The sequence below is a fragment of the Moschus berezovskii genome, chromosome 7 (genome assembly GCF_049115385.1).
Source record: "Moschus berezovskii isolate FMDL1 chromosome 7, NW_MosBer_1.0, whole genome shotgun sequence".
NCBI lineage: Eukaryota > Metazoa > Chordata > Mammalia > Artiodactyla > Moschidae > Moschus > Moschus berezovskii.
Window position 1 is genome coordinate 31,573,604 of NC_142466.1, and position 144,179 is coordinate 31,717,782.

At 41.2% G+C, this 144,179-nt stretch overlaps 3 protein-coding genes and 1 non-coding gene across 7 annotated transcripts; 3 read left to right on the plus strand and 1 right to left on the minus strand.

The window, feature by feature from the left end:
- Positions 1-1,053: 1,053 nt before the first annotated feature.
- PLIN2 (perilipin 2) lies at positions 1,054-16,553 on the plus strand. Of its 3 annotated transcripts, XM_055428167.2 has the most exons (9): positions 1,054-1,157; positions 2,125-2,179; positions 2,268-2,463; positions 4,273-4,355; positions 5,148-5,433; positions 6,440-6,621; positions 7,758-7,892; positions 9,328-9,618; positions 16,157-16,553. In XM_055428167.2, exons 2-9 carry the CDS (start codon positions 2,150-2,152, stop codon positions 16,295-16,297), a joined length of 1,344 nt encoding a protein of 447 aa, XP_055284142.1. In that variant the 5' UTR covers positions 1,054-1,157; positions 2,125-2,149; the 3' UTR covers positions 16,298-16,553. The 3 variants fall into 3 exon arrangements, with proteins under 3 accessions (XP_055284142.1, XP_055284140.2, XP_055284141.2); XM_055428165.2 differs by lacking the exon at positions 16,157-16,553 and having other exon boundaries at positions 9,328-10,176; XM_055428166.2 differs by lacking the exons at positions 1,054-1,157; positions 16,157-16,553 and adding an exon at positions 1,243-1,334 and having other exon boundaries at positions 9,328-10,176.
- A 5,143-nt stretch (positions 16,554-21,696) lies between these two features.
- On the plus strand, positions 21,697-72,167 carry HAUS6 (HAUS augmin like complex subunit 6). Of its 2 annotated transcripts, none has more exons than XM_055428168.2 (17): positions 21,697-22,147; positions 32,974-33,069; positions 36,928-37,006; positions 37,518-37,650; positions 40,388-40,535; positions 44,154-44,219; positions 44,529-44,577; positions 47,850-48,020; positions 51,118-51,311; positions 52,047-52,173; positions 52,654-52,756; positions 59,536-59,617; positions 64,970-65,036; positions 65,343-65,528; positions 67,550-67,685; positions 69,526-70,566; positions 72,028-72,167. In XM_055428168.2, exons 1-17 carry the CDS (start codon positions 22,020-22,022, stop codon positions 72,087-72,089), a joined length of 2,868 nt encoding a protein of 955 aa, XP_055284143.2. In that variant the 5' UTR covers positions 21,697-22,019; the 3' UTR covers positions 72,090-72,167. The 2 variants fall into 2 exon arrangements, with proteins under 2 accessions (XP_055284143.2, XP_055284144.2); XM_055428169.2 differs by having other exon boundaries at positions 22,119-22,225.
- Positions 64,755-64,888, plus strand: LOC129557654 (small Cajal body-specific RNA 8). Its single transcript, XR_008686254.1, has one exon.
- Positions 72,168-77,037: 4,870 nt separating the features above from the next.
- Positions 77,038-79,612, minus strand: RRAGA (Ras related GTP binding A). The gene has a single exon (XM_055428170.2). It carries the CDS (start codon positions 79,342-79,344, stop codon positions 78,403-78,405), a length of 942 nt encoding a protein of 313 aa, XP_055284145.1. The 5' UTR covers positions 79,345-79,612; the 3' UTR covers positions 77,038-78,402.
- Between the last annotated feature and the right edge of the window lie 64,567 nt (positions 79,613-144,179).

Genomic DNA, 144,179 nt, shown 5'->3' on the forward strand with positions numbered 1-144,179 from the left:
CTGGGAGGCTGAGGCCTCCGGCGATGTCATCAGATACCAGCCCACTCACTCCGGGAAAGGTCCAGAGAACCCCCTACCGGGCTTGGGGCAGTTGCTCACTCACATCAAGATTCAAGTCCTTTCCTTTTACACTAGAAAACACCAGGACTCAGACGCTGAAGGTTTGCTTCTTAAAAAAAAAAAATCAAAGTACTCCCCCAAACAAAAACAAACAAAAAAGAGCCCTTATCTGTCAACTTAAAAAAAAAAAAAAGGCATTTTGGGGAGTGAGGTTCAAGAGGGAGGGGGCTTGTGTGTACCTATGGCCATTCATGTTGATGTAGGGCAGAAACCAGCCCAATATTGTAAAGCAATTATCCTTTAATTAAAAACAAACAAAGCTTTTTTGAATAGTAAACTTAGGCAGCTATCAGACCGCAGTGATTTGGGTTTTAGTCTTGCTGGAAGAGTATATTCTCAAGGCGTTTTTGGAAATTCCAATTCAACTTTAAATTAGATGTTGAAGAAACTGACTTTAAAGTCAAAAGAGCAACACAACAGCTCTCCCAACAGGTTCGTCATCCTTCAGAATTTCACGAAACGTTGGAAGTTATTTGTTTGCTATAAATAGCAGTCCAAACGCCATCGTTTCCATTTTTAAAGACAATTCTATTCCCAGAACTGGTGGAAATGAACAGGTTAGTTACGGTAAGTCCCTCACGGCAACCCCTCCCGCTGCCTTTCGGTGGCTGAGTCGTTCAGTCGTGTCCGACTCTTTGTGACACCATAGACTGCAGCCCACCAGGCTCCTCTGTCCAGGGGATTCTCCAGGCAAGAACACTGGAGTGGGTTGCCATTTCCTTCTCCAGGGCATCTTCCCGACCCAGGGATTGAACCCGCATCTTCTGAATTAGAGGTGGATTCTTTACCGCTGAGCCACCGGGGCCCCACTTCCCTTTGCGAAACTACAAAGCCAGCGTGGGCACCCGCCGCGTGTTTGCACGGGCATCCGCAGCACTCTTGACCCACGCGGGGCCGCCCCCGCCGCCCGGGCCGAGGGCCGGGGTCACGTGGCGCGGGCGCGGGCGGGGCGGGGCGGGTATATATCCGGCGCGCGGGCCGCTGGCTGTGAGCGCGGCAGACTCGCCGGACCCTCGCCCTTGGGCGTCTGCTGGACGGTGGGTGCGCGCCCCTCTGCGGTCCCTGTGGCTCGGCCGGCGCGGGCTTCGGGCCGGACGCTTGCGGCCTCGCGGCGGTTTCGGGGCCCCGACTGGGAAGGGGCGGTGTCTGGGGCCTGCCTTTCCACCCAAGCTTTTGTTCCTTGATCGAGGCTTGCTTTTCTGCTCGCTGCCTTGGTGCGTTTGTAGCTTGTTGGTTGGGTTGGGGCTAGCAGTTTCCAGTCGACCCCAAAGGACATTAGTTAAAAGGAAACGCGTGAGAAAATCGTCTTAATGCTGAATTTTGTGGGGTACGCGGACGGGCTATTGATAACTGGCGCCTGATTTCCGCCTTCGGCGTGGTTCTCATTTCTTGTAAAATTGGGACCCTCGGCCGCAGAGTGGCTCCGAAGGGGTTTGTCCTTGCCTTCCCAGCCCTGCTGCTTACCAGTGAGGCTGTTTTGTGTAGGGGTGGGCCGTTGGGGACACTAAAGTGACATTTAAAAACTCCCTGAAAAGTTTCTCGATCCTCCGAGCACCTCCTTACCCCCCGTGCTTAATGTCCCTTGCACTAGTTTATGTTCTTTGACAAGAAAAGTTTGATTCCCCCCACCCCCACCCCAAAGTGCTCCATCTTGATCGGCCTGACTGCCCAAGGTATCTTCTCCTTGAAATATCTCTCTAGTTTTTACATGGATGTTACCTGGTTAGCATTTTTGTGGATAGATCTTTTTCTTCAAAAGGTGTCTCTAATGTTCTGGTGGGGAAAAGCATTGAATTGAACACTTCAAGTTGGTATATTGTACCCATGAGCTCTGAAGCCTTCTTTCAGGACTTGTTTGCTGGGGGAGACCTCTGAGAGTCAGAGGGTGGGAGCAGTGCAGACTCCACTGACTGCATCTTGAATTTTGCTCACTTGAAACCTGGGGTTGGAGAATTAATCTGGGAATCTTATCACAGTGTTCTGAAATAAGCTTGTCTTCTGCAGATTTCTTCTTTCTCCAGCAAGAAAGATGGCATCTGTTGCAGCTGAACCACAACTGGTATGATTTATAAATAGACGATTCTTGATTCCTTTCCCCACCCACCCTGTTTTGTAGAAGTTAACTCCTCCCTCCCTCTTGGTTGCAGAGCGTGATGACCAGGGTGGCCAACCTCCCCTTGGTGAGCTCCACGTGTGATCTGGTCTCCTCGGCTTACATCAGTACAAAGGATCAGTATCCTTATTTGAAGTCTCTGTGTGAGATGGCAGAGAAGGGCATGAAGACCATCACTTCTGTGGCTGTGACCAGCGCGCTGCCAATCATCCAGAAGTTAGAGCCACAAAGTGAGTTTTCATTTTGGCCTCAAAATTTAGTCCCATATAGTCATTGCGAGTGAGCCCAAAGCTGGTTTGAATAATGAAGGCTAGCCTTATGCCCTGAGCTTTCGTCAGTCAGGGAATCCTCAGCCTTTCCTGAGACACAAACTGCCTATTCTGAGAACTGCCAGGTGATGCTCATTGTTGTAGAAGGCCTGCTTCAGAGCAATGGCAAATATGATATTAAAAAAAATATTCCCCAGAGATGTTTATGTGTTGGCAAGTAAGATCAAACGGGGAATCAGTGAGTAAACTGAAATAACTGACTTCCTTGGGACTACACAGTATACATGAACTGCTTTAAAAAGAAATCAATATACAAATTGCCCACTTAAAGTGTACCATTCAGTGGCTTTTAGTATATTCACAGTGTTGTTTAGGCATCACCACAATCAATTTTAGAACATTGTCATCTCTCCAGAAAGAAACCTCATACCACTTTCTGTTTGGGATGAGGAAGAAGGCCTGGAAATGAGAGTGGTAATGGTTGCACAATATTATGAATGAACAATATTGTGAGTCCCAGTGAGTTGTACACCTAAAAATAGTTAAAATGGTGAAGTTTGTTTTGTATATTTTACCATTTTTTTTTTAAAAGAGAAACCTTATGCTCATTCTCAATCACTCCACCAAACCTCCCTTCCCCAACCTTAGGCAACTACTAATCTATTTTCTCTTTATAGATTTGCATATCCTGGACGTGTAATATAAATGGAATCCTAAAACGTGGTCTTTTGTGACTGGCTCGTTTTCACTTAGCATAATGTTTCCAAATTTCATCCAAATTGTAGCATCATCTCAGTATTTCATTTCTTTCTAATATGGAATAATTTAATATTCTGTTGTGTGGATATATCATTTTCATGCATCAGTTGATGTTTGGGTTGCTTCTGACTTTTGCTTATCATGAACAATAAATGCTAATGTGAACATTTGTACACAAGTTTTTGTGTGGACATATGTTCTTTCATATATACACCTAGAAGTGGGATTTTCAGTTTCTTCACATTATTATCTGCTTTGGAATAAGGGATTAAATCATTCTCTCAAATTATTACATCATGGACTTTTAGGATTATGGGGAGCCTTTTAAGAAATCAGCTTTCCAACTCTGCTACTGCCCAAATGTTGGGAGTTGGTGGTGGAGCTTGGACTAAAATCTGGGTCTTGTTAGGGAGATCCAGGGTGCTGTTAGCACACTGTTTCCTGGTGATAACCCCAAATATACTGCCACCTACTGAATTAAGTGTAGGTCGAGATTATGGCACCCCACTCCAGTACTCTTGCCTGGAAAAATCCCATGGACAGAGGAGCCTGGTAGGCTGCAGTCCATGGGGTCGCTAAGAGTCGGACACGACTGAAGTGACTTAGCAGCAGCAGCAACAGAGATTAGACTAGCATGGAAATGCTAATTTTGAGGGTTTCCAGATACCTCATTCCCTGAATGAGGATTCAGGTGAAGCCTGGCTTCTCTTAACCTTAGGGGACAACTGATGAGGAAGAGGCTTCCTGGCCACTTTCCTTCCTGGTGTGTCACTGCCTCAGCTTGCTGCTCCCGCCGCCCCCCCGCCCCCCACACACATCCTTACTTCCCTGTCAGTAGAAGGAAGCTGCTGGAAACCTGGCAAGGATCTCCTTTCTGAACTAGAGAAACCAGACAAAGCATTAAAAAAATTAAATATTTTTTGCTGTTTTTCCATAGTAAGAATAAAGGTTCAAGTTATGTGTTCACTCTTCCCAGAGTATTAACATTTTCACCATTTGTGATTCTTCTAGTTGCTGTTGCCAATACCTATGCCTGTAAGGGGCTGGACAGGATTGAGGAGAAGCTGCCTATTCTGAATCAGCCAACAAACCAGGTGAGCTTGGGACAAGAGCGCTGAGGCTTGCCACCTCACATTTTTTAAGTTTTGTCTGTTTAATACAGACTGTTGCAGGCCACAGACAGGCAGTACTTATTTGTTCCAACCTTGGATATATTTTTGAAAGAGTAATGACCACTCTCTTCCTGAACTATTGTTAGGTTGTCTTAAGAAGCAGAGACGAGCTATCCATCTTTGGACCAGGTTTTAGTCTGATCTCTGTTAAATTTGTAGCTTCATCTCTGCAGGTGAAATTGCTTCCTTCAATCACTGAGTCCTGTGTGGTACTGGATAAATGCAGAGGTGGTGAATAGAACCTTTTCTTACTTGGTATCTGAGAGCACAGCCAGTAGAATGGAGAACTGGTACCTCGGCCTGAGTGTCGGCCTGGGGTAGTGTGCATGGTACCTGTGTCTGTGCTTACAGGCATGTATGAAGGGCTCAGTAGAAGCCTGTCAATGGAAAATGCCATTTTTCTCTAGAGTCCCACGTGTGCCTCACTACAGGTTCATCTAGTTTAAAACAAAGAAAAAAACCTCGACAAATTTTTTATCCATTTCCCTCTTTTGGTCTTCCAACAACCTTTGAGTGGTGGCAGGTAGGGCATTTATACCTGTTAAGGAAATTGAGGCTTATCAACTCTCAGTTACCGGTCCAAGACCCACAACTAGAAAGTAAAAAGGCCAGGTTCATCCCTTAACTCTCCAACTGTGCTGCCGTAGTTAAGACCTATTGGTATCTATGCCCATGTTTCTCACCAGCCAGATGGCTTGCTTTTTTTCCCCGTAGGTTGTGGCCAATGCCAAAGGGGCTATGACTGGGGCAAAAGATGCTGTGGCGACTACTGTGACCGGGGCCAAGGATTCTGTGGCCAGCACAATCACTGGGGTGGTGGACAGGACCAAGGGAGCTGTGACTGGTAGTGTGGAGAAGACGAAGTCCGTGGTCAATGGCAGCATTAACACAGTCCTAGGAAGTCGCATGATGCAGCTGATGAGCAGTGGAGTAGAAAATGCACTCACCAAATCGGAGCTGCTGGTAGACCAGTACCTCCCGCTTACCAAGGATGAACTAGGTAATTGGATTTTTGCCTTGAAATAATGTTTTGTATCTTTCCTTTTTTGCCATGCCATGCAGCTTATGGGATTTCAGTTCCCTGACCAAGAATTGAACCTGGGCCATGGCAGTGAAAGTCCAGAACCCTAACTACTAGGTCACCAAGGAACTTCTTCCAGTGTTTTATATCTTGAAGCAATTTTTCTAAACAGCTTAATTGAGATACACTTTTATATACCAAAAAATTCACCTGTTTTCCTTGTACAATTGCTTCATTGAGATATACTTTTATATACCAAAAAAATTCACCTGTTTTCCTTCTACATTTTTGGTTGCATGAGCCTCACCACAATCCAGTTGTAGAATATTTTTATTACCCCCAAAGATAAAAGTTGTCACCCCCAAAGAGAAAAGCTCGTGATCTTTCATGCCTGTTGACAGTCTCCATTCCCCCATCCCACCCCCACTGTCTGCATGTTTGGGTTCTCGGTTGCTCATTTGTGGCCAATGCTTTGTGACCCCATGGACTGTAGCCCATTAGGCTCCTCTGTCGATAGGATTTTCCAGGCAAGAATACTGGAGTGGGTTGCTCTTCCCTTCTCCAGGGGATCTTCCCAACCTAGGGATCAAACCCAGGTCTCCTGCATTGCAGGCGGATTCTTTTGTACATAGTAAGTTTTGAAACTTCCAGAGAAATTAACCTAAATAAATACTTTCTATAAATGGATTGCCCTTTGCGGGCTACTACATGGGATTATTAACTATTCAGTGCTTACTGTGTGCCAGGGAAGACACTCTGGTGGGAAGAGACCCGTGTCGATGACATGTCACAGTGATGTGTTCTGGTTTGCCAAGCCCAGCAGCAGACAGGAGCCATCCTGGGCAAAGGGGTGCATAATTACCAGATGGGTGGGTGCGATCAACAAAGACAAGTTCCAAGTTAAGAGTTTAGGCCTTGTCACTTAGGGCACTTAGAGCTGTGATCCCTAAGGCTTCCTTTCCACCCCCCTTCTTTATAACTTCAGAAAAAGAAGCCAAAAAAGTGGAAGGATTCGATGTGGTTCAGAAGCCGAGTTACTATGTTAGACTGGGATCTCTGTCCACCAAGCTGCGCTCACGGGCCTACCAGCAGGCCCTCTGCAGGGTTGAAGAAGTGAAGCAAAAAGGCCAGGAGACCATTTCTCAGCTCCATTCCACCGTCAGCCTGGTGAGTATAACTTCATCTAAAGGTAGCTGAAGTAAGTTCATTCATCTCCAGGATTAGGGTAAACATAATCATAAAATCCAAGAATTTTAATCTTACTTTATGAACAATCCAGTAGAAAAATGGGCCACGAGTATATAGATAACTCACAGAAAAGGAAGTATATAATTCGCTGCATACATGAAGCTGTGTTAATCTTACTCTGAGTGGTCAGATTACTGATTTCCTTTCCTGTCTGGTGGCATTTGCAAAGCTAGATTCTGTGGGCGATGGTGCAGAGGAGAGGTATACTTGTGTTTTTGCACTTACGGAGGATTCAAGGGAAATAGGAAAGTTAGAGACACACCTATGCCTGGAGCAGCTTTTCTAGAAATGTATATTCATTCAGAGTTGCAAAAGAGTGTAAACAATGCGCATCAACTAATAGACTGATTACATTGACACAACACAAAAGACTACTGAGTAGCCTTGAAGGATTGCCAAGTTACAGAACAGTATGCATTGTTTGGCCATTAGAAACCAGTTTACTCTTGGAAGGGGAAGTAGGTGGCTGGCAACAGGGAAGAGGAAGTTTAAGTTCCTTTCTCTTTTATAATTTTGTATTATACACACATTAAATTTCAGTTGCCATACCTGTGTTAAACTGGAGGGAATTTGGAGATAATGGTTTAATAAATAAGAGGCAGTAAAGTCCTGTGGCTGCTTGACTGACTTATACATATTGATAACAAGTAACAATGCTCTTGGGCTTCTCTGATGGCTCAGATGGAAAAGAATCTGTTTGCAATGCAGGAGACCCAGGTTCAATCCCTGGGTTGGGAATATCCCTTGGAGTAGGGAATGGCAATCCACTCTAGTATTCTTGCCTGGAGAATCCCATGGACAGAGGAACCTAGCAGGCTACAGCCCACAGGGTCCCAAATAGTCGGACATGATTGAGCAACTAACACAGGGCAGAACAGAACAGTGCTCTCTGATATGCTGTCAGAGATAGCTACAATGCTATCAGAGATATCCTCTTAAATACCAAGAATTTCTGTAAGAATTGATGATGGCTAATTTTCATTATAGACTTGAGAAAAGGCTAATATAAATATCTATTAATAGTTTGTTCTTTGTCTTCTTCCAACATGTTCTAGATTGAACTTGCCAGGAAGAATGTGCATAATGCCAACCAGAAAATTCAGGATGCTCAGGATAAGCTCTATCTGTCCTGGCTGGAGTGGAAGAGAAGCATCGGCTACGATGATACAGATGAATCCCACTGTGCTGAGGTGAGACCCCTGGGCCAGGGCCATCCCCTGCACATTGTGTAGAAATTCTTACCAGGCATCGCAATGTTCTTAACATTCCTCTTAGAATAGTCTTCTCTAGCAAAAGTTGAACAACACAGGATACATAAGTTGCTTGTTATGTGATGGAAGCAAAAATGTGTGTTACAACAACTTACAGATAGGTATATTGCCCCAGTCAGGACACAGCTACCCGAGAAACAGGCATGTCCCTCATAAAAGGTACAAGCCAAGTGAATACAGGTCTCTTTACTGCCATAGTGGGGTTTTTTGATAGTGTAAATAGAGTTGCTATGAGAATGCTTTGTAGGAAGGGGTACTATCTCAACCTTGGAGTGAGGATGCGTGAGTCAGATGGTTTGCTGGGAGAGATGAGTGGTCAGTAGAGACCTAAACTGACCGTGTTAAACCCGAGGGAAATTGGAGATAGTGGTTTAATAAATAAGAGGCAGTAAAGTCCTATGGCTGCTTGGCTGACTTATACATATTGATAACAGGTAACAATGCTCTTGGGCTTCTCTGGTGGCTCAGATGGAAAAGAATCTGTTTGCAGTGCAGGAGACTGAGGTTCAATCCCTGACTTGGGAATAAACTAGGTGAAAGGGCACTAACGGGGTGAATGTTCCAGACAGAAGAAATATCATATTGTAGTCCTAGAAAGTGGTTCTTTATCTTCCAAAAGCTAATGTACACTTGCCCTTGAAAGTAACATTAATCATTTGTTTATATCATATCTCACTTGAATAAAGAACATCCCAGTTGCCCTACTAATGTGGAGGGTGTTTTCCTTCTGCCCGGTGTCCCCTGTTATGTTTCTTCTGCTTAAGACCATGAACTTCGAAGATTCAGGCAGTAGTTCAAATCCCAACTCAGCCATTTCCAGCTGTTATTTGGGGCATAGCTTATGTTCTACATGTGCTCTACCTAGTCACTCAGTCGTGTCCAACTCTGTGACCCCATGGGCTGTAGCCCACCAGGCTCCTCTGTCCATGGGGATTCTCCAGGCAAGAATACTGGAGTTGCCATTCCCTCCTCCAGGGGATCTTTCCAACCCAGGGATTGAACCCAGGTCTCCCGCATTGCCGGCAGATTCTTTACCGTCTGAGCCACAAGGGAAGCCCAAGAATACTGGAGTGGGTAGCCTATCCCTTCTCCAGGGGATCTTCCCCACCCTGGAATCAAACCAGGGTCTCCTGCATTGCAGGCAGATTCTTTACCAGCTGAGCTACCTGGGAAGCTCTATGTTCTGCCTATGAAATGTGAAATAATACAGCTGCACTGAGGGATGTTGTGAGAATTTAAAAAAGTTAAAGAATCCACATGTGTGGTGGACATATCCCAGCTGAATGTACGTGAACTAAGTCACACATACCACTGTTGAATCCACTGCTCATTCTTAAACTTGTCTTTCTTTCAGCACATTGAGTCACGTACTCTTGCTATTGCCCGGAACCTGACTCAGCAGCTCCAGACCACGTGCCACACCCTCCTGTCCAACATCCAGGGGTTACCACAGAACATTCAAGATCGGGCCAACCACTTGGGGGCGATGGCTGGTGACATCTACTCTGTGTTTCGCAATGCCGCCTCCTTTAAAGAAGTGTCTGATGGCCTCCTCGCTTCCAGCAAGGGGCAGCTGCAGAAAATGAAGGAGTCTTTAGATGATGTGATGGATTATCTTGTTAACAACACACCCCTCAACTGGCTGGTAGGTCCCTTTTATCCCCAGGTGACCGAGTCTGAGAGTGCTCAGGCCCCAGGTACAGCCAGAAGGCCTGGAAGGTGGAGTACAAAACACCCTAAACCCGTCCCTGTCAGCAATGCACAGGGCAGCCAGCCAGATGACAGCTCCTCTTGAGCTGACACCTGCTAGACAGCTCTGAAGTAGGCAGGCAGCTAATGAGGCAAAAAGGTCTCCACTTCAGTCATTTCCAACTGGCATAAGAGCTGTAAAGTTTCTGCATTAGTGCATAAGTTCTGTTACTTACCTGGCTGGAAAGAAAAGAATAGTAGAGTGGTCAGAGCCTGTCCAGAACTCGCACATGTTTCAGGGCGTTTATGGCCTCATTCTTTTGCTACTTACTATTGCTCTCTGTCTGTATTGAATAAAAACACCTTCATGTAGGCTGTTTTATGAATTGGGGTCTGCTCTGAGCAGGCCTCAGCTCTGGTTTGTCTCACAATGCAAGCTTGTGTACCCTGGGTTTTTTATTTTTTCATAAAGAAGTGCCTCCTTTGAATTCAATAAAATTCACTGCAGAATAGATCGGTTTCATGCTATGTGTTACATGTGCTTTTTGTGTGGCTTTCTCAGAGCTGCTTCGCCTCCTTGACAGGGTTTTTAATACATATGAATTCAAATGGCCTGGGGGCAGGGGGCAGTTGGTATAAACATTGGAAGACTAACGTTAAAAATGGAATGTTTGATAACAAAAGTTAATGTTCCTTTAAGAATGGTATTGGGGGGGTGGTGGTTCCTTTCATTTGACCATTTGCTGGACCCCTGAAAGCATGTTTTTAAACCAGTAGAAGGAGGTACATGAATACATAAGTACCTGACTGCTTTGCTGAAAAGAAATCAGCTGAGAGGAAGCACATGAGTGACTGTTTGCATCAGTCTCATGTAAAAGTAGCAGCATTTCTTGCTAAGGGGCCATCTCACATGTAAGGAATGAGATTGTTCAGTGCCCAGTCCCAGCTGGACTTAATGTACCATGTTGTCACTTTGGTAGAAAGGCACTAACCTCCGTGGTGGGTGAGGTACCTTTAGAAGACCATATGAAGATAATTAGAAAATAAAAAGACTTTGGACCCCTTATAGAAAGGAGTTCCTATTGCCTCCTGCCTAGGGTGTTCAGGCTTCTAATCCCCTTAGTGTGGGTTGATTATGTAGGAAATATAGACCTCCTCATAACAAAGCTGCAGTATGCCAAACTTTTCAGAAAAAGCCAATCTTAGAACTTGTGAAATAGAGCTAAATACTGAAGGCCTGACCTGCCCGTCAGCAGAACCGAAGTCTAAGTCAAATTTGTCTCCTTTTTCTACCCTGCTTCACCCCTGTCGCCCCATGAAAACAAGGAAGCAGCATACAACTTTACGTACACTTATGTGAATGAGCTATCAAACCTTACTAAGTTAGAGAACTAATTTTTTTCCCCTTGAGGTAACTCCAGGAGTCAGTAGACATGTGAGCTCAGTTGGAGGGACTCCCTGAGATACTTGAAAGGAGTTTCTGGAAAAGTAGACTGTCATGATTGATGGGCTTCCAGGGTGGAGCCAATCCATGCCCTCACCTGCCTGTCCCTAGTGAATGGCTTTTCTAGAGAATCTACCTCTTAAAATTTTTTTCTTTTTTAGTCCAAACTGGACAGGACCCTGCTGTCATTTGCCTCAGAACTTCAGGGGTGGTATTTTATGGCTGATTGTGATTGGTTGGAAAGTTCATATGCTACAGCTGTACACAGGCTTCCTTATACTGAATGTAAATTTTCTGGTACCTACTGAATTGCTTATGAAAAGGAGACAGATCTCAAAGCTGTTCTAAGTGAGCAATCAGTTCAGTTCAGTCGCTCAGTCATGTCCGACTCTTTGCGACCCCATGAATCACAGCACGCCAGGCCTCCCTGTCCATCACCAACTCCCGGAGTTCATTCAAACGCATGTCCATCGAGTCGGTGATGCCATCCAGCCATCTCATTCTCCGTCGTCCCCTTCTCCTCCTGCCCCCAATCCTTCCCAGCATCAGAGTCTTTTCCAGTGAGTCAACTCTTCGCATGAGGTGGCCAAAGTATTGGAGTTTCAGCTTTAGCATCAGTCCTTCCAATGAACAATACAGAATATAAAGCAGACTTCTCTTAGCTTCTGGAAGAACACCACTGACTTTGCTTTTCCCATGAGCACACTGTCATGGTTTTGTCTGTCTGACTTTGTGTCTCAAGTTTGTGCCTATATGCGTGTCATTTGATTGTCTACATGTCTCAAAATGCATGGTGTCCTTGCTTTATTGTTGGGTAAACTATCAGTTTTAGTTTAACAGACTTTTCCCCAAGGAGGACAGTTATTTTGAGGGGAAAAAAACTGACTAAGCCTAGATGTTGCAGAAAAACCCGAATTAACATTTTGGCCAACCCAGTATCTTCTCCCATTCAACAGGTTGCTTTTTAATTTTGTTGAAAGTTTCCTTCATTATGCAAAAGCTTTTTAGTTTGATTTGATCCCATTTGTTTACTTTTGCTTTTATTGTCCTTGCCTAAAGAGACAGATCAAAGAAAGTAATACTAAGACTGATGTCAAGGAAACAGAGGCATGTGTGTTAGTCACTCAGTCATGTCTGACTCCTTGCGACCCATGGACTGTAGCCCACCAGGCTCCTCCATCCATGGAATTCTCCAGACAAGAATACTGAAGTGGGTTGCCATTTCCTTCTTCAGGGGACCTTCCCTACCCAGGGATCAAACCTTGGTCTCCTGCATTGCAGGCAGACTCTTTACATCTGAGCCACGATTATTTTCTATTTCAAAATCAGTCTGTTTTCCTGACTCGGTGTCATGTTTATGAGCACTGCATGTACATACACGTTTACCAGCAAGTAAAATTCCCCCAGATGCTGTTTTTATTTCTGTAGTGGCCCCACCTACAGTGCCACCTTCTGGAAAATTCTCTTAGTAAACACAGAAATCAAGGAGGTTTATGAATGAGTGGTGCCCTCTTATGGTTGTATGGTGAACAACCTGCAAAAATGATGTAACTCCCTGGAACCCTGGCAAGGTAATTTGGTTTTCTTGAATTCTTTGTAGGGAGGGACTGTTATTATCTCATTTGTTTCATGGTAAGCATGTTATTCTGAGTTTGGCCTCAGAAGGCCTGATGAGCAAGAGTCTCCTAATACTCCTTCCAAACTATAGTTTTTTATGTCAGTGAAAAGGAATTTTATAAATATGCAAAGTGATTTCTCTTGTGTCAAATTTCTGAAACCCCTATGAAGATGGTCAAGCACAACCACTACATTTTTTTTTTTTAATTAAAGAAAAATTTTGGCTCCTCCATGTGTCATGTGGGATGTTAGTTCCCTGACCAGGGATCAAACCTGAGCCCCTTACATTGGAAGCATAGTGTCTTAGCCACTGGACCAGAGCAGTCCCAACCACCACATTTTAAATTAAACTCATCAAATAAACTTGATAGACTGTGGCTGCCTCTTAACTGCCCCACCCTTTTCTTTCCCAAGCCCACCGAATAGGTTTGGTGGTGGTCAAAAATAATGAAAATTAGATACTCTGACTCATTCTGGATATATGGAAGGTGAATTATTCATATGGTTCTCCCAAAACATCTCACAGACTAGAGCCCCCATTTTTGGTGGTGGTGGAGGTTTTTTCCCTAACCCACAAGTGTGGAACCTCCAATCTTCTGCAAAGAACTCTACCTTAGGCCAGTAGTTCCTGATCTGTAGGTGACTTTGGAGGTTTATGTGTGTGACAGGGTGGTATTTAAGAAACTAAAGAGAATTAAAGCTACTATTTATTGAGTACCTTTTACAAGCTAGGTCCATACAATCTTTACTCCTCACTTGGCAGCACAATCAATTAGGAATTTTCCTCACTTGACAGGTGAGAAAACTGACGTTGAAAAGAGACAAGTAGCAAAGTAGGGATTTAGTCCAGTGTGTTACTGATGTCAAAGTGCTTGCTTTTTCTATTCTAGCAATCTAGCCTCTGATAGGAGAAAACTCCTGCTTGCTTAGGACTCAAAAAATCCCTCTCTATTTTCTTGTGTTGTAGCTTCCTGTTCTATTCTACATTTATTAAAACTACTGATAGTGGATATTAAAATATACATTTAATAGAAATAGATCAGAAGAGAGAGCTGAGCAGGGTACATCTTTTAACCTAAAAAGAATAAAATTGCAATCGTTGACTTGCCTGGCTGATGCCCTGCATCAATTTATCAGTGTTGTTGGCTTTTGTGGATGTCAAGTTGGGTATAATTTTTGCGAAGTGAAAATACATGAAGATCTGGAGTGTAGTTTGATCTCCCCAAACAGCCTCAGGAATAAATAGTGGAAGTCTTTTTAGCTCAGTCTGGACTGTCCTCTGAGCACCTGGGTTTTTAGGGAAAAGTGCAGTAAGGGCCATGGACAGCCAGGTAAGAGACCCAGTGAAAAGAAAGATTCTCTCTTCATGTATTTTTAAAAACTATTTTAAAAAATATTGTGGCAAAATATACACAACATAGGGCTTTCCAGGTGGTGCTAGTGGTAAAGAACCTGCCTGCCAATGCATAAGACATAAAAGACTTGAGTTCAGTTGCTGGGTCAGGAAGATCCCCTGGGAGAGGGCATGGCAACCCACTCCAGTATTCTTGCCTGCAGAATTCCATAGGCAGAGGACCCTGGTGTGCTAAAGGGTCTATTGGGTTGCACAGAGTCGGACACAACTGAAGTGGCTTAGCACAAACACATACATACCATCAAATTTACCATCTTAGCTATTCTTAAGTGTACGGTTGATTGGTATTGAGGCCATTTGCAGTGTTGTGCAGCCATCACCACTACCCATTTCCAGAACTATATCATTATCCCAGGCATGAAGGTTGTACCTCAGTTCAGTTCAGTCGCTCAGTCGTGTCCGACTCTTTGCGAGCCCATGAATCACAGCACGCCAGGCCTCCCTGTCCATCACCTAGGCACTAACTCCTCATTCTCCCTTCCATCTGTTTTTTGATGGGTTTTTGTTGTTGTTAGTTATTTTATCTCCGATAGGTAGGTAATCAGCTAGTTTTATTTCCTCTGCTATCAAGATTTAGCCTTTAGTAAGAGTCCCTTATCGGGGAAGGCAATGGCAAGCCACTCCAGTACTCTTGCCTAGAAAATCCCATGGATGGAGGAGCCTGGTAGGCTGCAGTCCCTGGGGTCGCTAGGGGTTGGACACGACTGAGCGACTTTACTTTCACTTTTCCCTTTCACACATTGGAGAAGGAAATGGCAACCCACTCCAGTGTTCTTGCCTGGAGAACCCCAGGGACGGGGGAGCCTGGTGGGCTTCCGTCTATGGGGTCACAGAGAGTCGGACACGACTGAAGTGACTCAGCAGCAGCAGCAGCAGCAGCAAGAGTCCCTTATACTGCAAGGAGATCCAACCAGTCCATTCTAAAGGAGATCAGTCCCGGATGTTCATTGGAGGGACTGATGCTAAAGCTGAAACTCCAATACTGTGGCCACCTCATGCGACAAGTTGACTCACTGGAAAAGACTCTGATGCTGGGAAAGGTTGGGGGAGGGAGGAGAAGGGGACGACGGAGAATGAGATGGCTGGATGGCATCACCGACTCTGTGGACATGAGTTTGAGTGTACTCCGGGAGTTGGTGATGGACAGGGAGGCCTGGCGTGCTGTGATCCATGGGGTCGTGGAGAGTCGGACACGACTGAGCGACTGAACTGAACTTATTATACCTTTTCTGCTTCTGCTGCTGCTGCTGCTGTGTCACTTCAGTCGTGTCCGACTCTGTGTGACCCCATAGACGGAAGCCCACCAGGGTCCCCCGTCCCTGGGATTCTCCAGGCAAGAACACTGGAGTGGGTTGCCATTTCCTTCTCCAATGTGTGAAAGTGAAAAGTGAAAGTGAAGTCGCTCAGTTGTGTCCGACCCTTAGCGACCCCACGGACCGCAGCCTACCAGGCTCCTCCATCCATGGAATTTTCTAGGCAACAGTACTGGAGTGGCTTGCCATTGCCTTCTCCGTTTCTGCTTCTAGTCATCTGTTAGTTAAGAAATACTACTTTGCTTATCATAATTGTATGTAAAGTAAGAGTTAATCGAACTTCTTATCCCTAAAAGCCTTCTCTAGTGCTTTGTGATGGCTGTTTCAACTATTCAAAGACCTTTTGCTTCTTCAGTTCCTAGACATATTTCAAACTGTTTATAGTATTGGAAATCAGAACATGGAAAAGTGGAGTATTATTGTTTTTAAGAGAATAATAGATGAATAGCCAGAAATGCTTTATAGCTTGTAATTTCAAAAGCTTTCATTTCATATGTTCTACCACTAGTTGGTTTCCTTTTAAAGAGACATTTCTTAGTTATAATATGAATGAATTGTGGGGATAAGACTATAAACATCTTGAAGAAAGCATAGTTATCGAGAAAGTAAAGTTCATGTATTAATTTGTGTTTCTAAGAGCTCACCTGGAATTGACCGCTTATGTCTTTAATGTTTGGTTTAATATCCCAGATTTTTTTTTTTACAGGCACTTGATTTCAGTATCACAGACTTGACATCTGAGACTGATGAAATTCCAGATATTATAGCTTTGGATGAGGAGGATGGACCAAATCATTCTCATGCTAATAGCCCTGAGCCTTCTCAGGGCAAAACGTTGAATAACTAACAAGAAAAATCTCCATTTGCTGAATACACAGTTTGTGTCACATTAAACTTCATATTTGCTTGTGTTCATTCCTGTGGCTTTAGGGATAAATTGTTAGGGGTTAATCTCTTTTTTTGACTACTTGGTCTTAATTGTAATGAAACCCTGATTGACCCAATCTTTTGTAACAGATTCTAGTTCTGCATTATATATTATTTTATATAATTCTTCAAAGTTTAATCATCAAAATGCCTATAATAAAAAATGGGCTCTTGAATCAGAGTGTTGTTTTTTTTTTTCAAACTGATATATTGGACTGTTTTCTTTTCCTCCTTGGATTCATTCCTGTTTCTTCTGGTAACAGCATCTTTATGTCTTTTGGCGGGGGGAGAAGGGGTTGTCTCAGTGGGTCTGTTAGTCAAGGATTTTTTATTTTCCCCTGGCCTGGGGGTAGGCATATGACTAAAAACAAGTCAAATGAGAGGAAGCATATCATGATGGGTAAAGGCTCGGACTCTGGGTTCTAATCTTGGCCCTGTCACTTACTAGCTATATGACCTTAAACTTAAGTTTCTCTGTACCTCAAGTTCCTCATCTATAAGAGTAAGGATTATTGTAGGTTTATTATGAAGCATAAACATTTGGAAAATCTTAGAGTAATGCCTGGCACAGAACAGCATTGTATAAGTATTCAGTTCAGTTCAGTTGCTCAGTCGTGTCCGACTCTTTGCGACCCCATGAATCACAGCACGCCAGGCCTCCCTGTCCATCACCAACTCCTGGAGTTCACTCAAACTCATGTCCATCGAGTCGGTGATGCCATCCAGCCATCTCATTCTCTGTCGTCCCCTTCTCCTCCTGCCCCCCATCCCTCCCAGCATCAACTCTTCGCATGAGGTGGCTAAAGTATTGGAGTTTCAGCTTTAGTCCTTCCAATGAACACCCAGGACTGATCTCTTTTAGAATGGACTGGTTGGATCTCCTTGCAGACCAAGGGACTCTCAAGAGTCTTCTCCAACACCACAGTTCAAAAGCATCAATTCTTCGGTGATCAGCTTTCTTCACAGTTCAACTAGTTAACTGTACAAACAATGGCTAGCCCAGTATTGAGGAACATTCCTAGTGTCTAGATTGTAATTCTGAAATACCTTTTCCCACTAAGAGAAAGCAGTGTGTCTTGGAGAAATGGCTGATTCCAGGTCTGGGGCAGGAAATGTACAAAATGAGCCTTGAACTTCTTGCTATTTCAGTTAGAAAAGAAGCTTATTTGAAGAAGTTCCCGTTGACTAAAGATGGAACCATCTGAACTTCAATAAGAATAATTGCAGTAGGTTGAATATTTGATGGTGTTCACATTTGATGGGATTCAAAGATATCATTATATATACACACACACACACAACCTAATAACCTAATTTGGTCACTTTCAGGGATGGTAGCAAACAAACTCATTATCTTGAAAACTGGTAAGTGAAAGAATCAAGAATTTATCTTTCTTTATGTCTTCACTCCTAGGTAAACAAATAGTAAATGAGGGAAAATGTCTCTCATAAAAGTATTCTTATTTCCTCTGACAAATGAAAAAGAAATTGGTATCTCAGTTGGGACTGCTATTAGCAATTACCTTAGACTGAGTGGTTGAAACAACAATCATTTGTTTCCCACAGTTCTGGAGGCTGGAAGTCTGAGATCAGGGTGCAGCAGAGTCAGGTTTTGGTTGAAGGCCCTTCTGGGTTGCAGAGAGTTGGCTTCTCAGTTTATCATCATGTAGTGGAAAGAGCAGAGACAGGAAGCAAACCCTCTTGTAGTTCCATTCATGAGGGCTTTACCCTTATGAGTGCATCTAATCCTAATTACATCCCAAAGACCCAACCTTCTAATACTATCACATTGAGCAACAGAGTTTCAACATACAAATTTTTGGCAGGGGGACACAAACATTCAGCCCATAACAAATGGTAAATTAGAATTTCAACATTTTGCAATCATCTGTGAATTATGGATCTAGGCACTTAGCATTAATGCCTGTCAATGGTATAAACAGATATTGCATACTTCCTGATGAAGAAGCCTACTCCATCCATCATCTAGTCTTACCAAAGGCATCATACATGAGTCTGGTCAATCCTCTGGTGTCAATTTGAAGGAAATACAGAGGACAGGGACAGTGGGATATGCATCATGAGGATGCAATCAGTGAAATCCAGACCAGGGAAAGTTATTCAGGTCAAGCAGCCCTGATTCTTCAACAGATTACTTGTAAGAAAAAGGGGAGGGGAAATGAGAAAAACCTGCAATTATATTATTAAAAACAGGGATTTTCCTTGGTGTCCAGTGGCTAGGACTCCATGCTTCCAATGCAGGGAGCCTGAGTTCTTTTCCTGGTCAGGGAACTAGATCTCACATGCTGCAACTGAGAACAGGTGCAGCCAAAGAATTAAAAATAAAAGGACTTGCAAAATTAAAAAAAATTGTTATTAAAAACAAACAAAAAGATACATGCATCCCAACTTTCAGTAGCCAGAACATGGAGGCAACCTAAATGTCCATTTACAGGGGAATGGATAAAGAGGATGTAGTACATATATACAGTGGACTATCACTCAGCCATAAGAAAGAAAAATATAATGCCATTTGCAGCAACATGGATGGACCTAGAGATTGTCATGTTAAGTAAGTCAGACGCAGACAAATACCATATGATATCACTTATACATGGAATCTAAAAAAAAGAGTACAAATGACCTTGTTTACAGAACAGCAATAGACTCACAGATGTAGAAAACAAACTTACAGTTACCAGGGGATAAGTGAGGGGAGGAATAAACTGGGAGATTGGGATTGAAATATACACGTATTATATATAAAATTAAGTGAAAAGTGACAGTGAAAGTTTGTCACTAAGTCGTGTCCGACTCTTTGCGACGTCATAGTCTGTAGCCCACTAGGCTCCTCTGTCCATGGGATTTCCCAGGCAAGAAAACTGGAGTGGGTTGCCATTTCCTTCTCCAGGGGATCTTCTGGACTCATGGATCAAACCTGCATCTCCTGCCTGAGCCACAAGGGAAGCCCTTATATATAAAATAGGTAGCTAATAAAAACCTGTTGTATAGCAGAGGGATTCAATACTCTATTCAATACTCTGTAATAGCCTATATGAGAAAAGAATCTAAGAAAAACAGTGGATATATGTATATGTGTAACTGAATCACTTAGCTGAATATCTGAAACTAATACAACAATGTAAATCAACTATAATCCAATAAAAATTTAAAACAAAGAAACAAACCCTGGAAAGACTTGTTTTAAAAAAAGGCAAGACAAATTAAAAAAAGCAAGACTAAACTATAGTGTCTAGGGAAGGATGCACGGTCAACCTATAAGAAAATGCTAGGAAGTTATTATTTAAAAAATGAGGATAGTGGTTACTTTTCAGGAAAGGAGAAGTTTCTGGAATAGATGGACAACTTTTATTTCTCATTTGATTTATGAGGATGTTCACCTATAAAAACACATTAAACTATTTTTAAAAAGTAAATTGAACTGCCTGGGATATAAATCTTTAGTGAAGTGGCACATGGGCTTGCCATTTCCTGAGCCTTATTAATATCTGGCCTTTCCATTCTTTATATATGCTATTCAATAACCCCCCCCCAAAAAAACCCCTTCACAGTCATTTTTGCTGCCTGCAACAAAAAAAACACTAATTGATTCAAGTGGCTTTGGCAAGTTACCACTAGCAGCGAGGTGCATATAAGTAACTTTTTGGAGACGTTTTGCCGTGATAAGAAATGGACTGGCAGCTTGAAAGCCACTGAGGTCAAAGGAATTTTTTTTTTTAAATGATGGAAGATATTAACAGCATGTTTATATACTGAGGGGAGAACTGATGATGCAGGAGAGAGTAGAGGACAAATGCTGGAGCAAATTCCTTGAGCGTGAGAAAAGGAATACAGCATATCGAATGAGTGAGAGGCTTGGTCTAGGTAGCTACGCCCTGACTCACCCAGATTAAAGAGAGAAGGAAGACTATATGGGCATAGATATAGGCAGACAGGTAAATTGTTGATGGAGGTTCTTTTTGGGAAGCATCTATCACCTAAGAACAAAGTTCATCATTGAGAGTGAGGAGGAAGAAGGTACTGGAAGATTAAGAGGGAAGAATATATGTATAATTGTATGGAGAGTGAGATTTCGGAAAAATAGTAGGGTGGAGAGGGCAGGCCTAAGAGTCTACTTCAGTTGTCATGAATTTTGGATGACACCAGGCATCATGATTGTATTTAACTGCTAAACTTCAGGTATGGAGTAGGCAGAGAACTGATTCAATAGCGATTTGTTTTCTGCCAGATAAATCTGGCAAAGAGAAGGGGGCTAGGGTGCTGAGAGGAGGTCAAGAAACTGAGAGGCCAAGGCATTGGAAAGGTCACCTACATGGATACTGAAATCATCAAAAATTATTACAGGAGTAACGTTGGAGAGACAGAGAATTAAATGCGAAATTTCAGAACGAGGTCCAGCAACCTGGAGATCTTACACTTGACCTCCACAAGGAAGAGTTGTGGGTGACAGCATACATTTCAAATAAGCTGGTGGTTTTAGTGAGGCTGCTGCTGCTGCTAAGTCGCTTCAGTCGTGTCCAACTCTGTGCGACCCCATAGACGGAAGCCCACCAGGCTCCCCCGTCCCTGGGATTCTCCAGGCAAGAACACTGGAGTGGGCTGCCATTTCCTTCTCCAATGCATGAAAGTGGAAAGTGAAAAGTGAAAGTGAATTCGCTCAGTCGTGTCCGACTCTTCGCGACCCCATGGACTGCAGCCTACCAGGCTCTGGCCATGGGATTTTCCAGGCAAGAGTACTGGAGTGGGTTGCCACTGCCTTCTCCTTTAGTGAGGCAATAATGCCTAAATTGGTGATGAGAAATAAGCAGGATACCCACCCCATTTCCAGGTCCGGTTGTATTGATATATGGCATGTAGAGGAGAAAGCAATCATCAATTGACAGGGCTGCAGGGGAAACGTATATGCGTAGGGAACAGCCAGATTTCTTAAAGCAAGGAGCTGAAAGGAACATTCAGCACTTTAGGGCGTAGAAGATTTTATTAATAATAGACCCGACGCTCACAAATGAGGCGACATGCTCAGGGTTACACATATACTGAGAATAGCTGAGGAAGAAATCCAGTGCCTTTTCTACTACCCTGAATAACGGCCTGTGGTTTTTATCTGACGTAGTTGGCATATACGACCAAAAGGAACCACAGAGATCAGACAAAAAGAGTCGGAAAGCGCGAAGCCAAAGAATGCTGTGCTAAAGCCTGCAAGCGCGAAAAAGTTCCCCAGCCCCGCAAAGCCTTGTGGGTCTTGTTGTTCTCCGCCGGTCTTGCGCAGAAAAGACCGCGGGGAGGGCGCATTGCATGGCGGGAGATATAATCCTCCCAGGAAGCCCATCCTGCCGGAGTCAGGCGGCGGCTTCCGGAAGCGCGGGACGCTCGGTTTGGGGTGTCTTCGCCCTGGCCACTGTGCGGTACTACAGTTAGAGGTTCTATTTTTCTGAGACTTTCGAATTTCAGGCTACTTGAGGCCATTTGAGGCGAAATGGCTCCGAACGAGAGAGAATCAAGTGGTGGCAGTGGAGGGGCCGCCGCCACCGTAGGCTGCCCTTAGGGAAGACGCTTGAGGGGCCCTCTCAGTCCTTGGAGCCTGTGCTTTCTTCCTTTGCCGGGCCCTGCCTACCGCGAAGATGAGCTCGGCCTGGGTCACTTCCTTCGAAAAGGCGCGTCTGTGGATGTACCTGCAGGCGCTCGGCTTCGAGCCTTGTCTGGCGACCATAGCCTGTGGAAATGCCGTGTCCCACACGCACTTCGGAGTGTAAGGAGGACTGGGCTGGCGGCGGGGGAGTCTGAGACTGGTTACGTTGGTGCAGCCCGCTCTGTTGCGGACCGGCGGGTGAATAATTAAGTAGTCGGTTACTGTGGTCCGCACTTACAAAGCCTCTGCTCCCAGCGGCAGCTGACCTGGTGGCAGAGACTGTCCGTTATGGAACCTAGCCGGGAACGCTTTGTAGGGAGTCGAGTCTGCAGTTGGGGCGAAACTGGAGGCGGGTGCTTAGTCCTGGTTTGGTCGTGAAGCTGGTTGGTCGAGGGAGAGGTGGCGATTTGGTGATGGAGAGCCACCGCCTTCCATTGTATAGAAACCTCGTTAGGACTGAAGGGGGCCTTTTAAAGTAGTTACTCTTTAGTTTATGCTTTTTACTTCTTGGATTAGACTGAAGCATGCCACAGTTAGCAAAAAAAAAAAAAAAAGTGGAGAGTGGTACTAAGATGAAAAGTAAAAGCTCTTTCCTACTCTGCTACAAATGTTACGGTCTCATTATAAAAACAAACTTTGTTTATATTTCTGTGTCTTAGCAACTTTACACAGTGTTATCTTTCCCACTGAAGGCCAAAGAAAATTTGGGATACTAGGCTATTTCCTGTTCTCAATCTTCTTGACTTTTGTAATTACGTTATTTACATCCTTCTTGTGACAGTATTTAAATAATGTGCTTAGTCCTCTATTTCTTGATGTATTAATCTTAAAAGTATCTCTTGATTTCCCGCTAAGTAATTTCACAATGAAGGTAGTTTTTTCTTTATACGAAAATTAGTTCACCTACACTTACCTACCCTCTTTTGCCTTCTCCCTTTTGTTGACTTTTTCAGCTGTATTAAAGTTGTTTTACTGTCAAGGTTTAGGGACTCCTAAGCGACGAGTTGACTCACTGGAAAAGACTCTGATGCTGGGAGGGATTGGGGGCAGGAGGAGAAGGGGACGACAGAGAATGAGATGGCTGGATGGCATCACCGACTCGATGGACATAAGTTTGGGTGAACTTTGGGAGTTGGTGATAGACAGGGAGGCCTGGGGTGCTGCTATTCATGGGGTCGCAAAGAATCATACACGACTGAGCGACTGAGCAACTGAACTGAAGCTAAATTAAAAGACGCTGACTCCTTGGAAGGAAAGTTATGACCAACCTAGATAGCATATGAAAAAGCAGAGATATTACTTTGCCAACAAAGGTCCGTCTAGTCAAGGCTATGGTTTTTCCAGTGGTCATGTATTAATGTGAGAGTTGGGCTGTGAAGAAAGCGGATTTCTGAAGAACTGATGCTTTTGAACTGTGGTGTTGGCGAAGACTCTTGCGAGTCCCTTGGACTGCAAGGAGATCCAACCAGTCCATCCCAAAGGAGACCAGTCCTGGGTGTTCATTGGAAGGACTGATGCTGAGGCTGAAACTCCAATACTTTGGCCACCTTGTGCAAAGTGTTGACTCATTGGAAAAGACCCTGATGCTGGGAGGGACTGGGGACAGGAGGAGAAGGGGATGACAGAGGATGAGATGGCTGGATGGTATCACCGACTCAATGCACTTGAGTTTGGGTGAACTTTGGGAGTTGGTGATGGACAGGGAGGCCTGGAGTGCTGCAATTCATGCGGTCGCAAAGAGTCGTACGTGACTGAGCGACTGAACTGAACTGAACCTCTCTGTGCCTTAGTTTCCTCATCAGTAAAATGGGTGTAGGGCTTCCCTGGTGGCTCAGTGGTAAAGAATCTGCCTGCCAATGTAAGAGACACTGGTTGGAACCCTGGGTGGGAAAGATCCCCTGGAGAAGGAAATGGCAACCCACTCCAGCCTTGTTGCCTGGAGAATCCCATGGACAGAGGAGCCTGGCGGGGCTCCAGTTGGTGGGACACAAGTGAGCACCTGCTGTCAAGGTTTAGAGCTGTAATTATAATGTTTTGCTTGGAAACTGTTTAGAAGTTACTACTATTTATATATAGACATGCTTTGTCTAGCTTAAAAATTGACAACCAGTGGATGGTATTTATCAAGTTATGATTCTGTATTAATAAATGTTCCATTTATCTCACATGATTTGATGCCCCAAAGTATGGCAGAGAAGTTTAAATCTTCTTTGAGGCCTCCACTGAGAATGATTCCCATTGTCAGTGTATCCTCTCTATTGTTTTGGAAATCTTAGTTTTTTCTCTGCTCTGGTTTATACAATTGCAGTCTGCCTTCTGCCTTTGAAAATTAACTAAAATCAGTCAAGTTTTGGTTCAGTGATGATCTTTTTTTTAAAAAAAAACAAAAACATTGTCATAGATTTCCAGCTCCCAGCTCCCCCACCATGTCTTTATTTTTTTTTTTATGTAGTTAATTTATTTTTTATTGGAGGCAAATTATTTTACAATATTATATTGGTTGGTTTTGCCATACATTGATATGAATTTGCCCCGGGTTTACATAAGTTCCCCCTCCTGAACCCCCCTCCCACCTCCCTCCTCCCTTTATCCTCCCTCTGGGTCATCCCCGCATGCCAGCCCCGAGCATCCTATAACATGCATCGACCCTGAACTAGTGATTCGTTTCACATATGACAACATACGTGTTTCAGTGCCATTCTCCCAAATCATCCCACCCTCACCCTCTCCCATAGAGTCCCAAAGACTGTTCTATACATCTGTGTCTCTTTTGCTGTCTCGTATACAGAGTTATCATTTGCATCTTTCTAAATTCCATATATATGTGTTAGTATACTGTATTGGTGTTTTTCTTTCTGGCTTACTTCACTCTGTATAATAGGCTCCAGTTTCATCCACCTCATTAGAACTGATTCAAATGTATTCTTTTTAATGGCTGAAGAATACTCCATTGTGTATATGTACCAAAGCTTTCTTATCCATTCGTCTGCAGATGGACATCTAGGTTGCTTCCATGTCCTGGCTATTATAAACAGTGCTGCAATGAACATTGGAGTACACATGTCTCTTTCAATTCTGGTTTCCTCGGTGTGTATGCCCAGGAGTGCGATTGCTGGATCATATGGCAGTTCTATTTCCAATTTTTTGAGGAATCTCCACACTGTTCTCCATAGTGGCTGTACTAGTTTGCATTCCCACCAACAGTGTAAGAGGGTTCCTTTCTCTCCACATCCTCTCCAGCATTTATTGCATGTAGACTTTTGGATAGCAGCCATTCTGACTGGTGTGAAATGGTATCTTATTGTGGTTTTGATTTGCATTTCTCTGATTATGAGGGATGTTGAGCATTTTTTCATGTGTTTGTTAGCCATCTTTATGTCTTCTTTGGAGAAATGTCTGTTTAGTTCTTTGGCTCATTTTTTGATTGGGTCATTTATTTTTCTGGAATTGAGCTGCAGGAGCTGCTTGTATAATTTGGAGATTAATCCTTTATCAGTTGCTTCATTTGCTATTATTTTCTCCCATTCTGAAGGCTGTCTTTTCACCTTACTTATAGTTTCCTTTGCTGTGCAGAAGCTTTTGATTTTAATTAGGTCCCATTTGTTTATTTTTGCTTTTATTTCCAATATTCTGGGAGGTGGGTCTTGGAGGATCCTGCTGTGATTTATGTCGGAGAGTGTTTTGCCTACGTTCTCCTCCAGGAGTTTTATAGTTTCTGGTCTTACATTTAGCTCTCTAATCCATTTTGAGTTTATTTTGGTGTATGGTGTTAGGAAGTGTTCTAGTTTCATTCTTTTACAAGTGGCTGACCAGTTTTCCCAGCACCACTTGTTAAAGAGACTGTCTTTTCTCCATTTTATATTCTTGCCTCCTTTGTCAAAGATGAGGTGTCCATAGATGCGTGGATTTATCTCTGGGCTTTCTGTTTTGTTCCATTGATCTATATTTCTGTCTTTATTCCAGTACCATACTGTCTTGATGACTGTGGCTTTGTAGTAGAGCCTGAAGTCCGGCAGGTTAATTCCCCCAGTTCCATTTTTCTTCCTCAAGATTGCTTTGGCTATTCGAGGTTTTTTGTATTTCCATACAAATTGTGAGATTATTTGTTCTAGTTCTGTGAAAAATATCTTTGGTAGCTTGATAGGGATTGCATTGAATGTATAAATTATTTTGGGTAGTATACTCATTTTTACAATATTTATTCTTCCAATCCATGAACATGGTATATTTCTCCATCTATTAGTGTCCTCTTTGATTGCTTTCAGTAGTGTTTTATAGTTTTCTATGTACAAGTCTTTTGTTTCCTTAGGTAGATATATTCCTAAGTATTTAGTTCTTTTCGTTGCAACAGTGAATGGAATAGTTTCCTTAATTTCTCTTTCTATTTTCTCATTATTAGTGTATAGGAATGCAAGGGATTTCTGTGTGTTGATTTTATATCCTGCAACGTTACTGTAATCATTGATTAGCTCTAGTAGTTTTCTGGTAGAGTCTCTAGGGTTTTCTGTGTAGAGGATCATGTCATCAGCGAACAGTGAAAGTTTTAGTTCTTCTTTTCCAATTTGTATTCCTTTTATGTCTTTTTCTGCTCTGATTGCTGTAGCCAAAACTTCCAGAACTATGTTGAATAGTAGTGGTGAGAGTGGGCACCCTTGTCTTGTTCCTGACTTTAGGGGAAATGCTTTCAGTTTTTCACCATTGAGGATAATGTTTGCTGTGGGTTTGTCATATATAGCTTTTATTATGTTGAGGTATGTCCCTTCTATTCCCACTTTCTGGAGGGTTTTTATCATAAATGGATGTTGAATTTTGTCGAAGGCTTTCTCTGCATCTATTGAGATAATCATATGATTTTTATTTTTCAGTTTGTTAATGTGGTGTATTACGTTGACTGATTTGCGGATATTGAAGAATCCTTGCATTCCTGGGATAAAGCCCACTTGGTCATGATGTAGGATCTTAATATGCTGTTGGATTCTGATTGCTAGAATTTTGTTAAGGATTTTTGCATCTATGTTCATCAGTGATATTGGCCTGTAGTTTTCTTTTTTTGTGGGGTCTTTACCAGGTTTTGGGATTAGGGTGATGGTGGCCTCATAGAATGAGTTTGGAAGTTTCCCTTCCTCAGCAATTTTCTGGAAGAGTTTGAGTAGAATAGGTGTTAGCTCTTCTCTAAATTTTTGGTAGAATTCAGCTGTGAAGCTGGGCTTTTGTTTGCTGGGAGATTTTTGATTACAGTTTCAATTTCCGTGCTTGTGATGGGTCTGTTCAGATTTTCTATTTCTTCCTGGTTCAGTTTTGGAAAGTTGTATTTTTCTAGTAATTTGTCCATTTCTTCCAGGTTATTCATTTTATTGCCATATAATTCCTGATAGTATTCTCTAATAATCCTTTGTATTTCTGTGTTGTCAGTTGTGATCTCTCCATTTTCATTTCTAATTTTATTGATTTGGTTCTTCTCCCTTTGTTTCTTGATAAGTCTGGCTAGTGGTTTGTCAATTTTATTTACCTTCTCAAAGAACCAGCTTTTGGCTTTGTTGATTTTTGCTATAGTCTCTTTTGTTTCTTTTGCATTTATCTCTGCCTTAATTTTTACAATTTCTTTCCTTCTACTGACCCTGGGGTTCTTCATTTCTTCCTTTTCTAGTTGCTTTAGATGTAGAGTTAGGTTATTTAGTTGACTTTTTTCTTGTTTCTTGAGGTGTGCCTGTATTGCTATGAACTTCCCTCTTAGCACTGCTTTTACAGTGTCCCAGAGGTTTTGGGTTGTTGTGTTTTCATTTTCATTCATTTCTATGCATATTTTGATTTCTCTTTTGATTTCTTCTATGATTTGTTCGTTGTTCAGCAGCGTGTTGTTCAGCCTCCATATGTTGGCATGTTTAATAGTTTTTCTCCCATAATTGAGATCTAATTTTACTGCATTGTGGTCAGAAAAGATGCATGGAATGGTTTCAACTTTTTTGAATTTACCAAGGCTAGATTTATGGCCCAGGATGTGATCTATTCTGGAAAAGGTTCCATGTGCACTTGAGAAAAAGGTGAAATTCATTGTTTTGGGGTGAAATGTCCTATAGATATCAATTAGGTCTAACTGGTCTATTGTATCATTTAAAGATTGTGTTTCCTTGTTAATTTTCTGTTTAGTTGATCTATCCATAGATGTAAGTGGGGTATTAAAATCTCCCACTATTATTGCATTATTGTTAATTTCCCCTTTGATACTTGTTAGTAATTGTCTTACATATTGCGGCGCTCCTATGTTGGGTGCATAAATATTTATAATTGTTATATCTTCATCTTGGATTGATCCTTTGATCATTATGTAGTTTCCTTCTTTGTCTCTTTTCACAGCCTTTGTTTTAAAGTCTATTTTATCTGATATGAGTATTGCTACTCCTGCTTTCTTTTGGTCTCTATTTGCGTGGAATATCTTTTTCCAGCCCTTCACTTTCAGTCTGTATGTGTCCCTCGTTTTGAGGTGGGTCTCTTGCAGACAACATATAGGGGGGTCTTGTTTTTGTATCCATTCAGCCAGCCTTTGTCTTTTGGTTGGGTCATTCAACCCATTTACGTTTAAGGTAATTATTGATAAGTACGATCCCGTAGCCATTTTCTTTATTGCTTTGGGTTCGAGTTTATACACCCTTTCTGTGTTTCCTGTCTAGAAAAGATCCTTTAGCATTTGTTGGAGAGCTGGTTTGGTAATGCTGAATTCTCTCAGCTTTTGCTTGTCTGTAAAGCTTTTGATTTCTCCTTCATATTTGAATGAGATCCTTGCTGGGTACAGTAGTCTGGGCTGTAGGTTATTTTCTTTCATCACTTTAAGTATGTCTTGCCATTCCCTCCTGGCCTGAAGAGTTTCTGTTGAAAGATCAGCTGTTATCCTTATGGGAATCCCCTTGTGTGTTATTTGCTGTTTTTCCCTTGCTGCTTTTAATATTTGTTCTTTGTGTTTGATCTTTGTTAATTTGATTAATATGTGTCTAGGAGTATTTCGCCTTGGGTTTATCCTGTTGGGGACGCTCTGGGTTTCTTGGACTTGGGTGATTATTTCTTTCCCTATTTTAGGGAAGTTTTCAACTATTATCTCCTCAAGTATTCTCTCATGGTCTTTCTTTTTGTCTTCTTCTTCTGGGATTCCTATGATTCGAATGTTGGAGCGTTTAACATTGTCCCAGAGGTCTCTAATATTGTTCTCATTTCTTTTAATTTGTTTTTCTTTTTTCCTCTCTGTTTCATTTATTTCTACAATTCTATCTTCTAGCTCGCTTATCCTGTCTTCTGCCTCTGTTATTCTACTGTTTGTTCCCTCCAGAGTGTTTCTGATCTCATCTATTGTATTATTCATTGTATATTGACTCTTTTTTATTTCCTCTAAGTCCTTATTAAACCTTTCTTCCATCTTCTCAATCCTTTTCTCCAGGTTATTTATCTGTAACTCCATTTTGCTTTCAAGATTTTGAATCATTTTCACCACCAAAATTCGAAATTCTTTTTCATGTAGATTCCCTATATCTTCCTCTTTTGTTTGTGTTGGTGGGCATTTATCTTGTTCCTTTACTTGCTGGGTATTTCTCTGCTTCTTCATCTTGCTTATAATGCTTTGCTTGGGGTGGCCTTTCCCTCTTCTGGCCGTTTGTGGAGTTCTCTTTATTATGTAGTTTCCTTGCTGTGTGTGGGGTTGGACAGGTGACTTGTCAAGGTTCCCTGGTTATGGAAGCCTGTGTCGGTGTTCTGGTGGGTGGAGCTGGATTTGTTCTCTCTGGAGTGCAATGAAGTGTCCAGTAATGAGTTATGAGATGTCAGTGGGTTTGGAGTGTCTTTGGGCAGCCTGTATATTGAAGCTCAGGGCTAGTTTCCTGTGTTACTGGAGAATTTGCGTGGTATGTCTTGCTCTGGAACTTGTTGACCCTTGGGTTTAGCGTAGGTATGGAGACGTTTGATGAGCTCCTATCTATTAATGTTCCCTGGAGTCAGGACTTCTCTGGTGTTCTCAGGATTCGGGCTTAAGCCTCTTGCCTCTGGTTTTTGGTCTTATTCTTGGAGTAGTCTCTAGACGTCTCTATCTGTCATTTCCAAGGTGGTTCCCTCTGTTTTAGCTTCTGTCTGCTGGTCTCTTCAGTGTCTAATTTCCGCCCTGATACTAGGGGGTGGGTGGACACTTTTTAAGGCTCAGTTGTTCAGTCCTGTTCTCCTTTCGAAGACAATGGGCTGCTTTTCTGGGTGCCTGACGTCCTCTGCCAGCATTCAGAAGTTGTTTTGTGGACTTTACTCGCGTTCAAAAGTTCTTTTGATGAATTTGTGGAGGAGAGAGTGGTCTTGCCGTCCTATTCCTCCGCCATCTTGTTCCTCAACTGTATAGCACAGGGAACTCTACTCAATGCTCTGTGGTGACCATTGCTGCACCATCCTTGCTGCCCCGGTGCCACTGCTGTGAATACTGTGCTCCTCTGTGAACACCTCTCCCTCCATAAACTGGAATCTGAAGAGTCCACCATGTCTTTAGAGTCATCTCAGTTGGTTAGTGGGAAAGATCTACTCTTTTGAAACAGATATCCCCTTTAAAATTCTTTAAGCATGCATGTGGCATCAAATTTGCTTTAAAATTAAAAAAAAATTTGATTCACTTATTTGATTCTCACACACATAGGCACACATCAGTTCAGTTCAGTCACTCAGTTGTGTTCAACTCTTTGTGACCCCATGGACTGTAGTGTGCCAGGCTTCCCTGTCCATCACCAAGTCCTGGAGCTTGCTCAAGCTCATGTCCATTGAGTCGGTGATGCCATCCAGCCATCTCATCCTCTGTTGTCCCCTTCTCCTCCTGCCTTCAATCTTTCCCAGCATCAGGGTCAGGGTCAGATCTTCACATCAGGTGGCCAGAGTATCGGAGTTTCAGCTTTAGCATCAGTCCTTTCAATGAATATTCAGGACTGATTTCCTTTAGGATTGACTGGTTTGATCTCAATGCCATCCAAGGGACTCTCAAGAGTCTTCTCCAACACCACAGTTCAAAAGCATCAGTTCTTTGCTGCTTAGCTTTCTTTATAGTCCAACTCTCAGATTCATACATGATTACTGGAAAAACCCATATCTTCTACTAGATGGAACTTTGTTGGCAAAATAATGTCTTTGCTTTTTAATATGCACCTGTGTGCGTGTGTGCACACACACACATATGCATATATAGAGGCTGTGCTGTGTGTATCATGCAGCATGCAGGGATCTTAGTTTTACACCCCCACACACATAGAGGCTGTGCTCTGTCTTAGTTACACACACACACACACACACACACACACACACACACACACACACACACACACACACACACACACACAGTACTGTGTGTATCATGCAGCATGCAGGGATCTTAGTTTTACACCCCCACACACATAGAGGCTGTGCTCTGTCTTAGTTACACACACACACACACACACACACACACACACACACACACACACACACACACACACACACACACACACACACACACACACACACAGTACTGTGTGTATCATGCAGCATGCAGGGATCTTAGTTTTCGTGAGTTCAGGGATTGAACTCAGGCCCTGGCAGTGGGGTGTGGAGTCTTAACCACTGTACCGTCAGGGAAGTCCCAGATTCACATATATGTTGGTGCAAAATTTTATGTGTTTCTAGTTTCTGTGAGGATGTAATTGCATAGTCACTTTGCTTGTAAAGTTAAATGTAGACTTAACATATGATCAAGTAATTCCATCCCTAGATATTTGTCCCAGAGATTTGCATTTTGGAAAAATCATGCTGGTTCCATTACAGAGAATAGATTAGAGGGAGAATCAAGGCTTTGCAGTTAGGTGGACCTAAACTACGGAAGGCAGTGGGAATGGAAAAAAAGGTGATTCATTCACTTGTTTACTCAACAGATACTATTTGAACACAGTATTGGACCTGGGTATACAATGGTGAACAGAGCAAACATAAACTTTTTCCTTATAAAATTTTAGTCTAGTGGGTGAACAAACCTTTCTTTAAAGGTTATCTTTTTAAAAATTAGAAGTGTTGAAGAGAACAGGGTACTATGTGAAAAAAAAATAGGTTTGAGAGATGATAAGGAGGTAGGAACTTTATTTGTATTTTTTTGAGGACTAGAAGCATTCCAAGGATAAGAGTTGTTGACAAAAAGTTAAGCGTGGGAATTTTAATGTTAATGTTTTTCCAACTCAAAAAGTTTATTTCAGGAAAATAGCTTAATGTGTTCACAGAGGTACTTAGATCTATTTGTCATGTCATCTGTATTATGAGGAAAATCAAACTACTTTCTAATGTTGTTGAGATTAAATAAAATACTTCATGTTAAAGCTGAATGTACAGTTACTAACTTCATATGACTGGTGGAGATTAGCTGAGTTACTGCTTGTAAAAGGCTTAGTTAAAATAATACCTGACTAATAAAGTCAATAAATTTTAAGTCTTTTATTGTCAGAAATGGAGAAGGAAATGGCAACCCACTCCAGTGTTCTTGCCTGGAGAATCCCAGGGACGGCGGAGCCTGGTCGGCTGCCGTCTATGGGGTTGCACAGAGTCGGACACGACTGAAGCAACTTAGCAGCAGCAGCATTGTCAGAAAATGTTGGTTGGTATCACATCTTCACTTATCTTAGCCATGGTTTTCTCTTCACCTAATTAGACTTTCCTTTTCTTTTTGTAGAATGTGTTCACTGAAATAAAGTTCTACCAGTTTTCTTTTATATGATCTATATTTTCAGATACAAAATATAAAAACTTGCATGTATTAATTGGTTATAAATGTATACATGAAATAGAAAAATTAATTTGTTTTGATCTCTTGAGCAGAATGAAAACTACTAATTTGTGTCAAACTCTTACACAGCTTTTTGTGATACTTCGTTTTATTAACTTTTTCTTTTTTCCTGCCTTTATTTCCTTTTAAACCATAGAAACATGTTTGACAAGCTGAACCGTGATGCCTTTCATATAGTTTCTTATTTTTTGTTTCAAACACTTGACAAGTCTCTCACCAAAGAAGTTTTCAAGTGAGTAAAAGTTATTTCATTTTATTTTTGTAAGGGACTTAAAAAAGGGATTATGACTTGATATAGTGAGAATTTCAACTTTGGCTTTCAACTATTATTTTGAATGTATGTTATAAAAATTAGGTTTGGGTCTTAGAGATTTAGTACTTAACCTTTATTAATCTGAGTCCTTTTTTTCAGTACTTGAATTCATGGTAGATTTCATAAGTAATACGGATTTTATTTTATACATATATAATTCCTTACTTCTTCATAGTCTTAATTATTAGAATAATTAATTGATACTAATCTAGCCATACACTTAATTTTGTTTTAATTTTTGTTGTTAATTACCCCTTTACTCCCTTTTTTATAGGCAACGTTGTTTGTTTTGTCTCTTTTTATTCCCTAAAATCTCTGTAAATCATTATTATTTTGTCATAATATATAGAAGTGTCAAGTACTATAGAAAAAGATCATTCCTATTAAGTTTAGCTTATTGTCCTATATGGTTGTATATTAAATAGTACACGAAGAGATAAAAATGTGAATAATCACTAACCTTGATTCTAGGTTATTTTGTAGGTGATTTGGGTTTCACCTGTCATAAAAAAGTGTTCAAAATTGTTTTAAAATTTATGTTGTGTCATTCTCTTAAATAGTAAGTCCATTGTTTTTATTTATGATAATTTAATAGTCTTGCCTTCAGTTAACATTTTGAGTGACCAAGAGAACAAGTATATTTGAAACATATTTTGGAAATCCCTATCACTATATTATGGGCTTCCCTGGTGGTTCAACAGTAAAGAATCTGCAATGCAGGAGACGGGGATTCAATCCCTGGGTTGAGAAGATTCCCTGGAGGAGGGCATGGCAACCCTCTCCAGTATTCTTGCCTGGAGAATCCATGGACAGAGGAGCCTGGAGGGCTATAGTCCAGAGGGTTGTAAAGAGTCAGACACAACTGAAGCAACTTAGCAGGCATTCAGGCATCACTAAATTATAGGGCTTCCCCTGCTCAGATAAAAATAGATTTTTTGGATTTTTTTCCTCATTATAAACAAAATAGAGCTTATTTAAAGCAATTCAGCAAATACAGAAAAAGTTAAAGAAGTAAAAATCATTCTTAAACCCAACTAGACTAGACTGGTTCGAAATAGGAAAAGGAGTACGTCAAGGTTGTATATTGTCGCCCTGCTTATTTAACTTGTATGCAGAGTACATCATGAAGAATGCTGGGCTGGAAGAAGCACAAGCTGGAATCAAGATTGCCGGGAGAAATATCAATAACCTCAGATATGCAGATGAAACCACCCTTATGGCAGAAAGTGAAGAGGAACTCAAAAGCCTCTTGATGAAAGTGAAAGAGGAGAGTGAAAAGGTTGGCTTGAAGCTCAACATTCAGAAAACAAAGATCATGGCATCTGGTCCCATCACTTCATGGGAAATAGATGGGGAAACAGTGGAAACAGTGTCAGACTTTATTTTTTTGGGCTCCAAAATCACTGCAGATGCTGATTGCAGCCATGAAATTAAAACACGCTTACTCCTTGAAAGGACAGTTATGACCGACCTAGATAGCATATTAAAAAGCAGAGACATTACTTTGCCAACAAAGGTCCGTCTAGTCAAGGCTGTGGTTTTTCCTGTGGTCATGTATGGATGTGAGAGTTGGACTGTGAAGAAAGCTGATCACCGAAGAATTGATGCTTTTGAACTGTGGTGCTGGAGAAGACTCTTGAGAGTCCCTTGGACTGCAAGGAGATCCAACCGGTCCATTGTAAAGGAGATCAATCCTGGGTGTTCATTGGAAGGACTGATGCTAAAGCTGAAACTCCAATACTTTGGCCACCTCATGCGACGAGTTGACTCACTGGAAAAGACTCTGATGCTGGGAGTGATTGGGGGCGGGAGGAGATGGGGACAACAGAGAATGAGATGGCTGGATGGCATCACCGACTCTGTGGACATGAGTTTGAGTGAACTCCGGGAGTTGGTGATGGACAGGGAGGCCTGGCGTTCTGTGATTCATGGGGTCGCAAAGAGTCGGACACAACTGAGCGACTGAACTGAACTGAAACCCAACTAGAGAATATCACTGTTGTATTCCAGCCTTTTAATCTTTTTTCTATGCATATTTAATTTTTTTTCTGTGAATACACAAGGTATGTTATGCTATAGAAATATGAAAAATATGGGGCCCCCAGCAAATAATTATGCCTCAGAATAAAAATTTAGATAAAACTGATTATCAGTGGGAAGCAGTAGGCAAATTTTAAAATCCGTTATTCTTTACTAAAACTGAATTTTAAATAATTTTATATCTTGTTTGTTCGCAAAACAGTAACACCTACTGACTGTGATATGGGTTATCCCTAGGGGTCATGATCTCTTAGGCCATTCTTCTTGTGCTTTTCATAAACCATTTATGTTTCTCTTTTTTGCCTCGGGCTTAACATACTAATTTATTATTAATACCATCTTTATGTGTTAGCCTAGTAAATTCATTGAGTGTGTTGTCTTCTTTAACTGATTTTCAGTAATTTTAATAGTGATTCATTCCTATATTCATCCCTATGTATTAATTGATTATTCACACTAAATGGAATTTAACCCTATAGATGTTTATAAAGAGAAAGACCTAATTTCTTACAGGTTGATCTCTCAATGGCAACGCACTCCAGTGTTCTTGCCTGGAGAATCCCATGGATGGAGGAGCCTGGTAGGCTACAGTCCACAGGGTTGCAAAGAGTCGGACACGACTGAGCAAATTCACTTTCAGTTCAGTTCAGTCATGTCTGACTATGATGCCATAGACTGAAGCATGCCAGGCTTCCCTGTCCATCACTAACTCCTGGAGCCTGCTCAAACTCATGTCCATCGAGTTGGTGATGCCATCCAGCCATCTCGTCCTCTGTCGTTCCCTTCTCCTCCCACCTTCAATCTTTCCCAGCATCAGGGTCTTTTCAGATTAGTCAGTTCTTTGCATCAGGTGGCCAAAGTATCAGAGTTTCAGCTTCAGCATCCGTCCTTCCAAAGAATATTCAGGACTGACTTCCTTTAGGATTGACTGGTTTGATCTCCTTGCAGTCCAAGGGCTCTCAAGAGTCTTCTCCAGCACTACAGTTCAAAAGCATCAATTCTTTGGCACTCAACTTTCTTTATAGTCCATCTTTCACATCCATACATGACTACTGGAAAAACTATCGCTTTGACTGGATGGCCCTTTGTTGGCAAAGTAATGCCTCTGCTTTTTAATATGCTGTCTAGATTGGTCATAGCTTTTCGGTCATAGTTTTTCTTCCAAGGAGCAGTGTCTTAATTTCATGGCTGTAGTAACTATCTGCAGTGATTTTGGAGCCCAAGAAAATTAAGTCTGTCACTGTTTCCCCATCTATTTGCCATGAAGTGATGGGACCAGATGCCATGATCTTTGTTTTCTGAATGAATTTTAAGCCAACAATGTTAGCCTTTATTTAGCAATAATGTTTCTAGTGAGTGAGTAAGTGAAAGTCACTCAGTCCTGTCTGACTTTTTGCAACCCATGGACTGTAGTCCATGGGATTCTCCAGGCAAGAATACTGAAGTGGGTAGCCATTCCCTTCTCCAGGGGATCTTCCCAATCCAGGGATCAAACCCAGGTCTCCCACATTGCAGGTGGATTCTTTACCAGCTGAGCCACCAGGAAAGCCCAGGAATACTGGAGTGGGTAGCCTATCCCTTTTTCAGCAGATCTTACTGACCCAGGAATTGAACCAGGGTCTCCTGTATTGCAGGCAGATTCTTTATCAGCTGAGCTGGGAGATAAATTTGATATTTTAAAGTTTTGCTGAGTTTGTTTTTTTGTTCATAATTCTAATTTTTATTTTTGTTTTAAAGACATTGTTGGCCTCCATTTGATCAAAAACGTGATATTGAATTCCGAAAACTTTTTTGTGAATGGTTAAAAAAGATTTCTGTAAGTATTCTCTTTGTAAGAGATGCATACTTTCGAGCAGTTGAAAACTGCAATTTTTTGTCTGGCTTTATTGAGGTACATTAATTTTTTTAAAGGTGAAATCTTCTTAATGCTTTTATGGTAACAGTATAAATAAGAAATATCAGAATAATACTTTCTGGTGGTTTTGATTGGGACTCTGTTTCTGGGAAACCAGTTTTTTGACTAAGTGCCTTGGAAATAGATTTTTGAGTTCCTAGGAATTTATATAACAGTTTTTGTTTAAAGAAATAATTTTGACTATAGATTATTTTAGCTTGTGTCCCCGAATAGTATCCATAATTGTGGCTTTAAATTTTAATTACTTTTTGTGACTGAGTCTACCAAGAGCTTAGAAAGATTCAAAAATTTAACTTGTGGTTCAAATGGAATAATTCTGATAAATCCTGTTGTGCTTCAAAAACAGTATGATATAAATATAAAGGTTATCGTTGATAATGTCTTCAAATTGTCTTATTTCTTTTTATCATAGGCTGAATGTGGAAGTAGCTTTCCTCAAGTTGTTGGTTCACTATTTCTGTTTCCCGTTGGTCCTAAGTTTATTCATATAATGTATCACTTTGCAAGATTTGTTGCAGTAAAATATATAAAAACCCATTCTAAAAGTAAGTTAAGCTTATGGTAAGATTTTTTTTTTTCACTTTGATTCTTGGTTTTTATTATTTCTTATAATTTGTAAGTCATCAAGAGAGTTTAATAAAATAAGGTAAGATAAAGATACTACTTTATCTCAAAAGGCAAATAGTTAATATATTTTATTGGAACTGCAGTTTGAAGTCCTGTCATAATGAACATAAGTAACAATGTGGATTATTATGTTCTAATAAAGGATTGGGGAACATTTTCTGTGTGAGATCTGACAGTGAATATTTTATGCTTTGTGGACCACATAAGAGTCTCTGTCACATACACCTCTCTGTGAATTAAAAAAATTTTTTTTGTAATACAACTCCTGAAAAATGTAGACAGCAGGCTTAGTTGCTCACCTCACAAAAACGGGCCAGGTTAGACCTACAGGTTATGGTTTGCCTATAATACATTGTATTAAATGTTGTATTGAATTTGTTAGAGATTTAGTTTGGCTACTGGCAATATGTTGGAATATTTTGGTTTGAAATTGTGTTTTAAAGGGATTTGATCTATTTGCTAAATCTTAGAAACAAAATACGGGATTTTTATGCTAAGACTTAATGCCATTTGTAGCTTATTAAATATGCTGCTCTGTTTAATTGAGTTATGCTCATAAAACATGGGAAGAAAAAGTTGAAAATGTTGGTGCAGTACAGTCCCATCTTCCAGTTTCTGGAGATAACCACTGCTGACATTTTGATTTCTTTTAGATGTTTTGTTGTTGTTGTTATTTGTTTTTTTAGTGTCATATTGTACATTTTAAGTATTTTGAGTAGGTAATACATTCTCATGATTCAGAATTCAGAAAGTGAAAAGTGTCTTCCACCTCTGACTGTCTAGTGATATCTATAGAGGTGGTGTCTATAATCTAGGTTACCTGGATTCCCTTTTCAGAAGCAGCCATTGGAATCGGTAATTCTGGCAAATATGTGTATATTCTTTTTAAGCCCTAAATGGTGACGGTTTTCAGTCTTGTGTTTTTTATGTAACAGTGTATATTGGAGATCATCACATATTAGTTCATAGATCTTATTCTTTTTCTCTCTTTGGAGCTGGGTATTTGAATGGGTGTGTCATAGTGTATTTAGTCACACATTTGTTCTGACAGACATTTGGCTTTTTTTTCCCCCCTAATATTTTGCTATAAAAACAATGGTACAATGACAAACTTTATACATATATCATTTTGTGTGTGTTCAAAGTACATATTGTGTTTGTGCATATATGTATTTGTGTAAATATATATCTGTACAGTACCTTTTTTTTAGTTTATCTTCTCTGCATGGTTTTTTAAAACATGTACGTGTGATCTCATTTTATAAGTATTTGCTTATTTTAAATTTAATGTGGCATGAGCACTTTACCAGTGTTTCTATTAGATGATCCATTTTAGTTACATGTAACCTGAACTATTTTATATGAATCATGTGTATTTGGATTTGACAAGAGTTTATTGTACATAAAGCTTTTAGGCATGGGTTATCTGATTTATTATTTAAAGCAGTTTCATTTACCATATTCAGTTTATGGATGACTTCTATATCCAATAAACTCATCTCCTGTTAAATATTTAGAATTTTTGATTATTTTTTTGTGGGTGATCAAGCACCTGGATTTGTCATGTTAAGTATGGTGTGAGGCCATTGTTTTCCAGCATATCTATCTTTATTGTATTAGCCATCTTAAAGTAAAATTTATTATATTTTATTGCACGTGAAAACCCAAACTCTAAAATGTTTGGATGGATTTTTCTCAGGGTCTGCTTTGATCATTAGTAACATAGCCAAAAATAACTTGAGAAATGGAGATTGGTTTTATTTGGTTGTCTTGTCCTGTTGGTCTTACTAGGAAGAAAAGTAGGCTGATGGCAGCAATGAAGGTGATGTGATCTCACCTTATCCCTTCTAATTTTCTTCCTTTGTTGTTAAAAGGTGTGTTAAGAAGTTGCTTATGTGTAACAGCGTATTTGTTTATGGGTGTTTTGTGCTGTGATAATAATTATTTTGGGCAGATGGATTCTAAAAATTTTTAGTTATATAAAACAACTCAACTTCAGATAATCCTTTTTTGTGTATGTTCAGTCATTTAGTTATGTCACACTCTTTGCGACCCCATGGACCGTAGTCTGCCAGGCTCTTTCTGTCCATGGAATTTTCCAGGCAAGAATACTGGAGTGGGTTGCCCTTTCCTACACCAGGTGATCTTCTTGACCCAGGGATGGAACCCTTCTCTCTTACATCTTGTGCAATGGCAGGCTGATTCTTTACCACTGTACCATCTGGGAAGTCCCCAATCCTTTTTTAGTTGCCTTCTTTAAAAAACAGGTCATCCTTGCTTTTTATTGAAATGAGTTGTATCTTTGTGTGTATTGTCATACCAGCTTTTAAGGTTTGTTAGTTAAGTGAGGTTGTTAATTTCTCAACAGTCTCACATTTTTAATATTTATTAGCTTGTAAGTCTAAGTTTGGGCTTTCCTTGTGGCTCAGACGGTAAAGAATCTGCCTGTAATGTTGGAGACCTGGGTTCAATTCCTGGGTTGGGAAGATCCCCTGGAGGAAGGCATGGCAACTCACTTGAGTCTTGCATGGAGAATCCCCATGGACAGAGGAGCCTGGCGGGCTACAGTCCATGGGTTGCAGAGTCGGACATGACTGAGCAACTAAGCACAGCACAGCACAAGTCTAAATATTCTATATTTTATCTTCCATGTAGATTCTTCTATACGTTTTACAGAGACATTTAATGTAAAACCACAAGATTTGAACATATGCCTTGCCAGATGCCTTGTAGCACGTAATAGATTTTTACAAGTTTTGCAAAGAGAAGATTGTGTTACCCGAAAATATCAAGAAAATGCACAGTAAGTAATACTTTGATAGTTAGAAAATGAAGATTCCTTTCTTTTTGAACAAATGTCATCAGTATCCCTCCGGTGGCAGTAATTCATGAATACCTCAAAACCCCTTGGCAATTAACTTTTATCTTTCCATTTTAAAGCCTGATCACTTCTGAATAAAGTACTTTAAAACTTTAAGCATGCTGTAAATGAAAGTTTAGACAAAAGGAGGATATCATTTTTGTTCAAAAATTCAGTTTCTTCAGGTGTTTCTTCTTTTAAACATGGAAATAAAATTTTAAGCTGTAATTATAGTGCTCATTCTATTTTGTGTCTTTTTTTCTATTGATATTTTATTCTGTAAATTTTTCCATATTTCTTTAATGTATTACTTTTAATGTCTACTTAGCATCTGTTGAGAAGGTATACTGGTTTCTTTAGCCATTTTATATTGTCTTATATTTATTTACGTTCATCTATTCAGCACATTTTTTTTTATTTGTACCTCTGTGTGCCAGATATTGGTTATACACTGGTCCTACAGCATTAAACAAAGAGGCAAGGTTCTTACTCCCAAGACATAGATTATGTCCGATTTTTAATAATTATAAACAACTGTAGTAAGATAGCTTTTTAAATGCTGTCTTATCTATTATGAAAGCTACAAAATCCTTTGAAATCTCCTTAAAACTGCAATGTTGCCTGCCTTAGGTTACATTTACATTTATCCCCTAAGAATGTGAGATAAGGATAAGAGAGCAGAGTAGTCTAATCTCCAGCATTTTTTACCTGAAGTCAGAGTTTATGAACCAAGAAGTTGTGGTTTATCTCAATAGTCCTGCCTATATGTTAAATCACTCTTGTAATTCTTAAAGGGAGTCTGGAGCCTTTTTAAGACTAGCTACTGGTATATTTGCCCTGCTTCATTGCATGCTCCAAGGCCAAATTTGCCTGTTACTCCAAGTGTTTCTTGACTTCCTACTTTTGCATTCCAGTCCCCTATAATGAAAAGAACATCTTTTTTGGGTGTTAGTTATAAAAGGTCTTGTAGGTCTTCAAAGAACCGTTCAACTTCGGCTTCTTCAGCGTTACTGGTTGGGGCATAGGCCTGGATTACTGTAATATTGAATGGTTTGCCTTGGAAACGAACAGAAATCATTCTGTCGTTTTTAAGATTGCATCCAAGTACTGCTAATAGAGTTTTGTCAGGAAAATGCACTGGTCATAGCAAATACCCTCTTCCAGCGACACAAGAGAAGTCTCTACACATGGACATCACCAGATGGTCAACACCGAAATCAGATTGATTATATTCTTTGCAGCCAAAGATGGAGAAGCTGTATACAGTTAGCAAAAACAAGACCAGGAGCTGACTGTGGCTCAGATCATGAACTCCTTATTGCCAAATTCAGACTTAAATTGAAGAAAGTAGGGAAAACCACTACACCATTCAGATATGACCTAAGTCAAATCCCTTATGATTATACAGTGGAAATGAGAAATAGATTTAAGGGACTAGATCTGATAGAGTGCCTGATGAACTCTGGACGGAGGTTCGTGACATTGTACAGGAGACAGGGACCAGGACAATCCCCATGGAAAAGAAATGCAAAAAAGCAAGATGGCTGTCTGAGGAGGCCTTACAAATAGCTGTGAAAAGAAGAGAAGTGAAAAGCAAAGGAGAAAAGGAAAGATATAAGCATCTGAATGCAGAGTTCCAAAGAATAGCAAGGAGAGATAAGAAAGCCTTCCTCAGCGATCAATGCAAAGAAATAGAGGAAAACAACAGTATAGGAAAAACAAGAGATCTCTTCAAGACAATTAGAGATTCCAAGGGAACATTTCATGCAAAGATGGGCTCGATAAAGGACAGAAATGGTATGGACCTAACAGAAGCAGAAGATATTAAGAAGAGGTGGCAAGAATACACAGAAGAACTGTACAAAAAAGATCTTCACGACCAAGATAGTCATGATAACGTTATCACTGACCTAGAGCCAGACATCTTGGAATGTGAAGTCAAGTGGGCCTTAGAAAGCATCACTAGGAACAAAGCTAGTGGAGGTGATGGAATTCCAGTTGAGCTATTTCAAATCTTGAAAGATGATGCTGTAAAAGTGATGCACTCAATATGCCAGCAAATTTGGAAAACTCAGCAGTGGCCACAGGAGTGGGAAACGTCCGTCTTCATTCCAATCCCAAAGAAAGGCAATGCCAAAGAATGCTCAAACTACTGCACAATTGCACTCATCTCACACGCTAGTAAAATCATGCTCAAAATTCTCCAAGCCAGGCTTTAGCAATATGTGAACCGTGAACTCCCAGATGTTCAAGCAGGTTTTAGAAAAGGCAGAGGCATCAGAGATCAAATTGCCAACATCCGCTGGATCATGGAGAAAGCAAGAGATTTCCAGAAAAACATCTATTTCTGCTTCATTGACTATGCCAAAGCCTTTGAATGTGTGGATCACAATAAACTGTGGAACATTCTGAAAGAGATGGGAATACCAGACCACCTGATGTGCCTCTTGAGAAACCTGTATGCAGGTCAGGAAGCAACAGTCAGAACTGGACATGGAACAACAGACTGGTTCCAAATAGGAAAAGGAGTACGTCAAGGCTGTATATTGTCACCTTGCTTATTTAACTTATATGTAGACTACATCATGAGGAACGCTGGGCTGGAAGAAGCACAAGCCGGAATCAAGATTGCCGGGAGAAATATCAATAACCTCAGATATGCAGATGACACCACCCTTATGGCAGAAAGTGAAGAGGAACACAAAAGCCTCTTGATGAAAGTGAAAGAGGAGAGTGAAAAGGTTGGCTTGAAGCTCAACATTCAGAAAACAAAGATCATGGCATCTGGTCCCATCACTTCATGGGAAATAGATGGGGAAACAGTGGAAACTGTCAGATTTTATTTTTTTGGGCTCCAGGATCACTGTGGATGCTGATTGCAGCCATGAAATTAAAAGACGCTTACTCCTTGGAAGGAAAGTTATGACCAACCTTGATAGTATATTAAAAAGCAGAGACATTACTTTGCCAACAAAGGTCCGTCTAGTCAAGGCTATGGTTTTTCCTGTGGTCATGTATGGATGTGAGAGTTGGACTGTGAAGAAAGCTGATCGCCGAAGAATTAATGCTTTTGAAGTGTGGTGTTGGAGAAGACTCTTGAGAGTTCCTTGTACTGCAAGGAGATCCAACCAGTCCATTGTAAAGGAGATCAATCCTGGGTGTTCATTGGAAGGACTGATGCTAAAGCTGAAACTCCAATACTTTGGCCACCTCATGCGACGAGTTGACTCACTGGAAAAGACTCTGATGCTGGGAAAGGTTGGGGGTGGGAGGAGAATGGGACGACAGAGAATGAGATGGCTGGATGGCATCACCAACTCTGTGGACATGAGTTTGAGTGAACTCCGGGGGTTGGTGATGGACAGGGAGGCCTGGCGTGCTGTGATTCATGGGGTCGCGGAGAGTTGGACACGACTGAGCAACTGAACTGAACTGAACTGGTATATTTGGAAGAGGACCCCTTAGAGGCCTTGAGTAAAGATATGAAATGGGGGGAAATATCAAAGTGGGCTAAACTGTTGTAGTAGAATTATAGCTGTCATTCTGTATGTTTTGTTGCAGATTGTCAGTTAAACAGGTACGAAATTTGAGATCAGAATGTATGGGACTGCAAAACCAAATAGAAAAGTAAGTGACTTCTAGAGCTGAAAGTTGCCTGAAGTATTAGTTTAACCACCTGCATGTTTTGGTTAAAAAAAGAAAACCAAAGAGATTAGTTAAAATAACATTTCAATACCTAGTTGATAATAAGACAAAAACATAGATTCCTAGTCCAGTTCTTCTAATAAATTATGATAGCTTTGAGGTTGAGTTTTATTTTTGCTTTTAATAAGAATGGTTGTTAGTGGGTGGGTTTGCAGATTAATTAACTCTTTGGATGGCAAGTTACCATTTTTATTTTTAATTGACTAATGAGATTATTTAATTTTTAACTAGAATGGAACCCTGTGATGACCAAAGTAATATACAAGAGAAAATTCAAAAGGTGAGACAACTTTTGAAGGGAGAAATTTAATCTTTCTTTTGTGATATGGAGTGTTTACTTACTTAACTGAACTCATGTATGTCTTTTTGTAACAGTGTTATACTTTTTTTTAACTTATAAGTTGTGTGGACATAAAGGTATCAACAGTTGCCTTTCAGACACTTGAATATAATGGAAAAAATTAGCTTATAATCAATCAGACTAAACATATACAACACAGTTTTAAATTTGGTTAATTTAAAATCTTTCACTCTAGCAAGAAAAGTTCAGTTTAATTGTAACTTCAGTTCAATTCAGTTCAGTCGCTCAGTCGTGTCTGACTTCTTGCGACCCTATGAATCACAGCACGCCAGGCCTCCCTGTCCATCACCAACCCCTGGAGTTCACTCAAATTCATGTCCATCGAGTTGGTGATGCCATCTAGCCATCTCATTCTCTGTCATCCCCTTTTCCTCCCGCCCCCAATCCCTCCCAGCATTAGAGTCTTTTCCAGTGAGTCAACTCATCGCATGAGGTGGCCAAAGTATTGGAGTTTCAGCTTTACTTAATCAGTAATACTTATCTAAGCAAAAAAAATACATTTTTGAAGGAGGATAGTGGTAAGTTCGGAGAAGGCAATGGCAAGCCACTCCTGTACTCTTGCCTAGAAAATCCACGGATGGAGGAGCCTGGTAGGCTGCAGTCCATGGGGTCGCGAAGGGTCGGACACGACTGAGCGACTTCACTTTCACTTTTCACTTTCACACATTGGAGAAGGAAATGGCAACCCACTCCAGTGTTCTTGCCTGGAGAATCCCAGGGACGGGGGAGCCTGGTGGGCTTCCGTCTATGGGGTCACACAGAGTCGGACACGACTGAAGCGACTTAGCAGCAGCAGCAGCAGTAGTGGTAAGTTTGGAAGAAAAATGAAAAGTCACATTGTGACTGGCATGAGGAATCTGGCAGATATAGATGATCTGAAACTTTGAGAGGTTGGTTTTAACAAATGTGGGGTCGGAGTGTTTTCTTAGGTCTTTGTATTTGGATGAAATGTTTCTCAAGCTCTTTGTTCTTATTCTGTGGTCACCAAGATGCTTTGGAGTATTGATTTGACTTTTTAGATAGTTTGTCATTGGAAAAGGTGAGTGCCCTCCTCAGGATCATGAATCTAGCCCCGTCACTTCATGGCAAATAGAAGGGGGAAAAGTGGAAGCAGTGTCAGATTTTATATTCTTGGGCTCCAGAATCACTGTAGATGGTGACTGCAGCCATGAAGTTAAAAGACACTTGCTCCTTGGAAGAGAAGCTATGACCAACCTAGACAGTGTGTTAAAAAGCAGAGACATTACTTTGCCAACCCAGGTGTGGATAGTCAAAGCTTTGGTTTTTCCAGTGGTCATGTTTGGATGTGAGAGTTGGAGCATAAAGAAGGCTGGGCGCTGAAGAATTGATGCTTTTGAACTGTGGTGTTGGAGAAGACTCTTGAGAGTCCCTTGGACTACGAGGAGGTCAAGTTAGTCAATCCTAAGGGAAATCAACTCTGAATATTCATTGGAAGGACTGAAGCTGAAGCTCCAGTAATTTGACCCCCTAATGCAAAGAGCCGACTCATTGGAAAAGACCCTGAGGCTTGGAAAGATTGAGGGCAAAAGGAGAATGGAGTGGCATCTCTGACTCAATGGACATGAATCCGAGGAAACTCCAGGGATAGTGAAGGACAGGGAAGCCCAGCATGCTGCAGTCCATGGAATTGCAGAGTCAGAGACAACTTAGTGACTAAACAGCAACAGGAAATAATTATTCATTAGTTCAGTCACTATTTGTTGATCATTTGCTAGACATTCTTCTAGATATTATGGGCTAGAAATTTGAAGAAAACAGGCAGAGTCACTTCCTTTATGGAGCTTCTAGTTTAGTGAATATGAATATTCCTGTTGTTGAATGTAGTATCTTTGATTGTAGGTTGGTATGAAATCCATTAAGAGTTTTCATAGCAAAAAAATTATATATTTATTTGTCTTAGCTGTGGGATGTAAAATCTTTAGTTGCTGCTTATGATATCTTAGCTCCCTAACCAGGGATCGAACCTGGGCCTCCTGTGTTGGGAGTGCAGAATCATAGCCATGGGACCACCAGAGAAGTTCACAGCTATCTCTCTTGAGTTTAGGTAATACTTAGTTTCCCTCAATCAACTTTGAGCCATTGACAAGATAAAATTTCTAGATGTGAAAAATCTGAGATCCAGATCCTGGATCTTTGTATATTCACCAAAGAAGTGCCATCCTGTGAGATCTCTAGATGGCCAGCCAATGAGACTTCCTTTATGGAACAGCTTTTCTTTGTGCTGTGAGAAGACACAGACACTAATACAAATATAATTATTATATTTTGCCTCCTCCTCTCTACTTTTGTAAATTCTTTTGAGCCATAATAACATACATGCAAAAACATGCAAAAATCATTGTATGTAGCTTGACAGAATTTCACAAAGTGAACATATCCATATAACCAGCATTTAACTTAAGGAACAGAATGTTACTATCACCCCAGGAGCATTGAACCCCCTTTCATTTACGGCTGTTTCCTTCCAAGAATAAACGCTATCCTCACTTCTTACACTAAAGATTAGTTTTGCCTGTTTGACCCATAAATGGGCGTGTATAAAAATATATTCTTTTGTATTCAGCTTCTTTCACTTAATGCTGTTTTATCCATGCTGTTGTATGTGTTTATTCTCATTGCTGTCTAATATTCTATTTTATGAGTATAGCAAAATATACTCTTTTTACTCAAGGTAATTCTTTGGATTCATTACAGTTTTTGACTATTACAAATGAGTGCTATGAACATTTTTATAATTAATAAACATAGGTTAATACATAGTTTTTGACATTTTAACTCTTTGAAACTTGAATGACTCTTAAAAGTTGATATATAATGTTTTCTTTTTTCTCCTGAAGATCTTTTATTCTTCTTGAAAAATCTCCTTTAGATTGATGGCATATCAGAATACAGGAAATGCTAATTGCATCTTGATAATGTAAGGTTTCTTAGGTATGTTTTGGAAATCATGTTTTGGTCTAGATTCTCCTGAGAAATTCTTTAAAATGCCATTGAAAATAGTATCAGTGTTTTTAGACTGTTAAAATAGTTAATTTTGTTATCAGAAGCCATTCCAGGAATATTTCATTTGTTCCTGGGAATGAGCATATATTTGCGTTTTACATTTTTTTAATGTATGTATAGACTAATTATATGTAGACTTTAATATTTGTTTGTCTTTGTTTTCAAAGGTTCGGTCTTTGTGGACTTCAGTGAATGAAACACTTAAGTTTTTGGAAAAAGAGAGAGAAGTTGTTAGTTCAGTCCTTAGCCTTGATAACAATTATACTTTAGATGGAACGAACATTGCTATCGATATTCCAAGCCTCTTACTTGATAAAATTGAGAAACAAATGTGTCAGGTAAGCATTTGATAATTTAGGAAGCTTTTGGGAAAACTCCTTTCACTTAATTATTTTAGATAGCATATTAAAAAGCAGAGACGTTACTTTGCCAACCAAGGTCCGTCTAGTCAAGGCTAAGGTTTTTCCCGTGGTCATGTATGGATGTGAAAGTTGGACTGTGAAGAAAGCTGATCGCCGAAGAATGGATGCTTTTGAACTGTGGTGTTGGAGAAGACTCTTGAGAGTCCCTTGGACTGCAAGGAGATCCAACCAGTCCATTCTAAAGGAGATCAATCCTGGGTGTTCATTGGAAGAACTGATGCTAAAGCTGAAACTCCAGTACCTTGGCCACCTCATGCGAAGTGTTGACTCACTGGAAAAGAGTCTGATGCTGGGAGGGATTGGGGGTGGGAGGAGACGGGGATGACAGAGAATAAGATGGCTGGATGTTATCACCGACTCGATGGACATGAGTTTGAGTGAACTCCGGGAGTTGGTGATGGACAGGGAGGCCTGGTGTGCTGTGATTCATGGGGTCGCAAAGAGTCAGACACGACGGAGCGACTGAACTGATTGTATATTGTTTTTCTTACAATCTTTTTCTACTGTCTTCAAAATTTACTTCTGTGCGTGTATCTGGTGAATCTTTCATAATGAGGGGTACTGTTAAGTGTGTGTATATTTATATCTGTCAGCTTTTATTAATTGTCCATACCTTTTATGGTGCTACATCATACAGTAGAGAGTAGGAGGTACTTAATAGGAAGATGATATGGTACCTAATTCTTTATAAATTCTCAGAGCAATAATGATCTCTGACAGCTAAATTTCTTTTTAAAAACTCTCCATTTTCTTGTTTTTCTTTGATCTTGATTCTGTTATTTTAAAGTCTTTTAGCTTTTGTGACCTCAGTGTCTTTGCCCTCCTGTGGTATTTCAGACTACTGTTTCCATTTTTCCGTTGGTTCCTTTATCTCTGACTTTTAAGTGAATGTGTTCCCTGTTATTCCTTTAATGCTCTCATTTCTTCCTCATGTTATAAATTCATCTTTAAATTCTTACCCAGTTCCATGGTCTCATCAGCCTCCTATACAATAATATTACCAAATTGTTATTTCCAGTCTCTCCTCTTCAATGCAAACTGTATCAAATTTTTCTACTTGCTTATAGGACATTTACATCTGAATCACTACTTTTTTTTTCTTAGTAAATTAAAATTTATTAAGCATTGACTTTATTGTCATGTAGGGGATATAAGGGCTTCCCAGGTGACTCAGTGGTAAAGAACCCTCCTGCCAATGCAGAAGACTTGGGTTCAATCCCTGGATTGGGAAGATCCCCTGGAAAAGAAAATGGCAACCCACTCCAATATTCTTGCCTGGGAAATCCACTCAACAGAGGAGCCTGGCAGGCTATAGTCCATGGGGTTGCAAACAGTCGGACATAACTCAGCGATTAAACAACAACAAGGGGATATAAAGATAAAATATTGTGACCCTGAAGAACTTTAACAGGTAATTGTCAGGCACTTCAAATTCAGATTACATAAAAAATTAGGATCTGTAAACAGATTCCTGTAGGGGCTAGGCAGGTAATATCATATAAATTAAGTACACTAATTGTGTGTAACAATAGGGATAAAGTAAAAAGTGGTGTTGTATAGTTGCTAAGTCATATCTGGCTCTTTTGCAACCCCATGAACTCTAGCCCACCAGGCAACTCTGTCCATGGGGTTCTCCAGGCAGTTGTACCAGAGTGGGTTGCCATTTCCTTCTCCAGGGGATCTTCTCCACCCAGGGATCAAACCCGTGTCTCTTGCATTGGCAAGTGGATTCTTAACCACTGAGCCACCAGGGAAGCACCAGGAAATGATAAAGTCTTTTTTAAAAATACTGGTAACTAATTCAAATGATTTTAAAACTTTGGAACTGTAGAGGCCAAATAAAAATGTCTTAAGTTTGGAATCAATCTTTCAGTTCAGTTCACTCGCTCAGTCCGACTCTTTGCGACCCCATGAATCGCAGCATGCCAGACCTCCCTGTCCATCACCAACTCCCAGAGTTTACCCAAACTCATGTTCATCGAGTCAGTGATGCCATCCAGCCATCTCATCCTCTGTCGTCCCCTTCTCCTCCTGTCCCCAATCCCTCCCAGCATCAGGGTCTTTCCCCATGAGTCAACTCTTTGCCTGACGTGGCCAAAGTATTGGAGCTTCAGCATCAGTCCTTCGAATGAACACCCAGGACTGATCTCCTTTAGAATGGACTGGTTGATCGATCTCCTTACAGACCAAGGGACTCTCAAGAGTCTTCTCCAACACCACAGTTCAAAAGCATCAATTCTTCGGCAATCAGCTTTCTTCACAGTCCAACTCTCACATCCATACATGACCAAGGGAAAAACCATAGCCTTGACTAGACGGACCTTTGTTGGCAAAGTAATGTGTCTGCTTTTTAGTATGCTGTCTAGGTTGGTCATAACTTTAGGTGCCCTTCAGTTTGCAGCTTTTGTTAAAACATGAATTCATGATCTTTATCTAAGCCTGATCTTTCTCCTCAATATTTTGCTTTCTATTTCTTTGCATTTATTTTATCTAGTTTTCAACTTTTTTTTGCATGATATAAAAATGTAGCATGGTGTGTTAATTATTCCACAGTAGTTTTCTTTGCGGAGAAGGCAATGGCAAGCCACTCCAGTACTCTTGCCTAGAAAATCCCATGGATGGAGGAGCCTGGTAGGCTGCAGTCCGTGGGGTCGCTAAGGGTCGGACACGACTGAGCGACTTCACTTTCACTTTTCACTTTCACACATTGGAGAAGGAAATGGCAACCCACTCCAGTGTTCTTGCCTGGAGAATCCCAGGGATGGGGGAGCCTGGTGGGCTTCCGTCTATGGGGTCACACAGAGTCGGACACGACTGGAGTGACTTAGCAGCAGCAGCAGCAGCAGTTTTCTTTGGGTCAGAATTATTTACATAATTGTATTTTTGTGTAGCTTTTTTTTTCACTCTTGTAGCCTTTTTATATATTAGTGAAAGACATAAATATGTTCTTATAGCATTTTATTATCTTAAGAATAATATAGTTCACCACTTTTTTTCCTTTCTGAATCCTTAGTTGCACATAGGAAATATTTATGAGGCTGGAAAATTGAACATCTTAACAGTTTTTTGGTTATTAAATGAAGTGTTGAAAGTAATGAAATGTGAGTGTTGTCAGACTGACCAAGCAAGACTGACAATAGACCTTCACTTCCTTGAAAAAGAGACCAGATTTCAGAGAGAAAGACTGTCAGATCTGAAGCATATGAGGTACACTAAAAAGATCTTCCGTTATTTTCATTTGGGGAAGAGCAGGGTGGTTTTGATAATTTCTCAGCACAACTCTAGTTAACACCTCTGTGGCTTTGGCAAACAAATGTGAAAATTTTACTGGTACTCAAAAACCATATGTCATCAACTCGCAGAGAGACATATGAAGTAGAAAGGAAAATTAATGTAGTTTTCTTTTGACTGGTGTATATTACTTGCCCTGAATGATAATTCTTAATGAAATAATTTAAGCTTTTCTCTAGCTTTCTTTTGTGGTGGTGGTGTGGTGGTGGTGTGCTATTTAGTCACTAAGTTGTGTCCAACGCTTTTGCCATCCCATGGACTGTAGCCCGCCAGGCTCCTCTGTCCTTGGGATTTCCCAGACAAGATTAGTGGAGCAGGTTGCCATTCCTTACTCCTCGGGATCATCCCGACCCAGGGATCGACCTGCGTCTCTTGCGCCTCTTGCATTATCAGGTGGATTCTTTATCACTGTGTCACCTGGAATGCCCCATTGTATTCTTTCTTATTTTTGTTTATTTTTTTTCTATTTTTAAAATTGGCTCTTAAATTTTTTAAATTGAGGTTTTTAAAGAAGAGTTTAAGGTTCATAGCAAAACTGAGGAGAATTACAGAGGTTTCCCAGATACACCACAAATTCTTATTTCAGTACTTCTTCTTAGTCCTTTTTATATATTCATATTTTGAATGAATTTATTTTTTATTCTATCATAGGTATAAAATAACAGAAGCTCTCAAAACTATAAGAGATTCTATTGTTGAAAAACAAGAAGAATGGCATAAAAGGTGGAAAGAATTTCTCGGCCTGTCTCCTTTCAGTATAATTAAGAGTTCTACTACAGTAAGTAATATTGACTTGCCTTTTGGAGAATAGTTTAATCTCTTGTAATCTCTTGATTTATCATGTAACAAGTGACTTAGAAATGCTGTATGTGTGTATGCTTGTCATCTTTGCATCTGAGCCTAAATTTCAAATATTTTGGTTTCTGTGATTTTTCTAAATACATATTAGAATGTTCATCAAGGTATTGTTATGATATGGTTAATATTTTTAGATTCAATGGATTGTGTTAAAAAGAAAATGAGACATTTCTCTTTGTTAGTTTCTGTTACATTTGAGGCATAGTTGGAGGACAAAATAGTCTTCTTATTCCTAATATTGTATTCTTCAGTTTAAAGCAGTTATAGTATAATTTGTATGTTTGGTAATTCTATCTTTATTATGGAAAAAAAATCATCCTTTCATAGGTTAATTTAGTATTGTTATTGTGGTACTGAGTAAAGTGTGTATATTTCAAAATAACAAATTCTTTGTTTTGAGGCTGTGGATCTTTTACCGCCTATGTCTCCACTTTCGTTTGATCCTGCCTCAGAAGAAGCATATGCGAGGAGCATTCTTTTACAGTATCCTGCTTCACTTCCAGGTTGGTTTTTTACTTTTTTTTTCTTTTAAACTTGCCTCTCATTAATATTTCTCACTATAATAATAGTTCTTACATATTCTTTCATGTTTTTTTGCCAGTTATATTTTGTGGTGAAATGCATATGGCATTTTGGTCATTGAAAAGTGTCCAACTCAGTGGCATTTAGTAAATTCACAAAGGTGTGCAACCATTACCACTAGCTAATTCTGAGGATTTTTATTACCTCAAATGAAAACTTGGTACCTATTGTGCAATCACTCCTCATTTCCTCCTCTGCCAGACCCTGACAATGACTTAACATACTTCCAGTCTCTGTGAATTTTCCTATTCTGGATATTTCATGTAAAGAACATCATATAATAGGCTTATTGTGTCTCCTTTTTTATTTGTACAGTTTTTTACTTTGCACAATGTTTTCAAGGTTCATTCAAGTTGTGGCATGTATCCATACTTCATTACGGTGTGTGAATACATTCTGTTGTATGATTTAATTGTATTTTGGTTGTCCATTTGTCTTTTGATGGATATTTGTATTGTTTCTACCATTTGGCTACTATGAGTAATGCTTAATAAGTTTTTGTGTAGAACCCACAATTTTTTAACATGAAAGAATAGTTCAGTAATTACTTGAATACCTAACCATTGCCTGTTTCTGCAGTTAAGATTTTTGCTTTAGATGTATATTTTTTTTTTTGCTAAACCATTTGAAATGTTAACACTTTACTCTTAAGTGTTTCAGCATGCACTACCATGAAAATAAGGACTTTTTCCTGTTTAGTTACCATTAATTTTATACTTAAAATTAATAATAGTTCTATAATATCTCATCCAGTTTCCTCAAATATCATACCATTGTCACACCTCAAAGTTGATTTCTCTGCAATATCTAATAGCCATTTCATACTTAGTCTCCCCAGTTGTGTGCTGCTTGTGTATAAGAAATTGTTACTGGGTTCAGTAAATGCAAGATAGATAGGGAGAGGAATAAGTGAATAAAAATGTTGAAATATGTAGCCAGTGAGGAGTAGGTCACAGTGGAGCTCAGGCAGGTATTCGATTATGGCAGCAGTCAGCACAGGACTTAGGAAGAAAAGGTTAACCACAACTAGCATAGGTGATTTGTTTGAGAGTCAGGTGTATGTGAGGTAGACACTAATTGGGAGACATCATAGACCAGAGAGCATGGGTCAAGGTTAGGAGCCAGCAGAAGTATAGACAGAAAAGACTGCACAGTTTGATGAAGGAAGACTTTCAGATTCAGAGCATTATTTATGACGACAGAATTACTTTGATAGTTCTTGACATACTTGGTTGGCATTATGTTCTCACTTGAGCTTAGAAAGGGCCTTTTTACTCTCGGCATACTTAGTTTGAGTGAAAGTTGCACAGTTGTGTCCAACTTTTTGCGACCCCATGAGCTACAGCATGCCAGGCTTCCATCACCAACTCCCGGAGCTTGCTCAAACTCATGTCCATTGAGTCTGTGATGCCATCCAACCATCTCATCCTCTGTTGTCCCCTTCTCCTCCTGCCTTCAGTGTTTCCCAGCATCAGGGTCTTTGCCAGTGAGTCAGGTCTTTGTGTCAGGTGGCCAAAGTATTGGAGCTTCAGCATTAGTCCTTCCAATGAATATTCAGGACTGCTTTCCTTTAGGATTGATGGTTTAATCTCCTTGAAGTCCAAGGGACGCTTAAGAGTCTCCTTCAGCACCACAGTTCAAAATAATCAGTTCTTCGGCACTCAGCCTTCTTTATGGTCCAGCTCTCACATCTGTACTTGACTACTGGAAAAACCATAGCTTTGACTAGATAGACCTTTGTTGGCAAAGTAATGTCTCTGCTTTTTAATGTGCTGTCTAGGAAGGTCATAGCTTTTCTTACAAGGAGCAAGCATCTTTTAATTTCATGGCTGTAGTTACCATCTGCAGAGATTTTGGAACCCAAGAAAATTGTTTCCATTGTTTCCCTACCTATTTGCCATGCAATGATGGGACTGGATGCCATGATCTTTGTTTTTTGAGTGTTGAGTTTTAAGCCAGGTTTTTCACACTCCTCTTTCACTTTCATCAAGAGGCTCTTTAGTTCTTCGCTTTCTGCCTTAAGGGTGGTGTCATCTGCATAATCTGAGGTTATTGATATTTCTCCCAGCAGTCTTGATTCCAGCTTGTGTTTCATCCACATTGACATTTCGCATGATGTACTCTGCATATAAATTTAATAAGCAGGGTGAAAATATACAGCCTTGACGTACTTCTTTCCCAATTTTGATCCAGTCTGTTGTTCCATGTTGTTCTAACAGTTGCTTCTTGACCTGCATACAGATTTCTCAGGAGGCAGGTCAGGTGGTCTGGTATTTCCATCTCTTTCATAATTTTCCACAGTTTGTTGTGATCCACACAGTCAAAGGGTTTGTTGTAGTCAATAAAGCAGAAATAGATGTTTTTCTGGAACTCCCTTGCTTTTTCTGTGATCCAGCAGTTGTCAGCACTTTGATCTCTGGTTCCTCTGCCTTTTCTAAAACCAGCTTGAACATCTGAAGTTCATGGTTCACATACTGTTGAGGCCTGGCTTGGAGAATTTTGAGCCTTACTTTGCTAGTGTGTGAGATAAGTGCAACTGTGCAGTAGTTTGAGCATTCTTTGGCATTGCCTTTCTTTGGGATTGGAATGAACACTGACCTTTTCCAGTCCTGTAGCCACTGCTGAGTTTACCAACTTTGCTGGCATTTAATGCAGCACTTTAATAGCATCATCTTTTAGGATTTGAAATAGCTCAACTGGAGTTCCATCACCTCCACTAGCTTTGTTCGTAGTGTTGCTTCCTAAGGCCCACTTAACTTCTCATTCCAGGATGTCTGGCTCTAGGTGAGTGATCACACCATCGTGATTATCTTGGTCGTGAAGATCTTTTTTGTACAGTTCTTCTGTGTATTCTTGCCGCCTCTTAATATCTTCGGCTTCTGTACCATTTCTGTCCTTTATTGAGCCCATCTTTGCATGAAATGTTCCCTTGGTATCTCTAATTTTCTTGAAGAGATTTCTAGTCTTTCCCATTCTGTTTTCTTCCTCTGTTGCTTTGCATTGATCGCTGAGGAAGACTTTCTTATCTCTCCTTGCTATTCTTTGGAAGTCTGCATTCAGATGGGTATATCTTTACTTTTATCCTTTGCCTTTAGCGTCTCTTCTTTTCTCAGCTATTTGTAAGGCCTCCTCAGACAACCCTTTTGCCCTTTTTTTTCTTTTGCTTGGGAATGGTCTTGATCACTGCCTCCTGTACAATGTCATGAACCAGCATCATTAGTTCTTCAGATACTCTGTCTATCAGATCTAATCCCTTGAATCTATTTGTTTAATGACAAATAGATTTAGGTCATATCTGAATGGTCTAGTGGTTTTCCCTGCTTTGTTCAATTTCAGTCTGAATTTGGCAATAAGGAGTTCATGATCTGAGCCACAGTCAGCTCCCAGTCTTGTTTTTGCTGACTATGTAGAGTTTCTCCATCTTTGGATGCAAAGAATATAATGAATCTGATTTTGGTATTGACCACCTGGTGATGTCCATGTGTAGAGCCTTCTCTTGTGTTATTGGAAGAGGGTGTTTGCTGTGACCAGTGCTTTCTCTTAGCAAAACTCTGTTAGTCTTTGCCCTGCTTCATTTTGTACTCTAAGACCAAATTTGCCTGTTACTCCAGGTATCTCTTGACTTACTAATTTTGCATTCTAGTCCCTGTAATGAAAGGATATATGTTTTGGGTGTTAGTTCTAGAAGGTCTTGTAGATCTTCATAGAACTGTTTGACTTCTTCAGCGTTATTGGTTGGGTCATAGGCTTGGATTAATGTGACATTGAATGGTTTGCCTTGGAAATGAACAGAGATCATTCTGTGGTTTTTGAGAGTGCACCCAAGTACTGCATTTTGGACTGTCTTATTGACTATGATGGCTACTCCATTTCTTCTAAGGGATTCTTGCCCACAGTTGTAGATACAGTGGTCATCTAAGTTAAATTCGCCCATTCCAGTCCATTTTAGTTCTCTGATTTCTAAAATGTTGATGTTTACTCTTGCCATCTTCTGTTTGACCACTTCCAATTTACAATGATTCATGGACCTAACGTTCCAGGTTCCTATGCAAGATTGTTTTTTATAGCGTTGGACTTGGACTTTTCTTCCATCACCAGTCACATCTACAGCTGGGCGTTGTTTTTGCTTTGGCTCCGTCTCTTCATTTTGGTATTATTCTCCACTCTTCTGTGGGCGCCTACTGACCTGGAGAGTTCATCCTTCAGTGTTGTATCTTTTTGCCTTTTTATACTGTTCATGGGGTTCTCAAGGCAAGAATACTGAAGTGATTTGCATTCCCTTCTCCAGTGGACCACATTTCGTCAGAACTCTCCACCATGAGCCATCTGTCTTGGGTGGGCCCACATGGCATGGCTTATAGTTTCATTGAGTTAGACAAATTTCCATTACTTTTTAGAAATCACATATAAGTGATACCATATAGTATTTGTCTTTCTCTGACTAATTTCACTAACCCTAATATTCTTTAGGCTCATCCATGTTATGGAAATGGCAATGTTTTACTCTTTTATGGCTGAGAAATATTCATATAAATATCCATTATGTCTGCATGTGTGCTGTGTTGCTTCAGTTGTGCCTGACTCTTTGCGACGCTATGGACTGTAGCCTGCCAGGCTTCTCTGTCCATGGGATTCTCCAGGCAAGAATACTGGAGTGGGTTGCCACGCCCTCCTCCAGGGGATCTTCCCCACCCAGGGTATGAACCTGAGTCTTCTGTGGCACTTGCATTGCAGACAGATTCTTTACTGCTGAGCCATTGGGGAAGCCCAAAATATCCACTATATATGTGTATATATATACACACACATATATATATATATATACATACACACACACATATATATATCCATATATATGCACATTTAAACCACTTCTTCTTAAGCCAGTAATCTGTTGATGGACACTTGTTTTGCTTCCATGTCTTAACTGTTATAAATAGTGCTGCTGTGAACATAGAGGTGCATGTGTTTTTTCAAATTAGAGTTTTTGTTTTTTCTGCATATATTTCCAGGAGTGGAGTTGCTGGATCAAATGGTAGTTTTGTTTTTAGATTTGTAAGGAATCTCCATATGTTTTCTATAGTCACTGCACCAGTTTACATTCCCTTGTGTAGGAGGGTTCCCTTGTGTCCACATCCTCTCCAACATTTATTATTTGTAGATTTTTTTATGGTAGCCATTCTAACCAGTGTGAGGTTGATATTGTGGTTTTGATTTGCATTTCTCTAATAATTAGCAATATTGAGCATCTTTTCGTGTGTCTGTTGACTATCTGTATGTCTTTGGAGAAATGTCTTCTTTACTTACTCATGAATGATAGATTGGTTATAGGATTCAAGATCAAGACTAATTTTTCCTTGAGACTTTGATAATATGCCGTCATTACTTTCTGCCTTCTTTTTGAAACATTTGCTTTCAGTCTAATTGTCATTCATTTGTAGGTAATTTTTGATCTTGGGTTGCTTTTAAGGCTTTCATTTGTTTATTTTTTAAAAGAGTTTTTATTTATTTAGGGCTGCATTTGATCTTCGTTGCTGTGTTGGCTTTCTCCAATTGCAGTGAACCAGGGGCTACTCTTTGTTGTGGAGCACAGGCCATAGGGCATGTGGATTTCAGTGGTTGCAGTACATTGTCTCAGCAGTTGTGGCTCACGGGCTCTAGAGGGTGGGCTTAGTAGTTGTGGCTTAGTTACCTCACGACATGTGGAATCTTCCTGGACCAGGGATCTTCCTAGATCAGGGATCAAACCAATGTCCCCTGCATTGGAAGGCAGATTATTAACTGCTGAACCACCAGAGAAGCCCTGGAATGTTTTATAAATAACAGAAACTACATCATCATTAGTAGGTTCAAAAGCTTAGGGTATTGAAAATGTGTGACACGATGAATTAAAAGAAAACTTTACCGTACACATTGGTTTCTTATATAGTAACACTTTGGACATGTATAAATAATGTTTCAGAATCAAACATGTTGAAAGAAGAGGAGCTCCTAGAATATCTAATCCTCTGAAATATAGCCATGATTTCCTTCAATTTTATATCCTGTCATGCTTCTCCACTGAATATATGCTATGCTCTGGCACACCAAATGTGCACCTTATTCTCCTAGTACTTTCATGGCTTCTTCATGTTCCGTACCATGGACCAGGTGCCTTTCTGCTTTCTTGCATTCTGTGCATACTTGTATTATAATACTGTAACAATATATCATAATGCTTTTCTTATCAATAGTCTCTTCTATACTGATTTCTTGAAGGCAGGTCTCCATTTTTTATTCCCATTGTTAGTACTGCAGTGACATAGTTATTAAATAGTATGTTGAAGAATAAATACATAGCAGTTGATGATGTAGATGCTGAGCTAAAATATGCAAAGTACTAAAACTTTTTGGCTGGTTTATTTGGTAAGCGCATTGTTTGTGTACTTAAACATGAAACATGGCTCTGTATAATACTAGAGAATTGTGGATTGTCCCTTTTGGGGAAACTTTGTGTGAGCTGTCTTTTTAGAAGAACCTATTGTACATGTTCTCCATCACTGTCATGTGTATTACTTTATAGTTAATAATTGAATAATTATCTTTTCCTATTAGCATTATATTATTTTTTTATTTTCTTCTGTTTAGAACTTCAAGAGAGCTCTAAATATTAGAATGTACAAGCATAATTAAAGAGTAATTAATTTTTCTATTCCTTTAGTTACACCTAAGCAACATATCCAGGAAAATAATTGCAAAAGAGCAAGTGATACACTGGAAACTAAATCTGATCCAGCTAACAGGTAAAACAGATTTGATTTTTGTATTAATTTTTTTTCTTCTTCATTAATTTTAGTTCCATCTTCAGCCAGTTTTCAAGCTTCTCTAGTATGGGATAGCTTATAACTTTCTTCTCTTAATCAGATAGTGTTTTCCCACTGTGGATCCCCCTTTTCTGGAAAGATTCAACATTTCTGATGCATGGGCATTTTTTCCTCCTTATCTAAATGTTAAGACTCATGGGGATTACCTAATTTTTGAAGAGAAAGATATATATGAAAATTATCTAATACAAGTTTGGAAATTTTTGCATTTTTGTGTCTGTGAACTTTGAAATCACTTGTGACTGTTGACTAAATCCAAGTGTTTAGGGAATTCTGAAATTACCTAGTTGGTGGTTTTCAGTCTGTGTTCTGCAGCACCCTCTGATGCTGTGGATGAGTCGGACTTAGTCTGTGGCTGTTCCATCCTTTGCCACTTCAACCTGAGCAGCTTACTCTTACATATATTGTATATTGGGGTTTTATATGTCATTTGATAAAAAGAGTTCTATGCTTAAAAATTTTTTGGGGGGGAAGACTTCTGATTCAATCTAATCCCCAAGTTTAGCATGATTAAGCTGAACCTAGTTAGTTTATTGTAACTAACTAGTAGTAGTCTTATTTTATTTATTGCCTTTTTTCCTGTATTATTCTATTTTGGCCTTTAAATAAACTGACGTCAGATTATAAAAGCAAAAATCTCTGTATGTGTGTATGTTTCTCCTTTAATAAACATTATTAACTAGCAGTCAAACACAGACATGCTAGACAGATTCTTTTTTTATTGTTTTTCTGATTACCATTTCATTTAAATAGGTGTCTTTTAGTTCACTTTCCTCATGTTAATAAGGCATAGGTACGGAAACAAAATACTTAGAATAATTCTAAAAATAAGATTCTAAATTTTAAGTGACTTCAGGCCTCCTGCATTTTGTATGCTCTTAGTAAGTTATAATAAATTAAAACACCATCAGTTCAGTTTAGTCGTGCAGTCATGTTTGACTCTTTGCGACCCCATGGACTGCAGCACACCAGGTTTCCCTGCTCATCACCAACTCCCAGAACTTGTTCAAACTCATGTCCATCGAGTCGGTGATGCCATCCAGCCATCTCATCCTTTGTCGTCCCCGTCTCCTCCTGCCTTCAGTCTTTCCCAGCATCAATGTCTTTTCAGTTCTTCGCATCAGGTGGCCAAAGTACTAGAGTTTCAGCTTAGCATCAGTCCTTCCAGTGAATATTCAAGACTGATTTCCTTTAGGATTGACTGGTTTGATCTCCTTGCCAACCAAGGGACTCTCAAGAGTCTTTTCCAGCACCACAGTTCAAAAAACACCATAACCAGAGTCAGAACTTAAATGTGAAATTATGCTATTGGCAGTTTCCTCTGCAGTAATTTTCTGTTCATAGAAGGTCAGTACTACTTGTGAAAGAATTTTATTTTTATTTTTAGATATGGACGTGATGTTGATTTTCTAAGTACCTAAAGTACCTGGTGTTGAAGAAACAAGTTATTGGGCTTGCTGCTTTTACCCTCTTATCACAGTTGTTCTTAAAGCATGCCTCTTAGAGGGAAATAGTTGGTGCTCCCAGTCTCAGTTATTTTTTTCATGTCTTTTCCTGAGAGAACAAATTAATTTTGATTAACATCTCTTGCTGGGCTAAAGATTAATGGATTAATTAAAGATTAATTCACAAATATGATTTTATTTTTGAACAACATGAACCTTAAGATTCTTTATTGAGGTAGAATTTTGTACTAAGATGTACTGTCAGAATTCTACAGGAGCCAGACACTTAGCCCTTAAAAATTTAATTCAAATAGAATTCTCTTAAAATAGGAAAAAGTTGTTTTAAATAATTTTCAGTTCCTCATTTATCCTCTTTCAAGCTCCTGGAGCTTTTAACTGTCTTGTGATACTTAATTATACTTATAGGTTGGGATATTAAAAGAAGGTAGAGGAAGGCTTTTGGTGATGACGGATAAATGCTTAATGGGAAATGAATGTTTATTACTGCTTAATAGAAGAATAGAAGAGAGGTGAAGAGTTGAATTACTGAGATGTAGAAGTAAATTTGGGGAAGGCAATGGCAAGCCACTCCAGCCTAGAAAATCCCATGGATGGAGGAGCCTGGTTGGCTGTAGTCCGTGGGGTCGCTAAGGGTCGGACATGACTGAGCGACTTCACTTTCACTTTTCACTTTCACACATTGGAAAAGGAAATGGCAACCCACTCCAGTGTTCTTGCCTGGAGAATCCCAGGGACGGGAGAGCCTGGTGGGCTTCCGTCTATGGGGTCGCACAGAGTTGGACACGACTGAAGTGACTTAGCAGCAGCAGCAGAAGTAAATTTTCTTCTCAGAATTGTTTATTAAAAAAGGTATTTTGTAATAAAATGTTTCATGTGTAATGCGGGTAGATTGCACTTAAAGAAGTACCCCTTTTTGGCATATAGTACAGCTGTTACACTATTTATAGAGGCATCAACTTAACATCAATGTCAATGTGGTTAATTGGGAAATTCATATATGCAAATGGTTAAGCTATTCAGTTAAAAAACATGAAATGAATGTAGTTTTTAGAGTAAGTGTGTTGTTTGACTTTTCACAAGTATTAAAATAGAAGGAGTCTTCTCCATAAATCTCCTGGCTTGGTTTTGATCAGACTGATGGAGGCTTCACTATACCTACAATCAGAATTCAATAATTGGTGATGTCTTTGCTGCACACCGTGGGTAGTACCTTTCTTTGCGATGGTTTCTGGAAAGGAGGGTTCCATGATATTTCTAGTGGTGGTGATACAGTTCTTCTAGACCTTTAACCTCTAGTGTTTCTCCTTTATTGCATTTCAAAGATAGGGCAGTGTGATATTGCATGCATTCCAAATAAACATCCTTAGACTTAGAAATTGAATTCTAACCTCATTTTATTATTTCCTTCTTCTTTAATTATTTCTCTGTTAATTGTAGACATATTGTAATAACAGCAACAAATGAAAATTTTAAAAGGCTAGCTAAAATTTCTAACAAATTACTTTTCAGATTCGTTCCCAATTTCTTTTTAGACTTTACTTATAATTTTACTTCTAATCAAAGCATGAATATAGTCTTGTATTCTAAGTTTGTGTATGTGTTTAGCATTATATAACCACTTAAAATAGCTTTGTAATATTTCATTTATTTTGAGACTGGGTTTCCTTAAAATTTTACTATAAAAAGCAAGTCTTTTTTCTTTTGGAAGTGCTTTTAGGGTAAATTTCCACAATGGGATCAGTACCCTTTTTATCTGGATTTCTTGGGCCTCAGTTTTGGCATGGCAAGTGGGTAGAGAGTAAGGAATGAGCCAGGGCTCAATTCAGTTTAAAGTTGAATTGAGTTATTAGCAAGACTAACATGACTTTGGCTACCTCATGCGACGAGTTGACTCACTGGAAAAGACTCTGATGCTGGGAGGGGAAGGGGGCGGCAGAGAATAAGATGGCTGGATGGCATCACCGACTCTGTGGACATGAGTTTGAGTGAACTCCGGGAGTTGGTGATAGACAGGGAGGCGTGGCGTGCTGTGATTCATGGGGTCGTGGAGAGTCGGACACGACTGAGCGACTGAACTGAACAGCATGTTGCCACTTCAGAAATGAGAGAGAGGAGGTATAGAATGTGGTTTCATTTTTCTCTATTACGAGACTCTGCAAGAATGATTCAAACAGAAAAATTTGGTGACATCTATAGAACCTCATCTTCAAATGACATTTATTCATTGATCAATCCATCCATTAATCAGTTACAAATATGTGTGGTACTACCAGGTGCCAGGCACTATGTTAGGACTTGGGAATAGCCTTTGGTAAGACATAGTCTTTTGGTGGCATCTTAGTGGTGTTTGTCCATAACTTCCTGGCCCTGCTTTAAAGGGCTTTCTGATCATTTTCATGTCAAGTTTGGTGAAGAATTTGGATGAAGTCACACTAGATAGTAATTACTCATCTTTTGCTCTAGATATCTAGATTATATACTGTCAAGACAAAGTTGAAGCTTGAGCATTTCAGTGATTTTTGAATTATGTTTGGAAGGTAGATTTCAAGAAGGGCACATTTGAAAGAGTTTGAAAGGTATATTTACTATTATGTAAAATATTTGCAAAGCTGTTAGTTTTGTACTTTTCTATGAACAGAAAGGAAAAAATCAGCATGCTTGATGTTAAAAGTGGTAATCTTGCCTTTCATTTTACCTGTAAAGCTTTTGGTCAGTGAGCAGACCCAATCCATGATTGAATTTGAAAGCACTTTCAAGATGAAGATAAATGATTAAAGTTATCATTACTCTGAAGGCTTAAAAAATATTTAATACCCTCTTTTGTAATTATAGTGAAAAGATGCAAAAGGTTTTCATGTTTACCAAAAGGGGCAAGAAAATCTAAGAGATTAAGGAACACTATGTGTAGAATGCGTGCTTGCATACTTAGTCGCTTCAGTCGTGTCTGACTCTCTGCGACCCTGTGGGCCATGACCTGTCCGGTTCCTCTGTCCATGGGATTCTCCAGGCAAGAATACAGGAGTGGGTTGCCATTTCCTTCTCCAAATCTGACCTGAGACAAGCCAAAACGTGTAGAATAGGACTTCCCAAGTGGCTCGGTGGTAAAGAACTCACCTGCCAATGCAGGAGAGAGATGCTGGTTCGATCCCTGGGTTGGTAAGATCCCCTGGAGGAGGGCATGGCAACCCACTCCAGTATTCTTGCCTGGAGAATCCTGTGGACAGAGGAGCCTGGTGGGCTACAGTCCATGGGGGTCGCAAAGAGTTGGATCCAATTGAAGCAACTTAGCATGCACACAAGTGTAGAATGTCACAAATTAAGGTTTTATGACTTTACTATGATATATTTGCCATGGAAAATTCAGCATAAGAGAAATTGCTTTTGGACCTGAAATATCCAAAGAAGCTTACAGTCCCTGCTACAATGCTTCTGTTATCTGAAGCCTGAGGACATGGTAATAATGTGATTCTAGTTAACTGAATTTGTTTTTACCCTATACTCAAGTTTCTGAGTGTTCATCAAGTCATCTAACCTGTATAAAAAGTGCTGTTGACTTAAAATACATAGTGAGTAAGGAAAATGTTCAAATTTGGGAGGCTGATACACAAATTGGGCTGAAGTACTGCTCTAAATGTCACTATCCCTCCCTAGAATAATACACTGCCTTTTGATGACCGGGACGAATTGAGAGAAATCGTAACGGACAGATACGGGGCAGACAGTTTCTTTAGAATATTCAGATATGTCAAGTGAATGGAATTCTTTCTTATTCATAACTTGGATTTAATAATATTTTTCCTTTTAGCCCTGCTTCTTTCCTGTTACAGCCGGTTCCACCATTAGGTGGAGACATTGTTACATTACTTGAAAAGGTACGTTTTAAAACAATTTAAAATTAATTCTGACCATAATTATTTATGATAAAATATTCTTTACTTTTGGTGATATCTCAAATTTCTGTTTTCACATTTCCCTGTTTGTGAACATTATGTACCATTCCTATTTATACATTTTTTATTACTTCTAAATGGAAATATTGGAATTTTTAAATTGCACCGTGAACATAGTTTTTATAGTAATGTTAACAACTTTTTATAGGTTCATGATAACTCTCGAACCTCTAATAAAGATCAGGTACCATTATTAAGTTTTTAACATTATATATCTATCTTTTTCAGGACACAAAGTTGATAACTCTTAGAGAGAAAAATGAAACAGTTCCTAAGAAAACACCAGAATTTAAAATGGAAGACTCTTCATCATCAAATATTGCAAAGAATACAGTTAGTAGTGCCTGTGGAGGGCCTCTGCCAGCTAAAAAAAGCAATCCATTCCAGATAGAGCAAGATCATCTGGTAGAAGAGGTTAGGAAAAGAGTGTAATAAGTATACTGAAATATGTTATTTTTCAGATGGTGTTGGGGTTATAAGTGAAGTATAATTATTGATTAGCTGAGGGTATTTTTGGAAAGGAGGTCACAGATAATACAAAAAGCAAAATTTGTCCTCCCCTAAAGTAGGAAAGATATAATGAAGTAAACTTACTTAGTTAAAATTACATCCATGGTTTAGAACCCATGTCTCATTCTATAACTATCCAAAAGTGTAAAAATAATACATGTATAATATTTTTTGAATTAATCATTATATAAATTGTTGGATAGATAACACCCAATGATTATACTTCATTAAAATACTCTGTTATCTACTTCTTAGCTGAGCTTCCCCTGTTTTTGAATTTTAGAACAAAGGCTATACAATATATAGTATCACTAAGCAAAGGTTTTGTCCTTCTGCTTTTTAAATATTTCAGAAGTGAATAAATGCATGATTGTTTATGATCTTGGTTTTCTTAACCAGCTCTGTTCCTTAATACTTTTCCACTTTTCACTGGTAAATGACCATATAATACTACTAATGCTGATTATTAGAACTCAGTTTACATAAATTACATGGCTAGGCTGCTCTTTATTGTTATTTTTATTACATATTTCCCATTGTTTGAATTTGGATAAACAGCCAGAAAGTATGTCAGCTGTTTTACATTCCTGAGCAACTGAAAGAAAATTTTGGTTTAGTGAATATTGATTCATTCGTTGTTTCATGGTCTCTAAATATTTTAAAATCTCTAAAATTCTGTTGTTTCTCTTTATTAGCTGATTGACTCTGTACTAAAGAAAAAATGGTTCGTCATTCTTTTTTTCTTTCCTGATATGGGAGGAAAGGCACGTTTTTTTGTCTAAAAGAATTGATAGTAGCAATGGTATGAGAAGGGATGGAAGAGGAGAGTCCTAACATCTCATAAAGCTCTGAAAAGTGAAATTAATTCTAATAGTGTTTATGACAGGACTTCCCTGGTGTCTCAGTGGTTAAGAATCTGCCTGCCGATGCAGGAGATGCGGGTTCAATCTCTGGATTGGGAAGAGCCCCTGGAGAAGAAAATGATAACCCACTCCAGTATTCTTGCTTGGGAAACCCCACAAATAGAGGAGCCTGGTGGGCTACAGTCCGTGGGGTTGCAAAAAGAGTCAGACACAACTTAGTGCCTAAACAACAATAGTGGTGTTTATGATAAGGAAGATTTAGTGTTAGAATTCTAAGAAGCCATCTGTTTTCATGGAGGAGGGTGAACTGGAGTCAGTTTAATTATGGTTGTAGGCAGTTTCTTTTTTAGGGATCTCAGGGCACAGAGATTTTAATTTGCTTATTTTTGTTTTCTGGTTTTATTAAAATTTAGTATAGAGTACTATTTTCATATTGTACACTTTTCTCTATTTTAAAAAATATTCCTACGTTTTGTTCACTAATTTATGTCTGATGATGAGGTTACTGGGAAAGAAGTATGTTGTCACCCTAATGTACTCTATTAATAGAGGTGCTACTGTTCACTGGACTTTAAGAAGAACCTGTATGCTTTAGAACTGGTCATTTTAGCAGATATGGAATTGTGAAGCTCGTAAGTGTGGCAGATAGCTCAGATCACTGCAGTCAGAAATATCTCTGTCTAAATCTTTCTAGGTATAAAGATTTATCTTTTTCTCTATGTAACAGGATATTCATTTAAGATAAGAAGGGAGGAAATGGGTTTGGGGTTTGATTTCACCTTATAGGATCGTACCTATATAGTCTGCATGAAGTGTCTGGGAGCTGCATTGTTGAGCTTATTTTTGTGCATGTTGCTGTTATTATGGCTTTTGTTGTAATCTACCAGTGGAGAAGGAAATGGCAACCCACTCCAGTGTTCTTGCCTGGAGAATCCCAGGGACGGGGGAGCCTGGTGGGCTTCTGTCTGTGGGGTCACACAGAGTCGGACACGACTGAAGTGACTTAGCAGCAGCAACCAGTGGGCTTTATATTTTTGCTTTACTTTTTCTTTTCTGTTTTAGGTTGCAAGGGCAGTTTTATCTAATTCACCACAGCCCTCTGAAGGAAAAGAAGTAAAATTAGAGGAACTAATTGACTCTCTAGTTTCTAACCCGTTCTTAACAAGGAGTCGAATTCCCCGAACTCCAGAAAACTTGAGTAAGTTAATAATGCTTTTGGTCAGTTTTCTTTCTTAGACATACTACTGTTAGAACCATGGTCTGACAGATCTTCTGAAATTCGTTTTCTGTATCTTTCAGTTTAGTGGCAATGATTCTATTTGTTTTGATGTGGGGGACTTTTGTTGAAATACTGTGAGCACTGTCACTTACATGGCAGTCCTTCAGCAGTATTATTTTGCTCTGATAACTATACAGTTTTGTTTTTGTTGTTTTACTTGGCTTTTTCCTGGAAAATATTTTAGTTGATTACTTTAAAAAAATCCTCTGCCTCCACATCTGATTTGTGATCAACATTTATAGAATTGTTTGGTTGCTAAGTGGTGCCTGACTCTTTTGTGACCCCATGGACTGTTGCCTGCTAGGCTCCTCTGTCCATGGGATCTCCCAGGCAAGGATACTGGAGTAGGTTGCCATTTCCTTCTCCAGGGGATCTCCTGGATCCGGGATCAAGCCTGTGTCTCCTGCATTGGCAGGCAGATTCTTTACCACTGAGCCACCTGGGAAGCCCACTTATAGAGTATGGAGGCTATATTCTTCTAGTCAGCAACCAGCAGCGTCAGCCAAAAACTGTGTACAGAGATCTCATCTACTACTCCCAAGCTAGTCAGACTCTCCAGTAGTTTCTTCTTACAACCTGTATCATGTAGGCAAAGTTCTGATATTTTTGTCCTCATGTAGGCACATCATCCCGGAGAAGGCGATGGCAAGCCACTCCAATACTCTTGCCTAGAAAACCCCATGGATGGAGGAGCCTGGTAGGCTGCAGTCCGTGGGGTCGCTAAGGGTCAGAAACGATTGAGCGACTTCACTTTCACTTTTCACTTTCACACATTGGAGAAGGAAATGGCAACCCACTCCAGTGTTCTTGCCTGGAGAATCCCAGGGACAGCGGAGCCTGGTCGGCTGCCGTCTATGGGGTCACACAGAGTCGGACACGACTGAAGTGACTTAGCAGCAGCAGCAGGCACATCATCCTGGGTGAATGACTAAGTGTAATTTCCATTATACTTCTAGAAATGACATATTGAAAGTTAAATGGATTCAGTTCAGGTTGAACCTAGCCACTGTATAGGTTGGTGTTTGGCAAACTACACCTTGCAAACCACATCGGCCCACTGTATGTTTTTATAAATAAAATTGTTTTGAACACAACCTTGTTCATTTGTCGGGCTTCCCTGGTGGCTCAGAGGTTAAAGTGTCTGCCTGCAATGTGGGAGACCTGGGTTTGATCCCTGGGTCGGGAAGATCCCCTGGAGAAGGAAATGGCAACCCACTCCAGTATTCTTGCCTGGAGAATCCCATGGACGGAGGAGGCTGGTGGGCTACAGACACATGGGGTCGCAAAGAGTTGGACATGACTGAGTGACTTCACTTTCTTTCTTTGTTCATTTGTCAGCATATCTTTTATGGCTGCTTTCGCGCACACAACAGTGACAGAACTGAACAGTTGCCACAGACAAGATGGTGTGCAAAACCTGATGTATTACTGTTTGGCCCTTTATAGAAAAAGTTTGCTGAACCCTGGCCTAGATGGACAAGAAAATATCTTTTTAACACATGTAATTTGTATGTGCCATGTGAGAGTATATGCATATTTCAGGAACAGCTTTTGTTTTTTGTGTGATCATTTGGAGATGGGGTTCTTTGATGTTGTTGGGCTTTGGTATATTGTGGAGCCTTGTCATTCAGCTGGCATACCTATGAACATATACTGAGTCAGCATTTTTATCTTGAGCACTAGAAATGAAATGTTTAATTGCATGTTCTGTTTGGGAATTTATTAGCAACTTGTGTTATTTCCCTCTTCCTTTAATTAGTAAGTGAAATTCGGAGCTCATGGAGAAAAGCTGTTGAAATAGAAGATAACGGAAGTACAGAACCAATTCAAGTGGATACTGAACATAGGGAAGAATTGCCAGAATCCTTACCTGTGGTGCATAATCAAAAAGAGTTTAGCATGGCCAGTTTCTTGTCAGCAGCCACTGTGTCCGATTCTAGTCATTCTTATTTGCCTGAAGAGAAAGTTGTTTCAGATTGCCTCGAGTGTGTGCCTCAGAAACCTGTGGTGACCACTTGCATAGGTGAACCAACAACACAAAATCCATCAGATTTGTTAAATAAGGACATAATTTGTATGCAAGATTTGGACTGTACAACTTTACAGAACAAACTTTTAGAAACTAGCCAAATAGAGACATTTGCCTCTGCTGTAGGCAATAGAAGAAATGTGTTAGGTAGCAGTGAAGAAGATAATATTCAAATATCAGACCAATCGAAAGCTTCTTACAAAGACTTTTCCATGTATAACAGTATGTTATGGAACTGTTTTCAGGTATCAAGTGGAATTAGTTCCAGTTTTAAAGATGGTGATTTTGGCATATTACATGAAACTCTTCCAGAAGTTGGTCACACAAGTCTTATTAGCCCCAGTAGTACAGAGGCCGCTTTTAAACTGGAACCAAATAGTCCTATGCACAGTGGCATTTTCACAGATGTTGTGGGAGAAAGACAGACTACTCCAGAATCAGACTTCAATTTACAGGCTACTTGCAGTGGATATGAAGCTCTGAAGAAATCTCCGTCCAAGCAAAGGGAAGAAATTTACCTCTCTAATCCTGAAATACTTGAAAGACACAAACCAGAATTGAGCCTTACTCCCGAAAACATGCAGACTGATGATATGCTTAATTTTTTGGGCATTCATGATTTGCACATTGACTGTTCAAAACCATCTTCACGCATGTCCCTTGGTGAAAGAAAACGGTCTCTTTCACCACTAATTAAGTTTTCTCCAGTGGAACAAAGATTGAAGACCACAATACCATGTAACCTTGGAGAGCTTCTACCTAATTTAACAGGTAAGATTTAACTAGATGTGGGCATATTGACCTGCTGAAAGTTTTCTCTTAACTTCTCTTAAAAATAGTATTCAGTGAATGTTACACGATCTTGTTAATGTGACAGAATATATTCCTTATTCCTTCAGTCAGGATGAGAAAAGTGAACCCATCATTTTTATGGGTACTTTCAGAATCTCTTGTGATGAGATGATGTATATAGCTTACAGCTGGTATGGGACAGGGGTGGAAAACAAAACCAAAAACCTGGAACCTGTTGCTTTTGTAGTACAAACTACTGAAAATAGATCTTGTCAGAATCTTCGCTAATGGAAGATGGTTCTAAAAACATTGAGAAATATCTCAAAACTTACAGTATCTATGATTTGCTTTGAAGTAATTTGATGGGGGTGTGGTGACAAGATGGGTCAGTGTACTACTTTCCTAGGGCTGCCGTAACAAAGTACCACAAACTTGGTGGCTTAAGACAACAGAAATTTTTTTGTCTCTGGAGGAAACAAGTTTTGGAGGGTAGTACTCAGGCTCACTGTGTTGGCATGACCATGTTCCCTCTGAAATCACAGAGGATGATCCTTGACTTTTCTAGCTTCTGATACTCCCAGGTGTTCTTTAGCTAGTGGCAGCATAGTTCATCTCTGCCTCCCTCCATCTGCACTTGGCATCCTCTCCTTGTGTTCTGTGTACCTTCCTATAAGGATGCTCATCATATAGACTAACAGCCCATTGTGCTCCCATCCTACTCTTAACTGAATATGTCTGCAGTGACCCTATTTCCAAATAAAGCCATACATATTCTGAGGTACAGGGGTTAGAACTTCAACATCAGGTACAGAACATGTACCTCAACACAAGGTACAGAAGTTAGAACTTCTTTTGGAAGGGACACAATTCAATTTGTAACAATTAGTATTAATAATTATTGAAGCTGGATGGCAGGTAAGTTTGGCTCATCATAAAGAGTTAAAAACAATTTCTCTTGGAATTGTATTCAATATCTTACAATAACCTATAATGGAAAATAATTGAAAAATATGTAATACAGTATAAAATATGTATAATGTGTAATATATGTTATAAAATATAAAATCAATATAGGTAGTAAGAAATATACAAATCACTTTGTCCACCTGAATCTAATACAATATTGTAAATCACCTGTACTTCAACAAAACAAAAACTGCTCTTAAAGCATGCTAGAACAGATATAGATCTGGTAATACAGATTATAAATCATTCTGATTTGCCCATGATAATTAAACACTGGTGTGTTAAAAAGTATTCTAGGAGAGATGTACCTCTGGCAAAGAGGTACCTCAGTGAGAATAATGGTAATTTTATCACAGTTACGTATTTGCCTGTGAACTTTTTCTGAAGACTGAAGTTTGCTATTACGTGGAATTTGACACACTTTTTCTTTATAATGTTTATCCTTTTTTTCTCTTTTTAAAATCAATTTTGCAGAAGAAGAAATCTTGAATAAGAGACTTGATGCAAATGTATCTCCATCTGACTCGTCAAGATGAAGCAGTAGCCGTCAGTTTAACGATGATACACTTAAGTTGAAGCAGTGTCACAAAATAAAAACTAATTTGCAGTTTAAATACACATGGGAAGTGTAACTGTTTTTCAAGGTCTAAAAAAGTCTTAAATAATGCCTGTTAGCCTTTTCTACTGTTTTTAGGTAAGGAGAGTATGTTTGGATTTTCTTGCTTTGTATGGATAGGGGGTTGAAATGTGAAGTGTTGGAAAGCAAATATCAAGTTATGTGAAGCCATTTTGGTTTCTTGACTAATCTTGAGATTCTATATCATTTGAACTACCCAGGAAGCCAGAGTAATATTGTAAGCATGAAGTAAATGACAAGGTAGTAGGCTAATTTATTATGTCCTCATTTAGTTAATTAACATAAAGATGAGTAGTTTTTGATGTAATTTTATCAAGTGGTTAACTTAATAGCTATTAGATATACTGATCTCTTTTTAGGGAAATAACTTTTATTAAGTGAGGAGAGTAATGTATAGTCAAAATGACAAAGTTTAAGTTTGGGGAAGCTCTAAAGAGGCTTAATGATTATTCAAGTAGGTTGATCCTGAAAATGATGTTTGATGGAATAAAGTGCCTGTGATGATAGTGAAGACTGGGGTAGAATGAATTTAGAAAAAAAGAAAAAGGTGGAAGATGACTAGATATTTTTGAGGGACAATAACTATAAATCCATTCAGTGGGTTGTATAGCAGTTTTATGTTTAGTCTAATTTAGACTTTGAGAATTTAACTCTAGTTTTTTATTTTAACAGAAAAAATTAAAAAATTAGTCTGTTTATTTTTTTTGGAGGGGCACCATTTTTGGGGGAGCTAATTTGTATTGTTACTTTCCTCCTCAAAAACTGTCAGTTCCCCAACTGCCTATAGAACAGCTTCAAATTAACTTGAAAAAAGTGAATTTGGGGTTAAATAACTTGTTCAGTGTTATACAGCTAAGTCAGTGATGAAGATAGGGTTTAACCCTATTTTCCTTCCTTAATAAACCAATAAGACCTCTCAGAACTAAAAGGACAAGGTGTAGGATATGACTGAAGGAGTGGGCCTTCTGGACTCTAAATGGGAGTCAGATGTGAGATCTCTGTACAGTGTCCTGCCTGATTTAGTCAGGCCTCGCAGCCAAGAGAAAGGCTTGTCTTTAGCATTCAGGTGAATACTTGCCATTACCCTCTGTGAACCAGGAGGTTAAGTACATGCTGGAAGGGTTATAGCACCTACAGCACCCCTGTGTCTAATGCCAGCTCTTAACCATCACAGCCCATCTGGAAGTAGATGGGCTTAATAGTTCATCTTTCATGACTCATTTTGGCTTATTTTCTTTTGTATTGCTTGTTTGATCCAAGTTTGAAGGCCAGGCATGTGTGTGTGTGTCTGTGTTTGTGTGAGAAAAGACAGAAGAAAAGCACATATAATTACTTCATTAGCAGTGGAAAAGAAAGTGGAAGAGAAAAGCTTCTCCTCAGGTGCCATATTCTTTTATTAGTTAATAGAACAAATAGGGACTCTGCAGGTCTACTAGGAAATTGTTCTGTAGTCTTAAGAAACCCAGTACTGGTAAGCTCAAAATTAACACGTTAAAGAGAAGGTGCAGCTATCATACTAGCATCTACAAATTGCCAGGGCCATTTCTAGATACTTAATATGTGTGCCTGTTAAGTTGCTTCAGTCATATCTGACTCCTGGTGACCCTATGGACTGTAGCCCACAGGCTTCTCTGTCCATGGGATTCTCCAGGCAAGAATACTGGAGTGCATTGCCATTCCCTCCTCCAGGCGATCTTCCCCACCCAGGAATTGAACCCCAGTCTCTCACGTCTCCTGCATTGGCAGGTGGGTTCTTTACCACTAGCACCACCTGGGAAGCCCAGATACTTAATAATATGTATTAGATACTTAATAATACAAATTATATCATTTAATTCTTAAACCTCTGTAAGATAGTGATATTGTACCTATTTTATAGATAATGATACCAAACCTAGGGACCTTCTTTAAATGACTTGTCTAAGATGGACTCAAGAAATTACCTGGGATACATCTTTAAAAATGTGGATTCTGTAGGTCTAAAATGAGGATTAGAAATTTTCACTTTTAAATATGCTTCTCTGGTAACTGTTAGGCTCAATAAGAAGCTTGAGAGTCAGTGCTAGGGGATATAGCTTCACCTTTAGTGCTGGGGTATCTTAAAGAAGCTAGGTACACTATTCACACCATACTGCTTTATAGATCTTAGCTGTTTGATAAGGAAGCTGTTTGGCAGAAAGTGAAGAACTAAAGAGCCTCTTGATGAAAATGAGAGGAGAGTGAAAAAGTTGGTTTAAAACTCAACACAGAACTAAGATCATGGCATCTGGTTCCATCACTTCATGGCAAATAGATGGGGAAACAGTGACCAACTTTATTTTTTTTGGGCTCCAAAATCACTGCAGATGGTGACTGCAGCCATGAAATTAAAAGATGCTTGCTCCTGGGAAGAAAAGTTACGACCAACCTAGACAGCATATTAAAAAGTAGAGACATTACTTTGCCAACAAAGGTCTGTCTAGTTAAAGCTATGGTTTTTCCGGTAGTCGTGTATGGATGTGAGAGTTGGACTATCAAGAAAGCTGAGCGCTGAAGAATTGATGCTTTTGAACTGTGGTGTTGGAGAAGACTCTTGAGAATCCCTTGGACTGCAAGGAGATCCAACCAGTCCATCCTAAAATCAGTACTGAATATTCATTGGAAGGACTGATGCTAAAGCTGAAACTCCAATACTTTGGCCACCTGATGTGAAGACCTGACTCACTGGAACAAATCCTGATGCTGGGAAAGATTGAAGGTGGGAGGAGAAGGGGATGACAGAGGATGAGATGGTTGGATGGCATCACCGATTTGATGAACATGGTTCAATAGGCTCCAGGAGCTGGTGACGGGCAGGGAAGCCTGGCGTGCTGCATGCAGTCTGAGGTTGAAAACGGTCGAACACGACTGCATGACTGAACTGAACTGAACTGAAAGGAAGCTGAAGCTTACCAGTAAGTGTAGGCCCTAAATTGCTGAGAATTGGAAGATAAAGATATTGCTAGATATTAGTGGATTAACAAAAACCACATTGTTCAATGAGTCATACCTGGGATAGGCTGAGTGTTTTGGGCATTCTTCCCTGTCCTTTGTATGCTAGTTGTATAAACAAGAGTATATTAAATCTGTCACTTTCTCGTAAACCATTTTGATTATGAATTATTGCTTTCAGTCTCTTCCTTGTCCGTTATTGTCTGCATACATGCCTTTTGTCCTTAAGGGACTGCTTTGATCATACCATTTTGTTTAAAATGGTAATTCTAGAATTGAGTTCAAATTGAAAGGCATACAAGGTTCCCTCCATAGATTCATCTATTCCCCCTTCTACTATGGTATCCCCCCCTTTTTTTTTCACTAAAGTGCTTTGGTCAGCATGTGTCTTTAAAAATCTTAATTCACAATTTTGAAGCTGGAACATCCTAGTTTCATCTCCCAGCTTATCACAATTATATTTGTCCTTTAGAAAGTGAAAGTCGCCGTCTTGTCTGACTCTTTGTGACCCCATGGACTATAGTCCATGAAATTCTCCAGGCCAGAATACTGAAGTGGGTAGCTGTTTCCTTCTCCAGGGCATCTTCCCAACCCAGGGACTGAACCCAGGTCTCCCTCATTGCAGGCGGATTCTTTACCAGCTGAACCACCAGGGAAGCCCTTTGTCCCTTAAGGTTCAGAACAAATCTCACATTCACCTTGAAGTCTCTTTCCTTATCCATGGTCCTGTCCCTTCCCTATAAATCCCCTATAACTTATGCTAATTTTTGTTCTCTTAGTATTTTTCATTTATTGCTTTTATCATGTTTTTTCATGGTTGTGATTTCTCCAGTTGTATTGATTAAATACACATATACCTATGTAGATGTGTCTGTGGGGTGTGTCCATACATCTTTCTTAGCTGATACTGAAGTACTGGAATTGTTTCCTTTGCCTTCTCTATGATGGAATTAAAGGAGTGGTAAAGAGGGAGGGCTTCTTTATTGCTGTTAAGAATACTTTTTCTCATTACATTTACAACAGAATGTACTTTTATTCACTATTCATAAGATGGTGTATAAACTGACTTCTGTATTAGAATGAAACTTCAGATAATGCCTATATGTCCTAATTGCTTTAAATGCTTAGAGAGGACAAGCATATAATATTGCTCAACATGAAAACTGTTATCAAGTGGAATAAAGACTATATCATGTTAAAGAAAATCAATTTGGGGGAATTTAATTGAAAACAAAAATACAAGTATTTTGAAACCATTCTTTACCATGTATTTCTTAACCATGATCTTTGGAGTAAATTTTACTTAATCCTGAGAACTATGTAAAAGGAATCACTATTTTTTCCCCTAAGTATACTAAAATGAAATATGTTTAAGGACATTTTCCTTAATGTAAAAGTATTTTTGCTAAAGTAAAATTCTCTTTCACATTAAGTTGCAATATATAGTTGATATACCTTTCTCCTTATGCACTGTCAATGTCAAAGGCACATCCTAAATTTAAAATATCTGTGAGTCCTCCATGGAACTATTTGTAAATGTTTTACATACTACAGTCTTGAATAAACATTATACCACCTAGCTCTAGATTATTAAATGTGGAATTTAAAATGACTTTTAAAAGTACACTTATACTCTCTATTAGTTTAATAATGTGTCTGAATAGCTTCTTGCCTCTTCATAGGTAGGGACCTTGTTATCCACAGTTGCTGCTATAAAGGATTTATAAATGTTAAATAACTTTACAAAGGTTTGGAAATTCCCTATCACTTATATTTCATGTCTGTATATAGAGATAATGCCTCATTTGTAAAATGAGACGTGAGGTGTTTTGTCTCTAAGATATTTAGATTTCATTTAAAACAATATATGAGGCAGCTGAAACAGGGCATTTTAGGTCTTTTTTATTTCACTATTATCACATTGCCAACACAAAACAGGAACCTTAGAATTCTTCCCTGAAAGTATGTAATCTAAGAATCGGATTGAAAGTTATTCAATTTCCAGATAAATACAGATGGGAAAGTGATCTTGCCCAAAGTGAAACACTATTCTTTAAGAGGAGTCACTTAACTTACTAGGCTTCAGTTTACACAATCTATGAAATTTGGGAAATTATATGAAGGAATAATGTATAGCTAAAAAGCTAGTATTTTTATGATTAACTTTTCTGTCAATGGAGGAAGTAGTGGCATGTAAGGGGGGAGGATCTGCAATTTCACTGCCTAAGTTGCAGCTGTATGACCTTAATAAGGTCATGGCAGTTTTCTCATCTGTTAACAGGGATAAAAATAATCTGCCTTACAAATTATGACGGTTAGATAAGAAAATGCACATTAAGTATTTAAGAATACCTGGGATTTAGTAGGTAGCTTCACATCCAGTAATTTGGCAGTGGGGGAGGGGAAGAATGGCTCAGTAGGTAGTATTGACAGCTGACACATTAGTATGTGCCAGGCCCTATTCTAAATGCTTTCCATATTTTAATCCAATGAAGTAGTGCTATTCTTATCCACATTTTACAAATGAGGGAACAAACAGTAAAATTAAGTACTTCCCTCAGTTCATGGAGACAGTAAGTGAAGGCACTAGAGTACTAGTGCTAGAATACTAATACTAGACTACTAACTCAGCTCAGGTGATCTAGCTCCAGAGACCATTCTCTTAACCACACTGCTGCAGTTGCTAAGTAACATCCTTAAGGCCATGGGGGAGCCAAGATCACACAAATTTACCAGTTAAGCAATATCTGTGGGCAGTCAGAATCTACAGCTTTAATATTAACCACTTTCAAATTATTTCAAATAAGACCATATTTTAAACTGCTAACAGCAAATGTTTATTCATGATTAAAGCCAGGAAGAATTTATAAATGCATTTTAATACCTTGCTGATAAAATAACATTCCGTTTTTGCAACCTTGTAAGGAATACAGAAGATATTGTAAAGGCTTTGATGTGTATATCTACTATAACCAGGTAATCAGAGCACGCATACACACACACACCACCACCTACTTTAGTGTTACCCCATACCAACTTTTCGGAAAGGCCATCTTTAAAGCTCTACTGGATAACTGAGTAAATAGCGTCCAAAAGACTGGGGAGAAGGGAAGAAAGATGAAAATGATAAGCAGCACACATTTCAAAGCCCACTTACAAGCACACGACATTATGAATATTAAAAGGAAAAAAAGGGGGGGAAAGGCAATTGAGCATTTTCAGAGAGCGCATTTTGGCAATATTCAACGCATAAGGAGGCTGTGCTTGGGACCATCCACTCTCTCCAGCTTCTCGAAGTGTTTCCTGGCATTGCGAATGTTGATCAGAGTAGCCGCGGAAGGGATCGACGGATCCGACATAACCACCATCACGTACGTGTTTGATGTGAAGATGTCGATGAAAGCAGCGAAGTTAGAATTCCTAACTTCCATGCTCTGGAAAGAAGCGGCCAATTTACTGCAGCTCAGCTTGAACTGCTTAATAATGTTGCTGATCTTCTCGAATCGGTGGACATCACGCTGCTCTTTGCACTGGTAATGGGAGATGACCAAGAACGTGGCTCTCTCGAACAGCAGAACTTCATCGGCCTCAATAATCTGGGCAAAATTCCTGAGATTCATCTCCAGCTGCTGGACATTGGGAATCAGTTGGTAGACAATACTGGACCAGGCTTTGTAGAGCGTTTCATCCCAGATGGATGTTCGAAAACAAGCACACTCCAGCGGGCGAGACAAACGCCTCAGGTCTTCCTCTCGCTCTTTAAAAATCAGGTCACGCTGATCTTCCTGAACAAGATCCATCTTGTGCACCAGGCAGAAGATTTTGGCATCAGGAGAGTTCTGGAGGATGGCCTCCAGACACGACTGGTAATAATGCATGTCCTTTTCCAGTTCGCGGCTCTCCACGTCGAACACATAAATCAGAACCTCGACATTACGGAAGATGTTGTCTCGCTGGCTGGTGAAGTAATTTTCCATGAAGGTGTCCTGACCGCCACAGTCCCACAGATTCAGCACTAGGTTGCCCAGGAATCGGACGTGGGAGTGCTCCACATCAATGGTGGCACCCAGGCGCCGGGTGTCGCGAGCGATGTAATTGGCAAAGATAATCGACCTCATGCTGGTCTTCCCCGACCCGCTCTTCCCCATTAACAGCACCTTTTTCTTCATGGCTGTATTTGGCATCACCCGCCGGAGCTGCCGCGGACTGGGCCCCTGGGCGCGGCCTAACTGCAGCGCAGACGGAGGGAGGGAGGAGCCGGGGATTTCGGGGGCTCAGCCGGCTGGGCTGCGCCTCTGTACAGCTGGGGAAGCCGAAGGGGCGAGCTCGGCGCTGGGAAGGGCCGCGTCCAGTGAGCTCTTTCTCTAGGGAGAGCGCCACAGAGCGGACCGCAGCAGCAGCTCCGAAGAAACGAGCGGCTTCCGGGGAGAGGAGTCGCTAAGCCTCCGCGGCCACCCACTTCCGGCGGCGATCTCGCGAGAACCCGCGCTCTCGAGCGTCGCTGCCGGAAGAGCTTTGAAAAACCGCTCTGTTAATGAGACCCAGTATAGCCCACCTGAAGGAAAAATTGGAAGGGGAACACAGGACGCGGGTGTTCTGTTCTCCTATTGTAACTGAGCTTACGGTCGCAAAATTGTACGTGCTGGGCAGTTGGGAGAGTTGCTGCCACCTCGTGGCCGAGAAAACATAGCACACCGCTATGTGCGGTGTGCTTTTGGGTGGTTTTAACCTCCTGGCAATCAACTCCAGTATTCTTGCCTGGAAAATCCCATGGACGGAGGAGCCTGGTAGGCTACAGTCCAGGGGGTCGCAAAGAGTCGGACACGACTGAGCATTTTTACTTTACTAACCTCCCCTGGAGTAGGAAATGGCAACCCGCTCCAGTATTCTTGCCTGGAAAGTCCCATGGATAGAGGAGCCTGGAGGGCTACACAGTCCTTGGGGTCGCAAGAGTCGGACGCGACTAATCGACTAAACAAAAACAATGTGGTGACAGCACCTTAAATCTACTCTCTTAGTAAATTTCCAGCATTCAATACAGTGCTGTTAGTCATCGAGTTGTAGGTTAGATCTGTAGACTTAGTCTTCCTGCGTAACTGCAACTTTGTATCCTTTGACTATTATCTTCCCACCACCCTCGTTTCCCCTACCTGGCAATAACTATTCTCCTTTCTGCCACTATGTGTTTGACTTTTTTAGATTCTAAAGATAAGTGAGATCATGAAAAGTTTTTTCTTTTTATGTCTGGCTTATTTCACTCAAGGCTGATGCCCTCCAGTTTCATCCCTGGTGTTGCAAATGACAGGATCTCCGTTTTAAAGACTGAGTAGTATTCCCGTTGTATATATGTAAATCACCATTTCTTCTTTTTTTTCAACTTAAACATTTTTCTTTTGTTTTTATGTTTAAAACAACATATCTTCATTTTCTGAACCAACAAGAGTATTTTCTAACACCATATTCTACAAGTGGATATTGACATACTTTTAGTTAAAATATATCAACAAAAGAATTCCTGCTGGAAGTTGAACATTTTGGGGTTTCCAGTTCAGTCGCTCAGTCGTGACCGACTCTTTGCAACCCCATGAATCACAGCACGCCAGGCCCCCCTGTCCATCATCAACTCCAGGAGTTCACCCAAACCGATGTCCATTGAGTCGGTGATGCCATCCAACCATCTCATCCTCTGTTGTCCCCTTCTCCTCCTGCCCTCAATCTTTCCCAGCATCAGGGTCCCCTCAAATGAGTCAGGTCTTCACATCAGGTGGCCAAAGTATTGGAGTTTCGGCTTCAACATCAGTCCCACCAATGAACACCCAGGACTGATCTCCCTTAGGATGGACTGGTTGGATCTCCTTGCAGTCCAAAGGACTCTCAAGAGTCTTCTCCAACACCACACTTCAAAAGCATCAATTCCTCGGTGCTCAGTTTTCTTTATTGTCCAACTCTCACATCCATACATGACCACGGGAAAAACCATAGCTTTGACTAGACGGACCTTTGTTGACAAAGTAATGTCTCTGCTTTTTAATATGCTGTCTAGGTTGGTCATAACTTTCCTTCCAAGGAGTAAGCGTCTTTTAATTTCTTGGCTTCAGTCACCATCTGCAGTGATTTTGGAGCCCAAAAAAATAAAGTCAGCCACTGTTTCCCCATCTATTTGCCATGAAGTGATGGGACCGGATGCCATGATCTTAGTTTTCTGAATATTGAGCTTTAAACCAACTTTTTCACTCTCCTCTTTCACTATCATCAAGAGGCTCTTTAGTTCTTCTTCACTTTCTGCCATGAGGGTGTTGTCATCTGCATATCTGAGGTTTTAGTATTCAGTTTATTTAAGTTCTTCTAGTTCCCTGGTGGCTCAGAGGTTAAAGCGTCTGCCTCCAATGTGGGAGACCCGGGTTTGATCCCTGGGTCGGGAAGATCCCCTGGAGAAGGAAACGGTAACCCACTCCAGTATTCTTGCCTGGAGAATCCCATGGACGGAGAAGCCTGGTAGGCTACAGTCCACGGGGTCGCAAAGAGTCGGACACGACTGAGCGACGAAACAGAAACAGTACTTACATTGGATTATGTTGATTCCCCTACCCCCTTTCCACAGTGTTACTGAGATATGACATTGTATCAATATTCATTTTAGCTGTACAGCCTAATAATTTGATATATGTGTATCTTACCAACTGATTACCACAGTAAGTTAACACCCATCCCCTCACATAGTTACAATTTTTTTCTTGTGATAATAGCTTTTTAAGATCTATTCCTGTTGGCAAATTTCAAATATACAATACAATATTGTTAACTATAGTCACCATGATTGACTATAACTCTTTAGTTAACAATGCATTACATGCCCAGACTTATTTATGTATGACTGGGAGTTTGTACCTTTAGACCACTTTCACCCATTTTCCCCACCTCCTAAAACCCCACCTCTGGCAACAACCAATATGTATCTATGAATTTGGATTTTTAGATTCCACATATAGATGAGATCATGTGTCTGACTTATTTAACTTGGTATGATGCAACAGTCCATTCTAAAGGAGATCAGTCCTGGGTGTTCATTGGAAGGACTGATGCTAGAGCTGAAACTCCAATACTTTGGCCACCTCATGCGAAGAGTTGACTCACTGGAAAAGACTCTGATGCTGGGAGGGATTGGGGGCAGGAGGAGAAGGGGACGACAGAGAATGAGATGGCTGGATGGCATCACCGACTTGATGGATATGAGTTTGAGTGAACTCCGGGAGTTGGTGATGGACAGGGAGGCCTGGCGTGCTGTGATTCATGGGGTCACAAAGAGTCAGACGCGACTGAGCGAGTGAACTGAACTGAATTGAAAGCCTTTAAGGTCTATCCTTGTTATTGCAAAAGGCAGGATTTTCTTCATCTTTATGGCTGAATTTCCTCTCTCTTTGATATCTATTGATATATTAATATCAATCATATTTTCTTTATCCATTCATCCATCAATGGACACGTGGGTTGATTCCACCTCTCTTTTCCTTTTTTGACAAGTTGTGTGGCATGAGGGATCTTATTTCTCTGATCAGGGATTGAATCTATGTCCCTGCGTTGGGAGTGTGGAGTCTTAACCACTGGACTGCCAGAAAGTCCTTGATTCTCACTTCTTGGCTATTGTAAATAATCTTTCAGTGGACATGAGGGTGCAGATATCTTTTTGAGATAATGATTTTCTTTCCTTTTACTATATACCTAGAAGCAGAATTTATGAATCAGACGACAATTCTATTTTCAATTTTTTGAAGAACCTCGATACTGTTTTCCATGGTGGCTGCATTGATTTACATTTCCATCAACAATACAAGGGTTCCTTTTCTCTACATTTTCACCAACATTTGATATTTGTGGTTTTTCTAATGTTAGCCATTGTAAGGTGATATCTCATTGTAGTTTTACTATGTATTTCTCTGATGATTAATGATGTTGAGCATCTTTTCATATGCCTGTTGGCCATCTGTATGTCTTCTTTGGTAACATGTCTACTTAGCTCTTCTGCCCCACTTAAAAAATTAGTTTGTTTTTTTTTTGATGTTAAGTTGTATGAGCTCAACAGAAGGGGTTAGTATTTTGGGTATTAACCCCTTATCAATCATATCATTTGCAAATGGTTGTCTTTTTGTTTTATTGATGGTTTCTTTTGCTCAGCTGGTAAAGAATCTGCCTGCAATGCTGGAGACCTGGGTTTCATCCCTGGGTTGGGAAGATCTCCTGGAGAAGAGAAAGGCTACCCACTCCAGTATTCTGACCTGGAGAATTCCATGGACTGTATAGGCCATGCGTCCCAAAGAGTCAGACAAGCGACTAAGCGATTTTCACTTTCACTTTGCTGTACAAAAGCTTTTGAGTTTTTTTGTTTAGTTTTGGTTTTATTTCTTTTGTTTTTAGGAATTAGATCCAAAAAAATATTGCTGCTATTTATGTCAAAGGGTGTTTGTTCTACCTTTATTTTCTTCTAGGAGTTTTATGGTTTCCAGTCAGTCTTACCTTTAGGTCTTTAATTCAGTCTGAGTTTATTTTTATTTATGGTGTTAGTTTCATATATAATGTTAATTTAATTCTTTTACAAATAGCTGTTCAGATTCCCCAGTACCCACTTATTGAGGAGGCTGATTTTTCTCCTTTTTTTATTCTTGCCTCCTATGTCTTAAGTGCATGGATTTATTTCTGGGCTCTCTTTTCTGTTCCGTTGATCTCTGTGTCTGTTTTTGGAAGCACAACTACTTTTTATGCATGAATTTTGAATCCTGCAACTTTACTGAATTTGTTTAATCCTCCTAAGATATGTGTGTGTGTGTGTGTTTAGGGTTTTCGATGGATAAGATCATGTCACTGTACAGTGAGAATTTTACTTCCTCCATTCTGATTTGGATGCCTTTTATCCTTTTTTTTGGTCTGATTGATATTTACAGTATTTCTAGTACTAAACAGAAGTGGCAAGAGTGAGTATTCTTGCCTTGTATCAAATCTTAGAAAAAAGTTTTCTGTTTTCTCCCCATTGTTTATGATGTTGGCTGTGACTTTTCATAAATGGCCTTTATTATGTTGAGGAAATTTCCTTTTGCATATACTTTGTTGAGAATTTTTATTATGAATGGAAGTTGAACGTTGTCAAATGCTTCTTCTGCACCTGTTGAGATGAACATGTGATGTTGATGTTTCATTTTAATGTGGTGTATCACACTGATTAACTTGCATATATTAAAAGAGCTTTGCATCTCAGCAGGGCAACTAAGCTATAAGCATGATGTTAGTTGTAGCTTTTTTGCAGATGTTCTTTATCAGGAAGAGGAATCGCCCTTCTTTTAAAAAGAATTTAATTCACTTATTTTTGGCTGTTCTGGGTCTTCATTGCTTGCATGGGCTTTTCTCTAGTTGTGGTGAGTGGGGGCTACTTTCTAGTTGCGAGGTGTGGGTTTCTCATTTTGTTGGCTTCTCCTGTGGAGCGCGGGCTCTAGGCATACCACCTTCAGTAGTTGTGGTGCGAGGGCTCAGTAATTGTGGCTCGTGGGCTTGAGAGCGGGGGCTCAGTAGTGGTGCATGGGCTTAACTGCGTGTTGGCATGTAGAATCTTCCTGGACCAGGGACTGAACCTGTGTTCCTTGCATTGGCAAGTGGATTCTTAACCACTGGACCACCAGGGAAGTCCTCCAAAGAAACTCCCTTCCTTTCCTAATTTCCTGAGGATTTTGTAAAAAACTCAAGAATGGGTATTGGATGTTAATGCCTTTTCTGAATCACTGAAGGATCAAGTGTTTTTGTCTTTCATTCTGTTGACATGGTATATTATGTTAATTGATTTTTCCAATATTAAAACAGCCTTGTATTTCTGGGATAAACTCCTCTTAGTCATGGAATATAATCCTTTATATATATTGTTGGTTCAGTTTGCTGATGTTTTAAAAGGATTTTTACATTTAGATTTACAAGAGATAGTGGTTGTAGTTCTTGTGTGACACTTTTGCCTGGCTTTGGAATAAGAGTAATACTGGCCTTATAGAATTAATTGAGAAGTGTTTCTTTATTTTCTTTTTTCAATTTTAAAGTAATTTCAGTTCAGTTCAGTTCAGTTGCTCAGTCGTGTCCGACTCTTTGCGACCCCATGAATCACAGCATGCCAGGCCTCCCTGTCCATCACCAACTCCCGGAGTTCACTCAAACTCATGTCCATCGAGTCGGTGATGCCATCCAGCCATCTCATTCTCTGTCGTCCCCGTCTCCTCCCACCCCCAATCCCTCCTAGCATCAGACTCTTTTTCCAGTGAGTCAACTCTTCGCATGAGGTGGCCAAAGTATTGGAGTTTTGGAGGCTAATTACTTTTAATATTGTGGTGGTTTTTGCTATACATTGACATGAATCAGCCACTGGTGTACATGTGTCCCCCATCCTGAACCCCCACTCACATCCCTCCCCACCCCATCCCTCTGGGTTGTTCCAGAGCACTGTCGTTAAGTGCCCTGCTTCATGCATCAAACTTGTACTGGTCATCTATTTTACATATTGTAATATACATGTTTCAGTGCTATTCTGTCATATCATCCCACCCTCACTTTCTCCCACAGAGTCCAAAAATCTCTTCTTTATATCTGTGTCTCTTTTGCTGCCCTGCATATAGGGTCATCATTACCATCTTTCTAAATTTCATAGATATGTGTTAATATACTGTATTGGTGTTTCTCTTTCTGACTTAACTTCACTCTGTATAACAGGTTCCAGTTTCATTCACCACATTAGAACTGACTCAAATGCATTCTTTTTTCCATTGTGTATATGTACGACAACTTCCTTATCCATACATCTGCCGATGGGCATCTGGGTTGCTTCCATGTCCTAGTTATCGTAAACAGTGCTGCAGTGAACATTGGGGTACATGTGTCTCTTTCAATTCTGATTTCCTTGGTGTATATGCCCAGCAGTGGGATTTCTGGGTAGTCCTTTCTGGCAGTCCTTTTTCCAGTTTTTTTTAAGGAATCTCCACACTGTTTCTTTATTTTCTAAAAAATTATGTGTAGGATTTGTATTATTTCTTTCTCAAATATGTGATAGGATTCACTCAGTTCAGTTGAGTTCAGTTGCTCAGTCGTGTCCAACTCTTTGTGGTGTTAGAGAAGACTCTTGAGAATCCCTTGGACTGCAAGGAGATCCAACTAGTCCATTCTAAAGGAGATCAGTCCTGGGTGTTCATTGGAAGGACTGATGCTAAAGCTGAAGCTCCAATACTTTGGCCACCTCATGTGAAGAGTTGACTCACTGGAAAAGACTCTGATGCTGAGAGGGATTGGGGGCAGGAGGAGAAGGGGACGACAGAGAATGAGATGGCTGGATGGCATCACCGACTCGATGGACATGAGTTTGAGTGAACTCCAGGAGTTGGTGATAGACAGGGAGGCCTGGCGTTTAGGTCACCCTATTTATCCTTCTTGATACTTAACACAGTCCATAATGATACTCCTGGGTAATATTTTGGTCACCTGCTTCTCCTATGTTAAATTCTGTGAGGCCTCTGTCCCCTGTCTCTGTCATTCAGTGGAGTGTCTGGTTCGTCCTAAGAGATAAATAAGTGTTTGTGGAATGCATGAATGGTAGATGCCCAATTTACATGTCATAATGGGCTAGTCTTCTATTGGTGCCAATGAAGTTAAACAATTCCAGATGGTTAGAGATGCTAAAAAAAGACAATCTTGTTTAAGTACTTTGTACTCAGAGGAGTAACTGCAGATTTTTAACAATATTCCACAAAGGGTAGACTTTCAGATAGTATATACAGCAGTACATTTGAATGGGTTATAAGGCTGGAAAAAAATTGTGTAGCTTCATTGAATGTCAACTTTACAAAAAGATTTTGGGGAAATATTCATGATGGCCAATTGTTACTGAAAGAGTGTGTGTGGGTCTGACTGCTTGCCGCCTCAAAGCCAGTCAACAGGCCAGGTTGGTGGAAAGGAAAATTTGCTTTAATTCAGTTGCTGGCAACTGTGGGGGAAGGGTGGCGGACATCTGTCCAAAGGCTGACTCGGGCCCCCCGCCCTGTCCTGCCAGCAACCAGTGGGGCAAGAGATTTTACAGACAGAAGGAGGGGACTACATGCAGAAACAGTACATGGCTCTGACAGTCATCTTCCAACTGGTCATCTGGGTAGTTTTAGGTATAGCTAATCTTCAGTTCCAAGGTCTGTTTGTTCCCATTTCCTCGAGGCCAGTTCTTGGAACTGTGGCAGCTCATGTCCTGGGTACAGTCTGGTCACTATGTAGTTAATGTCTCCACCTGGTGTTTTAGTATCTGTAAGACAGCTCATAGAATATGGCTCAGAATATTATCTATAGTGCTTGAGAAAGGACCGAAGGTCCTCAACTATGCGTAATGACTACATTATTATTATTAGTCTCTTTTGACTGTTTTCCTTTGTTTCTGCATTCTCACTTCTTCGATTAAACTTATTCCTTGACTAAAGTTTTCCACAGACAAAAGGCAGGCAGAGGACGTGGTGGAGGGGGGGTGCGACAAGCAAGGACCATAGATTCCTCTCTGCTTCAATATTAAGAAGTAAATACAAAATTTTAAGATAAAATACCATTTGCAGTGGTCCTTAAGTTCTCCAGGTTACCCATTCATTCTTTTTCCTGGGTGGAAAAGTTTGAAAAGAAAGATTCAAGGACTTGAATCTCAACTCTAGTACTCACTACCTGTGTTATTTTGGGTGAGTTTACCGCTTAGCTTCAGTTTCCTTATTTGCAGTATGGGTTCAATTCAATTCAGTTCAGTTCAGTCGCTCAGTCGTGTCCGACTCTTTGCGACCCCATGAATCACAGCACGCCAGGCCTCCCTGTCCATCACCAACTCCCGGAGTTCACTCAAACTCATGTCCATCGAGTCGGTGATGCCATCCAGCCATCTCATTCTCTGTCGTCCCCTTCTCCTCCCGCCCCCAATCCCTCCCAGCAAATATGGGTATGATAGATTTATGTCAGTTTTAAATATAGACAAGAGAACTTAAGGGAAAGAACACAAAGGTGATAATGCATAGCAAGTGACTGTAAATTCTTCATAGGAAGGGACATTTGGGAACACAGTTAGAGAGGTGTTTATACAAGTTAGGGCTGCATTGGCTGGACCTGATGAAACATGAGCAGTAATTGTCACATGGAGGGGGAGGAAAGGTGGTCTTGTCCAGCACCAGCTCTACAGAAGTACTGGTGCTGAGGCCATTTTTGAGGCCAAAAATAACGCCATTTTTACCCTTACCATCTTCATCTTTCAAGATCTCCACCCTCCGTTGAGGGCAGGGATGGGGGAAGTTGGGAGGGCCATGGGTTAACTGACAAAGTTGCTACCTGTAAGGGTGGTCTGAATCGGGGCTGGAGGCATGAGTGTGCCATTCTTCTTCTGGAAGATTCATAGATAATCTTTAAGCACCAAGGGAAGGCTGATGTTCATCACTGCAGTTCCTCTGTAAGGCCCACGTGATGTTCTCTGTTAATGACAAGGGATGGCATGCAGGCTTTTCCTTGGCTTCCAATATCTCCCACACTTCCATCTTGTCCCCTCAGGTTTCCACCCTCCCTTTTCAGGCCCTGACCTCCTACTGAGAAGGCAAGGAGCAGCTTCAACTTCCCTGTTTTTAAGAATGATGGGTAAGATTTGCTCCCCTCTGGATCTCCTGCTTTGACTTTTTAAAGTTGGGATCAGCAAACTTTCTCTGTAAAAAGTCTTATAGTAAATATTTTAGCGTTCATGGGCCAAGAGCCAAAATCAGGAATATTTCCACAAATTTTTGGACAAAATTCAAAACTTAATTTGTAGACAGTGAAACTCAATTTTATAGTTTAGGGGGTCATGTTAGTTTCATGGGTCATGTAATATTCTTTCAATTTTTCTCAAACATTAAAAAATGGAAGGACTTCCCTGGTGATCCAATGCAGGGGACCCGGCTTCGACCCCTGGTCAGGGAATTAGATCCCACATGCCGCAAGTAAGACTTCATATGCTGCAACTAAGACCCAGCACAGTGAAATGAGTATGAAAATATGTAACTATTTTAAAATATATATATATATAAACATTCTTTGTTTGCTGGCCATACAAAGACATGTGGCTGGCTGAATTTGGCCTGTTGGCAATAGTTTGCTGACCTCTATTCTGGAGCTTTACATGGAAGAAAAAAAATCCAAAAGCACTCTGAAGTCTTCTGCAGTCTAAAATGCCTCTGATTTACTAATACACTCTTTCACAAAAACTAATGAGGGTGACTTGCATGGTGGTCCAGTGGCTAAGACTCTGCACTCCCAACGCAGGGGGCCCGGGTTCAACCCCTGGTCGAGGTATTAGATCCCATATGCTGCAACTAAGTGTTCGTAGGCCACAATTAAAAAATTGCACATGCTGGAATGGAAGATCCCACATGCTTAAATGAAGATGGAAGAGCCCATGTGCTGCAGCTAACACCCAGTGAAGCCAAATAAGTAAATAAATACATAACTCTTATAAAAAAAATGTAAAAAATTTTCTTGGTTTGCTGATCATACAAAGACAGGTGGTGGGCTGAACTTGGCCTGTTGGAAATAGTTTGCTGACCTCTGTCCTGGAGGTTTGGGGCTTCCTGGGTAGCGCTAGTGGTAAAGAAACCGCCTGCCAATGCAAGAGACATAAGAGACATGGGTTCGATCCCTGGGTTGGGAAAGTCCCCTGGAGGAGGGCATAGCAACCCACTCCAGTATTCTTGCCTGGAGAATCCCATGGACAGAGGAGCCTGGTGGGCTACAGCCCACAGGGTTGCAAAGCGTTGGACATGACTGAAGCGACTTAGCACACACATTCTAGAGCCTTACATGAAAGAAAAAAATCCAAAAACACTCTGAAGTCTTCTGCAGTCTAAAATGCCTCTGACTTACTGAAGCAGTCTTTCACAAAAACTGATGGTGGTGGTGGTGGGACCTCCCTGGTGGTCCAATGGCTAAGACTGTGCTCCTAATGCAGGGGCCTGAGTTCCATCCCTGGTCAGGGACCAGACCCAACCTGCCACAACTAAGAGTTCTCACACTACAACGACATCAAAGATGCCGAGTGCTCCCAACCAAGACCCAGTGCAGGCAAACAGACAACAAAAACCCCAAGCAACTAATGCAAGATTTAGGAAGTGTGGGGAAGAAAAGCATGGGATTGTCAACACTTGACGCTCTCATGTCTCCTAACTGGAAAAGCATGTTTCTTTTCACACCTGCTGCTAGAGCGGTGCCTCTGCAGCTTGCTTCTGATCCAAATCACTAGGCTTCCTGTTGAAACTAGGGTCCCAGATTAGAAAGTTTGATGCCAGTGGCTTTTGGGCAGGATCTGTAGTGATTCTCAGGGTGAGAATAGCTGAAGAAACACTATACCAGGGGCTAACTAGTTATAGAGAGGGCAAAATAATCTCCCAAACTGTGCTTCTCAAAGTGTGGTCCCTGGCCTAGCAGCGTCTGTGTGGCTCAGATCTTGTTAGGCCCACCACAGACCTATTGCTGGGAGAAATATCAATAACCTCAGATACTCAGATGACACCACCCTTATGGCAGAAAGCAAAGAAGAACTAAAGGGCCTCCTGATGAAAGAGGAGAGTGAAAAAGGTGGCTTAAAACTCAACATTGAGAAAACTAAGATCATGGCATCTGGTTAAATCACTTTATGGAAAATAGATGGGGAAACTTAATTTTTGGGGGATCCAAAATCATTGCAAATGGTGCCTGCAGCCATGAAATTAAAAGACGTTTGCTCCTGAAGAAAAGTTATGACCAACCTAGACAACATATTAAAAAGCAGAGACATTACTTTGCCAACAAAGGTCCATCTAGTCAACGCTATGGTTTTTCCAGTAGTAATGTATTGATGTGAGAGTTGGACTATAAAGAAAGCTGAGTGCTGAAGAATTGATGCTTTTGAACTGTGGGGTTGGAGAAGACTCTTGAGAGTTCCTTGGACTGCAAGGAGATACAACCAGTCCATCCTAAAGGAAATCAGTCCCGAATATTCATTGGAAGAATGACTGATGCTAAAGCTGAAACTCCAATACTTTGGGCACCTAATGGGAAGAACTGACTCATCTGAAAAGACCCTGATTCTGGGAAAGATTAAAGGTGAGAGGAGAAGGGGATGACAGAGGATGAGATGGTTAGATGGCATCACTGACTCAATGGACATGAGTTTGAGTAAACTCTGGGAGTTGGTGATGGACAGGGAGGCCTTGCGTGCTGCAGTCCATGAGGTTGTAAAGAGTCAGACACGACCGCGTGACTGAACTGAACTGAGACCTACTGAATCAGAAACTTGGGGGTGGCTTGGGCCATCTGGCTTTCATCAAGCCAGGTCATTCTGACGCAGGCTCTAACTTGAGGATGAGGGTCCAGCATCATTCCTGGCACCTGGGGGAGTGACTGAGCACCCAGTGAGCAGTTAAGCCCCAGGCGCCCTGTAACTGCTTTGTTCTCAGAGAGCAAGGTCTATGGGGGGAGCTGCAGGCATGATTTCCACAAGAAAGATCTGGAAATGGTGTTTTAGTCCAACCTTCTGGAAATCAGGGGCTTCCCTGGTGGCTCAGAGGGTAAAGTGTCTGCCTACAATGCGGGAGACCCAGGTTCGATCCCTGGGTCAGGAAAATCCCCTGGAGAAGGAAATGGTAACCCACTCCAGTACTCTAGCCTGGAAAATCCCGTGGACAGAGAAGTCTGGTAGGCTACAGTCCACGGGGTCCTGAAGAGTCAGACAAGACTGAGCGACTTCACTTCTGGAAATCAGTGGGTGCCTTTCTATACCCAGGGGCCCCATAGGCTCTAGAGATAAAAAGTGCCACCTTGTGATGACAGTGGGCTTTTCAGCCTTTTTTGTCCAAGTGAGCAGGCTGCTTGAGGACCTGCACACACAGCAACTTTCCGAAGCCCTCCTATCCTTCGCTTTCCTGCGATTTCAACAAGGCCCAATGGGGGACCTTGGTCCTGGGCCCGCCAGATCGGCCGCGGGAAGCGTCCTGACCTCACCGGCGCAGGGGCTTGTGTGATCACTGCCTCCCGCAGGTGCATCTCATGCCCCGGGTGATGTCACAGAGGCCCCGCGGGCCGGGCTGCTCGGCCTGCGCGCGGGTGGGGCGGGCAGAGGCCGGGGCTGCGCGCGCTGGGGGAGGTCGCCCGGCCCGCGCGGTCCACGCTCGGTGCTGCTCCGTGCGAGGCCCGCTCAGGGAAGGAAACGCCAGACCGGACCTGGCAAAAGGGCCGCTTCCGTTTCCTTCGGGGTCAGTCCTTAGACTATTTGCCCAGGCCCTCGAAACGTGGCGCGCTCCCTGCGAGGCAGTCGGGGTCTCGGCGGCGGCGGCGGATGCTCGGCGTGGACTCGCAGGCCTCAGGATGGCCCCGACGAAGGGGAAATGCGTCTGCGAACTGTGCTCCTGCGGGTAAGGCTGCCGCGCGCCCAGGGCCCGCGAGCCTGGGTGTTCAGACTGCGAAAGTCGAGTGAGACCTGACCCTGGGCTCCAGGAGCGCCACGGTGGATGCGTCCTCTTGGTGTCGCTTAGACTGTCGTGTTGCCAACTAGCAGTTACCGCGCTGAGTGAGTCCCAGTGACGGTGGCTGGTCCTTAGGGAGTTTCTGTGGTCCTTCCACGCAGAACTGCACGGAGCTGAAAGTGGGCCCAGACCCGTAGACATTGTGCATGCCCCTGCAGCCCGGGGCATGTTGGGCGAGGTCAGAGAACCTCTGGCCGGGGCGGGCCGGGTCTTGCATCTTTTGTTGGTTTCCTTTTGGAAGAGTGTGATGGGGAAGAGGAATCCTTTCATGTAACTGGAGTTTCTCCCTCAGAGACATTGTGGCTACTTAGAAGTGTAAGGTATTTCTAAAACTCGTGTCCACAGTGGTGTAGAGTTGAACAAGAATAAGGAAAAGAAGCTATTCTTTCACTGTTCTCTCCTGGCCGTTGCCTTGCCTTTAAGAACCATACTTGGGTGAAGCTCGTGGTCTTGGAGACATTGTGGGTTTTAGTCAGAGTTGTTGATTTCTCTCCTATATCTCACAATGCTGAAGGTGGCTTCTTTCACCTGCTTCCCAAGGACATCTTAGAAATTGTCGGGCTTGAGAACAGCAGAGGAGCAACAAAAAAGAAGGGCGGCTCTGGGGTCAGCCCTCCTGGATGGTGGCTAACTGTGGGGTCTTATGCAGGTAACCCGTCTTCCCCAGGATTCTCTAAGGTTTCAATGAGAAAGTGTGTGTGAGACTTCTGTTAATGGATTGTGCTGGACATGTGTCATCATGTTGGAAGCCGCAATAGGTGATTGCCAGCTATGTCACATGAATATTGAAAACGGCATCAGGAGTGGGGAGATTTAAAAGGGACTCTAGAAACTGGGTTAGCAGCCTTACACATCTCGGGCGTTGGTGGGTGGTTCTCACCCTGGGCTGCTCACAAGAGTCACCTGGGGAGCTTAAAACAAACTGGTTGCCCAGGCTGTTAAATCACCAGCAGTCTTTTGGTGATTTTCCCATTTGCCAGGATTGGGAACCACTGGGCTAGATCAAGTAGAAGCATGGGTCTTGTTTTTAAGCTTTGTTAGGCAGATCCAGAACAGTGCTGTAGTCTGGGGCTAATTTTCCACACTAGCGAGGGAAAACCTCCATGACACCCTCTCCTGGGGCCCTTTTACGTACCCTCTCCTCTTCTCTTAAGATACTGAGTTATTCAGGTAGGACTGGGGCTTAATTTGTTCTCTTGTGGCTGTTGGGGTTGAAATATCTGATACAATCTGCATCCTTGCACAGTATCCATTCCAGTTAGGAAGGCAGGAATGTTCATTTAAGAGGTGCAGAGGATATGCAGAGACAAGTCTCTGTCCTAATTCTGTAGTAGGGGATATTCCTTCTCTGTTTCTCTTCTGCCCCTGAAAATAGCTTATTTCCCATCGGATGCAGAGTCTGTCCGTGAGTCTCTCCTTTCCTTCCTTCTCCTCCTGTGCCTACCCTTCCACTCGGATTTCAGTCAGGGGTCTCTGGTTTGACTCTCACATCCATCAGTCTTTCTCTTCTCTTAGTCTCCTTTCAGGTCTCAAAGTGCTTGTTGGTCCATCTCTTTATTTTATCAACCTCAGCTTTAAACAGTCGGCATGATCCCTGTCTCCCAGTGTCTGCCCCATTAATGTTGCCATAGATGGTCCATTGACACTGGTTTTATTTATTGTTTTAAATTTAATTTTTACTGGTGTACAGTTGATTTATACTATCATTTCTGTTGGACAGCCGAGTGATTCAGTCATACATATATCCACTCTTTTTAGATCCTTTTCCCATATAGGGCATCACAGGTGTTAGGTAGAGTTCCCCGTGATATACAGTAGATTCTCATTATCTGCTTTCTGTGGAGTAGTGCGTACGTGTCAACCCCAATTCCTCTTTCCTCCCTTGGGAACCGTAAGTTTGTTTTCTATGTTTGTGACGCTATTCCCATTTTGTAAATATGTTCATTTGTACCGCTTTTTTAAAGATTCCACATAGAAGCAATATCATGACATGTGTCTCTGCTTGGCTGACTTCACTCAGTGTGACAATGTCTAGGTCCTTTCATGTTGCTGCACGTGTCCTTTTTTTTGTGGCTGAGTCAATATAGGTTCCACATATTCTTTATCCATTCTTCCGTTGATGGACATTTAGGTTGCCTCCCTGTCCTGGCTATTGTAAGTAGTGTGGCGGTGAACCCTGAGGTGCATGTATCTTTCTGAATTATGATTTTCTTCAGGTGTATGCCCAGGAGTGGGGTTGCTGGATTATAAGGTAGCTCTGTTTTTAGTTTTTTAAGGCACCTCCATACTGCTCTCCATAGCAACCACACCAACATACGTTCTCATCAACAGTGTAGGAGGTTTCCCTTTTCTCCGCACCTTCTCCAGCATTTATTGTTTTTAGATTTTTTTGATGATGGTCATTCTGACTGGTGTGAGATGATTCCTCATTGTAGTTTTGATTCATATTTCCCTAATAATTAGTGATGTTGAGCATTTTTTCACATGCTTTTTGGCCACCTGTGTGTGTTCTTTAGAGAAATGTCTATTTAGATCTTCCTGTTTTTTGATTGGGTGCTTGTTTTTTTTGATGTTGAACTGCATAAGCTATTTGTAATTTTGACGATTAATCCCTTGTTGGTCACTTAATTTGCAATTATTTTCTCCCCTTTTGTGGGTTGTCTTTTTTTGTTTATGGTTTTCTTTGCTGTGCAAAAAGTTTTTGAGTTTAAGTTCCACTTGTTTATTTATTTATTATTTTATTTTTCATTACTCTAAGAGGTGAATCAAAAAAGATCTTGCTGTGGTTTATGTCAGTGTTCTGCCTCTGTTTTCTTCTAGGAGTCTCATGGTTTCCAGTCTTGCATTTAGGTCTCTAATCCATTTTGAGTTGTGTGTGTGTATAGTGTTAGAGTGTTCTGGTTTCATTCTTCTACATGTAACTGCCCAGTTTTCCTGCATCACTTATTGAAGAAACTCTTTTTTCTCCATTGTATGGTCTTGTCTCCTTCATCATAGATTAGGGGACCATAGGTTGTGGGTTTATCGCTGGACTTTCTATCTTATTCCATTGATCTATAGTTACGTTTTTCCTGCCGGTATCATACTGTTTTGAGGCCCCTTTATAGTATAGTCTGAAGTCAGGGAGCCTGATTCCTCCAGCTCCATTTTTCTTTCTTAAGTTTGCTTTGGCTATTTGGGGTCTTTTGTATTTTCATACATGTTGTAAAAGTTTTTGTTCTAATTCTGTGGAAAATTCTATTGTTAATTTGATAGGGATTGCACTGCATCTGTGTATTACCTTGGGTGGTATTGTCATTTTGACAATATTGATTCTTTTAGTTGAAGAGCATGGTATCTCTCTCTGTTTGCGTCATCTTTGATTTCTTTCATTTTATAGTTCTCTGAGTACAGGTCTTTTGCCTCCTTAGGTAGGTTTACCCCTAGATATTTTATTCTTTCTGGTGTCATGGTGAATGGGATTGTTTCCTTAGTTCCTCTTTCTGATCTTTTTGTTGTTAGTGTATAGGGATGCAAGAGATTTCTGTGTACTAATTTTGTATTCTGCAACATTACCAAATTCATTGATGAGCTCTAGCAATTTTCTGGTAACGTCTTTAGTATTTTCTGTGTCTAGTGTCATGTCATCTGCAAATAGTGACAGTTTTACATCTCCAATTTGGATTCCTTTTATTTTTATTTGTTTGTCTCTGATTGCCATGACTAGGACTTTCAAAACTATGTTGAATAAAAGTGATAAGAGTGGACATTCTTGTCTTGTTATCTCAGGTTTAAAAATTTGAACCATCTCTTCCACCATCCCCAGCATCTAACCGTCTCTAAAGTTTTGAGCCTTCCTTCTTTACAGGCTATATTGTTTTTAAATCTCATTGTTCTCCCCTTGGGTCTCTAATGTTTAAGTTTGGAAACGGGTCTTTATGTACCTTTCTAGTTCCGTCTATGATCCCCTTCCATGAAACCACTCCTTACACTGGATTGGGCTTCCTGTCCTCCCCTAAGCAGACCCTGTGGCTTCCTGTCTCTGTTCCCTTACCTTTGCTGCCCCTTTTAAGTATCTGTGTCCCTTCTCTGCTCCATGACCTTTTAAGGCCCTGTGTCAGTTTCATGTCTTGCTAACCCACCCTCGTAGCTCCCCATCAGAGAGGGACCCCATTTTATGTTAATGGTTCTAGTTACCTGTCTGCATGCTTTCTCCCCTCAGTGTATGTTCTTGGAAAGCAGAGCCCATGTTTTCTATTTGTGTGTGTGCTCTATAATACTAACACGCTATTCTCTGTCGAGCAGTCAAAACATATCTTTTTGAATAAATAGATGGATTTTGTTTGTCAAGGTGATATGCTGGAATGAATTAGGGAGGCGAGCTCTGCTGTCTCCGAGGTTAGCTACTAGTCACTGTGGCAACTTCATCTGAAGTATTTAAAGTTAGATCAAATGAAAATGTCAGTTCTCCAATCATGTACTCAGTTGTGTGTGTAGTGTCATTCGAAATACTGAGTAGCTCCCTGTGTGCAGTTCTGTTGCACAGTACAACTTGGGAACATTTCCATCATTGCAGAGTTACGTTGGGCATCACTGACCTAGAGAGTCTTATTATTTGGAAGGCTTCCCCCTCACCTCCAATTAAGTCTGCTCAGAAATGGGTAGGGAAGGAATGCGAGGAATTTCATAGGTGCTCTCTAAGCTATAGGAGTCGAACGTTTTTTACTTTGCCAGCCTGAGGTTATGGGAAAAAGTGATGAGAAATTTAGAGGAAAAGCATGCGTGAAGACGAACGCTATGGTCAGATGAGACAACCTTTCAGTAGGAGAGGGGGGCCTTGATTCTGAGTGAGTCACCTGGTCTCCCATGGCTTCAGTTCCCCCATGTTTTTAAAATCAGGAGGCTTGTGGAGGCCCGTGGGCCTGCCAGCCAGGGGGAAGTCCGTATCTCTTCTTTCCTCTTCTGCTTTTCCTCCTAAGGCTTTGTTGGAGCAAATAGTTCTTTAATGTCCTTTCAACTTTGATTTTTGAACACTTTGTTGTTCTTACTGGGGAGGCTCAGGATGTACATGGAGCCTTGGATGGGTAGACTTCCTCCCTGAATAGGTAGGCTTTTTCTGTGGGAGCTGCTGCCGCAGGCTGGAGGAATGGAACTCTTAGAGACAGTTCTTTCTTTTGGCCACAAGATGGCAGCCTTCTCCTGACCAACTCATTGCCAGATCAGCCTAAAAGGAAAACAATTCCTTGTTCTGGGTTTTTCTTTTTTAAAAAAATAGATTTACTTTCAGTTTTCTAAAATGACCAGCTACAGTTTAGGACCCAGCAGAGCTCAGGAAGTGGTATACCTTGAGGGGTAGATCACAGATGACAAAGAGAAGGTATTCAGTTCAGTTGCCCATTCATGTCCGACTCTGCAGCCCCATGGACTGCAGCACACCAGGCTTTCCTTTCCATCACCAACTCCCGGAGCCTGCTCAAACTCATGTCTATCGAGTCAGTGATGCCATCGAACCATCTCATCCCCTGTCATCCCCTTCCCCTCCCACGTTCTATCTTTTCCAGTATCAGTATCTCTTCCGGTGAGTCAGTCCTGTGCATCAGGTGGCCAAAGTATTGGAGTTTCAGCTTCAGCATCAGTCCTTCCAATGAATATTCAGGACTGATTTCCTTTAGAATGGACTGATTGGATCTCCTTGCAGTCCAAGGGACTCTCAAGAGTCTTCTCCAACACCACATTTCAAAAGCATCAATTCTTTGGCGTTCAGCTTTCCTTATAGTCCAACTCTCACATCCATACATGACCACTGGAAAAACCATCGCTTTGACAAGATGGACCTTTGTTGGCAAAGTAATGTCTCTGCTTTTTAATATGCTGCCTAAGCCAGTCATAACTTTCCTTCCAAGGAGCAAGTGTCTTTTAATTTCATGGCTTCAGTCACCATCTGCAGTGATTTTGGAGCCCAGAAAAATGGTCTCTCAGTGTTTCCATTGTTTCTCCATCTATTTGCCATGAAGTGATGGGACCGGATGCCATGATCTTAGTTTTCTGAATGTTGAGTTTTAAGCCAACTTTTTCACTCTCCTCTTTCACTTTCATCAAGAGGACCTTTAGTTCTTCTTCTGTGTCTGCTGTAAGGGTGGTGTCATCTGCGTATCTGAGGTTATTGATATTTCTCCCGGCAATCTTGATTCCAGCTTGTGCTTCATCCAGTCCAGCATTTCTCATGATGTACTCTGCATATAAGTTAAATAAACTGTGACAATATACAACCTTGTTGTATTCCTTTCCTGGTTGGAACCAGTCTATTGTTTCTTGACCTGCATACAGATTTCTCAGGAGGTAGGTCAGATGGTCTGGTATTCCCATCTCTTGAAGAATTTTCCATAGTTTGTTGTGATCCACACAGTCAAAGGCTGTGGAGTAGTCAATAAAGCAGAAGTAGATGTTTTTCTGGAACTCTCTCACTTTTTCGATGATCCAGGAGGTGTTGCAAGAATTTAAATCTGGAGACTTCAACCCCTCATAAAGCTTTTTAAAGAGCTTTGCTGGTTTTAAAAAAGCAGAGGCATTTTCCTGAATTAAGCCCAAGGCTTTCTGTCCACAATAGTACCCCAGAATCTGGCAACCAAAAATCTGGCAATTGATTTATTACCATAAAGTGTTATAATTTCTTTTTCAATACAGTCAGTGCCAGATAACCAAACATAATTCATGAGATGTAGAAATACAACAAGGTAAGCATTTAAAAATTGTTTCTAACCATCTTATCACTTTTCTTGACACAACAGCTACATTGACGTGTCTGAGTGTTCGAGTGTAGAGACCCTACTTTTGTACATACTAAGATCGTCTGAATGACCCCAGCACTTCCTGTTCCCGAAAAAAATGCCAAACTTTCACAGTCTTCAGTATTCAGTTCAGTTCAGTCGCTCAGTCGTGTCCGACTCTCCGCGACCCCATGAATCACAGCATGCCAGGCCTCCCTGTCCGTCACCAACTCCCGGAGTTCACTCAAACTCATGTCCACAGAGTCGGTGATGCCATCCAGCCATCTCATTCTCTGCCGTCCCCTTCTCCTCCCGCCCCCAATCCCTCCCAGCATCAGAGTCTTTTCCAGTGAGTCAGCTCGTCGCATGAGGTGGCCAAAGTATTGCAGTTTCAGCTTCAGCATCAGTCCTTCCAATGAACACCCAGGATTAGACCACCTTATATTTCTCTAGTGTTTTGAAAATTTAAAAATTTTAAAACCATTTTCTCATACATTATTACCTTTGTCTCTCAACAAGGGGAGTGTTGCTTAGTTTGGAAATTTGATTCCTTGGTCTTAGCCTTCATTTTCCCTGGGGGTGTTTTCTGTTTACAGAGCTGTTCTTATCCCAGATGACTAAATTTGCAACTGGGTGTGGGGCGGAGAGGATTCTGGGGGCGGGGGAGGGGTGTGTGTGTGGGGGGATGGGGTGGGCAGAGGGCTGAGGATAAAATAAATTGTTAATCAGCTTTTTAAAGCTAGAAGGGATCTTAATGGTTCCCAGCTTTTATTTTACAGACAAGGAATTTGAAGCATTAATTTTAATATCCGAGAACATATTTTATTAAGATTAAGGGACAATTAGGTCAACAGTTAAATTTTATTCATCTTTTACTGTGTATCAGACTGCTGGATGTTACAATTCAGTCTGCCATCTGCATTCAAGTCATACTGGGTCATTTTTGACTGTTGATGATAATGGGAAGGCTCCTGTCCAGTTGAGAAATATTACCTGATGTTAAAAAAAAAAGTATAATTCTAAAAGCCTTTTAGTAAAGTAATATAAATAGCAAATCTCTCTCCTGAGATTAAGTTGTAGTAACACTATTTTTTCTGAAATTCTTGTTAAAAAAAATTGTGGTTAATCAAGGGATTGATCCAGCTTACTTTTATATCTGATTATTTTATGACTTGCAGTGCACTGTTTTAAAGACTTCATGCAATCTTGCAGGAAATTCCAGGCCTGGGTAATGTATCATGAAATATTTATGTAGCATTGGTAGTATGCACAGCATTTCATAAAAAAGGTAGTCCCATAGAGGACTTGCAAATTGCTGAAAAGGATGTGGATTTGGCCCTTGCACGGGGGCTGGGGAGGAAGGTGATCTCAGGGGCAGCCATGTATCTGCAACTTAAATCAGTTATGTTAACCAGGGAGGAACTTGTTATTTTAATTTTGGAAAATATTTTCTTCACATCAATGGAAATTTCCTTAACCTTAGATTTTATTTTCTTTGAGTCTCTGTTACAAATTAAGAGAAAGGGGAAAAAAAATCGAAGAGTTGGTTTGATATTACATGTTTCAAGAAGAATTCTTGCTTTTAATTTAAATAAAATTGACTTCATAAATTCTTATTAAGAATAAAAGACAAAGAGCAGCTTTTAATAGATGCTTGCTGGTGGCTTTTTATCTTTAACAGAATCCAGATAGAGAAGCCAAGTGGAGCGGGGTAGGGGGAGCCTTTCACTTTAACACTGAATTATTTTTGTTGTAGAACTTATGCACTCAAATGTTATATCCTGTTTAAAAATAATGGTATTTTTGTGATATCGGAATAAGTGTTTGTTCGTAAATACCTTTAATCTTATAAAATGAGTATAAGTCAATATGTATTATTAGTCAAATTTCAGATATTAGGAAATTGCAGAGTACAACTTTGTGGTCATTCAAATTACAGTAGTTAAAATGATCTACTCAGAGTTTCTAAGTGGATGAGTTTAGAGAAAGTGTGCTCCAATTCCATCATGCCCTGTATAGTTTTAAACACTGTTCCCTCCATTGATAACAAATATTTCAGACTGGCCTTCAGATGATAAAGGTCATTTGAGGAAATGAAATATCTCATGGCAGGAGTAGCTAAGCTACAAATGCTCAGGATGAGTAAAATGAGTGACCTAGGACTGCAGAGGTGGGACAGATCACTGGGCGGGGGTACCGTGCAAGCTCTAAGTTCAGTTCAGTCGCTCAGTCGTGTCCAACTCTTTGCGACCCCATGAATCACAGCACACCAGGCCTCCCTGTCCATCACCAACTCCCAGAGTTCACTCAAACTCATGTCCACCGAGTTGGTGATGCCATCCAGCCATCTCATTCTCTGTCGTCCCCTTCTCCTCCTGCGTCCAATCCCTCCCAGCATCTCTAGGAAGGGGAAATTGCTTTCCTGGGATGGTCAGGAGAGTCAGTGCCAGAGTCAGACTGCCTGATTTTGAATCCTGACTTGCTGCTTTGTAGCTGTGGAAGCTTGTGCAAGTGGAATGTGCTCAGTTGTGTCCAACTCTTTGCGACCCCATGGACTGTAGCCCACCAGGCTCCTCTATCCATGGGATTCTCCAGGCAAGAATACTGGAGTGTGTTGGCATTTTCTCCTCCAGGGGATCTTCCCGACCCAGAGATCGAACCGGAGTCTCCTGTGTCTACTGCATTGCAGGCAGATTCTTTACTACTGAGCTATCAGGGAAGCCTGTGCAAGTGGAAGACAGGGGTGGAAACTGTGCTTAACAGGCCTGGCATGGTATGACGAGCTCTGAAGGAAAATGTGGTGGGGCGGGGGGGATGTCTACACCAGGGGCCTGGGAGACAGAGATATGGAGGCATCATACCCACACTGAGCGCTCGGGGGCCTGTCGGGGCCTCAGAATGTGAGCTCTCAGGGCAGAGAGAGCTGCTGATGGGTTGGAACAGGCAAATAACAGATAAAACACTCTTCTCCCCCAAAGAAGTACTTAAAGGAGCAGCATTTTCCTCTTCTTTTTTCTGTTAAAATAAATATCCAGTATCTGAATCAGGCCAAACTTATGGCTGTTATTCAGTTAGATCTGAATGGATTTATAGTTCTTAATATATATACATATTTAAAGTGTATAGTCTCCGTTCCATTCTTGGCATTTTTTGAAATTCAACAGATAACTTACTGATGATTTACTGTGAGAGCCAGCCGGGTGCGGGACTTGGCAGAGATTGTGAAGCCAGACCCCGTGGGTCTAGTTCCCATCCTCTCTGCTCACCAACGGTGTCTTGTTGAACCATCGGAGAGCATAGCCTCCTCCTGTGTGCCACAGTGTCTGCATCTGTAAAATTCAGGTGACGACAGGGTGAAACTCCTCTCCCAACGCAGGGGACATGGGTTAGATCCCTGGTCGGGGAACTAAGATCCTGCATGCTGCATGGTTTGGCCAGGAAAAAAAAATGCAGATGACAACAGAGCCTAACTCAGAGGGTTTTTGTGAGGACTGTGCCTTTATTAAGCAAACAGAACAAGGCCTGGCATACATTGTAAAGAGCACAGATAAGTGTTATTCTATAAATATAGATAAGATGTCAGTCTGTGTGCTAGGTTGTGAGGCTCTGACAGGTATGAACAAGATCTCTTCTCTCATGGAGAGCTTGCACTCCAGAAGAGAGTGTTAATTTTGTTTATTAACTGGTTGTTGTTTACTTGCTCAGTAGTGTCTGACTCTTTGCGACTCCATGGACTGTAGCCCACTAGGCTCCCCTGTCCATGGGATTTGTCAGGCAAGAATACTGGAGCGGGTTGCTATTTCCTTCTCCAGGGGATCTTTCCAACCTGGGGATCGAACCTATGTCTCCTGCATTGGCAAGCGGGTTCTTTACCACTGAGCCGCCTGGAAAGCCCTTATCAACTGGTAGGAAGTTAAATGCTCTGCAGAGAATGAACGCAGAGTGATGTGCTGAAGTGCTTGGGAACTCAATTAAATGTGGAGAATAGGGATCATCTGCAAAGTTTGAATCCACCCTTGACACACCTGGGAGGCTGTCAGCCCTTGCAAGGCTGTCTACACTTGAGTCCGGCAATGATTGTACTTCTCAAGTTCTGACTGACATTAACAAACTTTAAGGCTAAGTAAGTTTCTGTTCGGTTTTTGAGCTTTCCAAGCCTTAAGTTCAATGGCCTGGACATTAAAGGCATCCTTATTGTATAACATTCTCTACCATTCTATTCTGGAGTTTTCTTTATGGGCTGGTTCAGAATAACTTTGCAGCATCTGTGGTTGTGTCTCTAAAAGGAAATGGCAGTGTTTCTAAATGGCTATCAAGTTAGCCACTTAGCCAGATCTGTCCACGCAGTTTAGACATCCAGGTATCCAGAAGCCCCTCATTCTTTTATCTGTTGTTTGTTTATTGGCGTTGCTGGGTCTTTGATGCTGTGTGCCAGCTTTCTCTAGTTGCAGTGAATGGGGTCCTCTCTTCCTTGCGGTGCACAGGCAGTGGCTTCAGCCTTTGGCAGAAGCCGTTGCAGTGGTTCTCTTACTGCAGAGCATGGGCCCTAGGCACATGGGCTCAGAAGTTGCAGTGCACAGGCTTAGTTGCTCCATGGCACGTGGGATCTTCCCAGACCTGGGATTAGACCCATGTCCCTAGGATTGGTGGATTCCCAACCACTGGATCACCAGGAAAGTTCCAAGTCCCTCATGCTTAATCAAATTAAGTTGTAAGATAAGGAATACCTTAAATTTCTGCTTGTACTGGTCAGTTAATTTAAAAAACGGTATCATTTTTTAAAAAACCAAAACTTTTCCCCTTAAGTTGTCCATTTTCTCCAAGTATACTTTTACTGTGTTTTCCAAATAAAGTCTATATAATATCTGAGCACAAGAACTCAAGATGAAAAGCAAAGAACTGATCGAATCCCTTGTTTGTTTTATATCCTGCTTCAAATGGGAGGGTAGTGGATGGAGATAGGGAAAGAATTAGGGACAGTGAGTCAGTATGTTTGAACTCTAGTCCTGGTTTTGATTAGTGATGAGGTTTGTGAAGTTATTCAGGTCCTTTAACATCTTTGGACTTCTCCAAGTCAGTGATCATCAGTTTTGTTTGTTGATAATAGTGTGAAGGGGGTATCTCGTTGTAGCTTTGAGCATTTCCCTGATGATTTTATAGTGGACATTTTTTCTATAAGCCTATGTCAGTTCAAGTCCTAGGCCCATTTTAAAATCAAACTTTTCTTTTTGCTATTGAGTTATATGAGTTCCTTAGATGTTTGGGAATTTAACCCCTTATTGGACATGTTATCCTATGCTGTAGGTTGCCTTTTCATGTTGGTGGTGGGAATGCAAAATGGTGCAGCCACCATGGAAAACAGTATGGTGGGTTCCCAAAAAAGCAAACGCTACTTGTATGATCCATCAATCCCACTTCTAGGTTTTAATCCAAAAGAGTTGATATCAGGATCTCAAAGAACTCTCAGCACTCTTGTTCATTGCAGCATTATTCACAATAGCCAAGGTGTGGAAACAACCTAAATGTCCATTGATGGTCGAATGGATACAGAATATGTTGTTATATACACATACAGTAAAACATTCTTTAGTTTAAAAGAATGAGGAAATGCTGTAATATGTGACAGCACGGACGAACTTCAAGGATGTTATGCTAAGTAAAATAAGGTGGTCATAGAAAGACAAATGTGATTGTCCTCATCCTTTTGTCTAAAATAGTTGAATTCATAGAATCGGTGGAATGATGGTTGCTGGGGGTGAGGGAAGGGGGAGGTGGGGAGTTTCCTAATCAGCACACATAGTTCACTCGTATAAGATGAGTAAGTTTGAGAGATCTGCTGTACAGCATTGGACCTGTAGTCACCAGGACTGTATTGTGCACTGAAAATTAGAAGGGTAGAGCTCATGTTACATGTTCTTACCACAATAAAACTAAAATAAAAAAAGTGATCATCAGACGATGAAGTAGCCCTTATTGTCCATAATAGCTTTTTTGTCTGGGCCCAGAGACTTTACGTCTTGGGGTTCTGAAGGTATGTGCAGAGGTCTCCTGGTGCCTCTGTTGGTGATCTTGGAGAAGTGAGGGGAAAGTGGAGATGTGTCACAGAGCTGAGGGTGGACAGATGTCCTCCAGACTTTGTCAACACTTCCCGAGTAGCTGCTTAGAATGAGTGAGTGTCCTTCTCAGGCCTCATGATGTTTGATCTTGGGGGTATGTCTGATGCGTGTGTAGCTGCCTAGCCCTAACTTTGCATTGCTTACCATTTTCATTAACTATGGAGGCTACCAAGAGTTCAGTGTACTGTCTCCACGTTTCAAGGGGAAGAGGGCCTGGTTGGATCAGCCTTTGACCCGGTTCCTCTGGCATCCAGGGTCCTTACCCTTCGTCCAATCAGTTGAGTTGTGGGAGTTACATGATCTAAACTGAACAGTTAGAGGAAGGGGCTATTTTGTGTAAGAGGGTAGGGGAAGGAAAAAGATGATTAGGAGAAATGATTGGCCTCTTGCCAAGTTATCCTTGTAGATAAAGTTGGTGAAAGATGGAGTAGATGATAGGATAATGAGGTGGATTCCTAGCTCATTGAACAAGCAGGCCCATTAGAGTGTTGACTGATGGCTTTTTGCCTACTTGGAACAGCATCACTAGCTCCATGCCACAGGACTCTGTCATTAGCTCTGTCCAACATTTTAATCAAAACTTGGATGAAGACATAGAAGCCATCCATATCAGATGTACTGACAACACAAAATGAGAGGAAGAGAGCAAGTGATGGACGACAGAATCAAGATTCAGGCTTATCTTGACAGCCTGGAATGCAGGGCCCAAAACCAAGCTGGGACTTAACAAGAGTAAACATGAAGGTCTACAGTTGGGATGAAAAATCAGTTCTATGTATTCATCATGGGAGACGTTTATCTTGGCCATAGTTTGTGAAAAGGTCTTGGGGGTTTTGCTTAACCACAATTTAATATGATTCTTTAAAAAATATTGATTTGTTTGGCTGTGCCAGGTCTTAATTGCAGCACACGGAATCTTCGATCTTCACTGCGGCTTTCGGGATCGCTAGTTGTGGCATGGGAACTGTTAGTTGTGACATGTGGGATCCAGTTCCCTGACGAGGGATGAAACCAGGGTCCCCTGCACTGGGAGCGCAGAGTCTTAGTCACTGGACCACCAGGGAAGTTCCACATTTAGTATGATCTTAATGGTGTGATGTGACTGATAAGAAACATTAACTTTGTTTCAAATTGAATGGCAGAGGGTGTGCAGGTCAGCAGATGTAATTACGTCGTTGGACTTGGGCTTGATCAGACCGCAGCTGAAGGCGGCTTGTCCATTTGGGCACTGTAGTTTTTAAATAATACCAATAAGTGATCATGAAGGTCAGGTTTTGGGGAGTATATTCTGGAAGTGAGAGAACTTGAACTTGACAGGATCAGTGGATGGATAGACAGTCATTTAAGCTTGTTCTGGGTTGTTTGGAGGGCAGACTTAAGATCACTGAGTGGTCACTTCAGGAAAGCTGAACTGGGGTCAGTACAAAGAAGAATTTTGCAGCAGTTAGAACCATAGGGACTTGAAGAGGACAGTCTTTGGCCTTTGAGCTGGGCGTGTACCTGTTGGGGTCCTGTGGAAAGGATTCAGGAGCTCTGACGAAAGGATCTATAGGGTCCCTTTCAGCACAGAAAACCCAGATTTCTGGAAGGGGAGAATAGCATTTATTTTAATATGATGATTGAACTTGAAAGACTACTGCAGAGGAAAGAACGATGGGTGCATGTGATATGAAGAATAAGCTGAGATCCATATGTGCCTGGCAAACCAAGGAGGTTAAGACAGTTAAGGCATTTATGTTTAATGCTTAAAGCATAGGTGCAGTATGCTTGCACCTCATGTCCTCATCCGCCGCTCCTGAACCTGCCTCTGTACTTGGTACCCCTGGTTTTCTGAGAGCCCTCTGATAACCTTTGGGTAATATATAAAGAAGCTTCATCTTTCACTTCCATAACTTTCTCTGGTTATGCCCACATATAGGAGTTCATGTACAGGAGGCTTATGTGGGCTAGTCTGGGACTCTAGTATCTAGCAATACTTCTGTGGGAAATGTATTTCAAGTCTAACAGCCAGTATATGGAATTAAAAAAAAATTATGTTTGAGCGTGCTGGGTCTTTGTTGCTGTGTGCAGGCTTTCCCTGGTTGCAGCAGATGGGGGCTACTCCCTAGTTATGGTGCGAGGCCTTTTCATTACAGTGGCTTCTCTTGTTGAAGAGCACAGGCTCAGTAGTTGTGGCCTGGCTGCTTAGTTGCCCCATGCATATCTTCCTGAGCCAGGGATCGAACCTGAGTCCCCTGCATTGGCAAGTGGATTCTTAACCACTGGACCACCAGGGAAGCCCCAGTGGATGGACTTTTGAGATGTGTTTCATTCCTGCGCTGGGGTGATCCGTGCATCTCTTGCCTTGTGACGTTGCACTGCACCCCACCTCGAGGCCTTTTCTAAGCCGGGCTATGGGCTTGGAAGCTCTCCTTGCTCTTTGCTGCCAATGATGGCAGTTCCTGAAATTCTGACACTTGGATGACTCAAGCCTTCCTGTTTCGCTTCCACTGCTCAGTCTAGGAATAGGTTTTATTAAGGGGCTTTCTTCTCCAAAAGGAACGTGAGGAATCTTAAATAACCTCACATAATGCAGAACAATAAAGCAGGCCTCGGTGACTGGGTCCAGGTCTTCCATCCCTGTGGTGCAGTGGGGTGCCTGCTCGGAGTCATCATCGTGTGCGGATTGAGGCTTTCTGTTCTGCTGCCCTTTGCTTCTGAAGCTTCTAGTCCCTGCCTGAGGTGTAGGAACTTTGTGTGATTCCATCCTCTTTTAATGACACTTGCTGCTGGTACCAACAAGAGCTTTTAGAATGGTTTTAGTATATAGAATTCCTGGTTGAAACAATGGAAATGGGCATTGGCTGGTTTAAGCGGGTTTAAACAAATGAAAAGCTGTAGTGCAGTGAAACAGGATAACTGGGAAGAGTGAAGAGCCTCGGATGGCAGATGGGAGGGTTGGGAAAGAGGCCAGGGGGTCAGAGCCACAGCCCAAGTCACTCTCTGGAAATCACCTGGTGAGGATGCTGCTGGTGAATCTGCTGCCCCGGATACAGTCCTGCCCTGCCACCGCCCTCCTTTGGAACAAGTTCTTTACTCTAACCCTGCTTTTATTTATTTTTGCATCACTTGTTCTCCATTAACTTTTCCAGATTGGTTTCTTTCTTTTTAAAAAACATTTGTTTATTCATTTTGTTGTGTCTGTTCTTGGTTGTGGGATGTTTCGTTGTCAGGCACAGACTCCCTAGTTGTGTCACCTGGGCTCTGGAGCCAGTGGGTTCAGCAATTGCAGCACTGTTGCCTCGTGTCACATGGGATCTTAGTTCCCCGACCAGGGACTGAACCTGTATCTCCTGCATTGTAAAGTGGATTCTGACCACCCGGCAAGTCCCCAGAGGGGAGTTTCTGATGTGCTGTGGTCACGTGCTCGGGCCTCTCTGTGGAGCTGGGGGCTGGGGAGGATGTTTTACTTTGGTTTCTGGAGGTGGGTACTACCTCACACGAGGTGAACATCGTTGGGAATCCCTCAAAGGAAGGGTGTCAGATGTTAGGCAGTTAAAAATAAGAAATTGCTGCAAATTTGTTTGTTTACATTTCTGTACCAACATAGGAAAATAAAATTAGAGCCACTGAGGTGGCTCAGACAGTTAAGAATCTGCCTGCAATGCAGGAGAAGTGGGTTCAATCCCTGAGTTGGGAAGATCCCCTGGAGAAGGGAATGACTACCCACTCCAGTATTCTTGCCTGGAGAATCCCATGGACAGAGGAGCCTGGCGGGCTACAGTCCATGGGATTGCAAATAGTCCGACACAACCAAGCAACTAACACTTTCCCTTTTCTCAGCTGTGGCCCATTTTGGCTTTTTTGATGTGAAGACCTGTCCTGTGCATGGTTGGATGTTTAACTGGAATCCTGGCCTCTAACCACTAGATACCAGTGGTACCAACCCACTGGGGACAATAAAAATTGTTTTCAGATATTTCTACATGTTCCCTGGGTGGGGTGAGTGGTAAAATCGCCCCTGTTGAGAATCACTTGGCTAGAGGCATTCTCAAACCACAGATTATGGATTTGATAGTCTTGCATTGATGGCTGCATCGCAAGAATGAATCTTATACTATTGTCCTTGGAAAGACACATAGCTTTCCCCACCTGGTGCCTTTCCCCTGCATGCGAAGGTCTGAAATTTCAGTGTTCTCCAGCTTAAGTGTGCTTAAGAATCAGCTGGACAGCTCTTTGAAAGACGTGAATTCCTGGGCCCTGCCTCTATATAGTTTGACTCTGTGGGTCTGAGGTCCAGGAATCTGCAAGTTTTAACACTAAACCCTCATGACTCTGATGCAGGTGGGCTGCAGAGCACACGTTAAGAAACACACAGCTCCTTCGTGGAGAACTGACCTCATAAACAAAAGGCATGTGTTTCTTTAAGGAGAAGAGACATGGTTTTGAGTCTTTCAGATCTTTCCAGTCATTGATTAAAAAGAAGCAAGGTAAAGATGTGGTCTGTTCTTCCAGGAGTTTTTTGGCAAGGGTTGTTTGGACCCAGCCTTGACACATGATGCCGGCACTCATCAGCCTTCATCACCATCAGCAAGAAGTGTCTTCTGTTTGGAGCTCTGCCTTGCCTCTCAGTCCCCCTTGGGGCAGGACCTTTCACTTCAGCCCCCCATTCCCTGCCTCCCTCCTGGCCCCCCTAAGTGTGAGTCAAATCTTGCAGGGAGGTTTTAATGCTTTCCAGGTCTCCCTGGCCTGTCTCGTGGTCTTGTTCACGGAGGCCCTCACCTCCACAGGAGCACAGTCAGCATCACTGGCTTCACTTCCCCTGTGGAGCCTCCACGGTGGGAGGTCTCATATTCTGATTGTGGGCAGAGGAGACATCTGGTAATACCTGCGACAGAGCTGTGGCCCCCCTGAACCTCTGTGCTCTTCTCTCAGGAAGCCTTAAATCTGAGCAAGACGATTCCACCCCCGGATACAGCATCCTGCCGTGTCTGGGGTGGAGGTGGGGAGATGGTATTTACTTGAGCTCCTTGGTTCTGTCTTCATTTCTGCTGTAGCTAAGACTAGTCACAGTGCTATTTCCAATAGCAGTTTTTCTCAAACTTGGATCATGCCGTGGGTTTCGTTCAAAGACTTGGATAGCTGTCCATCAATAAAGGACCGACTATCTCTCAAGAGCCCACCCTGCCTTTCCAGCTGTTCCCTACCTGCACCCTGAGTTCCAAGCTCCCCACACTGTGCTGACACCAGTGCACTAACTATCCGTGGTCTGCTAATGATCTCCCAGCCTGTGTTCCAGGCTCACCAGACTGTTCTACAAACGAGTGTGCAATATCCAGTTCACAAATGGGGAGCTTGCCAAATATTTCCCTCAAAAAAGGAACTGGTTGGGACTTCGCTGGCAGCCCAGTGGTTAAGACTTCGCCTCTCAGTGCAGGGGCTTCGGATTTGATCCCTCGTTGGGGAGCTAAGATCTGACATGCCTTGGGACCAAAAAACCAAAACATAAGCAATATTGCAAATTCAAGAAAGACTTAAGAAAGGATCCACATTATAAAAGAAATCTAAAAAGGAATTGATTGCTAGCATGTGATATTTCCTGATTTTTAAGAAGTCTGGACTTTGTTTCTGTAGAAAAATGAAAAGATGTGACAGTTACCGTTGCCCACAATCGAGTGGTGACCATCTGCTCTTGCCCCAAGCGGGGGCTTGTTCTTTCCCTGGTATCCCTGGATAAAGGAAACTTTGTGAAACTTTACCTTCCCATTTCCCACAAGAGGGCAATATAATCTCTCAAAAAGTGAAAGGGACTAAAGTTGCAAAAGCTACTAGCCTGGCCGTTACTGTCGTACAGTTATTCGTGTTTTCCCTGCTAAATGGGCTGTGTGCTCCTCACACTTTGACAAACACTGTTGTCTCCAGATCTTAGCTCATCTGAAAGTCAGTTTGAGCTAAACCGTGGGCAAGCAGGACCTGCGGTTAGCTTCTGGAGCCACCTTTCAGGTGGAGGTCGTTGGAAGTATGCTGGAGGCTGATGGAGCAGGATTGTTTCTGGGAAAATGTCTGATTCGTAGAGACAGCATTGCTTTCTGGGGCAGTGCTTCTCGCTGGCAGAGGATCTTGCTTGTCAGCACCCCAAGAGTAGAGCCGTCACCCCAGGCGTGCGTTAGCACTAACCAGGCCAAGGGAGACTGGTGTGTTAACCAAAATACCTGTTTCTTGGTGTAGAATGAGACACATCTGCTGAAGAGGCCTAGAAACTCGCTTTTGCTGGCCAGAGTGTACTTTCCTTTTAGAAAAATGAAGAGTAAGAGCCAAAATATAGTTGCCAGGTGGCTTGTATGAGTTCTGAGCAAGGAGAGTGCAATGAATCGCGGGTTTGGAGGTCCCGTTGTGATGTTCTGATGCCCCTGCCTGCAGTGAGGGGCTGGCTGGGTGGAGAAACTCTGCCCAGCTTCCTAATGGGAGCAATGTGGTGGGCGCCTTCCTGGTTTGCCTTTGACTTGGTCTGTACCCTGCTCCCTATTGTCCAGGCCAGTCTTAAAAGTCAATGGATAATGCCATAAATCATTAGATTACATTCACATGTTCCATTTTTCACTTTAGGTCCTGTTTACATTTTATCTATTACAGATGATTTTAATAACTTTAGGCCTAAGTATTTAGGGGGGATGTTAGAGGTGGGGCCCCTTAACACTTCTGAGTGTGCCTGAAGACATCAAAAAGGTTTAAGAAAATAAAGCTAGCTCTGAACTGCACATGGTGACTAAGTACAGATAAGTGGAAACAAAGGTTCCAAATCTCTTTTTCTGTATTGGCTCTCTTCTCTTTGCTTGCCTTTGGCTAAAACAACAAGGTGGCTCATCTTTGCCTCATTTTCCCTTCTCCTTTCTTTTTTATCCGTCCTTAATACTGGTAAGATTTGAAATTGTTTAATAAGAATGTGGAATTATGGAACGTTGAGGGAAGAGGGCATATTTGGAATAATTAGGTCTTGGCTTTATAATTGGATTGGTTGTTAAATTTGTAAATTTTTTTTCTGTGTCAGTTTGTGTTGAATATATAGTCACAAAAATGACATTAGATAAAGTTAATACTGAATGAAAGATACATACACACCAGTCTATGAATCCTATTTTTGACTTTCGTTTCCACTAATTTGTCTTCAGTCAGAAAGGATGTTGATCAAGTCTCAGGTCTTACAATCTAAGACTTAATTCTGTACACATGATGTGCATGCTTTCCCGGAAACTGTTTTATTTTCATTCCTGTGCTCAGTTGAGGGGGCGTCTCCACAGGCTCCGGGGTGTGTCCTTTTCAGTTCATTTGTTGTTAGAATTACTCATGGTCCTTGGGTTCTGGTGCAAAGGGAGGAAGAGACACATGTATGGTTGTACCCATCCCTGCCTCCCTTGTCAGAAAAGGGTGGCCAAGGGCTCAAATGCCTCCTTAAGAAGTTCTATAGAATTTGCAGAAATAGGCCTGTTAAACAATGAATTATTTGATACTGAAGTTCAGTCAGCTTGTATTTAAATGCTTTTTAATGCTCTGACCTTTGCTTGAGTTTCATGGTACTGTGTAGATAAGTGGAAGACCTAATTCCTGTTTGACAGTTTAAAATGGATGCAATTGGGCATGTACATAAAACAATGAAAGAGCAATACAGGACAATGAATTGTAGTGACCAGGGTAGGGGTTCTGGGGTAGACAGACCTGCATTTATTTTTTATCCTTTCTAAGCCTTAGTTCCTTGATATGGTAAAGATTATATGGAAAAAAAGATTATATGAGATAATGTATGTAGAGTATTTAGCCTACAGCCTGCGTATGGTTAAAGGTTCACTATTAGGTAGATATCAATAACCTCAGATATGCAGATGACACCACCCTTATAGCAGAAAGTGAAGAGGAACTACAAAGCCTCTTGATGAAAGTGAAAGAGGAGAGTGAAAAGGTTGGCTTGAAGCTCAACATTCAGAAAACAAAGATCATGGCATGTGGTCCCATCACTTCATGGGAAATAGATGGGGAGACAGTGTCAGAGTTTATTTTTTTGGGCTCCAAAATCACTGCAGATGCTGATTGCAGCCATGAAATTAAAAGACGCTTACTCCTTGGAAGGAAAGTTATGACCAACCTTGATACTATATTAAAAAGCAGAGACATTACTTTGCCAACCAAGGTCCGTCTAGTCAAGGCTATGGTTTTTCCTGTGGTCATGTATGGATGTGAGAGTTGGACTGTGAAGAAGGCTGATCGCCGAAGAATTGATGCTTTTGAACTGTGGTGCTGGAGAAGACTCTTGAGAGTCCCTTATACTGCAAGGAGATCCAACCAGTCCATTGTAAAGGAGATCAATCCTGGGTGTTCATTGGAAGGACTGATGCTAAAGCTGAAACTCCAATACTTTGGCCACCTCATGCGACGAGTTGACTCACTGGAAAAGACTCTGATGCTGGGAAAGGTTGGGGGCGGGAGGAGACAGGGACGACAGAAATGAGATGGCTGGATGGCATCACCGACTCGATGGACATGAATTTGAGTGAACTCCGGGAGTTGGTGATGGACAGGGAGGCCTGGCGTGCTGTGATTCATGGGGTCACAGAGAGTCGGACATGACTGAGCGACTGAACTGAACTGAACTGAAATTACTCTGAAAAAAAATTCCTTAAAATACCGTTTTGATTTCTCTAATAAAAACTTTTTTTCTGGGAGAAATATGAATCCATTGATCTTTTCTTAAAAAGTATGTTGCGTGCAGTCAGTGTGCCTGCCTATAGTGGCTTTAAAAAAAAATTATTTGGCTGCATTGGGTCTTGGTGGTGGCACAGCCACTTAGATGCCCTGTGGCATGTAGGATCTTCCTAGACCAGGGATTGAACCTGAGTCCCCTGCATTGGAAGGCAGACTCTTAACTGCTGGACCACCAGGGAAAGTCCCTTTAAAAAAAAAGAAGTTCTTTTTTTTTTTTAAAATAAACTGCTTCTATTCTGAAGAATGAGCTAAGCAAACGATGTATACAAAGGAGTCAAGAAGAGGGCCTGCAGGGGGCCTCATAAGTCAACTCTGGGGCTTCTCCAGGGTTGGGGGTACTCCCTTTGTCTCCACCTTCTTGGCCATGCTTTTTAGGGTTTCCAGAAGTATGGAATCTGGCCGCGTGGAGTGTTCGTTTAGTAGGACCAGGAATGCAAAGAAACAGTGGGTAGCTCCTGGATCATCCTTGTTTCCCATGTGACATGAGTGTGATGGAGAAAACCTGATTCATAGCAGGGAATATAGGCTTCCAGGCCTTGTGCTGTCAGGGTTACCTCGGCAGGAATTCAGTTCTGCTGCCCAAGGTGGTCTTAGAACTACCAAAGCACTCCACACCCTGCTGGGAAGAGTAAGGTGCAGAGTGAGTGAAAAGCATCTTACTAGGTCTCAACCTCATATAAGATTTTTTTGTTTAGGTTAATAATTTTTATTTGTAAGGAAACACTGCCCCTCCAACCCCCCAACCTCAACCCCAACAAGCTTTAATGGACTTGGCTTCTTGAAAGAGTGAATTTTCTCTTTTGAAGGTGACAGAAATTGCACGAGTAAAGGAAAATCTGACCAGCTTTGGTAATGAAAGAGTGTAAGAAAGTCCGGGTTTCTCACAGCTGTTTTAGTAGGCAGAGTGCTTGCATTTGGGGAATAACACTGCAAGAAATCTTGATTTTTTTCCCTGATATTTGTTCTATTTTATTCTGTGTACTCCTCTTCTCACAGATTCAAATACCAAACTGCTTCTCAGACTTCACAGTTTCCACCTGGGGTCTCAGGAGTTTGCACAGAGCCAAAAAACCATCTGCCGTTTTCCCTCTTCTGCCACATCTTAGAACTGGGGACTTCTTTGTGAGCTGTTTATGTCATCATTGAGTTTTTAGTTTCAACTGAAGCTGGAATCTCAGAAGTGGCGGGTCTCCCCATGCTTAAAAACCAACATCATCTTGGAAAGTTTTCAACTGTGACTGGTTTGGGGTGACTTTTCAAAATGCCTTTTGACCTTTCTGATCTCTGCTTTTTTTTTTTCCTTTTTAGTAAATTTGGAAGATGTTAAAAATACAAAGATTATTTTTTCTTCTGAAGATACAGAAAACAGCCTTAGTGTAGCCGTTGTCAGCTTCAGTCTTTTATTCTCTAAAGACAGGAAAAGGACAGGCAGTGAAGATAGATTCAGTTCCCTATGCCAGAGCTGTGTGGTACTGATGAAAATGAAGCATTTTTGTTTATCTGAAGGTAAAATATGGATTTTTGTATGAGGCTAAGTTTGCATGTATGAAATTTGGCCATTTTTACTACACTGATCTATCAGTCAGCTGGTTGATGAATTGCTTTTGATTTTGGCATTAATGAATTTTGGGTCTTGCCATCAGTGTTCATCTGGCTGCGGGGCTAAGTTGCACATATGCTCAAAGGTTCTTCCAGAGGGCTGCTCTGTCCTTGAAAAAGTGTCTGCAGTGACTGGGGTGCCGTGTCCTGTCCCCAACACTTCCCCATCTTTTTCTAACCTTATTGGAAAGATGTTTTTCTTTTTATAGTTCTTTTCCCCCAACTTTATTGAAGTATAATTGACAAAACTGAGATGTTTGAAGTATCATGATGTTTGAAATATATCATGATGGTTTGATAACACATTGTGAAAGGATTCCTCCCATCTAATTAATTAATATAGCCATCATCTCACATATTTATCTTTTTTGGTAAAACATTGCATTCCACTTTTAGAAAAGTTCAATTTTACAATGCAGTGTTATCAACTATAGTCATAATGTTGAGAATCTCAGAACTTATTCATCCCAAAGTTGGAGGTTTGGACCTTTTTTTTTTTAACCTTTCCCTATTTTTCCCACCTCCCATTCCTGGCAACCGCTTCTTTACTTTGTTTCTATGAGTTTGACGTTTGACTTTGTTGTTCCACATGTTATAAGCGTTATTTCTTATTCTCTACCTGGCTTACGTCTCTGAACATAACACCTTCACGGTTCATCCACCTTGTCTTGAATGGCAAGGTTTCCCTTTTTCTCATGGCTGAGTTATAATCTACTGTGTATTGATACTACATTTTCTTTGTCCATTTATTTCTTGATGGACACAGGTGGTTTTGATGCCTTGGATATTGTGAATAATGCTGTAGTGAATGTTGATGTGTGGATATCTCCAATATCCTGTTTTCATTTTCTTTGGATGTAGTGAAATTGCTGGATCATATGATAGGTCTATTTTAACTTTTTGAGGAACCTCCATGCAGGATTCCATTTAAATCCCCTTCTTACCCCACATTTGTCCCGTTCTTCACCCCATGACACCACAGATGGGCTGTCACTGGACTGATAGATTGACAGGAGGTGAGAGGTTGGACATGAGACCCGAGAACATTTCTTGAAGCCCCTGAGGTCCTTCCATCACGTCTGCTATCCTGCCCCTCGGGAGTTCAAGCTCTGTGTCCTGTGGCTGTGCAGGGACCCGCCCTGAGACCCAGGTCTGCCTTCCCCTCTGTCCTTGGTGCTGCCATTGCTTCTCCTTTCTTTCCTGACTTCCAAACTTCCTTCTATTACTTGCAACTTATATTTTAATTGTTTGATGATTGATTTATTGTTATATATCCTAGGACAGTGGCATATAATAGCCTTTTAATAAGTATTTGCATGAATAAATGAATAATTATTTTAGTCTATTGATGGAAAGCAATCTGACTAATCTATTTTAAAATACAAATGACTGCCCCAAATCTTTTGTCATTACCATTTCAAGCATTCTAGGGAACTGAGGCTTGAGTTTGCAGCATTTGTGCTATTAATGTCTAATTTTTCAAAAATTTAAGATTTAAGAAAAAAATTTTAAAGGAAATACAAGTTCATGGTTAAAAGTTTAAGTAGTCCCCTCAGTTCCCTTTATTTAAGGTGCCACTGTTTTTGGTTTCTTATATAGCTTTTCTGAGAGTTTCTATAAATATACAAGGATATGTATAGATTGGAGCCTACTTTAAGATAAATTAATTTATTTTAATTGGAGGATAATTACTTTACAATGTTGTGGTGGCAAACCATACATCAATATGAATCAGCTGTGTGTGCACATGTGTCCCCGCGTCCTGAACCTCCCTTCCACTTCCCTCCCCACCCCATCTCTCTGGGTTGTCCCAGAGCACTGGCTTTGAGTGCCCTGATTCATGCATCGAACTTGCGTTGGTCATCTGTTTTACATATGGTAATATACATGTTTCAATGGTATTCTCTCAAATCCTCCCACCCTTGCCTTCTCCCAGAGTCCAAAAGTCTGCTCTTTATATTTGTATCTCTTTTGTGCAGCCTACCTTTTAAAATTGCTCTTTACAGCACCGGACCTTGCTTCTATCACTGGTCACATCCACAACTGGGTATTGGTTTTGCTTTTGCTCCATCCCTTTATTCCTTCTATAGTTATTTCTCTACTGAGCTCCAGTTGCATACTGGTGCTGTAAAGAGCAATATTGCATAGGAACCTGGAATGTTAGGTCCATGAATCAAGGCAAATTGGAAGTGGTCAAACAGGAGATGGCAAGAGTGAACGTCGACATTCTAGGAATCAGTGAATTAAAATGGACTGGAATGGGTGAATTTAACTCAGATGACCATTATATCTACTACTGTGGGCAGGAATCCCTTAGAAGAAATGGAGTAGCCATCATGGTCAACAAAAGAGTCCGAAATGCAGTACTTGGATGCAATCTTAAAAATGACAGAATGATTTCTGTTCGTTTCCAAGGCAAACCATTCAATATTACAGTAATCCAGGCCTATGCCCCAACCAGTAATGCTGAAGAAGCTGAAGTTAATCGGTTCTATGAAGACCTACAAGACCTTTTAGAACTAACACCCAAAAAAGATGTCCTTTTCATTATAGGGGACTGGAATGCAAAAGTAGGAAGTCAAGAAACACCTGGAGTAACTGGAAAATTTGGCCTTGGAGCACGGAATGAAGCAGGGCAAAGGCTAATAGAATTTTGTCAAGAGAATTCACTGGTCATAGCAAACACCCTCTTCCAACAACACAAGAGAAGACTCTACACATGGACATCACCAGATGGTCAACACCGAAATCAGATTGATTATATTCTTTGTAACCAAAGATGGAGAAGCTGTATACAGTTAGCGAAAACAAGACCAGGAGCTGACTGTGGCTCAGATCATGAACTCCTTATTGCGAAGTTCAGACTTAAATTGAAGAAAGTAGGGAAAACCACTAGACCATTCAGATATGACCTAAATCAAATCCCTTATGATTATACAGTGGAAGTGAGAAATAGATTTAAGGGACTAGATCTGATAGAGTGCCTGATGAACTTTGGACGGAGGTTCGTGACATTGTACAGGAGACAGGGACCAAGACCATCCCCATGGAAAAGAAATGCAAAAGAGCGAAATGGCTGTCTGAGGAGGCCTTACAAATAGCTGTGAAAAGAAGAGAAGCGAAAAGCAAAGGAGAAAAGGAAAGATATAAGCATCTGAATGCAGAGTTCCAAAGAATAGCAAGGAGAGATAAGAAAGACTTCCTCAGTGATCAATGCAAAGAAATAGAGGAAAACAACAGAATAGGAAAAACAAGAGACCTCTTCAAGAAAATTAGAGATTCCAAGGGAACATTTCATGCAAAGATGGGCTCGATAAAGGACAGAAATGGTATGGACCTAACAGAAGCAGAAGATATTAAGAAGAGGTGGCAAGAATACACAGAAGAACTGTACAAAAAAGATCTTCACGACCAATATAGTCACGATAACGTGATCACTGACCTAGAGCCAGACATCTTGGAATGTGAAGTCAAGTGGGCCTTAGAGAGCATCACTACTAACAAAGCTAGTGGAGGTGATGGAATTCCAGTTGAGCTATTTCAAGTCTTGAAAGATGATGCTGTGAAAGTGCTGCACTCAATATGCCAGCAGATTTGGAAAACTCAGCAGTGGCCACAGGACTGGAAGAGGTCAGTCTTCATTCCAATCCCAAAGAAAGGCAATGCCAAAGAATGCTCAAACTACCGGACAATTGCCCTCATCTCACACGCTAGCAAAGTCATGCTCAAAATTCTCCAAGCCAGGCTTCAGCAATATGTAAACCGTGAACTCCCAGATGTTCAAGCAGGTTTTAGAAAAGGCAGAGGCACCAGAGATCAAATTGCCAACATCCGCTGGATCATGGAGAAAGCAAGAGAGTTTCAGAAAAACATCTATTTCTGCTTCATTGACTATGCCAAAGCCTTTGACTGTGTGGATCACAATAAACTGTGGAACATTCTGAAAGAGATGGGAATCCCAGACCACCTGACCTGCCTCTTGAGAAACCTGTATGCAGGTCAGGAAGCAACAGTTAGAACTGGACATGGAACAACAGACTGGTTCCAAATAGGAAAAGGAGTACGTCAAGGTTGTATATTGTCACCTTGCTTATTTAACTTATATGCAGAGTACATCATGAGGAACGCTGGGCTGGAAGAAGCACAAGCTGGAATCAAGATTGCTGGGAGAAATATCAATAACCTCAGATATGCAGATGACACTACCCTTACGGCAGAAAGTGAAGAGGAACTCAAAAGCCTCTTGATGAAAGTGAAAGAGGAGAGTGAAAAGGTTGGCTTGAAGCTCAACATTCAGAAAACAAAGATCATGGCATCTGGTCCCATCACTTCATGGGAAATAGATGGAAAAACAGTGGAAACAGTGTCAGACTTTGTTTTTTTGGGCTCCAAAATCACTGCAGATGCTGATTGCAGCCATGAAATTAAAAGATGCTTGCTCCTTAGAAGGAAAGTTATGACCAACCTTGATAGTATATTAAAAAGCAGAGACATTACTTTGCCAACCAAGGTCTGTCTAGTCAAGGCAATGGTTTTTCCCGTGGTCATGTATGGATGTGAGAGTTGGACTGTGAAGAAGGCTGATCGCAGAAGAATCGATGCTTTTGAACTGTGGTGTTGGAGAAGACTCTTGAGAGTCCCTTATACTGCAAGGAGATCCAACCAGTCCATTCTAAAGGAGATCAATCCTGGATGTTCATTGGAGGGACTGATGCTAAAGCTGAAACTGCAATACTTTGGCCACCTCATGCGACGAGTTGACTCACTGGAAAAGACTCTGATGCTGGGAAAGGTTGGGGGCGGGAGGAGAAGGGGATGACGGAGAATGAGATGGCTGGATGGCATCACCGACTCGATGGACATGAGTTTGAGTGTACTCCGGGAGTTGGTGATGGACAGGGAGGCCTGGCGTGTTGTGATTCATGGGGTCGCGGAGAGTCGGACACGACTGAGCGACTGAACTGAACTGAACTGAACTGAACCTTTTAAAATGCTGTGACAGATAATATGCCTATTTTCTTATCCTCTGTTAATGTAAAATGAACGAGTTAGTCACTAAGTGATGTCCGATTCTTTTTGATCCCATGGACTGTAGCCCACCAGGCTCCTCTGTCCATAGAATTTTCCAGGCAAGAAGCCTGAAGTGAAGTGAAGTGAAAGTTGCTCAGTTGTGTCCAACTCTGCGACCCCATGGACTATACAGTCCATGGAATTCTCCAGGCCAGAATACTGGAGCTACCCGCCTTTTCCTTCTCCAGGGGATCTTCCCAACCCAGGGATCGAACCCAGGTCTCTCACACTGCAGGCAGATTCTTTACCAGCTGAGCCACAAGGGAGGTGGGTCGCCCTTTCCTTCTCCAGGGGATCTTCCTGACCCGGGGATCAAACCCAGGTCTCCTGCATTGCAGGCAGATTCTTTATCATCTGAACCACCAGGGAAGCCCGTGGGCCACCTGACTACTCCCTCTCAGCCATCCCCTAATATATTTGTCCTTAAAATTCATCTCATTCAGAATTGTGCTCTAGGGCTAACTTTACCATTATTTATTTTATACCACTGTGATATTTAGGATAAAGTTTGACTATATGTGTTAGAAAATATGTTTCTCCTAAGAGAAGTCCAGAGCTGGTAGGGCAGCTCACAATGTCAGGGACCCAGGTACTTTCTGGCTTCATGACTAACCCTCTCTTGTTTTGCCTCATAATCCAGGATGGCTGCTTAACCTCCAGCCATTGCATCCATATTCTAGGAAGCAAGAAAGAGTAGTTTCTCCTAAACCCCAATTCATGTATGCCTTGCAGAAGTGTCACACAAGACTAGTGCAGCTAAAAATAGGGGTTCTATTACCACAGAAGAAGGGAAATACAGGTAACAGGGTAGGTAGCTAGCATTTTCTGCCACATTCAACTCTTCAAATATAGTGACCCTCTCCCCGCACCAGTATCTTCTTCACCATAGTTTTCAAAATAACTTTTGTGCTTCTTTCAGAAATTTTCGATTTGTGAAAGTAAAGATCAGTTCAGTCTGAAAATGGCCATGTCAGATCTATTTAAAAAAAGATGACCAAGTGCTGTATTAGCTCAGTGGAAAATTCAGTGTGGTTAGATGTATCTATTTGGCCTTTTTTGAATCGATCATTTAGATCAGGTATTGGCAAAGTTTTCCTGTAAAGGACCAGATGGTAAATATTTGGGGCTTTGCCAGACATATCTTCTGTGTTGTAACTATTCAACTCTGCCTTTGTGTAGTATGAAAGCAGCTGTGGACAGTACACAGAAGGATGAGCATGGCTGTGTTCCATCGAAACTTTATCACACTGAAATTTAAATCATATATTTTTCCTGTGTCATGAAATATTTGTCTTAATTTTCTCATCTATTTTAAAATGTAAAAATTATTTTTAGCTCACATGCTGCACAGAAATAGGTGGTGAGCCCAATTTGACTCCAAGGCTATAGTGTGCTGATTCCTAATTTAGATGATGATTGTTATAAATAAGCTCTAAGAAAAGAAAGCAATGTTTTGCTGTTCGAGATAGATGTTGGTCAACAATGGTGAGATTTAAGAGTGGGGCAGGAGGATGGGGAATCTAAAAATACTTAGAAAAATTGACAAAGTTTTGAGGCCATATATTTTAAAATGCTTAAAAACAGATTGCTAGATTAGGAAAAAACCATATTTTAAAGACATGCATTGTTTTTTAGTATGATAAAATGTAGCATAAAGTTTTTCAATTTAGCCAATTTTTAAGTGCTTAATTCAGTGACATAAAGCACATTCAAACATTACCATTGTTCATGTCTACAAAATTTTCATCATCCCAAACAGAAACTCTGTACCTGTGAAATTATAACTCCCCACTATCCCAACTCCTTAGTGCCTCATAACGTCTATTTTCTGTCTCTGAGAATTTGCCTATTTTAGGTCACACATAAGTGGAATCATACAATATTTGTCCTTTTTCATCTGGCTTATTTCACTTAGCGTAATATCCTCAGGATTTATCTATGTTGTAGCATGCCTCAGAATTTCATTCCTTTTTAAGGTTCTCTCTCATCCGTCTGTTGATGGATATTGGGTTGTTTCCACTTTTTGGCTCTTGTGAATAATGCTGCTTTGAACATTGCTGTGCAAGTATTATTTGATTTCCTGCTTCAGTTCTTCAGTGTATATGCCTGAAAGTGCAACTGCTAGATTGAATGGTAATTCTATGTGTAACTTTTTAAGGAACCTCCATACTGTTTTCCACAGAGGCTGTAGTTCTTTTCACAATCCCATTCAGTTCAGTTCAGTCGCTCAATCATGTCTGACTCTTTGCAACCCCATGGACTGTAGTACTCCAGCCTTCCCTGTCCATCACCAGCTCCCAGAGCTTGCTCAAACTCATGTCCATTGAGTCGGTTGAGCCATCCAACCATCTCATCTTCTGTCGTCCCCTTCTCCTCCTGCCTTCAATCTTTCCCAGCATCAGGGTCTTTTCAATGAGTCAGTTCTTCGCATCAGGTGACCAAAGTATTGGAGTTTCAGCTTCAGCATCAGTCATTCCAATGAATATTCAGGACTGATTTCCTTTAGGATTGACTGGTTGAATCTCCTTGCAGTCGAAGAGTCTTCTCCAACACCACGGTTCAAAAGCATCAATTCTTCGGCGCTCAGTTTTCTTTATAGTCCAACTCTCACATCCACACCTGACTACTGGGAAAACCATAGCTTTGTCTAGATGGACCTTTGTCAACAAAGTAACGTCTCTGTTTTTTAAATATGCTTCCTAGGTTTGTCATAGCTTTTCTTCCAAGGAGCAAGCATCTTTTGATTTCATGGCTGCTGTCACCATCTGCAGTGACATTCCCATTAGTAATGCACAAAGGTTCCAATTTGTCCACATCTTCACCAATATTTGCCATTGAAATATTTTTTTATATAATAACCATCTTACTGGGCATGAAGTAGTACCTTATTGTGGTTTAGATTTGCATTTTCTAATGACTAATGATATTGAGCATCTTTTCATTTGCTTATTGATCATTTTATATAAATCCTTTGCAAGATACCTATTCAAGTCCTATGCCAATTTTATAATTGTGTTTTTCTTTGTTGTTGTAGTTGAATTATAGAACTTATTTGATATATTTTGGATTTTAATTCCTTATCAGATTTTTGATTTTAAAATGTTTTATTTTGTGAGCTCTTTCTTCACCTTCTTGACAGTGTATTTTGATGACAAAAGTTTCTAACTTTGATAAAGTCTAATTTAACTGAGATGACCATTATATCTACTACTGTGGGCAGGAATCCCTTAGAAGAAATGGAGTAGCCATCATAGTCAACAAGAGAGTCTGAAATGCAGTACTTGGATGCAATCTCAAAGACAGAATGATCTCTGTTCGTTTCCAAGGCAAACCATTCAATATCATGGTAATCCAAGTCTATGCCCCGACTAGTAATGCTGAAGAAGCTGAAGTTGAATGGTTCTATGAAGACCTGCAAGAACTTCTAGAACTAACACCCCCAAAAGATGTCCTTTTCATTATAGGGGACTGGAATGCAAAAGTAGGAAGTCAAGAAAAACCTGGAGTAACAGGCAAATTTGGCCCTGGAATACATAATGAAGCAGGGCAAAGGCTAATAGAGTTCTGCCAAGAGAACGCACTGGATAGCAAACATCCTCTTCCAACAACACAAGAGAAGACTCTACACATGGACATCACCAGATGGTCAACACCGAAATCAGATTGATAATATTCTTTATAGCAGAAGATGCAGAAACTCTATACTGTCAGCAAAAGCAAGACAGGGAGCTGACTGTGGCTCAGATCTTGAACTCCTTATTGCCAGATTCAGACTTAAATTGAAGAAAGTGGGGAAAACCACTAGACCATTCAGGGATGACCTAAATCGAATCCCTTATGACTATACAGTGGAAGTGAGAAATAGATTTAAGGGACTAGATCTGATAGAGTGTCTGATGAACTATGGACAGAGGTTTGTGACATTATACAGGAGATAGGAATAAGATCATCCCCAAGAAAAAGAAATGCAAAAAAGCAAAATGGCTGTCTGAGAAGGCCTTACAAATAGCTGTGAAAAGAAGAGACGTGAAAAGCAAAGGAGAAAAGGAAAGATACAAGCATCTGAATGCAGAGTTCCAAAGAATAGCAAGGAGAGATAAGAAAGCCTTCCTCAGTGATCAGTGCAAAGAAATAGAGGAAAACAATAGAACGGGAAAGACTAGAGATCTCTTCAAGAAAATGACAGATACCAAGAGAACATTTCATGCAAAGATGGGCACAGTAAAGGACAGAAATGGTATGGACCTAACAGAAGCAGAAGATATTAAGAAGAGGTGGCAAGAATACACAGAAGAACTGTACAAAAAAGATCTTCATGACCCAGATAATCACAATGGTGTGATCACTCACATTCACCTAGAGCCAGATATCCTGGAATGTGAAGTCAAGTGGGCCTTAAAGCATCAGTATGAACAAAGCTAGTGGAGGTGATGGAATTCCAGTTGAGCTATTTCAAATCCTCAAGGATGATGCTGTGAAAGTGCTGTATTCAATATGCCAGCAAATTTGGAAAACTCAGCAGTGGCCACAGGACTGGAAAAGGTCAGTTTTCATTCCAATCCCAAAGAAAGGCAATGCCAAAGAATGCTCAAACTACCACACAATTGCACTCATCTCACACGCTAGTAAAGTCATGCTCAAAATTCTCCAAGCCAGGCTTCAGCAATACGTGAATCATGAACTTCCAGATGTTCAAGCCGGACTTAGAAAAGGCAGAGGAACCACAGATCAAATTGCCAACATCCACTGGTTCAGCGAAAAAGTAAGAGAGTTCCAGAAAAACATCTATTTCTGCTTCATTGACTATGCCAAAGCCTTTGACTGTGTGGATCACAATAAACTGTGGAAAATTCTGAAGGAGATGGGCATACCAGACCACCTGACCTGCCTCTTGAGAAACCTGAATGCAGGTCAGGAAGCAACAGTTAGAACTGGACATGGAACAACAGACTGGTTCCAGATAGGAAAAGGATTACGTGAAGGTTGTATATTGTAACCCTGCATATTTAACTTATATGCAGAGTACATCATGAGGAACGCTGGGCTGGAAGAAGCACAAGCTGGAATCAAGATTGCCGGGAGAAATATCAATAACCTCCGATATGCAGATGACACCACCCTTATGGCAGAAAGTGAAGAAGAACTCAAAAGCCTCTTGATGAAAGTGAAAGAGGAGAGTGAAAAAGCTGGCTTAAAGCTCAACATTCAGAAAACTAAGATCATGTCATCTGGTCCCATCACTTCATGGCAAATAGATGGGGAAACGGTGGAAACAGTGGCTGACTTTATTTTTCTGGGCTGCAAAATCACTGCAGATGCTGATTGCAGCCATGAAATTAAAAGACACTTTCTCCTTGGGAGGAAAGTTATGACCAACCTAGATAGCATATTAAAAAGCAGAGACATTACTTTGCCAGCAAAGGTCCGTCTAGTCAAGGCTATGGTTTTTCCAGTTGTCGTGTATGGATGTGAGAGTTGGACTGTGAAGAAAGCTGAGCGCCGAAGAATTGATGCTTTTGAACTGTGGTGTTGGAGAAGACTCTTGAGAGTCTCTTGGACTGCAAGGAGATCCAGCCAGTCCATCCTAAAGCAGATCAGTCTTGAATATTCATTGGAATGACTGATGCTGAAGCTGAAACTCCAATACTTTGGCCACCTGATGTGAAGAGCTGACTCATTGGAAAAGACCCTGATGCTGGGAAAGATTGAGGGCAGGAGAAGAAGGGAACGACAGAGGATGAGATGGCTGGATGACATCACCGACTCAGTGGACGTGAGTTTGTTGAACTCCGGGAGTTGGTGATGGACAGGGAGGCCTGGTGTTCTGCTGTCCGTGGGTTTGCAAAGAGTCGGACATGACTGAGTGACTGAACTGAACTAAGTTTTATATATGATGTAATTGTCCAATTTATTTCTTTTGCATATGGATGTCCAGTTTGCCTAGTTCCATTTTTTGAAGGCTATCACAGTCCTGATACCCCTTGAAAGTCATTTGGTTCTGTATATGATGGTCTAACACCATTGTGTTCCATTGGTTTATATGTGTGTTCTTGTTGCCAATACCACACGCTTTTGATTACTGTGGTATAAAGTTTAAAATCAGGAAATGTGAATGTTTCAATTTTATTCTTATTTATTGAGATTATTTTGGCTGTTTAGAGTCCCTTGAGATTACATATTAATTTCAGGTGGAGTTTTTCTATTTCTTCAAAAAATGCCAGAGATTTTGATAGGGATTGCCTTGAATTTGTGGATGGCTTTGTATGCTATTTATATCTTAGTAATATTAAAATCTTTCAATTAATGAACGTAGAAATGGAAGTATCTTTCCATGTATTTGTGTTGTCTTTAATTTCTTTCAAGGCAGTTTAGTTTTTAGTGTACAAGTCTTTTGCCACCTTTGTTAATTTATTCCTAAATATTTTTCTCATTTTGATGCTATTCTAAACGGGATCGTTTTCCCATTTAGGATGAAAAGTTAAAGTGAAAGTTGCTCAGTCCTGTCTGACTCTTTGTGACCCCATGGATATACAGTCCATGGAATTCTCTAGGCCAGAATACTGGAGTGGGTAGCTTTTCCCTTCTACAGGGGATCTTCCCAACCCAGGAATCAAATCAGGGTCTCCTGCATTGCAGGCGGATTCTTCACCAATTTGCATTTCCTTTTTGGATTGTTTATTGTTAGTGTATAGAAATTCAATTGATTTTTGTTCTTATCTTTTTACCCTGCAATTTTGCTGAGTTTATTAGATCTAACAGTGAACACAGTTTTTTTTAGTGGTTTCACATATGAGATTATATCATCTGTGAACAGAAGTAATTTTACTTCTTTTAGATTTGGGTACATTTCTTTTTCTTGACTAATTCTCTGACTAGGATTTCTAATACTATATTGAATGAAAGTGGTGAAAGTAGACATCTTTGTCTTTTTCCTTATTTTAGGGCAAAAGCCTTTAGTCTTTCATTGTTAAGTATCATGTTAGCTATGAGTTTTTCATATATGGCCTTTATCATGTTGTAGAAGTTTCCTTCTGTTCTTAGTGTTTTTTTTTTTTTTAATCAAGAAGGGGTGTTGAATTTTATGAAAAACCTTTTCTGTAGGCATGCATTTTGAAGTATACAAGAGTAATGTCTGACATTTACTTTAAAACACTTAAGCAAGGAAACGAGATTTGAAATGTCACAAATCTGGATAGTTGTGGAGAATGGATGATGCTTTGTGTATTTATTAAATGATTATTTCTACTTTTGAGTAGACACTTGCTCCTTGGAAGAAAAGCTATGACCAACCTAGAGAGCATATTAAAAAGCAGAGATGTTACTTTACTGACAAAGGTCTGTCTAGTCAGTGCTATGGTTTTTCCCGTGGTCATGTATGGATGTGAGAGTTGGACTGTGAAGAAAGCTGATCGCCGAAGAATTGATGCTTTTGGATTGTGGTTCTGGAGAAGACTCTTGAGTCCCTTGGACAGCAAAGAGATCAAACCAGTCAGTCTTAAAGGACTGTTTTAAATTACTTGATTTTAAATTATTTAATGCCCTCATTTACTAAAATTTCTACTTAAAGTCATTATTGTTTTGATTATTTTCACTTTCCCCTTGTTTTTAGGGTATACTCTGTTTTTGTAACATCCAGCTATATTATGCTTTTGCCTTTTCCCAAGATAGAAGAAGAGTCTGTTAACATTTTTTCTGTTTGTAAGAGTCTCACTCTTGCCTAAAGTGCTCTTCTTTCCTCTCAGTTCAGTTCAGTCGCTCAGTCGTGACCTGACTGAGCGACTCTTTGTGACTCTTTGCCACCCCATGAATCACAGCACGCCAGGCCTCCCTATCCATCACCAACTCCCGGAGTTCACTCAAACTCATGTCCACAGAGTTGGTGATGCCATCCAGCCATCTCATTCTCTGTCGTCCCCTTCTCCTCCCGCCCCCAATCCCTCCCAGCATCAGGGTCTTTTCCAGTGAGTCAACTCATCACATGAGGTGGCCAAAGTATTGGAGTTTCAGCTTTAGCATCAGTCCTTCCAATGAACACCCAGGATTGATCTCCTTTAGAATGGACTGGTTGGATCTCCTTGCAGTCCAAGGGACTCTCAAGAGTCTTCTCCAGCCCCACAGTTCAAAAGTGTCAATTCTTCGGCGATCAGCTTTCTTCACAGCCCAACTCTCACATCCATACATGACCACGGGAAAAACCATAGCCTTGACTAGATGGACCTTTGTTGGCAAAGTAATGTCTCTGCTTTTTAATATGCTATCTAGATGGTCATAACTTTCCTTCCAAGGAGTAAGCGTCTTTTAATTTCATGGCTGCAATCAGGATCCACAGTGATTTTGGAGCCCCCCAAAATAAAGTCTGACACTGTTTCCACTGTTTCCCCATCTATTTGCCATGAAGTGATGGGACCAGATCTTTGTTTTCTGAATGTTGAGCTTCAAGCCAACCTTTTCACTCTCCTCTTTCGCTTTCATCAAGAGGCTTTTGAATTCCTCTTCACTTTCTGCCATAAGGGTGGTGTCATCTGCATATCTGAGGTTATTGATATTTCTCCCGGCAATCTTGATTCCAGCTTGTGCTTCTTCCAGCCCAGTGTTCCTCATGATGTACTCTGCATAGAAGTTAAATAAGCCGGGTGACAATATACAACCTTGATGTACACCTTTTCCTATTTGGAACCAGTCTGTTGTTCCATGTCCAGTTCTAACTGTTGCTTCCTGACGTGCATACAGGTTTCTCAAGAGGCAGGTCAGGTGGTCTGGTATTCCCATCTCTTTCAGAATGTTCCACAGTTTATTGTGATCCAAAAGTCAAAGGCTTTGGCATAGTCAATGAAGCAGAAATAGATGTTTTTCTGGAACTCTCTTGCTTTCTCCATGATCCAGCGGATGTTGGCAATTTGATCTCTGGTGCCTCTGCCTTTTCTAAAACCTGCTTGAACATCTGGAAGTTCACAGTTCACATATTGCTGAAGCCTGGCTTGGAGAATTCTGAGCATGACTTTACTAGCATGTGAGATGAGTGCAACTGTGTGGTAGTTTGAGCATTCTTTGGCTTTGCCTTTCTTTGGGATTGGAATGAAAACTGACCTTTTCCAGTCCTGTGGCCACTGCTGAGTCTTCCAAATTTGCTGATATATTGAGTGCAGCACTTTCACAGCATCATCTTTCAGGATTTGAAATAGCTCAACTGGAATTCCATCACCTCCACTAGCTTTGTTCGTAGTGATGCTTTCTAAGGCCCACTTGACTTCACATTCCAAGATGTCTGGCTCTAGGTGAGTGATCATCCATCGTGATTATCTGGGTCATGAAGATCTTTTTTGTACAGTTCTTCTGTGTATTCTTGCCACCTCTTCTTAATATCTTCTGCTTCTGTTAGGTACATACCATTTCTGTCCTTTATCGAGCCCATCTTTGCATGAAATGTTCCCTTGGAATCTCTAATTTTCTTGAAGAAATCTCTTGTTTTTCCAATTCTGTTGTTTTCCTCTATTTCTTTGCATTGATTGTTGAGGAAGGCTTTCTTATCTCTCCTTGCTATTCTTTGGAACTCTGCATTCAGATGCTTGTATCTTTCCTTTTCTCCTTTGCTTTTTGCTTCTCTTCTTTTCACAGCTATTTGTAAGGCCTCCTCAGACCGCCATTTTGCTTTTTTACATTTCTTTTCCATGGGGATGGTCTTGGTCCCTGTCTCCTGTACAATGTCACGAACCTCCGTCCATGATTCATCAGGCACTCTTATCTATCAGATCTAGTCCCTTAAATCTATTTCTCACTTCCACTGTATAATCATAAGGGATTTGATTTAGGTCATATCTGAATGGTCTAGTAGTTTTCCTCTAGAAGTCAGTAAAGTTGATTCTTTGTTTTAATTTATTTTAATTGGAGGCTAATTATTTTACAATATTGTGGTGGTTTTTGCCACACATTCACATGAATCAGCCATGGGTGTATATGTGTTCCCCATCCTGAACCCTCCTCTCACCTCCCTCCCCATCCCATCCCTCAGGGTCATGCCAGTGCACCGGCCCTGAGCACCCTGTCTCATGCATCAAACCTGGACTGGCGATCTATTTCACATATGATTATATACATGTTTCAATGCTATTATTTCAAATCATCTCCCCTCGCCTTCTTCCATAGAGTCCAATAGTCTGTTCTTTACATCTGTGTCTCTTTTGCTGTCTTGCATATAGGATCATCGTTACCATCTTTCTAAATTCCATATATATGCATTAATATACTGTATTGGTGTTTTATTTTCTGACTTCTCTCTGAATAATAGGCTCCAGTTTCATCCACCTCATTAGAACTGATTCAAATCCATTATTTTTAATAGCTGAGTAATAATATTTCATGATTCTTGTGAACTCTTGGGGTTTAGTCCCCAGAAATGATTTCTGTGGAGCCAGGTTTGGGAATCATTAAATGTGAGCAAGACTTCAGAACAGGCATGGGAGCCTTCCAGCCTAGAGGATATCTTGCTTTAACGGGAAGAGAACAGGGCTTAGAAGTTCCAGTTCAGTTCATAGCCGTAGATGACTTTGGTTGAACTTCACTCTTGGAAAAAATAGGGAGACTGAACTAAACCAGTGATGAGCTCCCTGAATGAGTTATTCCAAAACTTTGGCTGATGCGAGCTTCAGCCTGAGAGAGAGATATTGACCACTAAGAGTGAGGGGATTAATTCCTTGTACTGAAGAAGATATTTGTGTATTTGGTTGATATGTGAAACGAATCACTAGTTCAGGGTCAATGCATGTTATAGGATGCTCGGGGCTTGCGTGCGGGGATGACCCAGAGGGAGGATAAAGGGAAGAGGGAGGTGGGAGGGAGGTTCAGGAGGGGGAACTTATGTAAACCCAGGGCGAATTCATGTCAATGTATGGCAAAACCAACCAATATAATATTGTAAAATAATTTGCCTCCAATAAAAAATAAATTAATTAAAAAAATAAATAAAAACAAAAAAAATTTTTTTTAAACAAATAGCTCAAAAGAAAACTACAAGTTACCAAAGGATTGTTTTTTTTGGGTGGGGTGGTGGTTTGAGGAGAGATGCTTTCTTTATTCATTTATTTTTATATTTACTAATTCACTATAAGTGATAGAAACAGTTACTTCCTGTATTAAAAAGAAAAACTCGATCTCTTCTTGGTCCAGTGGAACCACATCTTGACATATTTAATATGTCCCAATTAAGCATTAAACAAAGAGCTTTTCTTTTGAGGCCTTTAAGAATGTTCAGATATGCCTTGTTAGCTTACTCAAGCCAAAGTGGGAGGTCAGAAGGATGGGGGGTGGGCAGCCTGTTGTATCCTGAGGCCTCAGGCACTGAGATTAGCCCCAGATCACACCCCAGGGTTGGTAGGCAACTGCTCACAGATTCATCTTCTTAAAATCCAAGGTTCAGAGGGGAAGGGAACTAGAGACTTTTGGTGCAGCCCTTCCTTTTGTTTCTTTTTTATTTTTCTTGTGTTGTTCTTCATTTTATTTAAAGACATTTTTTCCCCCAAACTTTAAACTTTTAATTTTGTGTTGGGATTAACAATGTCGTGGTAGTTTCAGGCAAACAGCGAAGAAGCTCTTCGTTCTGCAGATGACTGAACTGAGGCCTCTAAAGGGAGCCCTCTCGTGCTGAGCCCGGCGTTTTCCATTTACTCGGTGTCTGTTAGCATGGCAGCACCTTCAAAACGTAGACCCTACTTCCCTGCCGGAAGCCACATCTTTCAGCGGTGACACCCAGAGGTGGCCCCTGTGGTCTCTTGCTTGTTTTGGAGAGACACAGCGTGACTGCCTTTGTTGTTACAGCACTGGGTGGTCTGCTAGTGAGCACGTAGTATAAATAACAACTAATAAATAGTTTTACAGCAGAGGTCCTAAATCTTTCCAGATAGTGCACTGGTGCGTGGCTGTCAAACTCCAGACAGATCCTAAGAAAACAGTAACTTTAACCCATCCATCTTTCACGTACACGGCACATTGTTGTCATAAAATTTTCCAAAGTTCTAATGGCTTCAAGGAAAAAAATGTACACATAAAAATACACAAACACACCCACGTATGCATGTAGTGGCCCTAGCTGGCTATATGATCACTTCTGTTATTAGAAATCACCAGTTTTATAACTTTCTGATTTTTTTTTTCTACCTTTGCTACAGGAAATAATCTTATTTTATACTGTAGTGAATTTGAGCAGACTTGGTGTTTTTGAAATAGAATCCCTCTGATTTTTGCATGCTGAACCATACTTTTGCTTTTATTTTGATATCAGAAACAAGATGATGAATTGGCTTTACTCATTAAAAAAAATAATTTATGTTGGCTGTGCTGGGTCTTTGTTGCTGCCTGGGGTTTTCTCCAGCTGTGGCTAAGCGGGGGCTACTCTCTAGTTGTGGTGAGTGGGCTTATAATCACAGTGACGGCTCTTTGTTGTGGAGCGCAGGCTCTAGGGCATGCAGTTGCAGCATGTGGGCTCAGCAGTGTGGTGCATGGGCTTGGTTGCTCCAAAGCATGTGGGATCTTCCTGGACCAGAGAATGAACCCATGTCTCCTTACTGGTTGACCACTGAGCCACCAGGGAAGCCTCGCTTTACTCATTCTTTAGTTTTATAGCTCTTGAGAGCCAGCTGAGTCCTGTGCTAAGATCTTTGGGTTTCCAGATGCGTTGGAGGTTAGGATCCTGGCCTTATTCCCCTCCCTGAAATCTGCAGGCTTCAGCTTCTTCACCTGTAAACTGGGGAGAATACCCATTGCATAGGCTATTGTAAAGATTGAGGGTGCCAGCTTCCCCCGGCATAGGCCTTCCATCTGAACTCTCAGCAGGTGTTGGCTCTGTTTGGCTTCTACATGTCGTCTTGTCTTCTCTCGTTGAAACTAGCCCGTCGCAAAGCCTGTCCTCTCATGGAGCCGTCCCCAGTTGGAATGGAGTCTCGCTGCTCTGTTTCCATAATGCACTGTACCTTCTGCCCCTCCCACGCGGTCTTGGACGTGATGTCCCCGTGCGGTGATTACAGGGGAGCTGTCTGTGTGTGTCCCCACTCACCCCGACTGAAGCCTGTGTGAGGACAGAGGCTGGGGCCTCACCGAGCCCTGCGTTTCCTCCAGGACGTCAGCACACCCTGCACACGCAGCAGGTGGGGTCTCGGAGGGGCTTTCAGTGCACGTGTAGGGAGTTCAAGAGGTGGTTTCTGTGTTCCTTATCCTGATGCTTCCTGCCGCCCGCCTCTCTCTGCAGCCCTCTTACTGGAAGGCTCTGCTCTGTCACCTGAGCAGACTTGGCTCCTCAAGGAGGAGTCAGAGATGAGTGGTTAAAGGGAGCCAACCTGACTGCCTAATGGCCGTGTGTTATGAGTGGGATTGTGTCCCCTGCCAAAGATGTCAGAGTCCTAACCCCTAGTACTCAGAATGTGCCCTTATTTGAAACAGGGTCTTTACGGAGGAAATCAAGGTCACATGTAGTCATTAGGGTGGGCCTAATCCAGCACGACTGGTGTCCTTATTAAAAGGGGAGATTTGGACAGAGGCAGGCACATGCGGAGGGAAGGTGGTGTGAAGGCACAGAGAGAGCATCTAGAAGCCAAGGAATGCTTGAGGCTGCTAGCAACCAGGAGAGAGGCCTGCAACAAACAGATTCTGCCTCACAGCCGTAAGAAGGAACCCACCCTGCCACCACCTTGATGTTGGACCTCTAGAACTGTGAGACAGTTTCTGTTGTTTAAGCCACCCAGTGTGTGGTACTTTGTTCTGGAGGAAACAAATATACTATGTGAAGCAATCAAGTTTGCTAACCTTTTCAGCCTTATTTCGTTATCTGTAGAACAGGATGCTGTGGCAAATCATACCTACCTCATAGGATTCTTCTGAGGGTTAAATAGTGTCTGTGTGCCTGCAGGCTAAGTTGCTTCAGTCATGTCTGTCTCTCTGCTTCCCCATGGAGTGCAGGCCACTAGTCTTCTCTGTCCATGGGATTCTCCAGGCACAAATACTGGCATGGGTTGCCATACCCTCCTTCAGGTGATCTTCCTGAGCCCCTGGCATTTTGCAAAGATCTTTATTGATGGTATCCCTTTGCTGTTCTTCCATCGATTTCCAGACTTCCTCAGCCTTGGGCCACTTTTAAATTTGCGTTTTTTCAGAAACTGTTGAGCTGGGTTCTAGTTTCTCTGGACAGAATATCTAGAAACCTTAATGTTAAGCAAATCGTATTTAATTAGGGGCTAGTTTAATTAGAATCTAGTTTAATTAGGGGCTTTATTTTCTGACAGTATGCTTAGCTACAAACAGATAATCTGCAAAACTATCCCATCCTAATAGGTTAGTATGTGTTAACAGGCTGAGGCCCTTCCCCGGTAACCATTTTATCTGAGAGTCTTTGTTATATTGTATGATCAGTCTCTTCAGTCGTCTCCGACTCTTTGTGAGCCTGTGGACTGCAGCATACCAGGCTTCCTTGTCCATCATCTCCCGGAACTTGCTCAAACTCATGTCCATGGAGTCAGTGATGCCATCCAACCAACTCATCCTCTGCCATCCCCTTCTCCTCCTGCCCTCAGTCTTTCCCAGCATCAGGGTCTTTTTCCAATGAGTCAGTTCTTCACATCAGGTGGCCAAAGTATTGGAACTTCAGCATCAGTCTTTCCAGTGAATATTCAGGACTGATTTCCTTTAGTACATATAACCTTTACGTACCTGTTGATTGTCTTACTTTTGAATCCCGGTCTTTTTAGGGCTTCCCTGGTGGCACAGAGGTAGAGAATCCACCTGCCAATACAGAAAATGCAGGAGGTGCAGGTTCAATCCCTGGGTCAGAAAGATCCCCTGGAGAAGGAAATGGTAACCTACTCCAGTATCCTTGCCTGGGGAATCCCATGGACAGAGAAGACTGGTGGGCTACTGTCCATGGGGTCACAAAAGAGTCAGGCACGGCTTAGCAACAAAACAACATCGTAGGTCATAGGAAGTAAGGGCTTGGATTATTTGGTGATATTTAGAAGAAAAACATTAAAATCTGTGAATTAAAATCCTTCTCAGTGTGTGGTTGGCTGGCATCTGAAATCAGTTGTGGGCTTCAGTCTGATGCTTGTACCTGTGTGTGGCCTTGGGCCAGTTACTTAATCTTTCTGGGCATCTGCTGATGCTACCTGCCAAGTGGCTGTTTTAAAGTTTAAGGAAGATGATATAGGTAAAGAAACGCCTCTTCTGTGTGGTACATATGACTCCAAAGTTCCTTTCTTTGCCTCTTCCGCATTCCTCAGCTGTCACTGGCTCACCTGTTGGTGGCTCCAGGCATGATGTGGAGGTTGCTTTGGGATAGAGCTCACTGTGTTCATTCGGTATATTCTGCAGAAAGCTACCTACCACCTCCATACTGAGAAACTTGGAGTGACATAATTCAGATGGAAAACTTTATGTCAGCATGGTACAAAGTGAATTTGATATTCTTCTTATGGTTCTTTTGGTGACATAACTTTTAAGTTGCTTATTTTTTAAAAACGTCAGAAAGTACTAAACATTTGAGGGATGAGGTATCATGAGACAGGGGTGTGTGTGTGCATGATGGCTAAAAAATTACATTTTCCTATAGCCAATATTCTTTAATTATGAATTGGTTATCTCTAGAAATTAAATGTATATTTTTGAAGTCCTCTAAGATAAATCTGCATTATTAACTATGGCTATTTGAGCACTTAGGGTTCAGATAACATCAATAACCTAAAAAGCTTTTTATAAACATCAATGCAGACTGTATTAATATCCATATAAAACAGAACTTCAGTTTAAGCTTAATTGAATTAGTCCTCTGGTATCAGATGAAGAGTCTACTTTCTAGTTTCACTTAAAAAGCCATGGGGTAGGAAAAGAGAGAGGCACAGAAGGTTAGGTTTTGGAATCACTTTATTTGTTTTATTAATTTTCTAGTCTCAAGGCCATTCTCAGATGATTTCATTATAAAGATGTGGGTTCTTTGCCGTTTTCCAGCAAAGTGATGATAGATGATGGGAGAAAGATTATTCATGTCTTATTATAATCAATAAAACTTCATTCTGTAACTACTTTTTGTGTACTTGAAATTGAATGATCTTACTTCCTTTTAAAAGTAAAAATACCAACAAATTCCACAGGGGAAAATACAAAACAGAGGTAATTTCCAGAGGTTTTAATACCCTCTTTTGCTAATTATTTTCACAAACTATGTTCAGGTAGGACCTTGGTTTGAGTAGTTATATGATCTGGAAATCAGTGTAAAATGAATCATCATAAAGCAATTCATGTTTTCCCACAGGAGTCTAGTTTTAATTAGGGGTTTTATTCCTCACAAAGTGCTCAGCATGGTATAAATCATACATATTGCCACTAATATGTTGTAAAAGTAAAGATACAACAATATACATTGTGTAATAGTTTAAATAATATTATACTCCTAGTTACATACAACGGGCATGCGTATAGTATATACACTGATTATCCAAAGGCCCAAGTGCTTTATAAAACATGCATTCAGCATATAAAATGCACAGCTCTGCCATGATTTCATGTATATGAAAGAACTTAATAAACTATAGAGTGCTGTACAGATGTAAGCTGAAATTTTATTAGCCTTGTGCATATAGCCTAACATCATACACGTGCAATAAGACATTCCTAAATGTCTAGTTAGGAATATTTTTGTTCTCCTTAGAATTTGGAAGGACATTTGGGGGTTTAAGTGACTCTTGAGCTGGGTTATGTAGGGAAGTTTGCATGCACACTTTTCCTCTTTTGTTAATATTGTGCTTGTATGCTTTGTTTCAAGTGTTCTTTTTACATGTGTTTGGTGTCCTCATTTTCACCTTTTAAGAGAGGATTCCATTAGCTCCATTTTGAAGAAGTGATGATCAGGGATCAGTGTACTTTCAGAGTCATTGTTGCTAGGAAATTGTAAAACCCACACTAAAATCCGTTCTTCCTAATTCCTCCTTCTGCTCTCTTTGAAATACATCACGAGGCTCTGACACTTTTCCTTGGGATAAGCAGATGGTATCAAGATTATTTCAGGGATCCTAGAGCCATGTTTAAATTTGGGTTCACTCTCAAAGGGAACTGTTAGTGTCTGAGAGCATGGAGGCTTCAGAGGAGATTTCAGCTGTGAGGGTTCAGAGAGGAAGAGAGACTTCAGTCTTTGCGCTTCCTTCTCCCTCCCCCTCTCCATAGCATTACTGAACACAGGTGTTCACAGCAGGCTGGGCAGGGGACCGCCTGAGGGAAGCGCATGGCAATGGGAAGCAGGGTCCCACATCTTTTGCCTTAGTGTATTAGTCAAGTAATACAGCCAGTGCTGCAGAAACAAACCCTGCGATCTCATTAGTTATATCAAAGGTTTATCAAAGTCGGAGGTTCTTTTCTGTGTAGTGACCAGAGGATCAGGACTGCTGCCATGCTGTATCTCTGCCATCTTGGAGTTGCTCGTTTCCAGGTTTGAGGAAGAGGAGGAGGAAACGTGGCTGCTCCTGGGTTAAGAGGTGTGGAGAAAAAAAAAAAAAAAGGTGTGGAGAGCAGTCTCAAGCTCACCCCAGGAAGAGCAATTCTCTATGCTGAGATGACAGCTTCTATAGCAGTTGAATCATGACACTGTCTTTGTGTTTACATCCTGGTCAGTCACCTGAGCTGAGCATACCTGGCAATCATGCTGATGGCTTATTTAGTAAACATTTGTGGAGTGCTGTGTGCAAGGCACTAGGTTGGAAAGTTGACTCAAAGCAGCAGTTCATTCCAAGGAATCACTTGAATGGTGTCATCTACAAATCATAACTTCACCACCAGAGCCACTGTTATCCATATGAAGCCTTTGTGCAAATTAGAAACAGACATGGCTTCCTCAGTGTGTTTTACTTCCACTTGTCAGAATATTGTCATGCTGAGTTTCAGAGCAATACCCTCCATTACTATTTCCTGATAAACTGTTTAAGTGTACAAGTTGACAATGTCTCCAAAGTGACAGTGCCCTCTTAGATGTCACCCCGTCACCCTTGTGCAGTACACAACCTGTATAACTGTGTATAACAGTCTTTGTTCCCCCTTGCCTCTTACTAATGACTCTTACTGAAATTCCACAGATATTTCTAGGTAAGAAGCTTTAAAATCTTTGTAAACCTGGTAGGATATTCTTTTTTGGAAGAAGATGATGTCAGTTCTGTTAGGCCACAGGAAAAAAAAAAGTGTCACTTCTTTGTTTTGCTTAAGGTTCTTTTTTAAAATTTTCTTTTGAACTTTTAATTTTGCATTGGGGTATAGACAATTAGCAATATTTGTGCTAGTTTCAGGTGAACAGTGAGGGGACTCAGTCATATATACACACGTATCCATTCTCCCTTAAGCCCCCTCTGGCATCCAGGCTGCCACATAACATTGAATGGAGTTCCATGTGCTATACAGGAGGTCCCTGTTGGTTATTCATTTTAAATATAGCAGTGTGTACATGTTCATCCGAAACTCCCTAACTATCCCTTCTCTCCTGGCAACCATAATTTCGTTTTCGTTTTCTAAGTCGATGAGTCTAAAAGTGTCACTTCTATTCATGAGGCCAAGTCTCTATGCCATTTTCTGAGACATATCAACCATTTATAGTCTGATTTGTTTTAAAACTATATTTACTTTCCTCCATTGATGGTTTCTTTGTTCTTTGACCACTTGCTGCATTTTGAAAATACGGAGTCACTCTGGTACAGTAGACTCTTTTATTCAAATAATTTAGGACTTTAATGAAATAGCCTGAGTGATAAAATTCCTGCCCAGGGGCTAAAAATTATTGCCATTATTAGGAAAATAGATTTTCTGTTTTCCAGGATTTGAAATAGACCAACCCAACAGGCAATGCTATTATTTGTTAAACGAACAAATGGATACATTGTGGAGGACATTTAGGCTTAACTGTAAACCAATTGCTTTTGTAAAAAATAACAACAGAAAACCAGTTTTATGACTGCCTATTATCACAGAAGGACCCAAACCTAGAAAAGCCCATTTCTCTGAGTTAAGGACCCTTGCTGCAAATGCAGGGGCAGCCATGTGTGAAGAAAGGATGGTATGTTTAACAAAATTCCAGGACTGCTCTAATTGTGCTTTGATTACTCTCTCTAGAGAGTAATTTTTAGAGCTTGGTAGGAAACCACGAGCAAGTCTGACCATTTGGTTTTGTGAAAATAAACTTCGTTTAATTTATTGACACGTTACACGTACCTGCCAAATTTTCTCTTGCTTTCCCCCCTGACATGTGTCTTGCCTGATGGAGTCACTGTAAGGCAGTTGATATGTTTTGAAAGAAATTAGGTTTTGCTAAGGAATGTATCAGAGCTGTTAAACCGAGTTGCACCTTGTTCTCATTAGTCTTTGGAAGGCAGCTGCCGGAACAGAAGGGGCAGGGGAGGCAGAGATGGAGCGGTGGCCACGAATACTCTCAGCGCTCCTGGCAGGAGACCTCACGGCTCCATTCTGAGCTGCAGGAGCCTGGCTCTTCCCTGGGCAGCCGTGCCAGAAGGTGTGGTCAGGGAGCCCTGCTCTGTGTTGCTGACAAATCAAATAACAAAATGAATCTCACCACTCTGCAATCCAGCTACTGTCGTCATACTGTGTGTAATTAAGCATCCAGCATTGGGGTTTCTACTGGAAATACTCGCTAGGCCAAGGCCTGCCTGGGTTCATCAACAGCCAGAGCACTGAAGAGTGTCCCACATTCCAAGTCCTGACAATTTTACTTGCTAATGTTTCTGTTCTGGCGAGACCCCTGCCTGCCTCAGCATCTCATGAATCCTGCTTGAAACCTGTGCAGGACCTTCTGGGTAGGCCTCCCTGGGCTCGCCAGTGTGCCCTAACCGGAGAGAACTTTTAAAGACCTGTGACCTTCTCTTCCCTGCTCAGGGCTCATTTGGGGTCTCCGTCACCTCCAGCATATAATGATAACTCCTCTCCATGTTGTTGAAGGCCCTTTGAGGTGTGGCCTCTGTCGCCTTGTCCAGCTTGATCTCCCAACCTTTCTCACCTGTCATTTTATGCTCCAGGAATGTAGGACTGATGATGATTTTGGAAATATACCTTTTTTGTGAGCATATTTTTTTTTTTTTGACTTTTAATTTTATACTGGGGGTAGAGTTGATTAACAATGATGTGATAGTTTCGGGTGAACAATGAAGGGACTCAGCCATATATAGACAAGTATCCATTCTTCCCCAAACTCCCCTCCCATCCAGGCTGCCACATAACATTGAGCAGAGTTCCATGTGCTATACAGTAGGTCCTTGTTGGTTATCCATTTGAAATATACCAACGTGTATATGTCCATCCCAAACTCCCTAACAGTCCCTTTCCTTCATGCTTCCCCTTGTCCACCATTAAGCTCATTCTCTTAAGTCTGTGGGGTTCTTCGGTAGCTCAGATGGTAAAGAATCTGCCTGCTATGCAGGAGACCCAGGTTTAACTCCTGGGTCAGGAAGATCCCCTGGAGAAGGGAATGGCAACCCCCTCCAGTATTCTTGCGTGGAGAATCCCATGGACAGAGGAGCCTGGTGGGCTACAGTACATGGGGTCACACAGAGTCAGACATGACTGAGCGATTTTCACTTTTTCTAAGTCTGTGAGTCTGTTTCTGTTTTGTAAGTTCCTTTGTATCATTTATTTTTAGATTCCACATACAAGGAATGTCATGGGCTTTCCCTCAGTGGCTCAGTGGTAAAGAATCTGCCTGCAGTGCAGGAGACATGGTTCAGGAAGATCATGTGGGTTGGGAAGATCCCCTGGAGAAGGGAATGGCTACCCACTCCAGCATTCTTTTCTGGAGAATCCTATGGACAGAGGAGCCTGGCAGGCTGCAGTCCATGGGGTCGCAAAGAATCAAACAAGACTGAAGTGATTGAGCCTGCACACATAAGGGATGTCATCGGATATTTATCCTTCTCTGTCTGACTGACTTCACTCTGTATGACACTCTCTAGCTGCATCCATGTTTTTGCAAATGGCATTGTTTCATTCATTTTAATGGCTGAGTAATAGTCCATTGTATATATGTACCACATCTTTGTCCATTCCTCTGTTGATGGACGTTTAGGTTGCATCCATGTCTTGGCTATTGTAAACAGTGCTGCAATGAACATTGGGGTGCGTGTGTCCTTTTGGATCATGTTTTTCTCTGGATATATGCGTTGGAGTGGGAATGCAGGGTCATATGGGAGCTCTATTTTTAGTTTTTTAAGGAACCTCTATACTGTTCTCTTGTCTGGAGAATCCCAGGGACGGGGGAGCCTGGTGGGCTGCCGTCTGTGGGGTCGCACAGAGTTGGACACGACTGAAGTGACTTAGCAGCAGCAGCGGTATAACTGTTCTCCATAGTAGCTGTACCAATTTACATTCCCACTAACAGGGTAGGAGGGTTCCCTTCTCTCCACTCTTTCTCCAGTATTTATTGTTTGTGGAGTTTTTGATGATAGCCATTCTGTCTGTTGGGAGGTGATAATCTCATTATAGTTTTGATTTGTATTTCTCTAAGTATCCTTGCCTGGAGAATCTCATGGACAGAGGAGCCTGGTGGGCTGCAGTCCAGGGGGCTGCAAAGAGTCGGGCACGACTGAGTGACAACACTAATAATTAGTGATGTTGAATATCTCTTCATGTGCCATCTGTATGTCTTCTTTGGAGGAATGTCTAGGTCTTCTGCCCTTTTTTTTTGAGTGGGTTCTTTGTTGTGATGATGATAAGCATCATGAGCTGTTTGTAAATTTTAGAGACTAATCCCTTATCGGTCACATCATTTCCAAATATTTTCTCCCAATCTTCCACCTCCAGCATATAATGAAAACTCCTTTGCCTATTGTTGAAGGCCCTTCAAGGTGTGGCCTCTGCTGCCTTGTCCAGCCTGATCTCCCAACCTTTCTCACCTGTCATTTTTTGCTCTAGGAATATAGGACTGATTATAATTTTGGAAAAGGCCATTTTTTCTTTTTCAATATAAAAAAAAAATTAATATTTGGTGGCTTTCTTCTTGGGCTTTTATTATTCTCCACTTTCTTACATGTGTAATTGGATTATATATAAATATTTTTATATTTTGTTTTTGTTTATAATAAGCATTTGTTATTGTAAACATTTTAATGGTTGCATTATTATCTGTCATGTGGATAAATGATACTTTATTCAACTATTTCTGAACTGACAAAACAACAAAAGCAGAATCAGCGGAAGTAAAATTACTGTTTATAAAATACATGTTGTTTAGTCACTAAGTTGTGTCCAACTCTTTTGCGACCCCATGGACTGTAGCCAATCAGGCTCCTCTGTCCACGGGATTTCCCAGGCAAGAATGCTGGAGTTGATTGCCATGGAAAATACCTTTTTAAAATTTGTATGTATTTTCGGCTACATCAGGTCTTGGTTGTGGTGTGTGGACTTCCATCTAGTCGTGGCATGTGGACTAAGTTGCTCCGAGGCACGTGGGATCCTAGTTCCCTGACCAGGGATCAGACCCGCTTCTCCTGCCTTGGAAGGTGGATTCTTAACCACAAGACCATCAGGGAAGTCCCTGGAAATATACCTTGCCCGCTCACTCTTCTCACACCTTTGTCTTTCTTCCTTGGATGTCCTCCCTGTGAGTGGTTGGTCTGGCTGACTCTCCTTAGTCCCATGCCACCTCATTTTGGAAGCCCTCCCTGGTTTCCTCTCCTGATTCAGGTGCTCAGCATTCTTTTCTCCCTTTGAGCTTTATGTAAATACAGCCATCAAAGCAGTTGCCTCAAAGCATGAATACTTGTTGGGCTTGACTGGACTTGGAGCTGCCTGAGGTCGAGGATCACAGCTTTTTTGTATCTCCCGAAACTGTCACAGTTTGGGTAGATAGAAACCTCGCGAGTGAAGGAAGGAAAGAGTACCAAGGTCAGTCCCCAGTGCTGTCCTTTTCAAAGGCAGACATCTCTAAATCCAGCAAGAGGGGAATGGCTTTGGTAACAAAATTCAGATCTCTTGGTGAAGAATCAGCCGAACTGCCCTTTTACCTCTGTGCTTGTTGCTTTCTCTCCTGTGTTATGTTGTTTGCAAAATCACCTGGAGGAAGGCTCGATCAGGGGGACCCCCACCTCAGTGGTGATGCTTCTGATGCCCACTGATGATGCTTGGGATGATGCTTCACATCTCAGTTCATCAAGCTGCATTTTGCAGTGAAATGTTTTCTTGGCGTCTCCCACTG

Coding starts and splice junctions, on each gene's coding strand:
- RRAGA (XM_055428170.2), bottom strand. CDS start 79,344: ATGCCAAATACAGCCATGAAGAAAAAGGTGCTGTTAATGGGGAAGAGC.
- HAUS6 (XM_055428168.2), top strand. CDS start 22,020: ATGAGCTCGGCCTGGGTCACTTCCTTCGAAAAGGCGCGTCTGTGGATG. Junction 51,312..52,046: donor TCAGATCTGAAGCATATGAG/GTACACTAAAAA, acceptor ATTCTATCATAG/GTATAAAATAACAGAAGCTC. Junction 70,567..72,027: donor GCTTCTACCTAATTTAACAG/GTAAGATTTAAC, acceptor TCAATTTTGCAG/AAGAAGAAATCTTGAATAAG.
- PLIN2 (XM_055428165.2), top strand. CDS start 2,150: ATGGCATCTGTTGCAGCTGAACCACAACTG. Junction 2,180..2,267: donor TTGCAGCTGAACCACAACTG/GTATGATTTATA, acceptor TCTTGGTTGCAG/AGCGTGATGACCAGGGTGGC. Junction 5,434..6,439: donor GCTTACCAAGGATGAACTAG/GTAATTGGATTT, acceptor TTATAACTTCAG/AAAAAGAAGCCAAAAAAGTG.